The 144,179-nt window shown below is 40.6% G+C and overlaps 4 protein-coding genes and 2 pseudogenes across 7 annotated transcripts; 4 read left to right on the top strand and 2 right to left on the bottom strand.

Moving 5' to 3' along the window:
* The first annotated feature begins 1,468 nt into the window (after positions 1-1,468).
* XKRX (XK related X-linked) lies at positions 1,469-20,476 on the top strand. Of its 3 annotated transcripts, none has more exons than XR_009401285.1 (4): positions 1,469-3,076; positions 7,082-7,350; positions 13,702-17,897; positions 17,986-20,476. XR_009401285.1 is itself a non-coding variant. In XM_059385358.1 (3 exons), the coding sequence occupies exons 1-3, from the start codon at positions 2,742-2,744 to the stop codon at positions 14,445-14,447; spliced, it is 1,350 nt and encodes a 449-aa protein (XP_059241341.1). In that variant the 5' UTR covers positions 1,469-2,741; the 3' UTR covers positions 14,448-20,476. The 3 variants fall into 3 exon arrangements, 1 of the variants encoding a protein (XP_059241341.1); XR_009401286.1 differs by having other exon boundaries at positions 13,702-14,530; positions 17,800-20,476; XM_059385358.1 differs by having other exon boundaries at positions 13,702-20,476.
* Positions 20,477-50,304: 29,828 nt separating this feature from the next.
* Positions 50,305-79,082, top strand: NOX1 (NADPH oxidase 1). The gene is made up of 13 exons (XM_059384699.1): positions 50,305-50,371; positions 55,772-55,867; positions 60,755-60,865; positions 61,106-61,190; positions 61,832-61,983; positions 62,088-62,269; positions 62,355-62,487; positions 68,899-68,991; positions 70,088-70,323; positions 70,541-70,731; positions 71,097-71,230; positions 71,427-71,551; positions 75,802-79,082. The coding sequence occupies exons 1-13, from the start codon at positions 50,327-50,329 to the stop codon at positions 75,926-75,928; spliced, it is 1,710 nt and encodes a 569-aa protein (XP_059240682.1). The 5' UTR covers positions 50,305-50,326; the 3' UTR covers positions 75,929-79,082.
* On the bottom strand, positions 78,890-102,410 carry CSTF2 (cleavage stimulation factor subunit 2). 2 transcript variants are annotated; one of them, XM_059384697.1, is made up of 15 exons: positions 102,301-102,410; positions 100,929-101,007; positions 100,217-100,386; positions 99,368-99,504; positions 98,777-98,896; positions 98,532-98,669; positions 96,881-97,004; positions 92,192-92,254; positions 89,810-89,869; positions 89,025-89,166; positions 88,047-88,222; positions 87,171-87,478; positions 83,589-83,699; positions 82,543-82,668; positions 78,890-79,100 (listed from the first exon to the last, which is right to left on the bottom strand). In XM_059384697.1, the coding sequence occupies exons 1-14, from the start codon at positions 102,356-102,358 to the stop codon at positions 82,546-82,548; spliced, it is 1,809 nt and encodes a 602-aa protein (XP_059240680.1). In that variant the 5' UTR covers positions 102,359-102,410; the 3' UTR covers positions 78,890-79,100; positions 82,543-82,545. The 2 variants fall into 2 exon arrangements, with proteins under 2 accessions (XP_059240680.1, XP_059240681.1); XM_059384698.1 differs by lacking the exon at positions 89,810-89,869.
* Positions 102,411-102,477: 67 nt separating this feature from the next.
* On the top strand, positions 102,478-114,240 carry LOC132007054 (tRNA wybutosine-synthesizing protein 2 homolog; annotated as a pseudogene).
* A 1,071-nt stretch (positions 114,241-115,311) lies between these two features.
* On the bottom strand, positions 115,312-117,478 carry LOC132006725 (coiled-coil domain-containing protein 62-like). Its single transcript, XM_059384700.1, is given in 4 exon segments — positions 115,312-116,028; positions 116,030-116,351; positions 116,354-116,765; positions 116,897-117,478. Coding segments are annotated over 4 exon segments (1,587 nt in total). The 5' UTR covers positions 117,188-117,478; the 3' UTR covers positions 115,312-115,466.
* LOC132007055 (tRNA wybutosine-synthesizing protein 2 homolog) lies at positions 117,341-119,912 on the top strand (annotated as a pseudogene).
* The last annotated feature ends 24,267 nt before the right edge of the window (positions 119,913-144,179 follow it).

The raw sequence follows: 144,179 nt of genomic DNA on the forward strand, positions 1-144,179 counted from the left end.
GAGGATTGGGGAGGTGAAAGAAGGCTTCTTGGAGGAAGTAGTACTTGAGCTGACCCTTAAAGGAAAAGTTAGGGTTTGGCTTAATGGGGAAAAGAGTGAAGGCCCCTGTAAATGACCTCAACAAGATACAGAGGTGGAAGTGAGCAAGGCAAGTATAATTAAATGAGAAAATTTACTGGACTGGAGCAAAAGGTTTGTGGTAGGGTAACATGGCTGATGATATTGATGAGGGAAGTAGTGTGGTGATTACAGAAAGCCTTTAATGGCATACAGAGGGAGCTGTTTAGGAACAAAGTAGGAAGGCCTTGTAGATTTGTGTATTTGGGGTGTGCTGCAGACAACAGGGAAGGAAGAAAGGCTAAAAGAATCGGGATTTTTACATTCTTCCTAGCTTCAGTCTCCCATGTGAGGGTGACCAATTTATCCCATCTCAGCAAACAGAGAAGTTTGTCGCCCTACTTGAGATCCATCTTGAGAACATGTTCCTAAGAAGCCCTCAGAAGTTGTTCACCCTATACTGTTGGTGGAGAACACTGTGCCTCTTGGAAAGCCGCAACCAATTAACACTATGTGTGAAGTGTTTTTAGATAGTGTTGTCCTGTCTTGTGCAAAGGAAATGAGGAAGGATCAGCCTGCTAACCCAGCTACCAGCAGGGGCAGGGGTGCAGACCAAGATAGCATGCCTGCTTTAAAGGCAACAACCTTTAGAAGTTGATTTGTCCCTGAATCAGCCCTGGAGAAAGGAGGCAGCAATTGCAGGAATCTTAAAAATCAACACAATGACAAAAAAAAAAAATCAACACAATGACAAGACCAAGTTTTTCTCTAAGCCATCATTTTTGTGGCAACTAGTGCCACTCCTCACATATTCTTTTTACTGGCTTCCTGCAGCAAAAGGAGATTGGCACAGGCTCTGCTACATTTATATTATTACCAGGAGGCAGATGTTTTCTCTATTTCTCTGGGGTTTAGAATTATGCAAATGAAGGCATGAAAACAAAAGCTCAGTGAGATGGGGGAGGATTGATCTTAAGAATCCTGGCAATTTTCTGAGCTCTTTAAGTCACCCCTCTCAGTTTTTACTAACAGCTCTCTTGGCTCCTCTCCAGTCTATTTAGAATTTGGCACCTCTTCAGAACCTTCCAGCCAAAGACCTGAAAGTTCATTCTAAAGCCCCTATCCCAGCCTTATTTTGCAACTGGGAATATCAAGGCATATAATAGGAATTTTTAATGCTGACCTTGAGTCTTGACACACACACACCCATCCCTTTCTACCTTAACCTCTCCTGCACACAGTCTTGTCTGGAAAGGAAGCTATAGCCCAGTTACCTCTCAGGTCTCCTCCGCCCGCACCCCACCGTGATGGTATCTGGAGGGCAATAGGACCTAGCGCAATTCAACCCTGAGGCCGAGAGAGAAAGAGAGAGAGAGAGAGAGAGAGAGAGAGAGAGAGAGAGACACCTGCCTAACCGCGTGGGTTGTGCAAGTGTGCGAGCTAGCTAGTTCGCGAGGGCGGAGTGGAAGTGGGCGTCTGCTGCTTTGGGGGAATAGGAAAGCTTTGACTCCCTCTGGGAACCGGGGGTCGTAGTGAGAAGCGGTTCCGAAGGTTAGCCCAAGCCCCCTTTTCTGTCGCGCCTCTCCACCCGGAGCATCTTTGAGTTGCCGGCCCTGGCACTCGCAGGCTAGTTTTGTTTGGCCCCAACGGTCCCTCCCATTCCGCCCGCCCCCGCCTTCAGTGCCTCAGTTCCCGAAGCCACGACTTCCCGCAGCTGGAACTGCAGGCCAGGGAGGACCCCAGCAGTCGACGGCGTCCAAGAGTCTGAAGACATCTGCCTGTGCCCTCCTGGGCTGGCGCCCCGCACGTCGTGCTTCTCGCTAGCAAAGTTTCTCTGTGGAAAAGAAGCCTCTTTAGCTTTCTTCGGATCCTGCAGCGCGCGCGCGCTCGGCTTCTCTCCCCCTGAGACTGCGCTCCCGACCGGGGTGGAACCTTGGCTCCAGCCCCCTGCCCCAGCCGCTACCACCCCCCGTCCGCCCCCCTCCCTCGGCACCCCGCTGCCCCGGCCGGCTGCCTTGGGGGCGGAGCTTGGGAAATCTGTGGAGCCAGCTGGAGAGCCTTGGATTCCGCGCGGGTCCTGAGAGAGCAGCGGCGAGCGGGCGAGCTGATAGCCACAGCCTAAGGATAGCTTAGGGTACCTAAGCACTGAAATGAGCCCCCGAAGGGACGCTCAGGCTGCACCCCCTCTTCTGCCCTGGTTCAGTTCTCGGCAGGTTTGAGAGGGCGTATTGGTGGTCAGAACTCCTCGAGAGGTGCTGCTGAGTGTTCGTGCCCCGACAGAGTGGCTACCCCGACTGCCTGCGGGGCTGCGAAAGGAGAATGAGCCGAGGAGACAGCTGTCCCCAAGTTTTTCACGTGCCTGGAACTGGACTCCGCACTGGGCGCTAAAATGCTTGCTTCCCCCTTGTCCAGGTTTCATAGCATGTCTGTTGACAATTGGAAGCCTGGGCCAATGAAGAGTCAAGTTCAAAGTGGTACTCCTGGCTTCTCCATCCCATACTCCAACAAGTGTAACATGAAACTAGAGAGAGGGGTCTTCTGGTCTAACTAGCAGATCTCCATTCTGGAATTGACCTTGACCGCTCTCTTAGATACTTGGACTGCAGTGGCTCCAGGGTTCTGTTGAGCGGGGGTGGGGCTTGCTTTGCTCTGAAGACAAGACTACTACACTCAGAACCTCGACAATGGACCGAGTTTATGAAATTCCTGAGGAGTCCAACGTGGATCCAATTTCATCTCTGGAGGAAGATGTCATCCGTGGGGCCAACCCACGATTTACCTTCCCATTTGGCATCCTCTTCTCCACCTTTTTGTACTGTGGGGAGGCTGCATCTACCTTGTACATGGTTAGAATCTATCGAAAGAATAGCGAAACCTACTGGATGGCATACACTTTATCCTTCTTTATGTTTTCATCCATTATGGTCCAGTTGACCCTCATCTTTGTTCACAGAGATCTGGCCAAAGACAAGCCATTATCATTATTTATGCATCTAATCCTCTTGGGACCTGTTATCAGGTGAGCAATTTTTAATTTCTACCCCCTCCCTGGGTTTGGGCAGAGAAAGATGAAGCCAGTATTTACAAGACTGGTACTGTGCCTCTAATCAGTTCTCCCATTCCCTCCCACTCTGGGCTTCCTTGCCCTGCCTACCATCCAAAAAATCTTATCTGAAACCTTACGTGCCACCACAGTGACCATGTGGCGTGTACTTGTGTTCCAAAGCCATGTATGGTACCATTGATAAGACTTCATTAGACAGTGTTTGCTATTTGGATTTGAGTTGTGAAAATTGGTATGGGACCAGCTGATGTGGTTAACCTGTGCACACAGGCCATAGCTTCAGAGTGTGTTATTTTAACTCTGCCTTTTAGACACTGTATAAACTGTATCTCACTGTGGGAACCTGGGTGGCTCAGTGGGTTAAAACTTCTGCCTTCAGCTCAGGTCGTGATCCCAGAATCCTGGGATCGAGCCTCACATCAAGCTCTCTCCTCAGCGGGGAGCCTGCTTCTCCCCACCCGTCTCTGCCTGCCTCTCTGCCTACTTGTGATCTCTGTCTGTCAAATAAATAAATAAATCTTTTTTTTTTAACTGTATCTCACATTCAATTTCTTTATCCTGAGCTGCTTGAGCTGGTGGTTGTGGCGCTTTCAAATTTTCCAGTTATTTGACATCTGGAAAATATTTTCAGCTCTTTGTGGCCATCTAGTACCCCAACCCATTGTTGTTTGTTTTTTTTTCTGTTGGTTCATCAGTCTCCTGCTTATCTCTTTGTATCTTTCTGATATAAAGGTACATGGTTAGAGGGGGCAAAGGAAGATGGGTCATCTCTCCATCTGAATGCTGTAACTCATTGTAGTAGTATACAGTCTTTCCATTCAGATTGCCTTGAAGGGATGAGAACGTGCCTTATCTTAGGGAGACAGGATCTGTGTCGGCTGTCTCATCTGGATACTATGGGATTTTCAAGTTAGGGAGATGTTGCAAAACTTAACAAAGTCAGGAGGAAAGAATGGACCAAGTTTGTCTTGATTGCAATCAGCTGAAGAATATATGTCAGAGTGTTGATGTTGTAATTGCAGAGGGAAGATGTTTCATCCTTAGAGAACTAAACGTAGTCTGAAACTGTTTAAGGATGGAACTCCCTTGTCTTAAAAAAATTTTTTTTTTAAATCAATACATGCTCAAATGAGGAGGGATTGGTCAGGCTCCATTAGAGAAAACAGTAGCCTGAAATTCCAGTGACCTGGAGTTTGGTCCTCCCTCTGTCATTGACTAGTTGCATGGCTCTGATGAAATCTCTGAAGATGTCTTGGACCCCAGTTTCTTCATCTGCATGATAAATGGGTTGGGTTAGATCATTGGTCTCAAATGCAAATGCTTAAACAGGCCAGGCAGGTCTCATATATGAGTGAAGCAGGCCAAGTACAAGAAAACCAGCAGCTTTGTGTGTGATGATAAATGAAAATGAAGTCTTAGTGTTAGAGGAATGATGGAGAATAGTGAATAGTGTGGCAAGCTGAAGTCTACACGATTTGCCTGGAAGAGGCAGCTACTCTGTAATTCCATCCCTATCGTTTCACTGTTGGAATCCAGACCCAATATTGCCACATGCCCTAACTTTTCAAGAGAACCTTCCAGAACAGGATTTTATATGAAATATCAGTTTGAATCTTGGCAGTTTGACTGACGAAATAACACAGTATGGACCAAACAAACCACAGCTGTTGGTCAGATGTGACTCAGCTGGCCTATATGTAACCTTTGTACTAGGCAATCTATAGCTCCTTTCCAATTCTAAATCTTTGAAGTTAAGCTGTAAAACAAAGACCTCATCTTGAACTTGGAACCAAGAAATTTAGAGATGTTGGGGCATCTGGATGGCTTAGTTGGTCTGGATTTCGGCTCAGGTCATGATCTCAGGTTCCTGAGATCGGGCCCACGTGGGACTCCATGCTGGGTGTAGAGCCTGCTTAAGATTCTCTCTCCCTTCCCTCTCCCCCTCCCTGCCCCGTGCATGTACACGCTGTCACTCATGCTCTCTCTCTAAAAAAAGAGAAAACCCCACAAATTAAGAGATGTCACCAGAGGTACAAGGTAAACATTCTTTTATCAGCCTTTTCCAATGGGATATATACTGAGTTAACAGATCAAGTGCACTCAAAGTGCAAATTTCAGCAGGTATTGTCCCAGTCCAGAGTTTAGACTTCCCTCCTTTGCTTTGTGGCTTCCCAAGCCATCTTTAATTTGGCCCCACCATATAGAGTATTGAGTACTGTATTTCATTTTTGTTATTTATCTTCCACTAGCAATGATTGGAAAGCATTTTTAATAGCCTGACAGCAGGGAAGAAATAATTAAAAGCCCATATATTATATCCTTGATATGCTTATGTTCAAGGCAAATTACTTTATGGGCAGGTAGGAACTTGATTAGTGCTATTAGGCATATGAAGGTGTTTGGAGGATCTGGCTCCCTTATATGAAATGCAAACTACTTCTGAAAATGAAAATGTACTCTAATTTACTGAGGTTTATAACCAAAGCGAACACCCTTACTTAAATCAGTAAATAGCCTTTAGAAGCATAAACAGAATGCTTCCTGCCACTACCTCTCCCAGTATTATCTTCATCAATCGCACTGATGGGCCTGGGTTAAAATCTAAAATCTTTTATTGGAAATGCACTTGGCTTTATTTCTTCCCTGTTCTCTCCTCCTCCCACCTTTTCCTCTCCCAAGTTTTAGAGTTTGAAATGTCTACTTTCTAGGGAGAAATGCCATGCTTCAGACTGGCCCCTATGCCCTAGTCTCCAAGGGATCCTGTGGAGAATGGCAGCCAGCACATGTCCGAACCTTCCTATTGGGAGCCAAAGGCCTAAAAAGCACAGAAACCTCTGAGCTTGTCTTTAGCCTATTTTTCCATTAAATTACATTGCCATTATTATTATCCTCTCCTCCCATCGTTTCTGACCCTATAATCTTTTCTTCCTTCTTACTCTTTCATTTGTGCAGAAAATATTTATCAAATACCCAAGATGAATACAACCCATGCCCTCAGGCAGGAAAGATGGCTTCATTTTCACCACAACTCTTCTTTCTTATTATAATAGTCCACAGTTTCCATTCATTTAAGGGTAGTGGAGGAAGTGGTAACTCAGGTGTTCCAAAACAAAATGTTCTGATTGCTTCTTTTCTAGTCACCACATCAGAACTGTTTACAGGCTTCTGATGTATGTGGGAGAGATACAGCAAGAAATGGGGTCTTATCACTATTTCATGTTTGGTAAGCTTGCGATCCTTAAGAGGATGTTTTCCTCTTTATAAAGAAAGAAGGAAGTTTCAAAGACTCTTGGCCCCAAACTGATCAAGAGGCCCCAAAAATAACCTTTAGAGAGATCTTTTGATGTTCCCTGGGTATGTAGCACATTCAGTTCTGAGTTGACAAGTCTTTAAGTACCTTGGTGATTGAATGGCATTACTGTATAGATGTGAGGTTTTTTCCAAGCTCCCCTCCAAGACTTTTTGGCAAGACAATTATAGTTGTGGACCTTGTCTTGAAAAAAGCCGAACTCAAAAGCCCCAAGTATGAAGCTGAATGCTTTGCATAAAGAATGCTTTACCTTAGGAACTTGAGGTGTTATGAAAACTAGGGCCTTTAAGAACCTTCATCATTTTCTCTCAGCACATTATTTACATATCTTTGTGTTCAAGGTGCCTTTCTACCACAGGCCTATTCTTAAGGAGACAAAGCAATTCCTTAAATTCTCAAAGAAACACTGAAATTGTGTTCTCAGGTCAGTAGATAACCAGCCAAACAAAAAAGGATTTAGACTCAACTTGTGGAAGGAATGACAACTCTTTGGCTCATGAGGAATGAGTAGAATGGGAATTAAGGAATGGCAAAAAGCAGCACAAACTCCCTGAATTGTATTATTAACTGCCCCACCCCACCCCCACACCCCACAACCTTTCTTCCCAGGACAGTTTTAGTTAAGTACCCCTGATGCTTTACCTCTGCAGATGTTTGGAGGCCATGATTAAGTACCTCACACTGTGGAAGAAAGAGGGGCAGGAGGAGCCCTATGTCAGCCTCACCCGAAAGAAGATGCTAATAAATGGCGAGGAAGTGCTGATAGAATGGGAGGTGGGCCACTCCATCCGGACCCTGGCTATGCACCGCAATGCCTACAAACGTATGTCACAGATCCAAGCCTTCCTGGGCTCAGTGCCCCAGCTGACCTATCAGCTCTATGTGACCCTGATCTCTGCAGAGGTCCCCATGGGTAGAGGTGAGTAGGGTCAGGCGAGGGGAGGGCTTCATTTAAATCAAGGGTCTTAGAAATACAGACCTGAACTGTCCAATGCACTGGCTACCAGCTTCAAGGGGCTATTTATAGTAAAATGAAACATGAAATAAAAATTTACTTCCTCAGTCGTACTAGCCACGTTTCAAGTGTTCAGTAGCCATGTGTGCTTAGTGGTTACTGTATTAGATAGCACTGGTAGATAGTCAAAGAACTTGGGGAGCCAGACATCTTAGGCCTGCCAGATTTATTTAATGGGGGTAAACTATTTAAGCCTTAAAGTGCCACAGATAAGCCCTCTTTGGGCCCAGAATCAGCTGGTAATACCAGCAGTTAGTAGGACATTTTCCCTAGCCCAGAGTGTTTAAATTATACGGAGGGTTTTTTGTTTGTTTGTTTTGGTTTAGTGATGGCCATCTTTTAAGAAGAGATTCCCAAATATTACTGATTATGAGAAAACACATTACTGGGTGAAAAACTCCTTCTTAAAAAAATTACATCTTCATGGGATACCTGGGTGGCTCAGTCGTGAGTCATGAGACCACTCTCAGTGGTACTGAGAGTAACACTCCGACGTGGCACTCAGTCTGCCTTCTGCTCAGCCCATGATCCCAGGGTCCTGGGATGGAGCCCCCGCATCGGGCTCCCTGCTCAGCGGGAAGCCTGCATCTCCCTCTCCCACTCCCCCTGCTTGTGTTCCCTCTCTCGAGCGTGCTCTCTCTCTCTCTGTCAAATAAGTAAACACAATCTTTTTTAAAAAAATTACATCTCCTCCTCAGACCTGACTCAATCTGAGTGTGGGGAGGCCAGGAATCTGTACTTTTTAAAAAATGCCCCAGCTAGGGGCGCCTGGGTGGTTCAGTGGTTTAAAGCTTCTGCCTTCCGCTCAGGTCATGATCCTGTGGTCCTGGGATGGAGCCCCGCATCAGACTCTCTGCTCCTCAGGGAGCCTGCTTCTCCCTCTCTCTCTCTTCCTGCCTCTCTGCTTACTTGTGATCTCTGTCTGTCAAATAAAGAAAGAAAATCTTTAAAAAAATGCCCCAGCTGAGTCTGATCAGCCACATTTGGGAACCACTGATTTAATTACTTCTCTCCACTCCGGTGGGGAGAAAGAAATATAGGTTGGAACGAATACATATGAGAATGAGGCTTGGTCCCAGTTCTGACCTTCTGTGTGATTTTTGGAGGAAGTTACCTAAGAGGTCACAGTCTTAATTTCCCACTTGTAAAAGATGGATCCTTAGATGAGTAAGACCTCTAGGAGAGGAGGAAATGTGAGTCATGTTTTCAAAGTCAAAATAAAGTACTGTTAATGAGTTTTAACAGCTCAACATTAGCTTCATCTAGTTGGGCTGGAGCTGGTAGAGCTGTGGGTACAACTTTGAACCATTTCCTTCTTGTTAAATGGTGATCCTGCTTGCCAAACCCCATGGCGCAACTGAATGTAAGGAGGGCATTTGTCTCCTTTTCTCCTTTCCTCCACCAGGAATTGTTCATGAAATTGTTGGTCTTTACGCTTTTTACGTACCTACGATTGACAGTAGTGTGAAGAGAAAAGGAAATGATGATGATTTTCTTCCTGAGAAATTTGAAGGTCATCAAATCACCTAATTAAAACATGTATACTTTACAAAAGCAATACATACACACACATATATATATACCCACGAGTAATCGTATATGTGTAGAAAATTTCTGGAAAGATATGGCAGAAATCATTTACCTCTGGGGAGTAAAAATGAGAAGTCGTCAACTTTTACCTTTTACTTTATATCCTTCTGTATGGTTTGAAATTTATATGATTTAAAATTTTTGCTATGACCATGTGTTACTATTTTTGGTCCTTATTTTTTAAATTATAAAAATCAGATAGGGTTATGGTAAAGAATCAGAACCACAAAGAACATATATCAAGCAGGAGATGTAATTTTACTTCCCAAAAGTAATCTCTGTTAACCATTCAGTATATATCCTTTTTTTTAATATGTAAATACATAAGTTATATACGTATTTTTGACAAAAAGCGCTGTATTAAACATTCTGTTCAATGCCTTTTGCCAGTATATCTTTCTTTAATGGTTATTTATATATATATAATAAATGATAAATACATAATATATGTTTTTCTTATGTGAACTGGATCATTCTTTGTTATTTCTCTGATCTTCTCTTGGTAGGATTAAAGTTTGTTTCTGATGTTTGCATTCAAGAAATGTTTTCTAGGGGCGCCTGGGTGGCTCAGGGGTTAAAGCCTCTGCCTTCCGCTCAGGTCATGATCTCAGGGTCCTGGGATCCAGCCCTCGTTGGGCTTTCTGCTCAGCGGGGAGCCTGCTTCCTCCTCTCTCTCTGCCTGCCTCTCTGCCTATTCTTGATCTTTCTCTGTCAAATAAATAAATAAAATCTTTAAAAAAAAAAAAGAAATGTTTTCTAATCACAAACTATACTCCAGTGAACATCTTTCTAAGTATCTGTGTCCCAGAAAGAGACTTCATAGAATAAATTCTTAGCAATGGAAGTGCTGGGTGAAAGGATATACATGTTTGGAATCTTATCAGTACTGCCAAATAGCCCTCCCAGAAGGTTGTTTGAATTTATATTCCTACCTGTAGCTTATGAATGTGCTTTTTCTTTATATATTAAGCTAAATATCATTTAGTTCTATAATTATAAAATAACTGATTACATAAATAATTTGCTTTTAATTATGAAGCCAGCTGAGCATCTTTTCATGTTTGGTTATTGTGTTCTTTAAATTGCTGATTTTTAGTAGTTTGTCTTTTTCTTATTAATTTGCAGGAGCTGTTTTCTTATTCTGATATTAATCCTTTCTCTGCTGTAGATAAGTGTGCATGTATACATTTGCGTGTTTTGCATGTGTGTACATACACACATTTTAAATGGTCTCCTGGCTTTCTTAAGTATTAAATTTTTATCATTTAAATTCTTTATTGCTTTAGATCTTGCACACTTCTCACAAAGGCCTTTCACAATTCTTATCTGATAAGCAACTTAGCCTAATCTTCCAAATAGATGAATTTCCACATTCAGTTTGTCAATTCCCCTACCAAAACACAAAACAAAGCAGGAGAGTAACAACAAAAGAAAAAGAAATTTCATTGAGACTGTGTATTGGGATTGCATTAAATCATTTGGGTTGTTTTGGAGGGAATTTACATATTTACAGGATCAATCAGTTTCATATTAGAAGAGATGTATGTCTCCATTTCGTTAAGTATTTTCACATCACTTTATTGAGGTATGATTAACAAAAACCTCTACCTATTTAACATATCCAACTTGATGAGTCTGGAAGTAAGTATACATCCAGGAAATATCCCTAAAATCTATGCCATAAATGTGCAAAGCCTGGAGCAGGAAAACCATACAACTTTATCGAAGTACATTAAAAAAATATTTAGTGAAATGTACTTTGATAAAGTTTATAGTTTTCTTGCTATTGGTTTTGCACATTTCTAGGTATTAGGGTTTTTTTTTTTATTTGACATAGAGATCACAATTAAGCAGAGAGGCAGGCAGAGGTAGAGTCGGAAGCAGACTCCCAACTGAACTGGGAGTCTGACATAGGACTCACTCGATCCCAGGACCCTGAGATCTTGACCTGAGCCAAAGGCAGAGGTTTAACCCACTGAGCCACTCAGGCACCCCTAGGTACTAGTTTTTAAGTCACCTGATTTCCTAAGTGTCAGCGTAGTACCTAAGTAGGGGAAATGCATGTACTACTACTCTTTTGGAAACGGTGAATGATGATGATGATGATAGGAACTAGCAGATAGCATCTACTATGTCCTGAGTATTTCTCTAAGCCTCTTACTTGTAATGATTTCATTTAGTCTTTACAACAACCCTGTGATATAATTGTTACCCCCATTTTTAAAAAGATTTTATTTATTTATTTGAGAGAGAGAGCATGAGAGGAGAGAGGTCAGCGGGAGAAGCAGACTCCCTGCTTGGCAGGGAGCCGGATGCAGGACTCGATCCTGGGACTCCAGGATCATGACCTGAGCTGAAGGCAGTCTCTTAACCAACTGAGCCACCCAGGCGCCCGCTACCCCCATATTTTATTTTTTTTGAAAAGATTTTATTTGTTTATTTGACAGACAGAGATTACACGTAGACAGAGAGGCAGGCAGAGAGAGAGAGAGGGAAGCAGGCTCCCTGCTGAGCAGAGAGCCCGATGCGGGACTCGATCCCAGGACCCCGAGATCATGACCTGAGCCGAAGGCAGCGGCTTAACCCACTGAGCCACCCAGGCGCCCCCGCTACCCCCATTTTAACAAATGAGGAAACAGAGGCACTGAGAGGTTAAGCAAATTCCCCAATGCTTTCATAAGTAATAATTGGCAAGGATGGGATTGGAATCCAGGATGCCTACCTGCAGAGCCATGTTTCTAACTATATCACTATACAAAGGATGTAAGGGAAACGTTCTTCAAGACCTTGTTTTCAACTCTTTGGTGATTTCTCCTATTAGAAACTTTCTGCCGGTACCATCTCTTCAAGTTTGGTAAACAGTTTTTGGGGTTAGGTTTCCTCATTTTCATCCATTCTTCTGCCTTCTCCTTGCTTTTTCTAATCTCTTTTTCTCTTGGAGGCCATCTGGATCAGCATAGATGAGCAAATTCACTAACAGTGTTATGATCTCTTATGGCATGAGTCTATTTGTAGGGAGACAGATGGAAGGTGTTTTTACATTTATTGGAAACATCAGGCTTTCCTTTATTTCACTACTATCAATAAATGAGTTCTAATTTAAGGGACAGCATCACTACACTTGTCTAGATGTATATACACTCTGGTGCTCCTAACTAGGAGCATCAAATCTTAAGGATGGGACTAAGAGTGGTTTATAAAGCTAAGAGTACATCAAATCATTTTATTGTACACCTTAAACTAATACAATATTATATATCAATTATATTTCAACAAACATGGAAAAATAATAAATAAAAATAAGGCCAATTGTAGACACTTCAAGAGAGTCTCTCTAGTCTTTGAGATTCTAGCACTTCACTTAGAGCTGAAAAGGATCTTGGAAACAAACTTGTGCTTCTTTTTGGGTTTCCATGGGGGAAGTCTTCGCTTTTCTTGCAAATTAAGCTGACATCTCTGTGGCTCCAGTTCCCTGGGATCTAATATTTTCATGGGAACTGAAAGTTCCAGCCTTTTTTTTTTTTTTTTTCTGGATGAGTTCCCCTCAGGCCTCTCACTCTTCTTGAGCGTGGTAGATTTTTCTTAGTGATTGGTATCCTTTGATATAAAGGGATAAAAGAAGAGCAACACCATGCGATCTATAGTTGAGATTTACCATAGCTGATTACAGAGCAGCCTGACCCTTCAGGGCCCCAACTCTATACAGCAGCGTGGATGTTATGGGCTATGAGGTGGGGTTTTAAAAAATTTGTAAATCATTCTGGTTGAAGTTTGGAAATTCCTAAAATATAGCAAAGCACATGGGTGATAAATTTATATTGTTAGTGATTTATGTAAGCAATTCTAGAGTATCTCACTGAATTGGGGAACCAAGGCACATAGATATTCAGTGACTTTCACAGAACTGAATCAAGGGCTTCTAATTATAAATATTTCATGCTGCCTCTCTAAATTCAGAATGCCTCATTAATGCCACAAACATTTATTGAGCACCTACTATCTCCCAGGCAGTGTCTTAGGCTCCAGGGATACAGTATGGAACAAAATAGACATGGTCCTTTTTGCCTTCATGGAATTTCCAGAATACATGCTGACACATTCTAGAAGTACATACAAGATTTGTTCTTTAAAGAAGATACATGTCAAAGAAGAGGCTTCTGTAACCAAAGGCATTACCTATGAATTTCCTAGGACTGGATTTTTTCAGAATTCCTTCTGCCTCCTTCATTGTTTGCTCAGAAGCCTATTTCATGCAGTGGGTGCTCCCCTATCCCTTTATAAGTGCTCTTCTTGTGTTAGTGACCTCTCAGTGCTAGTTCTGAGGTCCACTCTTCTTAAAAAGTTCATTTTGTGTGTTTATATGATTATTGAAGTATTACAATGTATGTTCCTTGTGGGAAACTTAGAAAATAGAGAAATATAGAAAAAAAGATTTTAAAAATTGATATAGTCCTCACCACAAAAAGTATATTTTAGGTTATTTCTTTCCATTTTTTTCCTTTGCGTGCTGTGTGCTGTGCCAACATAGCTATGTTCATACGTGAATTTGTTCTTAGCAGGGCCCTCAAGCCTCACTTAATCATCTCTCTGGACCTCCGGGTCTGAGTTCAGGCTTTGTTAACACAGTCTGATTGTCTATTTTTTCTGTTATTTTTTTTCTTACAGTTGTGCTAATGGTTTTTTCCCTGATCTCTGTCACCTATGGGGCAACCCTCTGCAATATGTTGGCTATCCAGATCAAGTATGATGAATACAAGATTCGCCTCGGGCCATTAGAAGTCCTCTGCATCACCATTTGGCGGACATTGGAAATCACTTCCCGCCTCGTGATTCTGGTGCTCTTCTCAGCTACCTTGAAACTGAAAGCTGTGCCATTCTTACTGCTTAACTTCCTGATCATCCTCTTTGAGCCCTGGGTTAAGTTCTGGAGGAGTGGTGCCCAGATGCCCAATAATATTGAGAAAAATTTCAGCCGAGTCGGCACCCTGGTGGTACTGATCTCCATCACCGTTCTCTATGCGGGCATCAACTTCTCTTGCTGGTCAGCTTTGCAGCTGAAATTGGCAGACAGGGACCTTGTTGACAAAGGCCAGAACTGGGGGCATATGGGCCTGCACTATAGTGTGAGGTTCGTAGAGAACGTGGTCATGGTTTTAGTTTTTAACTTCTTTGGAGTGAAAGTCTTGCTGGATTACTGTCATTCCTTGATTGCTTTGCAGCTCATCATTGCTTATCTGATTTCCATTGGCTTCATGCTCCTTTTCTTCCAATACTTGCACCCATTACGCTCACTCTTTACCCACAACGTAGTGGACTACCTCCATTGTGTCTGCTGCCATCGGCACCTTCGGGGCAGGATTGAGAACTCAGAGCTACCCTGTGATGCCCAAGCAAGGCAAAGCATTGTCTGAGATTCTATCTTCTGGGTCCTTCGGGATAGGCTGGGGGTGGCCAAGAGCAACTTTGAAATTGAAGGAGAGGATGAGGCTCATAGGTGAGTACCCACCGGGACATTTTCTTGAAATTTCTGGTAAGCCTCTAAGAAGAAAGAACAACTCCCAAATAGGTTTTATTTCTTTAAGACTGACTGCTATGTTTGGAAACCCAGGGTAGCTAAGAAGGTTAGCTTACCAAGAAGGTTCAGAGATACTGTGAACGGCTCCCCCCCCCACCCAGGGCAGCTCTTTGGCTGTCCAAGGGGATAATTTACCTCCAAGCACCTTAATCTCTCTCTCAGTGTGATCTTGTTACTCTGCTCATTTGCTCCAGGGCAGTACTGAGCTTTTTCCTAGGGCTGGGATGAATGCCCAGAATTCCACCAGAATATATACTGACTGATCAGAGATATGACAATTTGTTGATTATGGGTACCTCCCAGGAAAACTGGATGATTAATGTGGAATTATAACTGTAAGCATGGCTGGGTTTTATTTTTCTTAATTCCACTGAGAAACTCTAGTTTAAGAAGAAAACCCCCACTATTAAAAGAGCTGCTCCCCAAATAAGTTAGCTTAGCATTGGGATTTTAGTAGTGATCATAGTGATCAAAGACCTCTCTTTTCAAGCAACCCTTCCTAGGCACACTCCCAGGAGGGAGTGCGGAGTAGGATTCCTACGGGGCATAAGCCAGAATGACACTTTCTCAGGGACCTGCAGGGGCATCCAGCCTGTGGAATGGAGTGGTTGAGTAAAATCTCTCACTTCCTGCCTCGTTATCAGGAATTCCCTCCAAACTGGTTTTTCTGTGCTCATGGCAGTTTACTACTTGAGATAGATTTCAGAGAAGCGGAGCTGTAATTGAGAATGTTTCTAATGTATGGAAGAAATGAAGATTGCTTTGTGTCTCCTACTCTTCCGAGTATTTTGCTGGCTTGGTTTTTTTTCCCCCCTAGGGGAGAGAAAAGGTAATGATAGTTGGATTATTACCTTCCTCCTGTTTGGGGTTTGCGGGGCAGCTAATACTCCAAGGTAGAGTGAAGACAGAGAAGGGAAACCAGATCATATTTTTTTTTTTTAAAGATTTTATTTATTCATTTGACAGAGAGAAATCACAAGTAGATGGAGAGGCAGGCAGAGAGAGAGAGAGGGGGAAGCAGGCTCCCTGCTGAGCAGAGAGCCCGATGCGGGACTCGATCCCAGGACCCTGAGATCATGACCTGAGCCGAAGGCAGCGGCTTAACCCACTGAGCCACCCAGGCGCCCCGGGAAACCAGATCATATTAACTCATCATTGGTACTGGTTTTTGACCACCGGGCTTTATTTTCTAATAAGGAAATGTTTATCAATCTTCTGCTCATTCCCACACTCCCAATGAATGAATGCATATCTCCCTTTCTCATGAATCTCATATCCGTGGGTATTTTGATGGGGATGTCAGCTCAGATGCCTCTAAGGTAACCAAGGAATTGAGGTTAGTATAGCCACTGCCTATTGGGACCTAGTATCCCAGCATTTACCTAATCCTTACCCCTTACAGACGAGGAAAGTAGAGAATTACTAGCAGTATGTACTAATTGTTGCTGCCACAATGTTTTGAGAAATTGTGAAGGATCTGACCTAAAGTCCCCATCCAGTTTTACTCATGAGATCACATGAAGAGTTTATCTTTAGCCTTATCCCTTCCTCTTATCCAGTGTCAAGGAGTTTATGGTGGAAGAGCTCCCTCTTTCAGGTAGCAGGGCTGTTAGCCAGAATAGTCCTATTTCCTGGCATGTCTAGTGTGGTTTCCCATCTTCAACCACTGTTTGGGGGCCAAAAGGATTGAATCGTTAATTGGGGAGGAGAGTCAAGTGACTTGCTTTGGAGCAGTGAAGACTTTCTTCGTCAATCCAACTCCCTCATTTTATCTTTGATGGAGAGACTTAGTTAGGTTGGTGTCTGAAAACGCTCACACCTATCTTCTATGTTATTTAAGGTGAATTTGAAAGAATCTATTAGGCCTCCAGAAGAACACGCTGTCTCTTTGGAATTCAAACAACAATTTCTCTCTACTGGTTAATATTCCCTTCTATTAAAATCAGAAGCAGTGTGGAACTGTAATTTGGCTCATAAAAGCCATGTGAGTCAGCTACTTAAGGCACACACTAAGCCAAGTAGGCCAATTAGAGCTAGAGCAGAGATACACAGGGCAGAAACATGTGCCTTGGTAGTAGACCAGGCATATTTTTTCCCACGCACCCTCCCCAGCCTCTGTGACTTAATATCTCTGGAATGTAGGGAGTTCAGGATGAGGGGTGTGGGACAGCTTTCAGACCTGAAAAACCTGCTGCCCTTACCTAAGGAGAATAGAGTCTAGTGATACCTTATGCTAATGAACTCTCAGAACGTCCTATATGTGGTGGCCTTTCTGTTCCACAGCAGTCTTCTAGATACACAGAAAAAAGAGAAATTTCAAAATATGGTGGATGGGCAAGGGAAGTGCTCCCCTCCGCAAACACCTTTTTAATTGACTACTTTCTTTTTACCCTTTGAAATCTTAAAGTGACACAGGGTAGTTGTGTAGGGGCCAGCCTTCCCGGAAGAGGAGGCAGAGATGGGGCCAGGAAATGGGTCTTAGAAAAGGAAGGCAGACCATGAAGTGTGGGGGTAAAGAGAGGCTGTTGTAGCCACAGTCCCCCCCACCACCCCCCTGACCAGCTAAGTACCTGGAAATGAACATGTTAAGGAAATGTATCAAATAAACTCATAGTTGTCAATTTCATTTGTTCCACAAATGTTTAAAGACTTTGGGGCCCAGAACTGGGAAGCACTCTAGGAGAATTAAATAATAGTTGATATTTATAAGCATTTACTATATGCCTGGCATGGTGCTTTATATGCACTATTTCATTCAGTTCTCAAAACAATCCCTTATGAAGTAGGTACTATTATCCCTCATTTTACAGATAAAGATTCTAAGGCATATGACCTGCCCAAAACCAGCTAGTTATCAGCGCCAGGATTCAGTCTTAGGCGCTCAGGCTCCAGAGCTCACACTCTTCATCATGACACAAGCCTCTAAATCCTCTTAGGTCCTTTGTGGAGTTAGTTTAATATGTTAGTGATTCCAGGAATCTTTTCTGGGCTGTAATCAAGGGGCATCACTGGGTTTACTCGAGAGAAAAAGGTCAAGTCCTAAAAGGACTGGGATGAAAATGGAGTATGTGTTCACCTGTACTTATAGGCTGATGTTACTTAATGTTCACATGTACTTATATTTAATGTTTACATGTACTGATGGGGGGATAAGGCAGGGGAGAGTGGTAGACACATTTCCTTTCTAGTTTCAGGATTTTGTCTCCTGTGTGTTCTTGAACACACAGCTTCCTATTCATGGATCCTATTCGTGGGAATAAAACTGGAGGGAGCAATTACTACCCAGGTTTGTATGAATCTTCCCCCACCAACTCCCCAAACAACCAATCACAGCAAAGGAGTGCTGAAGCTGACTCTCTTATACTTCCTCTTAGCAACACTGCCCTTACTACTCTTGAGAAGCTGATTCCTGATTCTAAAGCAGGCCACAGGATAAGGATGTGGAAGAATAATGACCTTCCCCCAACTGTCACAGTCCTGAGAGCCTAAGTCAACATTCAGTGCTCTTTCAGCTAGCCTGCTCCTGCCTGCACCTCTCTAGGTCATGGTCCTCAGCATTCAGAGTTGATTGCTACTTCCAGGGTAAGGGTGGTGTGAGCAGTTGAAGGGTAGAACATTCACCAGGACATTCCATCTAAACCTGGGGAGTTCGAGGGTGCCTGGCTGGCTCAGTCCATGGAGCCTGCAGTTCTTGATCTTGGGGATGTGAATTTGAGCCCCTTGTTGGTTGTAGAGATTACTTAAAAAGAAAATGTTAAACAAACAAAACCCAAACCCTTGTGGTGTTCCATTTCTGAAAAGTCCTTTAGTATACAAGCAGAGGACTTTGGACCCTCCAAAATATTTACCTACCCAAGAGTGGGGATCCTCATTCTATGAAACTTATGCTATTGGGTTTCATTACTATCTTCAGGGAACACATATGTGCAGAATCTTATGCCTTTCCTCTTGAAGAACCAGCACCATTAGTCATATACTTTAGGTCTTAGAGCCTCTGGGGTGCAAAGTGAAAGTATGATATGAGCCTTGGCAACAAAGCACACACCATGTGAAACCGGGAAGTAGCAAGGCCAACCTGTGTGAGCTATGGGAACTAAGTGTGAAAATGATATACTTTCATGTATAGAGAAAATAACATCTGAATAGCACTGTACTATGTGCGAAGAGCATCGATACATACTAGCTCTGTTACCATTGTATCATTGTTGGGACAAGCCCTCTGAGCTGTACATATGAATTTGCAATGTTCTAACCTTTAATTTATTAAACAATTATTAAACTCATTTTGTGCCAGGGAAACCTACATGGATATTTCAGAGTGCTTTATAGATGCTGAAAGACTCAAAAGAAAATCCCAAATATTGAGTTTCAGTGATATTGGAGATAAATAGCCACTGGTTGTCATCACTGGTATGAGAGCAAAATATTGGAGCAAGTTTTTGGAAGGCATTGTCAGTTTTGTCAAAATTAAATGGACATACTTTTTGTCTCAGAATTTTAACCTCTAGGAATTTTTCCTATGGCAACATAGATACACTTATGCAAAGAGATGTGCACAAGAATGTTTATTATAGCACAGTTTGTAACAGTGAAAAGTTGGTAACAACTTAAATTTCCACTTACAAGGAAATGGTTAAATTCTGGTATTTCTATCATTGGAATACTGTCCATCCATTAAAAAGATATATGTACCCCTATGTTTATTATAGCATTATTTACAATAGCCAAAATATGTAAGCAACCTAGTTATCCATCAATGGATGAATTGATAAGGAGGGTGTGTGTGTGTGTGTGTGTGTGTGTGTATAATGGAATATTATGTGGCCATAAAAAGGATGAGATCATGCCATTTGCAACAACATGGGCCTAGAGGGTATTATGCTGAGTGAAATAAATCAGACTAAGAAAAATACCATATGATTCCACTCATAAGTGGAATCTTAAAAATGCATAAGCAGAATGCAAAATCAGACCTATAAATAATGAAAAAAAAGAACCCTAATGGTTGCCAGAAGGGAAGGAAGTGGGGGATTGGGCCAAAGGATGAAAGGGAAAAGGAGATACAGACTTCCAGTTACAGAATGAAGGTCATGGAATAAGAGGTACAGCATAGGGTCCATAATATTGTAATAGTGATGTATGATGACAGATGGATTCTACACTTGTGAACAAAGCATAATATTGTACACCTGAAACTAATGTAACATTGTGTATCTACTAAAAAAATAGGGTAGATGTATACAGTATGTTCTAAGTGAAAAGACTGGTTAAAAAAAAAGTAAGTTGAAAAACAAAATGTATAGGATGAGATTATGAAGAATTATTGAAAACCTGGGAACAAGAGTGTCATAGGAAGAATAGTGTCACCCTCTAGATCTCCACGTCTAATCCTTAGAATTTGTGAATGTGTTATGTTCCTTGGTAAGGGAGAATTAAATAGGGAATTGAGGTTGTTAATCAGTTGACCTTGAGATGGAGAGATTACCCTGAATTATGTGGGTGTGCTGGATGTAATCATAAAGGTCCTCATGAGAGAGAAGTTGATGTGAAGGTGGAGAGAGGGATAATTGAAGATGTCACATTGTTGGTTTTAAAGATGGAGGAAGGGGCCACAGACAAATGCATCTCTAGAAGTTGTAAAACACAAGGAAACAGATTCTCCTGGAGAGTGTCCAGAAGGAGCAGGTCCCTGCCAACACCTTGATTTCAGCCCAGTGGAACTGATTTTGGACTTCTGACCTCCAGAGCTGTGAGAAAATAAATAAGTGTTTTTTAAGCCACAACAGTTTGTGATGATTTATTATAACAGCACTAAGAAACTAATACAAAGGGAAAAGATGATTACTTGATGCTTTAATGTCACCTTAAGAGCATTTTCTAACAGGCCTAAGGGTCATCTACCTCTCTACATCTAGAGAATTATAATTTGGCACAAGTGATTAGGGTTCAGTCATTTTACAAATCTATAAAACTGACAAAATGCAACAAGATTTTCTATCCACCTGAAGCATGATGTTGGTTCTTAGTGCCTTGTAGGACATTAACCAGCTTTAATTTTACCTTAGCAATATGATTTTAATATTATTTTAACGTTTCTTTTTTTTTAATTGACTATAAAATACCAGTCCTCATATCCTCTTTAGAGTTAACTTTACCATCTTGCTGGTTTCCTCCTTTGTGAGTTAAAATTAAAATTTGACACATGCTCACTCTCTATTTGGATGAAACTTAAAAAAAACACATTCTGAGAATCATATTTTAACAGTGATCCTATTTTTGTAAAAACAAAACAAACAATATGGTAGTTGGGGGAGCCAGAGAAAAATGTTCCAAATTCTTTACAGCAGCACTCTGGTTGGGGGGTTGTAGTTTGAGGGGGATTTCTTCAATGTTAGATAGTTTGCAATACTTAAATTTTGTACGAGTTTACATGGTATTTGCAATCAGAAAATATATTTAAAAAGCAAATACATGTAAAAAATGATTCATACACAGTGTCTGCCTTCAAATTTAAGATCTGATTGGACAGAGAGACATGTATTGCATACAACTAACTAGAAATATGAGGCAAATTATGATAGATGCCCTTGAAAGACATAGGCTTCTTGAGTGCTTATTACATATGAAGGTCTATAGTGGTTCATTTACATAATTTCATTTCATCATCATCATGATCCTCTGAGGTAGATGCTATCCCCATTTTTCAGATGAAGAAACTGAAGCCGAATGACTACCCAAGGTCACACAACCAATAAGGGGAAAGAGCCAGAATTTAATCTCTGGTCTTTCTGATTCCAAAGCTTATATTCTTTCCAGTCTACCACACTGCCTCCCATAGATGTTGGGTCGCATGGTCTGGACTGGGTATGACTGAAGAAGGTGGGTATTTATACTCTTTTTTTTTGGCTCTTTAAGTGGGGCAGGTGCATTCACATATAACAGTAGGAAACAGGCAAAGGTCCCCTATCTCTAATATTTACCCAACTAGCCTATGGCTTAGCCTGCTCTAATATAGTTCCCAGCCATCCATAAGTGCTCATATTCTTGGCTTTAGGCTCTAGTCCCTCCTGGCTTTCTTGACATAATTTGTTTGGCTCTGATTTTCTGGTTTACTCAACCTCTGCCTGCCTCAACTGGCTCTCCAATTTGCTCTTCCCCATTGGATTGGCTTGCTTGCCGATGAGACATTGCTCTCACCAGCCTCAGCCCTAGGTACCCACACCTGTTAGGCAAGCTCCCTTGTCTTCCAGCCAGGAGAGTAGGATTGAACAGGCATAGGTCAGAAAACTAGGCTATCCCTAGGAGTGGCATGGAAGAATCATGTGCTTGGGGCCAGGAATTCAGTGCCAGAGAAGAAAAGAGTATTTGAGAATGAAGTTGAAGATGGGAATTTTAGGGATGAGGAAGTAAATAACAGGGCACATCTAAAATCTACAGGTGTAGCCGGGCCTGGAAACCAGTGAGTCATTGGGCATATGAAGGAATGCATATGCTTGATGCTAAGTGAATACTGCTGCGTGAGGTTTGGGGTTTTATTGCCTACTCACTGGAGTCTGCTTCTGCTTGGACTTTCCCTGTAATACCTGGTGGTGTCAGGCTATGAGATCTAAGCAAAGCGCTGTGGGAACACTGAGGAAAGAGATATTCAGTTCTGATTGAGGAGCTGAAGAAAGGTCTGCAGAGGATGGGAGATTTGAACTAAGCATTGAAGGACAAGTAGGGTTGCCATTGGTGGTGGATGGGGATGCATTTTAGCAGAGGGAACATTACAAGCAAAGACACACAAGTATCAAGGTTCACATGGACATATATGTTCACTGAACAGCAGTCACACCCTCCCAACACCCCCAACCCCTGGCAACCACTGATCTGTTCTCTGTCCCTATAGTTTTGTCTTTTGAGGCTGTCATATAAATGGAATCATAGGGAACACAACGTCTAGAAGGTTTTTGAGCATTGTAGTGACGTAGATGTATTTCAGGAAGATCAGTTCGGTGTTTGTGTGAAGGATGGATTAGAGTAGGGTAAAACTAGAAGCCAGGAGGGGCACCTGGGTGGCTCAGTGGGTTAAGCCGCTGCCTTCGGCTCAGGTCATGATCTCAGGGTCCTGGGATCGAGTCCTGCATCGGGCTCTCCGCTCAGCAAGGAGCCTGCTTCCCTCTCTCTCTCTCTGCCTGCCTCTCTGCCTACTTGTGATCTTTCTCTGCCAAATAAATAAAGTCTTTAAAAAAAAAAAAACTAGAAGCCAGGAAACCAGCTGCAAGAGTTCAAACCAGAAATGACCATTCCTTCGGCACATGTGGTACATATTCATGAAAAGGCTGATTGTGGTTAATGACACAGCTGTGGGAAGAAAAGGGCACTAAACTAGGTCATGTTTTATATCTACAATGTTTTGATGTATTTTAGTATGATTACCCAAAGGATATAATGGTACACACACACACAAAGACAAACAAACCGAACAATACAAAAACAAGCCATGAAAGAACACATGTAGTATTGTTCAAATGTCTTTTTTTTTAAAGACATGGATCCATTTTCAGACAAAAATGTCTAGAAGGTGTCAAATATACACTAAGGCCTTAATTTGTTATTTCTGCATGGTGGAATTAGAGGTGACGATTTTCTTTAGAATATCCTACATTTCCAAAGCCCTGTTTCCTCTCCTCCTTCTCCTCTTCCCCTACCCTGATGCCTTGAGAATGGGTAGGATAGATATAGGGTTTTTTTGTTCATTTGTACTACTCGGAATAATTCTGGCATGTGGCAGACATGATACATTTTAATCAGTTATTTTTTTTAAGATTTTATTTATTTATTTGACAGAGAGAGATTACAAGTAGGCAGAGAAGCAGGCAGAGAGAGAGAGGAGGAAGCCGGCTCCCTGCCAAGCAGAGAGCCCGATGCGGGACTCGATCCCAGGACCCTGAGATCATGATCTAAGCCGAAGGCAGTGGCTTAACCCACTGAACCACCCAGGTGCCGTATTTTTTCTGTATTATAGGAGAGTTGAGTACTATAATGAAGTGACTTGGCCAGGATAACATAGATAATTAAGGGCAAATCAGAATGGAAGCCAGGGTTCATACCCCTACTTCAGATTTAAACAACAACAACAACAACAACACACCTCTCTTTTATGAAAATGTTCAAACCATGTACCATGTACCATTACCCAGCTTCAACAATTATCATTTTGCCATTCTTATTTTAGCTAGCCCCCAGTCTTTTTTCAACTGGCTGGAGGACTGTATTTTGTTTTTTTGATTATTATTTTTTATTGAGGTATAATTAATATAAAGTGTTCTATGAGTTTCAGGTGTACAATATAATGATTCAACATTTCTCTATATTACAGCTCTTAATCGCCTTTATCTATTTTACCCCTTTCCTCACCCATCTCCCCTCTGACAACCACCAATTTGTTCTCTGTATTTAAGAGTCTGAAATTTGTCTTTTTTTCCCTTTGTTCATATGTTTTATTTTCTTAAATTCCACATATAAAAAGCATATGGTATTTGTCTTTCTCTGTCTAACTTATTTCACTTAGCATTATACCCTCTGGATCCAACCATGTTGTTGCAAATGGCAAGATGTCATCTTTTTATGGTTGAGTAATATTCCATGTATGTGTGTGTACTACATATATTGGTATGTATATATACCACATCTACAGGTATACATGTAGAGATATATACCACATCTACATATGTGTACATCTTTATCCACTCATCTATGATTGGACACTTGGGTTACTTCCATATGTTGGCTATTGTAAGTAATGCTGCAATAAACATTGGAGTGCATATATCTTCTTGAATCAGTGTTTCTGTTTTCTTTGGGTAAATACCCAGTAGTGGGATCATATCATAATTCTATTTTTATTTTATTTTACTTTATTTTTTAAAAGATTTTATTTATTTATTTGACAGACAGATCACAAGTAGGCAGAGAGGCAGGCAGTGAGAGAAGGGGAAGCAGGCTCCCTGCTGAGCAGAGAGCCTGATGCGGGGCTCGATCCCAGAACCCTGAGACCATGACCTGAGCCGAAGGCAGAGGCTTTAACCCATTGAGCCACCCAGGTGCCCCCATAATTCTATTTTTAATTTTCTGAGCAACCTCCATACAGTTTTTCACAGTGGCTGCACCAATTTGGCTGGAGGATTTTAAGGAAAATTTTACAATACTTACTTTGGCATGCAATCTATAACTGGAAAGGACATCAAGAAATACACAGAATCACTATGCTATCATCATATTCAACAAGATGGATACTAATTTCTTAATTCCTTTTAAAAAATATTTTATTTATGTATTTGGCAGAGAGAGTGAGAGAGAACAAGCAGGGGGAGAGGCAAGCAGAGGGAGAGGGAGAAGCAGGTTCCCCATCGAGCAAGGAGCCCGAGGTGGAATTCAGTCCCAGGACCCTGGGATCATGACCTGGGCAGAAGGCAGATGGTTAACTGACTGAGCCACCCAGGCACCCCTAATTTCTTAATTCGTAGTTCATATTCAAATTTTCTCAATTGTTTTCAAGATGTCTTTCTATAGCTGACTTACTCAGATCAGGATCTGAACAAGATCCACCCACTGCACTTGGTTAATCGATTTTTAAAGTCTCTTATTTTATAATCGTCTGCTACCCTCCCTCCTTTTTTGTCACTGAGTTGTTGAAGAAACTGGGTCATTTTTTCTGTAGACTGTCCTGCACTCTGCATTTAGCCAACTGTTTCCTTATGGTATTGTTTAATAGATTGAGAGGTTTGAGTAGAATCAGTGTCAATTTTTAGACATGATACCTGATGGATGGTGCTATTTCATTCCTCCTGCATCCCATGAAGTGCATTATGTCTGCATATCTCATTTTGACTGATGCTAAAATTGGTCAGTAGAGTTCAGATGATGCCAGCTTATCTCCCCATTCTAAAGATTTCCATCAAACTGTTACCTAATAATCATCACCTGGATCCATTATTTTATTATGGAATCGCAAAATGATTTTTCTAATGCTAATGTTTCTTCCATGTTTATTAGCTGGAATTATTTTATAAATAAGAATTCCCTCTCATCAGCTGTTGCTTACTTTGAGACACAATTCATACAGGAAAGGTAGGATAAATGCTGCATTTTTTCCCCTCTTTATCAGTGTTCTGAGTAGTAAGCAGATGCCTTAGCAATCTCCAGTAATGATCAACAAAGGTTTCTTGCCCTTAGCATCATTATGCACTCATATATTTTTATATGTTTGATATGCTTCAATCCAATGCGGTCATTTTTCGAGAAAGATTTTATTTTAGACCAATTTTAGACTTACAAAAAATTGCAAAGATAATACAGAGTTCTCATATACCCCTCACTTATTTTCCTGTCTTCTTAATATCTTACAGTGCTATGATATATTTTTCAAAACTAAGAAACCAATATTGGTACACTGTTAATAATTAAACTCTATAGTTTATTCATATTTCAGTAGCTTTTTCCTAATGCCCTTTACTGTCCCAGGATCCCACCCAGGATACCACATAACATTTAACTTCACATCTCCCTTAGCATTCTCAGGTTTATGACAGTTTGGTCCAGGTCTTTTCTTTCTTGGGAGGATTTTGATTACTGATTCAATATCTTTACTTGTTATAGGTATGTTCATATTTCCTATAGCATTTTGAGTCAGTTTTGGTAGTTTGTGTGTTTCTAGGAACTTGTCCATTTCATCTATATCACTTAATTTGTTGCATACAATTGTTCATTGAATACTCTTACAATTCTTTCAATTTTCTATATAGTTGGTTGTAATGTCCCCACTTTAACTTGTGATTTTAGTGATTTGAACCCTCTCTCTTAGCTTTTTTTTTTTTTTTTTTTTTGTCAGTCTAGCCTGAAGGCTTGGCAACTATTTATTTATTTATTTATTTTGCCAGAGACAGAGGGAGAGAGAGTGAGCGAGCACAGGCAGACAAAGAGGCAGGCAGAGGCAGAGGGAGAAGCAGGCTCCCCGCCGAGCAAGGAGCCCGATGTGGGACTTGATCCCAGGACCCCGGGATCACGACCCAAGCCGAAGGCAGCTGCCCAACCAACTGAGCCACCCAGGCGTCCCAACAATTTTTTTGTTTTAAAAGAACCAACTTTTGATCTTGTCAATACCCTTCATTTTTTCTCTGTTCTCTATTTTGTTTGTTTTCACTCTAATATTTATTATTTCCTTCCTTCTATTAATTTTAGGTTTAACTTGCTCTTCTTTTTATAGTTCCTTAAGGTGTAAAGCTAAGGTTATTGATTTAGAATCTTTTTTTTCAAGATTTTATTTATTTATTTGACAGAGACTAAGAGAGAGGGAACACAAACAGGTGGAGTGGGAGAGGGAGAAGCAGGCCTCCTGCTGAGCAGGGAACCTGATGCAGGGCTTGATCCCAGGACCCTGGGATCATGACCTGAGTGGAAGGCAGACGTTTAATGACTGAGCCACTCAGGCACCCCAGAATCTTCTTTTTTTAAATATAATTATTTACAGCTGTAATTTTCCCTCTTTGCATTGTATTTCCTGCATTCCATAAGTCTGGGTAGATTATATTTTAATTTTCATTTGTCTCAAAGTGTTTTCTAATTTCACTTATAATTTCTCTTTGACCTATTGGTTGTTTAAGAGTGTGTTGTTTAATTTCCAAATATTTATCAATTTTCCAGTTTTCCTTTTTTTATAGCTTCTAGTTTCCACATCTAATTAGATAAAATACTTTGTATGATTTTGATAATTTAAAATTTATTGAGACTTGTTTTGTGGCCTAACAAATGACCTATTCTGAAAAATGTGTACTTCTGAAGAATGTGTATTCTATTGTTGTTGAGTGGATGTTCTATATATTTCTCAGAGGTTTAGGTGGTTTATAATGTTGTTTAAGTCCTCTGTTTCTTTACTGATCTCCTGTCTAGTTGTTCTCCCCATTATTAAAAGTGGGGTATTGAATGTAACCATCCCTCAGAACAACGTACTGCTTAAAATATAACCCAGGAGAAATTATACTAGTTACCAAGCATGCTTAGATATAGCCTTAAGAAAAACAGGTACTGGAAACAGGCCTCTGGGGAAGAGGACAATATACATCTTTGAAGCTGAGCTGCTGGAGATGCCCGGCTCACTTAGGGTGGAATGCTGCCTGCTTCATTTTACTGTTATCTCCCCTTCCCCAAAGCATCAGCAGTTAGACAATCCTTTAGTTTGGGCTTGTTTACTGTAGGTCATGTACTACGTGACCAGACATATTTTGCCTTTCTTCTTACATATCTACACGACTCATGGTTAATGTGTAATCCACTCCAGCTTCTTTGTTGGTTGTTACTCACTTCCTAATAAATATGAGACTGAGGAGTTGTTCGGGGCGACAGTCTTTTCCACTGTCAACCCGGCTCCCTTTCTCTTGCAGCTGACTTGTTTTTGCCTCATTCTTCTCCAGTGCCCTGTCAGGAGGCGCCAGGTGAAGTTTCCAACTATTATTGTAGAACTATCTATTTTTCCCTTCCATTATGTTAGTTTTCGTTTCATATATTTTGAGGGCTCTGTTGTTAGTGCATAAAGGTTTATAAGTTTTATATCTTCTAGATGGGACAACCACTTTGTTAATATATAATGTTCTTTGTGATTTGTAGCAATTGTTGATCTTAAAGTCTTTTTAGTCTAATATTAGTCTAGCCTTCCCAGCTCTCATTTTGTAATTATTAGAGGGAAATATTTTTCCATCCTTTTTATTTCAACCTATTTGTGTTTTCTAACTTAAAGTGAGTCTCTTGTGGGGTGCCTGGGTGGCTCAGTTGGTTGAGTATCCGACTCTTGATCTTGGCTCAGGTCATGTGAGTTCTCAGGTTTGTGAATTCAGGCCCCGTGTTAGACTCTGTGCTGAGTGTGGAGCCTACTTGGAAAAACAAATAAAGTGAGTCGCTTGTAAACAACATATAGTTGGACCATGGTTTGTTTTTTTTTTTAAATCCACTCTGCCAATCCCTACCTTTTAAGTGGTGAGTTCATTCCATTTACTTTATGGATACTGTGTTTGATATTTTATAGTATACCTATCTGATTCTCTTCTCATTTCTTTTTCTGTATTTTGTTTTTTAGTTTTTTTCTTATAGTAGTTATCCTGGGGATTACAATTATCATCTTAAATTTATAACAAATAAGTTTGAATTAATACTAAGTGAGTTTCAATAGTCTACAAAAACTCTGCTCCTATGCAACCCCATCATCCCCTCTTTATGGTGTCATTGTCACAAATTATCTCTATACATTTTGTTTTGCTTAAGGTAGATTTATAATTGTTTTATGCATTTGCATTTTAATCATATAGGAAAAAAAAGAAGTCCCATATCTGAATAATAGGTGTTCTAGTCAGAGAGAAGAAGACAAAATGAAGGGAATAAAGTTTTTAATATATTAATTCCAGAAATTTTCCTCAAAACTGAAGGTCATGAATTTCTAGGTTGAAAGATCCCATGAGCAAAGAAAATGGACCCACACCAAGACACACCTTCATAAAATGTGTCCACAGTGGGTTAAAAGGGAGAGTCTACAAGCTCCTAATGGTAAAAACAGGTCACATATAATGGATCAAGAATCAGAATGGCTTTGGATTTTGTAATATTAACAATGTATACTAGGACATAATTAAAAGTGTCTTCAAAATTTTGAAGAATAATTACTTTCAACCTTGAGTTTTATACCAGTCAAGCTGTCAATCAAGTGTAAGGATAGAATAAAGACTTTTGCAGACAAGCAAAGTTTAGCAAAAATTTAATCCTCATGCACCTCTTGGTTAAAACAAGATTTTAAAACCAAGAAAGAGGAAAGGTTTGGTTTACTGGGGAAAGGATCCAGCATAAGAAAGAGCCAAAAAAGAAGCTCCAGAATTATGGTGAAGGGAGGTTTGAGGATGACAACTGCACATCAGGAAGAAATAGAGGGTGACAAGCTCATTCAGGTCACAAAGGATCAGAAGAGATATCTGTGATATCTGATACCCCTGAACACATTCAGGAGATGGAAGTAACTGATGAGGAGTTTAAAACTGAATTTCTGCTAAGTAAATAGAAAACTATTTAAAGAAAAAAAATATATTAGCTCCAGGAAAAAGCACTAAGTTGTGTGAGTAAAGAAAAGTTATTTGTGATACTTCATGGCTCAGTTGTGAATAATGTTTACTGGACCAACTATAAACACTGAATAGTGGTCCAACCAAATTACGACATGCCCATATTGGAAGAATATTGGGAGAGGACCAGTCTTTGGGTGTTGTGGTGAAGGACCCCAGGTCAGAATTATACTATAGCCTATAAGTTTTAACATTCTTTTTATAACCAGCTTATGCTAACTGAGAAACTGTAGCTAGCTGACGATAGATAAGGGAGTCAGCAAGCAGCATAACAGGATAACGAATAGCGGCTGTTTCTGGCTTCTGTATAATAATGCTTCTAATGCTTTGCTAAGAAATGAAAAATTGCTTAAACCCTCAACTCTAAGGAGCAAGAGGCTGGCTGAGGACAAAGCAAAAGCTGGCGCCTTGCACCCCCCCCCCCTTCACCCGCTCCCCTCCATATGTGTAGCATTATAAATAGTTAACTTGCAGAAATCACAGTCCTGCAGGGTAGGAGTCTCCCTTGGTTTGCAAATGTCCTTGAGATTTACAACAAAGAAGTTACCTTACGTTTGATAGCAGGAATGTAACATTTCACCAGGAGAGACTCCCAATTGTCTTTATGTTAGGACCTCATTAAAGGGAAAATGGCCTTGGCTTGATAGTAACCAGGCCTTCAATATCCTGATAGTGCTTTCATTCGTATGCGTGGGCTAACCGGCCAGTTCTGCTTCTGTAAGATTGCTTTGTCTGCTTTCGCACGTGGGTCCCCTGATCCACTCCACTGACGCCAAGTATGCCTGTTCAAACTATCAATCAGTCAGCTCAGCCCCTCCCGAAACTTGTTTGTCCATAAAAATCCTGCACTACCCCAGCCTGGTGTGCTCAGCTAGCAGGAGCTGCTGACCACCCGCAGGCGCCTGCGTAACAATAAAGAACCTCTTGCTGATTGCATCCAGTGGCAGTGTTGGATTCTTGGGTAAGGGGATCCGCGGGTCTTTCAGTGGGAAGCAGGGTGTATGGGTAGGCAGGTCAATAGACAATGTCAGAAACTTAAAGAAGTAGCAATAAAATAATGTTATTTAGAGAACCAAGGTAAATACTGAAAGAATCAGCTAAAAGAGTTGAAAGCTTTTGCCCCTGTGAGAAAAGGGAAATTATGGGGAAGGAAAAAGAGAGCACTGTTTTCATAACAAAACTCACAGAACTATTTAACTCTATAAATTATAATGTAGAACTTTGATAAAAATAAAACAAAAAAGCAATGCATGCTCATTATAAAATTTTAGCAACTTCAGAAGAATAAAAATAAACAAAATCATGAGGAAACTCACTTATCGATAGCCACACTTAATATGTTGCTATGTTTCCTTTCAGGTGTCTTTACATGCCAAATTTTACATAACAGTAATTACACTGTAACTTGTTTTTTTCCTCCATTAACTTATAACATATACATTTTCCTGTTACATTCTTTGAAAGAGCTCTGTAATGTTCCACTGTGTAGTATATTATAATTGACTATTTTCTGCTATTGAGCATTTAGACTGTTTCCTTTTGGTGGGAGGCACTATAGCTAATGTTTCAATGAACAATGGACCTCTTGATTCATAAACTTTTTTCTGTACTTCACATTATTTCCCTAGTACATATTCTGAAGAGTGATATTATGAACTGAATCCTACGTTGTAGCCCTAATCGCTCCCCCAATGCAATTGTATTTAAGACATGGCCTATAAGGAGGTAAAGAACATTAAGTGAGATTATATGAATGGGACCTTAATCCAGTAGGGCTGGCCTTAAAAGAGGAGCAAGAGAGGGGCACTGGATGACTCAGTCGGTTAAGTGTCTGCCTTCAGCTCAGGTCATGATCCCAGGGTCCTGGAATCAAGCCCGCATTTGCGGCGGGGGGGGGGGGGGGGGGGGGGGGGGGGGGGGGGGGGGGGGTCCCTGCTCAGCGGGGAGTCTGCCTCTCCCCTGCCCCTCCCCCACTCGTGTGTGTGTGTGTGTGTGTGTGTGTGTGTGTGCGCGCACACCTTTTTCTCTCGCTCTTTCGAATAAATAAATAAAAATCTAAAAAAAGGAGGAAGAGACACCCCAGTTCTCTCTCTCCCTGTCTTCCCCCCCTCTTTCCCTCTTTCCCTCCTCTCGCTCTCTTTCTCACTTCCTGTTTCTGTGTGCAAAGAGGAAAGGCCACATGAGGATGATAGAGGGAGAAGGCATCTCTCTGCAAGCCAGGCAGAGAGCTCTCATCAGAAACCAATCCTGAGGGCACCTTAATCGTGGACTTCCAGCCTCCAGAACTGTGAGAAGAGAAATTTCTGTTGTTTAAGCCACCCAGTCTGTGTTGTTTTGTGAAGGCAGCCCATGCAGACTGAAACACAAACTTACTTTTTATTTTAATGCAGATTAAAGGAGCCTACTTGTGAGGAGCACAAGATGTTCTATGGAAGTGTGGACTCACTCTATTTTACAGCTGAAACTAATATATTACACTGTCTGCTCACTAAGTGCAATTTAAATAAAACCATAAAAAACCAAAACACCCATGCCAGAATGTTGACGTTCCTGGGGAAGACTAACACAAGGGGCTGCTGTTGCCAGACACTCATGTCCCAAGATTACTTAGTTTGATATGCTGCTTTCTTTACAATGAAGTGAAGTCCTGGCACCTGGAGGTCAAACTAGCTGCAGCTAATTAGGGATTGGCAGAGCTTCTGGAAGTCACAGACACCCCACAGTACCAAGTTAATAAATGTCAAAATAGGAGCACCTGGGTGGCTCAGTCAGTTAAGCGTCTGCCTTCAGCTCACGTCATTCAGCTTAGGTCATGATCCTGGGGTCCTGAGATCAAGTCCAGGGTGGTACTCCCTGTTCATCGGGTAGTCTGCCCCTGCCTCTCCCTCACCTCTCTCAAATAAATAGATAAAATCTTAAAAAAATAAATGCCAAAACAGCGGTACCTGGGTGGCTCATTGGGTTGAGCATCTCCCTTTGGCTGGGATTGTGATTCCCGTGTCCTGGGATTGAGCTGTGCTTCCCAGGGCTCCTGGGGCTCCCTGCTCCATGGGGAGAGCCTGTTTCTCCCTCTCCCTGCCGCCCACCACCCCCCTCCCTGCAGCCCCGGCTTGTTGTCCTCTCTCTCGCTATTTCTCTCTCAAATAAATCAAACCTTAAAAAAATGCCAAAACAACCATTAACAACTCTGGGAATTATTAAGATATTGTAGCAATGTTTTGTTTTTGCTTAGTGAGTTATATAAATTATTTATCGGTGTGAATAAACATTGCTGGTTCCTTCTGTTCAAAATATGTCCTGACTCTACCCTTTCTTCCTGCCTCCACTGTCTTGACCCTAAACCAATCCACTCTGGTCACACCACCCTCTCTCAAAATTTGTCCTTTGCATCAGTACCAGAGTGTACTTATTAAATAATGGAAAACAGATCCTAACACTTCCCTGCTCAAAATTGCTTTCTATCACATTTAAAATAAAATAAAATTCAAACTCCTTTCTGTGTTATATTGTGTATGTGCAATGTTTTCTATTGTCTATGATTTACTTCAAAACACTTCAGTATCAGCTGTGCAATATACCTTATTTATTTGAAGATACATTTTTTTCAGGTTTTATCACCTCTAAAATTGGGGTGAATGTAGTATTAATGGCATGACATAGCTTAAATGAAAGCAGTATTTCTTTCTTGGTGCACAAAAGAATGATGGATCTTGCAATCTATGATGTCGTGGATTCATAGAATCAATGATTTAATGAAGTGGGATATCAAGCTATAAAATGACCTTTTGAAATACTGATCTGAGTGGGGGCAGAGGAGGTAGGAAGAAGGGGTGGATTTAATATATATATTGGGTTTTTTTTAAAAACACACTATCATAGTCACCATAACTATTTTTATTACATTCCAGTAATCAGGAACAGTACAGCTCATGACAAAAATACTACAAATTTCAGATTACCTTATAGCACATATTCCTATAAACATTTAAAAATTAATTTTAATTGGAGGCACTTGGGTGGCTCAGTGGATTAAGTGTCTGTGTCTGGCTCCAGTCATGGTCCTGGGGTCCTGGGATCCAGCCCCTTATCAGGCTCCCTTTCCCTTTGCCTGCCGCTCTGCCTGCTTGTGCTCTCTGCCAAATAAATAAATACATCTTTTTTAAAAAGTTGATTTTAATTAAAAGAGCAGACATTTTAACATTCAATGTTTGATATGACCAACGTTCCTAGGTCACACAAACAAATGCTGGAAAACAACTGGATCACACTGCATATGTCCTACGAAAGAGAAAGCACAAGGTACAGAATGTGCAGGCTTTAGCTTACAATATACAAAAATAACTAAAATACATTCCAGGTAAACATGTTAATATATATTTTGGAGCGGAGGAGAAACAGGCAACATTTTTCATACTTATAAACAATTTACAGAACTCATTGTAAATTAGTTTTAATCTACACTCTGGGGGGGTGATTAATTAACATTTGAATTATCCTATTCAGGGAGAGACACTCAGGAATGTTTAGTTAGCACTTAAAAGATTCTACTGGGGATGGGTGGGGCAACCTGAGTGACTCTGTCTGTTACCCGTGTGCCTTCTGCTCACGTCGTGAATCCCAAGGTTTTGGAATCATCCTACATCAGGCTCCTTGCTGAGAGGGGAGCCTGCTTCTCCCTCTGCCTGCCACTTTCCCTGCTTGTGCTCTCTCTGACAAATAAAATCTTTAAAAAAGATAAAAGACCCTACTCAGGTATCCTTAACCCAATGGCAGCTACACCCAGATGTTCATCTTTTCCTATCTGAATTTTTGGTAAAGCAGGAGTATTTAAACTTCCTTTGTGCCATGGGCCTTTGGCCAACTGGTGAACCCTTTCCAGAGACATCTTTTTATTTTATTTTTACTTTTTAAATTTAAATTCAACTAATTAACATGTAATGTATTATTGGTTTCAGAGGTACAGGCCTGTGATTCATCAGTCTTATACAATACCCAGTGCTCATTACATCACATGCCTTCCTTAATGTCCATCAGTCAGTTACCCCATTCCCCCGACTCCCTCCCCTCCAGCAACCCTCACTTTGTTTCCTATGATTAAGAGTCTCTCTAATGGTTTGTCTCCTTCTCTGGTTTCATCCTTCTCAGGCCTCTCTTCCCCTGCGATCCTGTTTTCTCAAATTCCACATATGAATGAAATCATATGATAATTATCTTTTTCTGATTGACTTATTTCACTTAGCATAATACCCTCTACTTCCATCCACGTCATTGCAAATGGCAAGATTTCATTCTTTATTTATTTTTATTATTATTATTATTATTTTTTAAAGATTTTATTTATTTATTTGACAGAGAGAAATCCCAGGTAGATGGAGAGGCAGGCAGAGAGAGAGAGAGAGAGAGAGGAGGAAGCAGGCTCCCTGCTGAGCAGAGAGCCTGACGTGGGACTCGATCCCAGGACCCCGAGATCATGACCTGAGCCAAAGGCAGCGGCTTAACCCACTGAGCCACCCAGGCGCCCCAAGATTTCATTCGTTTTGATGGCTGCATAATATTCCATCGTGTGTGTGTGTGTACATACATATATATATACTACATCTTCTCTATCCATTCATCTGTTGATGGAAACCTGGGATCTTCCCATAGTTTAACTATTGTGGACATTGCTGCTATAAACACTGGGGTGCAGGTGCCCCTTGAGATCACTACATTTGTATCTTTGAGGTAAATACCTAGTAGTGCAGTTGCGGGGTTGAAGGGTAGCTCTATTTTTAATGTCCTGAGGAATCTCTATACTGTTTTCCAGAGAGGCTGTACCAGCTTGCATTCCCACCAACAGTGTAGGAGGGTTCCCTTTCTCTACATCCTTGCCAACATCTGTCATTTCCGGACTTGTTAATTGTAGCCATTTGGACTGGTACAAGGTGGTATCTCATTGTGGTTTTGATTTGTATTTCCCTGATGCCAAGTGATGTTGAGCATTTTTTCATGCGTCTGTTGGCCATTTGTATGTCTTCTTTGGAGAAATGAGAGACGTGTTTGTAATGCACAAGATAAAACACATAAGATTATAAATAAGACCAATTGTGTTGTAAAGCAATTGTCAAAATATTAAAGATATAATTTTGACATATTAATACATATGCTTGTTTGCTAAACCAGCAAATAACAAGAGCTAGCTGTAGCTCTAATAATTACCATAGTTTTGAAATAGTGATGAACATAAATGAACTTCTGAGATATGTGCAACAACTGTAATGCGATGTGAAAACATTTTGATATGTATTGATGACAAAGTCTCAGATATTGCTAATAAGACTGTGGTTTGTTGACTATATTCAGTTAGAAATCGATAAAAATAAAGGCATAGGGGTGCCTGGGTGGCTCAGTGGGTTAAGCCTCTGCCTTTGGCCCAGGTCATGCTCTCAGGGTCCTGGGGTCGAGTCCCACATTGGGCTCTTTGCTCAGCAGGGAGCCTGCTTCCCCCTCCCTCTCTGCCTACTTGTGATCTCTCTCTCTCTGTCAAATAAATTTTTTAAAAAAGGCATAATTTTTCCCATCAAAGTCCACAGTCCCCCTGAATTCTATCCACAGGACCCGAGGAAATCTTGCACCATAGACTCCATTAATAAGTGTAAGAGATATAAAAATTGGTGAAATGAATTGTGTTCAAAATATATGGAGTGTCTAGATATAATGTCTAGGTCCTACCACCCTTGTATGAAGAGAGTCTAACAATCTGGCAAGTCTGCCCAACACCTCCACACTCTTCAGAGTGGAGGTCTTTGCCTTAGACTCTGTGGAGTTCTCTATCCTGCTATGTAGTAGCTGGCTGGCCGGATGGTCCACGGTGCTTCCTTCCTTGAGTAGTTCCTTCACACACAGAGTAGAGACAACTGTGTAACCACTAAAATATTATGGAAATGCCAGAGTGTGACTTCTAAGGCTAGGTTAGAAAAGATATTGCAGCTTCTGTCTTACCCTATCTTGGATCATTGCCCTGAACTTTCATGTTCTTATAACATGTGGTAAGGAACTGAGATCTGCCAATGCTAACACTAACTTTTTAGGCATATGAGTGAACCACCTTAGAAGGATATACCCTAGCCCATTCAAGCCTTCAGATGACTACCATCTTGACTCCAAACCTTATGAGAGACTGTCAGTCAGAATCACCCAACTAAGATGCTTCCAGATTCATGATACCTAGAAACTATGTGGAATAATAAATGTTTGTTGATTTAAGGCACTAAATTTTGGGGGGTAAGTTTGTAGCACAGCAATAGATAACTAATATATACCACTCAAGAGAAGATTTTCCTGCTTCACCCAGAAGATAGGCAGATCCTGTTACCTATCATTTGATGAAGCTATTTGTTTCAGTAACTCCTTCATGGAAGGAACTTGCTGGAGTTCCTAAAGGTCAGAAACAAAGTACTGACTGTTTCAGTCCCTAATTGCTAGTAACTGTATATGTCATAGAATTCCACCTGACAGTTACCTTCCTTATAATATACAGGAGTAAGGAGGTTGTATGGGAGGTTATCTACAGCCCTCACCTACCTCAAATCTTCAGAGGTTACCTCAATATATTCAAAACACTAGGTTTAGGTCCATTCGCAACACATTTGCAAAGGCCTGCAAGGCCCTAGATAATCGGACTTTTATTTACCTCTTGGACCTCCACTCTTAATACCTATTCCCGATTTTTCTCAGCAGCTCTGGCTATATCAGTTTGCTAGGGCTGCCAAAACCGAGTGTGATGAGTGGCTTAACCAGCAGAAATGTGTTGTCATACACTTCAGTAGGCTACAAGTTTGAGATCAAGATATTGGCAGGGTTTGCTCCTTCTGAGAGCTATGAAAAAGAATCTGTTCCATTCCTGTCCCCCTAGCTCCTGGGATCTTGGGAGGGAAGGGGTGATCTTGGGTATTCCTTGGCTTCTAGAAGCATTGCCCTGATCTCTGCCTTCATCTTTATATGGTGTTCTCTGTGTGTGCATGTCTGGGTTTGAATTTCTCCTTTTTTATTAGGACAGCAGTCACATGGTATTTAAAGCCCACTGTACTCCAGGACCACTTCATCTTAACTACATTAAATAAGGTCACATGTGGGTTAACTGGGGGTTATGCCTTCAACATATGAATTTTTTGAGACACAACTCAACTCATAATATTGGCCTTCTTTCTGTTCATCTGCATACCAAGTTCGTTTCCATCTCGGGTACTTTATACATATTAGTCCTTCTGTCTAGAACCCCAAAGAAACACGACTGTTCCCTTTTCAGCATACAAGTGTCATCTCATATGTTGTCCCTTCAAAAAAGCTTTCCCTGATCACTTATCTAAAATATCCTCTCCATCACACACACACACACACACACACACACACACACACCATTCTCTATTCCCTTACCTCTTTCAGTTTTTGTTGTAGCACCCATCTCTACCTGAAACAGATTTATGAGATTTATTTTTCTTTTAAAAAAAAATCTCTCCCTCCCACCAGAATATAAGTTCCATGAGGACAAAGAGCTTGTTCATCTTATTTACTGCTATATCATCAACACATAACACTGTTAGAAAGTAAATATATAAGAAATTTTTGTTGCATGAACATTGAATCGGCAAATGCTCACTTTGAGATTGTCTGATGTAGTCTCTGGAAAGCCCAGTAGAATCAAGTTTTCCCTAAGAAAATGGAACTTATCCCAAGATAATCCTCAAGATATTCACATACAACCCCCACTTTGGAATGAACTAATCTTCTGTAAGAAATCAATTATAAAACAATAAAATAATATTACTCACCTGTCCCAGAGTTACCGGTTTTCCCTCTGCTTGGACTACCAGGAAATAACCTGAGGGTAGCAAAAATACAGACTAAAGAAAGGTCAGCTCCAAGGCAGAGGCACCTTTTCAATCTTTCCTCAAAGATTGTCCACTTCCTGCTCTCTCTCCAGCCTAGCTAGTTATTTTCAGGTCCAGCAGGCACACATTTATGGGTGCGGCTGGGCTGCTTATTAGGAAAAAAAGGGGATCCCTTTCATTAGATCAACTTGCTCAGAAAAGACCAAGGAACCAAGCTGACTTCTAATTGAGATACCTAAATGCTAGAGCCTTAAGTCAAAGCAATGGCCGTATTTTGTTCTCCAAAGCTTTTTATAAAAATTGTACATTTTGAGTTCTGACTTGCAAAGGTTGAAACTAATGACCTCCCACCTGCCACCCCACTCTGGGCTGTATGAGCTATGACAGGTGCTAAGATAAAGTGATAGTTAAACGAAGTCTCTTGGGGGCTTTTGTCTATTGTTTGTTTTCATATTTCCTTAACGGTCATAAGAGGACTCTAACCGGAATCTTTGATGTTTATTCACCTAAACTTATACTTCTGTAATAAAAAAGGGGATCGTTTGTGGTTTGTGATCTGGGAAGATTCAAGCAGAGGCAAAGGAGATTTAGTTTCTGAACTATTTCTTAAAAGACAAATTTCTCAAATAAAGGGAGAAGGAATTTAATTAGACAATTTTGTGAGAGCAATTTCCAGCTTTTTACCATTTCATTTTTTTTCCCCAAAACTGCTTAAGTCAATGGTTGTTTGAGCCCTCGTGGGCTGCAGACCCCTTAAAGCAATACTTCTTAAATTTAATGTGCACATGAATCACCTGGTGATCCTATTAAAATGAAAATTCTGATTCAGCAGATCTGGAGAGGGCATTATAAAGTAGATCAAGTGAGTCTTCAAGCTTCCCCTGTTAGGCACTCACTTATGGCTCAGCCCACCTCCAAACACCAAAGGTACCCATTTTCTAAAACTCTCTGCTACCATACACTATTTTAACTACCAGCCCCCCTCTTTTTTTTGCCAGAAGCCCCAGTTACAGATCTTTCTGTTTCGACCTTGCCTTCAAATTTACCTGTCTTAGGTGCTTTTCTCTCTGGAACCTGCCCTCTGTGAAAATATAGTGAATAGCTAGCTGGTGATAGTGGCTTGATTAGTTACCTTTTTCTCTCTCTCTTGAGCAGAAGACCAACCCCACCCACTCCCCCACCAGCACAAGGTAACAATGCAATTTAAGCAATGGTAAGAATTTCCTTCCCTGTAACAGACTAATTAAAATGCTATTTTTTTAGTGGGGTGGCGAGGAGCACTATAATTTTGAATTTCTCAAAATATTATACACCATAGGAGACTGCCTACCTGACCTATACTTATATTTTCTATTCTACGTCTCATCTGTGCTGGTCTCATTAAAAACAACATTGTCTTATTTTAGAAGTGGAACCACGAAACTGTCAAATGACGAGCTATTTCCTGTTTATATACAAAGGAGTTGCAATTCCAAAGCAAGAGAAGCAAAAGAGCTAGGTGAAGGTTTCCCTACACATGATAGTATGTTGCTTGATATTTACTGAAACTTAAAGAATCCTGATATTGGCGGCCTGGGGACTGTGGTGGGGAATGCAGGCTGACATGTCGGCATCTTTTTTTTTTTTTTTTTTTTAAAGATTTTATTTATTCTTCAGAGAGAGAGGGAGAGAGAGCGAGCACAGGCAGACAGAATGGCAGGCAGAGGCTGAGGGAGAAGCAGGCTCCCTGCTGAGCAAGGAGCCTGATTCGGGACTCGATTCCAGGACGCTGGGATCATGACCCGATCCGAAGGCAGCTGCTTAACCAACTGAGCCACCCAGGCATCCCAACATGTCGGCATCTTTCATTCACTTTGGAGGCCTTTTCTTGAGAGATTGGCTCCATGGCAGCAGAAGGCGGTGGAGTCAGTCTTGCTGACAGTGGTGGGCATATCGAGCCGTGATAGACACAGTTTCCCCTGCTGACCAGACCCCAGGTGACCCCGGTAGAGTTCTTCAGTACAATCATGTGGTTTTGGACTCCCTTGCATTTTGCGGATGACTCGGATCCTGTGCTGGGTCACTTTCCATATTCAGATCCTTCCCAGTGGGCCAATGAATAACTAAGTATCCTTTCTGATGATGAAGACTCAAAGTGTAGCCTGCATTCGTTAAAAGAAGCAGGTGAGAATTTCAAGCAATTACAGACTTCATATCATACATGAAAGTTGTAAAGTAATTAAAGCGTTTTGGTTAACAGTGAGGGGGAAAAAAAAAGAATCCTGATACTGTTTACCCAGTATTGCACCCAATAGTTTTTCTTAAATTTCTTCATTTTGGTAGAATTAAAACTATTTAAAAACGATTGATTTAGCCTTCAACTTACAGCACAGAGTATTTTACATGGCTTATTCTCTCTTTTAAAAACAAATGTAAAAGATTTTATTTATTTATTTATTTGACAGAGAGAGAGAGAGAGAGTGCAGAGGGAGAATCAGACTTCCCACTGAGTAGAAAGTCTAAACTAGGGCTCGATCTCAGGAGTCTGAGATCATGACGTGGGTGGAAGGTAGACACTTAACATATTGAGCTACCCAGGTGCCTCTATTTGGCTTATTCTCATGTCCATTTATGGGAATAGAAATGGGCTCCTCGAGAGATAAATTGCATATTAGAGAGGTAAGTGATTGTCTGTTCTACTTATGCCATATCTGTAGTGTTTTCATATGCTCCTCTTACTTTAGTGGCCATGTCCTGCACTAATAGTTACATTTACTGATTGGATGATAACATAACCCAAGGGTAGGCAATCCATCCAAACAGAATGCCCAGCAACCACACACATCTGGCATATAGTGTAAGAAAGTCTCAATCAAATTCTATTCTCAAGAACATTGGTGAGAGAACAGAGACATCATAGAGATGAGAAGGAAAGTAATCCATAAAAATAACAGAGAAAATACACCTGAAAATAGGGGTTCCTGGGTGGCTCCCCTTGGCTCAGATCATGATCCCAATGTCTTGGGAACAAACCCTGCATCGGGCTCCCTGCTCAGTGGGGAGCCTACTTCTCCCCTGTTCCTGCTCATGCTTTCTCTCTATCTCTCTAATAAATAAAATCTTTAAAAAAATAAGTAAAAAGTTTTTATTTATTTTAGAGAGAGCGCACAAGAGAGCACATTGAGTGCATGCAGGCGGTGGTAGGGGCAGAGGGAGAGTGAGAACAAGAGACAGAGGAAGAGAAAATCTCAAGCAGACTCTGTGCTCAGGATGGAACCCAACACAGAGCTTGATCTCGTGACCCTAAGATCATGACCTGAGCTGAAATCAAGAGTCAGAGGCTTGACCAACTGAGCTACCCAGGCACCTCAATAATAATTTTTTTATAAGGTGGCCACAAACTTCATTAACTTTCACATTGTAACATCCAAAGAATGTTCAGATTAGATATTAAAATTTCGAAAAATTGAGATAGGTTCTTGTATACAAAATAAATATATCATTTGAATCCTATATAGATGACAAACAGATAAAAGTGAAATCTAAAAGATCAACTTGTCAGGCAATAATAAATAAATTTTTAAGAAGACACAGAAAAATATGCAAGACTTCAATGGTTAAATAGTATTTCATAGAGAGACATTTTAAAATACCAAATGTTGTGTTCCAGCCCTAGGGTTTAAGTTTGCTCTGTTCACATTCCATCCCAGAAGAGATGTGTATGCTCATCCTTACTACTCTAATAGATATCTAAGGCTTATAGGTGTCAAGAATGGAATGGTCGACGGGATGCCTCAGTGGCGTCAGTTAAGCGTCTGCCTTCAGCTCAGGTCATGATCTCTGGGTCCTGGGATCGAGCCCCACATTGGGCTCCCTGCTCAGTTGGGAGTCTGCCTCTCCCTCTGCCTCTGACCCCCACTCATGCTCTATCTCTCTCTCTCAAATAAATAAATCTTTAAAAAAAAGTACTGAAGAGTCCAGGATTTTTCTTTTTTATAGGCTAATAAGTGAGATGGCAGGTATCATGGATGCTGGCAAAGACCCAAGACTCCTGGGTCAGAGACATTAGACTTTATTACCCACAGCACAGCAAGTAGCACAAGCTTCTTGTGGGTTTGTGTGGGTTCCTCATGCCTCTCAAGTCATACAGGGGAGGTGTAAACAGGTTAGGGTAGGGCAGGCAGATGCTATGCATGGAATGGGTTTGCTTTGTGGCCAAGGAACACTCAGCTTGGGGGATTTGCTGCTTTATAGCAAGCAGAAGAAAGCTGACTTTTTAATCTGTGGGGAGATATTACCTCATCTCTCAAGGCTGCTTACTGCAAATAAAATTCTGAGAAATGGCTTGGGCAAAGAGCAGATTGGGACTTTGCATTCTTGCCATAACCAGCAAGATTTGTAGGAACATAAGAGATTCTTGGATGAGGAGCTCCAACAAGTGGTGTTTGTGGGTACTGTGGGGAGATATTCGCCTGGAAAAGTGGTTGGTTGATAGAGAAATCTTTTTTTTTTTTTTTCAACTGAGGTATAATTGACATATAACAGATTCCTTTTAGGTGTACACATGATGATGATTTGATACTTGTATACATTGTGAAATGATGGCAGAGACTGGTAATGGTTGTACAATGTTGTGAATGTAATACATGCCACTAAGCTGTACATTTAAAAATGGTTAAAATGGTGAATTTTAGGTTAGGTGTATTTCGCCACTATTTAAAAAAATCTTACCGAGTTCCAGGCATTGCTTCCTCCCACAGAATGGTTGGCTGGTAAATCCCTGGGCAGAACGGAATCATGTTCCTACTCACATGCAGACTGGAATACCAGTGGGCACGGGTTCTGGGTACAGGTTTTGCCTTTTGCTATGGCTCTTAGTGCACTTGATTGGCTATAGGTGGGGGGACATCTTTCTAGGACTGAGCCCCAGAGCATTTGGGCTACTTTCCCTAACATACCCAGCAGTTCTCCTCCTTATCTGTTTTTTTTAAAGGGTTTATTTATTTATTTGAGAGAGAGAGAGAGCACACGAGAAGGGGGAGGGTCACAGGGAAAATCAGATTCCCTACTGAGCAGGGAGCTTCATGTGGGGCTCAATCCCAGGACTCCGGGATCATGACCTGAGCCGAAGGCAGACACTTAACCAACTGAGTCACCCAGGTGCCCTCTCCCTAGGTTTCAAGATGCCTCCTTTCTATCCCATACTCAGTTCTATTTTTTTTTCCTTTTTTAAGATTTTATTTATTTATTTGAGAGATAGCTACAGAGATAGTAAGAGTGGGGAGGAGAGGGAGAAGCAGGCTCATGACCTGAGCTGAAGGCAGACACCCAACCGACTGAGCCACAGGTGCCCCCAGTTCTCTTTTCTTTACCAAGAAAACCAAGGTTTGTTTTCTGATAGCCCATGGTGAAGAGCCTGTAACCAGAGTCCAACTTTTAACAATCAAAAATCCTTTTCCTGACAGCAAGAAAAGCTCAGTTTTCAAAACTTAGGTAATCTCATCTCGTGCTTTCTGGAAGGGAGGGCAAATTTTTGCATCCTGTTTTGGGAGAGTTCCCCCAGAATGAGCTAAATGTTTCTAATACAACCAAGGAAAACTTTTTTTGGGGAGGGAAACTTTGTTTTAAGCAGTTACCTTTCCTTATTAAAAAGATCTATTATTTGTATCTTGCTTTGCTTCAAAATAGTTCTCATTTCCCCCATAGCACAGGTTATGTTAATAATAGGAACTATAGACTCTCAACCTTGAGCCCTGAAAACTTGAGGCTTAGGCTGACTAGGAAGTTCAGGGCCACTGAATACAGTCACAGAAAAGTCATTTCTTGCCATCTGCCTTAGTTTCCCTCTGCTGCTGAAACAAAGTACTACAAACTTGGTGGCTTACCATGTTGGATATTAGAAATCTGCAGTGGGTCTCACTAAGCAAAAAGCAAGGTATTGTCAGGGTTGCATTCCTTTCTGTAGGCTCTGGGGGAGAACCCATGTCCTTCCTTTTCCAGCTTCTAGAGGCTGCCCACGATCCTTGGCTCTTGGCCCCTTCCATCCATCTTCCAAGCCATCAACAGAGGCTCATGTTCTTATATTATGTAACTCTGACCCATTCTTCCTCCTTCCACTTCTAAGGGTCCTTGAGATCACATCAGGCTCATCTGCATAATCTAGAATAATCTCCCTGTTTTAAGGTGACCTGATTAGCATCCTTAATTCTACCTGCAACCTTCATTCCCCTTTGCTATATAAGGTGACATATTCACAGGTTCCAGGGATCAGGATGTGGACGTCTTTGGGGGGCCATTTATACTGCCTACCATATACCATCCCTTGACAACTATTTTTTGAGCACCTATGAATAGAAAGCTTTCTTCTCTGCCTTAGGGGGCCATCTGGATGAGACAGGACTCATTCAGAGCAAGGTAAAAATCACAATAGAAGGTTTCAGCAGCTGCAGGAAGTTAAGAGGAACTCCTATGAAAATTAGAAGAAGGTGTGGTGTGATTGTTGATGTGGTCAGAGAAGGCTTCCTGCACTAGGCAGAACTTGTTCAGTCAGTCTTAAAGGAAGTTTGACTGTGGTCCCAACAATACTGAAACACTGAACTGAGTTTAAGGAGTTGAACAGGTTTTTAAAAATTTTTTTAAGATTTTATTTGTTTATTCGACAGAGAGAGAGACGGCAAGAGAGGGAACACAAGCAGGGGGAGCGCGAGAAGGAGAAGCAGGCTTCCCTCTGAGCAGGGAGCTGGACACCGCACTGGATTCCAGAACCCTGGGATCATGACCTGAGCCGAAGGCAGACACTTAACGACTGAGCCACCCAGGCGCCCCAGTTGAACAGGTCTTACGTACTATTTAATTAAATGAAGAGGCCATTAGACTGAGAAGGCTGTAACGCTTTGGTGGCCTATATGAACAAACTCAAACCTCTGCCTATAAATGCCTCAAGGTTAAGAAATAGAAACCTGAGGACAACCAATCACAAATAGCCAACTAGGCTTTAAACTATAGTCCATCCAATAATTTCCTTTCTTTGCTTCTGTACCTTCTCTATGGGAGTTATTCCCCTAGCTCCTGCCAGAGGAGGGCTCCTAACCACTTCTGGTTTGGTACTGCCTGATGAGAATTGATCTTTGCTCACATAAATTGTCAATATTTTTAACATGCCTCAGTTTATCTTTTAACAACACAGTTTTGAGGTCAGCTTTCCAATGCAATAGTTGTAAAATGAACGTAGTCACTGCAATTTAACATGATGTCTCTGTAACACTTATCCGCTTAAAAGGCACTGTCAGAAGCTCATTTGATGCTTACCACAGTCCCAATGAGGGATGAAGGGAGGGCAGGGAAGCACATGAACCTTGCCATCACTGAGTCCCCAAGCCCCTTTCCAGGTCTAGGTCTGTTCCCTGTGTTCCTTCTTCCTTGGAGCCACAGGGACACCCCTGTTTTCTCTCCTTTTGGTAGCAGTCTCTCTAAGCCTAAATGCAGAATGAGACACAGTCTCTCTACCTCCCCCACTTCCTTGCTGCATGTGAAGCCAAGCATACAGGCTCATTTAATTTTTTTAAAGATTCTATTTATTTATTAGAGAGAGAGACCTCGGAAGAGGGATCACAAGCAGGGGGAGGGGGAAAAGGAGAAGCAGACTCCGACCGAGTAGGGAGTCCAATGTGGAGCTCCATCCCAGGACCCGACCTGAGCCGCAGGCAGATGCTTAACCAATTGAGCCAACCAGGTGCCCCCAGGCTCATTTTATTTTAAGATTTATCTGCTAACCACTCTGGAGAAACAAGAGATAAAGCTAATAGACACACGGGAGTGGCAAATGTTCCATAATCTTACAAAGTTTATATAATGTTGGCTTCTAATGATTTCTGCTTTCTTTTCCAGTGGTAAAAGAAAATACCATTAGGTTCAGGCCCTCTGCTTCTATTTTCTTAGGGATCATCATCATCACAGCAGCAAGCAACTATAGAGTGCCTTGTTCTAATTGCTTTACATATTTTAACTCATTTAATTCTTACACCAACCCATTTTATGGATAAATCAAATGAGGCAGACTTTAAATCCCAGTAGACTGGCTCTGAAATCTGTGTTTCTAACAACTATACCACGCTGGTGCATCACTGCCTCTTCCCTAACATCACCTCACCTTCTGCCTATTAATATAAGACTACTACTTGGACACTTTTGCTATGAAGAACCAACACACTAAGTTACAGAGGAAGGAACTGAGGCTGAGAAAAGTAAGGCTTTTCCAAGGCAACATTGTTGGTGAGTAGGAGCTGGTAGTTAAATCCAGCTTCATCACACCATATTGTCTTTAATAGAGGCCACTTTGTGAGGTCTGGTTCTGATCCATCATAGGGAAAAGAATTTAGGAGAATAATAAATAAAAACAATTTATTTCAAACAATAACATGTTATCAGTATGGGATGTTTTATTTTTAGACACTGTGATCAGGCCAGATTAATACCTTTAGAGGCTCTAAGTTCTAAAAAAGAGAAGGCTGTCTTCCCCAAACCATCCTCTGTGGATTTAAATGAGAAACAGTTAATAACAATTATAGTTATAAATGGTAAAATAAATATAAATATCTTTTTTTTCATCGTAACCATTTAAATTTTTCTTTTTGGAAACCAACAATCAAATTCTTTTTTTAAAAGATATTTATATTTTTAAGTCCTCTCTACAACCAACCTAATGATAATTATTAATGGTAATATGGCACCATATTATGGTAATATTACCACCTGAGCCAGCCAGGTATCCCTCCCCTCAACAATCAAAGTCTTAAAAGAATTCTCAAAAGCATTTTTCTGGATGTCCAAGGTACATGTTTCAACTGTTAAGCAATTCAATACTGACTGTTACTGTTATGTATTAATTACTGGAAAGACTGTATAAAAGTTACAATTGTAAAAGTAAGTTTGGAACATACAGTGACAGAGGCAAGGGATCAGGGAAGAAGATGGAGCAATCAAGTCAGGGAGGGGCTCTGTTTGCAATTTACAAACATCTACCTACCATGGGTGGGATCAACTGTCTACAGGAAGTCTTTCCAAAAGACTGCAGCCTATAGTGTAACCGCGGATAAGTTACTGATGACACTTAAGTACTCCTTAGAGGTTTCCAGGAAGCAGCCAACATCAAACTTGAAAATCTATAAACCTGGGAAATGCAAACATTAAGACAGTCTGGTAAAAGAGAAGGGAGGTAAGGTATTATAAGGTCTACAGCCAGAAAAAGGAAAGCAATTCTTAGGTAATTCACCAAAAAAAGGAGGTTGACAGTAAGAATCTTTTTAGTGTGTCCAGGATTGCCCAAGAAAGAGGAGCCTCAGATTCAGGGCATGAATATTTTATTTGGATTAATATAGTCTGATTCTGAAAGAGCCCAACTGATCCTGCTGTTGTGGTTTAATAATATTCCATTAAGATCATCAGACTCTCTTTGCCCAGATTTTATGCCTGCCAATTTATTAAATGACTTCTTAATACTCTTATATTGGGAATAGGGGCCCCTCACCACAGACACAAGGCTCCATTCAGTGTTGTATGTATAATCGTTTAGATAATACATCAATTGTCACCTAGATTATAAATCATTCTCTTATGAATCACAGGATCTCAACATTGGAGGATACTTCAAAGACATTTAATTAACCACCCATCTGGTGCTGAAATTCCCCCTATAAAATAGTTGGCAAGGAGTCATTCATTCTTCCTTAAGCATCTCAAATAACAGGAAACTCATTACCTCTTCACTTCTCTGAACACCTTTGTTAGAAAATTCTGCTTTATATTGAACAAAAATGTGTTACTACCTTAGAGCCCTCAGTCTTAGGTTGACCTCTTGGGACCACATATAAGACAAACTAAATCTCAGTAAAAATAAAAATAAAAATAACCCCCCCCCAAAAAAAAAACCCCAACACCCAAACGTTGATAAGCTCATGCTCTGGACAAACCTCTTTTCCAAGCCAAATTCCCTAAATCCTTTAACGCCTCTTAATATAAAATGGTTTCAAATCATTACATCATTCTGGTTACCCTCCCAAGGACAGGTTTTCATTTCTCTTTTAAGGTGTAGACCTGGGCATGGTCAAGTGCTTTTGTAAAATTTGCAAAATCAAGATATTTTTATCACACATGGTTAAGATGATGGTCACTTTCTGTTCCTTCTTCCCCTCTGCCATAGTTCCCCTCATATCGAGCCACACTGGAGAGGCCATGAGCATTTCTGGGTAAAGCTAAGGGGAAGTTGTGTTGGTGGTATATTTAGTTTGGTTTGGAGAATATATATCATGTGGTATATATATATAGACTGATTGCTAGCTATCTTAGTGTAGGAATGGCTTCCAGGAATACCCTTAAGACCTACTGTGCTAATTTCATGGAGCATTATGACACTAAGTTGCAGGTATGTTAGAAAGCTAATGAAAGTGTTATTTTTAAAATCTTTTTATTTTTTAAAGATTTTATTTATTTATTCGACAGAGAGAAAGAGAAAAGGCAGTTGGGGGGACAGAAGGAGAGGGAGAAGCAGACCCCCAGCTGATAGCAGTTACATCTGATGTGGGAGGGAATTGTAATCAAGGAGGGTCGCACAGAGGGTTTTAAGAAATAAATATTTTATTTTTTTAAACCTGGGTAGTGAGTACATACATAGTCATTCCTTAAAATTATTCTTTAAAGTATATATAAATGTTTTATGCTGCTTTTATATATGATATATTTCACCATTTTAGAAAAGGAAAAAAAAACTGCCCAGAACTGAACACACAATTCTAGTTAATCCATACTAGAAAACTATCACCTCTCTCATTTTGAGTATTCCGTCTGTTTTTAAAAAAAATGTATGTATTTATTTTGAGAGGGGGGGAGAGAGAGCACGCCCATGGGCATGCAGGCACAGGGGGAGGGGCAGAGGGAAAGAGAATCCTGAAGCAGACTCCCTGCTGAGTGTGGAGCCTGAAGCAGGCTGGATCCCAGAACCCTGAGATCACCACCTGAGCCGAAATAAAGAGTTGGACACTTGCCTGATTGAGCCACCCAGGTGCTCCTCTGTCTCTGTTTCTTTTGAACTGAGGTGTGCCTTTATATCTTTGAAATTTTCTCTTATTTATTTAGCCATTTTCCCCCTTGTCCTCCTAGTCAGTCAAGCTCTCCCCAGAGCCAGATCATCCTTCAGGAGAACGTATATAGCAGCATTTCTGAGCTAGCCCGGCTGAGATCCAAATTGCAGTGGGCAGCTGTGGCAGCTGTTCTGAAAGCCCACCTTAAAGCTTAACGAGCTTGCTTCCTGCCCTGTTTCTCCTGAGGCCATCTGCTTATAGCCCCAGCCTTTAGTGAGAAACCTTTGCAAATAGCTTATCAAGGCAAGCAATGCCTCACATTAGGTCATATTGATAAGACAAAGAGAGAATATTCTCACTCAAGAAGATTGCTATTTCCTGAAGGGATAAAACCCCACCAGGGAAAACCCCTACAGTTGTCATAGGTAGGGCTGGTCTCCTCAAGCTGATAACAGAGTTCCGTCCAGAGGAGGAAGGCAAAATGCACTTATTTCACTCCTTCAAGCTTTCTGGGTAATTGTTTATCTTTCATTTCTTAAAGACTCACATACTCTGAGCTAGACAGAGGTCCCAACCCTGAAGAACTTCACCAGAATCCAGGTTGCTGAATTTTCCCTGCTGCTTAGAGAGACTCCAAACCAGCTCTTGACAATGGGCAACTGGGTGGTTAACCATTGGTTCTCAGTTTTGTTTCTGGTAAGTAATGTTTCCTATCTATGAATTATTCTTAAGAGAGTAATTTGAGTAATTTGTAAACAGTAATTTGTTGATATTTCTTTTTTTAAAGACTTCATTTAGTTATTTGAGAGAGAGAGAGAGAGAGAGAGAGAGAGAGCACGAGTCGGGTGAAGGGCAGAGGGAGAAGCAGACTTCCTGGTGAGTGGGAAGCCAACACAGGGCTCAATGCTGGGTATCCAGGATCCTGACCTGAGCTGAAGGCAGATGCTTAACCAACTGAGCCAGCCAAACGCGCCTGTTTGTTAATATTTCTAAAGTTATTTGAAATGGAAATATTCTATGCCAATATGGGGCCCATTGAGGCCAGTTATCCATTAAAAGCCCAACTCTGAGAGTACACATGTTTTATAAAATCTTGTGTATATGATGTATTTCACCATTTTAGAAAAGGGAAAAAAAATCCAACTCCAGAAATTGGTTGGTAAAGAGACAAATGATATAAACCTCAAGTATTTGGAATCTCAGTGTTTTCATTTTCCATCTTTTTTCTCCTCCATGTCACTTCTAACTACTGCCATGTAGCCTTTGTTTCTCTTCATCCTTTCTGTACTACCAACAGCAAGATTTCATAAAATCATTGAATGTTTGAGATAGAAATATTCTTGGTCATAATGGCCCAGTGCTCTCCATTTTAGAAATGGACTGTAAGCTACATATGTAGTTAAAAATTTTTCTAGTACTTAGGTTGAAAAAGGTAAGAAGAAGTAGGTGATATTAATGTCCAGTAGTTTATTTAGTCTAACCCAATATATCAAAAATGTTATCCATTTGGGGTGCCTGGGTGGCTCAGTTGGTTAAGCATCTGCCTTCAGCTCAGGTCAGGATCCCAGGGTCCTGGGATCGCGTCCAGTGTCGGGATCCCTGTTCAGAGGGGATCTTTCTTCTCCTTCTGGCTCATTCTCCCTCTGCTTGTGCTCTTTCTCTCTTGACAAATGAATAGATTAGAAATCTTTTAAAAATGTTATCCTTTCAACATGTAATCAATATTGAAAATATTAACAAGATGGGGGTGGGCAGTGCTCTTTTCCTAAAACTAATATGTCTTACATGCTGGGGTTACGAATTTTGCAGTAATTCACAGCATATTTGGGTGTGCTGTGGTTTACTTTTCTACCACATTTGTAATTTTATTTATTCCATCTCCTTTGTGTGAATTCATGTATTATACCAAAATACAAGGGAAATGGGACTATTTGAAATGTCATATGGGAAATCTTTTAACAAATATATAAATGAAATACAAAATATTTGTCCTCATCTTCTCCCCCAGAGCAATGGCAAGACATTTTGTTAGATATTTGTTTTCAATAATTAAAAAATGTATAGCTTCTCATAAATATTATTTTCTTAACCATGATACTATAACTTTCCTAGTTTTATCTTTAAATACCGAAATGTCCTGAACTTTTATAGATGTTTTTAATTTGTTTTAAGTAATTTTCATCTTTTTTTAATGTTCAGTTAGCCAACATATAGTAAATTATGCTTGACACATAATTTCCAATAAACTTTCTACTCAAAAAAATATTTAAAAAAAGACAAAAGAAAATAATAATGAGATCATTTAATGTATTTTATTTTTCCTAAGTTTTCGAAACCTGATATGTATTTTGCACTTACAGTGTATCTGCATTAGGACTAGCCACATTTCCAGTGATCACATGTGGGTAGTGGCTATGGCATTGCCTAGTGCAGCTATAAAGCAGCTCCTTTATTTTTCACAAGGAAAGTAAGACCCATATGTCACACTGTGAATGGATTGCAGAACGATCACTCAAACCCACCTTCCCAGTGTTCAGGCCAGAAATTCTTTACCCTGCATGCCACATATGCACAACCTCCTTCTCCTTACACACACACACACACACACACACACACACACACACACCTCTCCCCACTCTTTCTTCCATTTCTGAGCCACCCCCGAGCTTGAAACTCCCTTTGTCCTTTCTCATTTTCCTAGATCTTCGTGTCATCCCCTTCTGGGGTAATCTCTTTTCTTTCATCTTTTTCCTTTGGGTCCCCTATGATGGCCCAGGTGCTTGAGGGAAAAAAGGTGTGAAGAGCAATCATATTCCCCTGGAAGGTTGGTTGTTTTGCATTCAACAAAAGGCCCAGTGCTTATTTTGGCAGGTTACCCTATGCTTTATATTTTCAACACTCGATCCTGTATATTTAATTCCGTTTGCACTAGTTGAAGAGACAGGGAACCTGGTAATGAGTTTCATTTCTGGTGTTAATTGAGGGATTTTGATCAAATTATTTATTCTCTCTAGACTTTGGGTCATCTGTGTGTGTGCGTGCGATAAATTAAATAACTAGATTAGATACAAATATAAGTTTGCTTCTAGTTCTAAAATCCTCTGCATTTTGTATCTCTCAGTTTTTGCTCGGAGAGTTCATCACCCATTATAGTGACTCACATTTAACTATGTAGCTTTGAATTTCCACCCCCTACTGATCTTGCTGGCAGGCTCAGACTTCCTGCTATCTCTGACATATACAGTTATGCATTATTTTTTAGAGATTTTATTTATTTATTTGAGAGAGAGAGAGAGAGCAAGAGTGAGAGCGAGAAAGCATGATCAGGGGAGGTGAAGGGGCAGAGGGAGAGGGAGAAGCAGACTTTCCACTAAGTGGAGAGCCCAACTTGGGGCTCAATCCCAGGAACCTGGAATCATGACCTGAGCCAAAGGCAGATGCTCAACCAGCTGAGCCACCCAGATGCCCCGCACTATTAAAAAAAAATTATTCATTTAATTTGAGAGAGAGGGAGCATTCAGGGGGGCAGGGCAGAGAGAGAGGGAGAGAAAGAGAGAGAGAGAGAGAGATTGATTGATTGATTGATTGATTCTAGCAGACTCCAAGCTGAGCAGGAAGCTGGTCTCGGGTTTGATCTCAAGACTCCAAGATCATGACCTGAGCTAAAACCAAGAGTCAAGCACTTAACAGACTGCATCACCTAGGCACCCCTGGCACTATTTTTTAAAATAAAAAAAATAAATTATTAAAAAACCATTCTTACCTCTACCCTTTTGGCCAAGTCTTCTACCTCACTTTCCACCCATAATGGAGGACATGATAGTGAAGGTGGGAAATAGAATGCCTTACTCCCAGATGTCACTGTATTCACCTTGCCTACAGTTGGTGATGGTCTGACACAGAGGCAAAGAACTCTCAGATCCTGAAATTGTTCTGCTCTCTCTGTCTTTGGAACTCTTGAGGTGTCTGTGGCTGTCACTGCTCTTTTTCTATTAGGATCAAGAATCTCTGAAAGACAGTACTGGAAATGGAGTCTGAGCAAAGGATGAAGGAAGAAATGGATTAGTGAAGACTGGTAATAACCTAGATCTGGAGTTAGTATTTATTGAGCTCCTACTATGCACCGACTGTTGTATTAATCACTCTGCATAATTATTTCATGTAAGACTCACAGCATTGCTCTGAGGGTAGATATCATTATTCTCTTCACTTTATGGAATACACTAAGATTTAGAGAAGTTAAATAACGTATCTGTCTAAAATTACAGAGCTAGAAAGTGGTGAAGCTAGAATTTGAGCCCAAGGAGTTTGACTCCACTATCACTTTATTTTTTTAAGATTTTATTTATTTATTTATTTATTTATTTATTTATTTATTTATTTGAGGGAGAGAGAGAAAAAGCAGAGGATAAGGGCAAGCATCATGAGTGGGGGAGGGGGGGTAGGGAAGTGGGAGAAGCAGTTTTCCTGCTGAGCAAGGAGCTCAATGTGGGACTGCATCCCAGGACTCCATGATCTCCACCTGAGCCAAAGGCAGATGCCTAATGACTGAAACACCTGGCGCCCTCCAATATCACTTTAAATCACTATGCTTATGCTGATGGAGGTGTGTGAGTGAGTGGTCCAGATCTAGGGAATCTGAACAAGTTATGCCCTAAGCTAAAGGCTTTCTACTTGTCAGACTGAGATGGTTCTGATCCATCCTGGGGCCAACAATATATATTAAGGGCCTCCCAGTGCCCTAGAGTTCTGCTTAGTTACAAAGTAGCACTTCAAATCTTGGTCCAGAGCTGCCTTGGTTGGTCTCCAAGGCAATGGGGCAGTGGGTTCCAAATTCCCCTTTGCCAGTGCAGCGACAGAGCCTGGAATAGACAAAAGCAGTCTTAGGAGCTCAGATGAGTCCAGAGCAATGATAGGTTAATTTGAAGAGACTCACAATCTAAAAACAGGAAAATGTGTGTCAGGGAGTAATTAGAGAGGCAGGCCCATCAGGAATCATTTTGTCCTTCCATATTGGTATTGTTATAGATGTTAAATTTATTCTTTGTTTCTTTAAAAATCCATTTATTCACTTATTGCCATCTTTTAGTTACAATGGTTGGAATGCTTCCAGTCCAGAAGTTGGCAAATGTTTTCTGCAAAGGGCCAGGTAGAATGTATTTTAGGCTTTGCTAGGCCCTATGGTCTCTTTCGCAGCTACTCACTGCTTCCACTGAATGATGAAAGCAGCTATAAACAATATAAGAGTAAGTAGGTGTTGCTAGGTTCCAGTACCACTTTATTTATGGACACTGAAATTAGAATTTCATGTAATTGTCACATCATGAAATGTTATTCTTCTTTTGATTTTTCCAACCATTTAAATGTGGGGAAACAGGGACACCTGGGTGGCTTAGTTGGTTAGACGTCTGCCTTCAGCTTGGGTCATGATCCTGGGGTCCTGAGATCAAGCCCCGCATTGGGCTCCCTGCTTGGTGGGGAGCCTGCTTCTCCCTCTCCCTCTTCCTGCTGCTCCCCCTGCTCGTGCACTCGTGCTCTCTCTCTCTCTCTCTCTCTCTAAGAAATAAATAAAATATTTAAAAAATAAATATGTGAAAACAAACAAAAAAAGTAAAAACCATTCTTAATTTGCAGGCTGTACAAGATAAATGGTGAGCTAGATTTGGCCCATGGGCCTTGGTTTGCTGATCCTGGTCATTAGCATCTGACAAATGCATATCTTGAAGTGCTAACTCTCTCTGAAAGTAAGCTGGATACTAGAGGGATTGTATTCATTTACAATGAAAAGAGATATGGGCACCTGGGTGGCTCAGTGGGTTAAGCCGCTGCCTTCGGCTCGGGTAATGATCTCGGGTCCTGGGATCGAGTCCCACGTCGGGCTCTCTGCTCGGCAGGGAGCCTGCTTCCTCCTTTCTCTCTCTCTGCCTGCCTCTCTGCCTACTTGTGATCTCTCTGTCAAATAAATAAATAAAAAATCTTAAAAAAAAGAGATAAACATAAAAGAGCCAAAATGGTGACACTATTTTCTATCCCTTATCTATTCCTTCCCATATCCAAATTTTACTTGGTTCTTTGCTTGTTTTTTTCTTCCTCCAGGCTACTTGGTTGGGGCTGAATATTTTCCTCTTTGTGCATGCCTTCCAGTCATACGAAAAAGCCGATAAGTACTACTATACAAGAGAAATCTTGGGGGTGAGTATCACACTTTTGATATGGAGAATCTCTAGGGATTTTTTTGTTTGTTTGTTTTTATTTTTGTTTTGTTTTTTTCTTTTCTTTTCTTTTCTTTTCTTTTCTTTTTTTTTTTGTTATTTGTCACCTTGGCTCCTTTGAGACCCAAATGCCCCAATTTCCGCTAGGGTTAGGGCACCCAGAAAAAAAAAATACAGGATACCCAGAGAGAGAGCATGATCTGGGTGAAGAGCAGAGGAAGAGGGAGCCCGAGGGGGTGTGGGGAGGTTGGATCCCGGGACTTCAGGATCATGACCTGACCTGAAGGCAGGTGCTTAAACGACTGAGCCACCTAGGTGCCCCCCTCTCCCAGTTAAATTTGAATTCCAGAAAAATAAATCACTTTTTGGTATAACTATATTTTGAGTATTGCTTGGGACATAGGTATGCTAAAAAAAATTACTCACTTTTTAAAATCTGAAGTTCAGATTTAGCTGGGCATCTGGTACTTTTGTTCACTAAATCTGACAGCTCTATGTAAGGCACACTCCCCAGACCTCATGATAAAAACACACAGTAAAGAAAACTATTAAGCAGTCATTTAAAAATGACTCAAGTACTACCATGGGGTATGAGGGGAAAGCTGAGTAGACCTCCTGCCCCTGCCCCTACTTCATTCAAAGCAGCCTTTACCTGCCTTTTTTTTTTAAGATTTGTTTTTTTTTTAAAGATTTTATTTATTTATTTGACAGAGAGAAATCACAAGTAGATGGAGAGGCAGGCAGAGAGAGAGAGAAGGAAGCAGACTCTCTGCTGAGCAGAGAGCCCGATGCGGGACTCGATCCCAGGACTCTGAGATCATGACCTGAGCTGAAGGCAGCGGCTTAACCCACTGAGCCACCCAGGCGCCCTTAAGATTTGTTTATTCATTTTTATGTGTGTGTGTGAGAGAGAGAGAGCACACACCACATGAGTGGGAGGAAAGGGATGGGAGAAGTAGGCTCCCCACTGAGCAGGGAGCCCCACTTGGGACTCGATCCCAGGATCCCAGGATCACAACCTGAGCCAAAGGCAGAGGCTTCACCAACTGAACCACCCAGGCGCCCCTCAGCCTTTATTTGTCTTATGGACTCCTGCTTATGATTTCCAGAAAGAGTTTGGTTTAAAACAAGTAAATAAACAGCTTGAAAGCCACTGCTGTGGACTGATATCATGGAAAAACACCTCTCCATTTAAAAAGACGGATACATAGGGCATCTGTGGGGTGAGTAGCATGGCAGAACTCAAGACCTGAAGAAAGGCAGGGGTCGGGTGAGAATAACAGGATGGAGAAGGCTGTGGAAGTGGTAGGTGAGGACTAGAAGAGGGAGGGTGTGGAGTGGATAGGGCACGTCGATGTGGAGGTGACCAGAGAGAAGCATGGAGGTGAGACTGATTGTCTCATAGGCTTATCAGTCTTAGAAAAGCAAATTTGACTGCTAACTCTAGTGAGTTTTTCAGTAGCAGGTAAGGGATTTGGTTAAATCACTTTCATCTTGATTAGATCATTGGCTTTCCACAAAGACCTGTCCAAGGTACATGTTTAAAGAGTTTGTCCTAAAAAATACTTCTTTTCTCTCTATGATCAAAGGATCCATGTTGCGATCACAACCAATTTGAATGTTCTGTTCATGGCTTATTTCACCCTGCTGTTTTCTATTTTAAATGTTGTTCCTTGATCCTTCCTTGGAAACCACAACTCTAAAGGAAGTGTTAATTTATTTTAAAAATAGCTTTTTAGTAAGAGAGTGATGCAATAGATGTGACTAGTTATTAAGAGCTTAATTAGCTTATGACCAAAAAGTCTGCAGCAGAAAAATGAATCATGCTGATATCCTGTGGACATTTCATTCACTTCATTTATTAAAATCTTCTCTATTAAAAACATTTAATTATAAATAATGCTACTTTCTGTGACAGCAAATGATACAGAAATGTGTAAGTAAAAATGTGAAAATTGCCCTCCCATTCCATTCCCCAGAGATAACCACTGTTAATAGTTTCTGTGTGTGTCTATACAGATACACTGATGTAAGTTCACAGATGCATCAGACACACAAGTTTTATTTTTGAGGTGGGTATTATCCTTATTCACTTTTTAATTTCCTGCCTAGAGTGAAATTTGCCTTTTTTTTTGGGTGTATGTACCATTCTATGAATTTAGAAAAACACATACACTATAGCAAAGAGGTCTTTTTGTTTGTTTGTTTTTTTGGTGTGTTTGAGGGTTTTTTGTTTTGTTTTCACCAAGAAAGGGATTGTATTGTTGATATTGGCTGGAAATTGCTTCTTTTTTTTTAAATTTTTTATTTTTTATAAACATATATTTTTATCCCCAGGGGTACAGGTCTGTGTATCACCAGGTTTACACACTTCACAGCACTCACCAAAGCACACACCCTCCCCAATGTCCATAATCCCACCCCCTTCTCCCCAACCCCCTCCCCCCTGGAAATTGCTTCTTATACTTAATGTAGTTCAGATAGCTTTCCATGTGGGTATGTATCTAGTGGTATGCTGGAACTAGCTCCTACCAGCTTGCAATAGCCTCTGCGTACATCTCTTCCCAGCCCTGTATTCATGGTGTTCAGTTACAGCAAATTGGTATCTTGAAATCTGCCATGACAGGGGTATTGACATCACGTAAATTGGCAAAGGCTGGAAATCAAGATCTCCGCTCTTCCCTGGAAAACTGGTTCTTAAACATTTACCACTCCTACTCCCCTGCATATAGCTCTCATCCTTTGAAGGCCCTAACCATTCATGGCATTGATGTGCCATAATTTATTTAATCATTCTGTAGTTATTTCTTGAATTTGTGCTTTCTCTAGGAAAATCCAGAGAGTTATTTGATTCATTATGAAGCAGAGCAAATAGGTAACAGGAGAAGCAGTTTAAATTCATAGTCAGTAAGACATTAATGACAGCAGTAGCTGAACTGGAACATCAGGTGGTGTTGATATTGAGAAGTGCACATAAATCAGGATATTTTGGTGCACTGCAATGGGGAAAGAAGATTTCCTCTAAAAAGAATTCATCCCATACAGATAGCCCCTCCAGAATATGGAACTGTGAAAGTGTAGTCCTGTATTTTCCACTCACTTGCTGATTTTAGCTTTAAGAAACCTCTGTGTCTCAAGCAAGCTGCGCAAACCAATGTGGAAAGGCAGGATCTTTAAGATGAGCAGAGAAAATTTACTCAGAAACGGAACAGAATGTCTTGCTGAAAAACAGTCGGAGTGTGACTCAGCAGAGGGAGAAAACACAGGTCATATGGAAGAGCCAGAAATGGAAAATAGTAGGGCAGCTCCTGTTCACTGTGCTGCCGAATGTGGTAAGCCATTATGGACGTCAGGCAGATCTTGGCTTGGCTTGATGTCACCTTGCCCTGGGTTTAGGTGTCTCATGGAAAACGAGCTTTTGTGCTAAAAATATTAGAATAATTTAGGGGGGAAAAGAGAGGAAAAAAAGAAGAAATCGTTCACTCTGACCCATATTCTTCCTTTTGGTGAGTCGCTGATTGGCACACGTGTAAGGCTGGCCGTTATGACATTGGTACAGTCTATAGCTTGCAGCCCCAAGTACAGGGAGCTGACTCAGAGACCAGTTGCACAGAGTCAAGGAGGGAAGTTGGACTTGACCACCATGGAGTTGAGCATATTCTGTCTAACTGATACCTAATCAAGCCTGTTTGGGGCCTAAGTACTTGGCTTGAAGCACGGCTTCCTTGTCTCTTTTTCTGGCAACTTATACTGCTGCAGCAGACTGATCTTGATGTATGCTGCGTGGCCACCCAAGGAAATCAGTTTGAAATTCTGTTTTCAGAAGCTCTCCTTTCTCAAATCTTGGCCTGAGTTTAAAATGTTTGCTCTGAGGGGTTCACTAGTTTTGCCTAAGCTGTATTCAATCATTAAAGGTGACTTAAATATAAATGGTTAAATTTTTTGTTGTTTACATGATGAGTACATGCTTATAATGGCAACATTAGAAAGTACAGAAAAGAGAAAAACTAGTCACCATCTGTAATTATACTTCTAAATATATAAGCTTTATTTAAAATGCAAATAAAAATATATACAATCTTCAAGATTGTTTTGCAAATGACAGTAAAATAATAATTGAGTGTATTTTTTCAAAGATTTTATTTATTTGACAGAGAGAGAGAGAGCACAAGTAGGCAGAGCAACAGGCAGATGGTGAGGGAGAAGCAGGCTCTCCGCTGAGCAGGGAGCCTGATGCAGGGCTCAATCCCAGGACCCTGGGATCATGATCCAAGCTGAAGGCAGCCGCTTAACTGACTGAGCCACCCGGGCACCCTAGTGTGTGTTTTTTTTTCAATATTTTATTTATTTATTTGAGAGAGAGATAATGAGAGAGAGCCTGAGCAGGGGTGAGGGGCAGAGGCAGAGGGAGAAGCAGACTCCCTGATGAGCAGGAAGCCCGATGACACAGGGGCTCCATCCCAGGACCCTGAGATCATGACCCAAACCAAAGGCAGAAGGCAGACGCTTAACCAACTGAGCCACCCAGGCACACCAATAATTGAGTGTATTAAGCAAAGATACTCATTACAAAGTATTACATCAATAGGATGTATATGTTAATGTGGAATTATTGAATCTTATTCTCTTTTGTATTGTTAGATGTATAGTCAAATATCTCCAAGCAACTTGTCATGAGAATTTCTCAATTTACTGTTAAGTTAAGCAAATGTTCTGTCATTTTGCAAACAGAGAGCCTAGACCTAGTGTGCTGGCTACTGAGAAAGGGGTGAAGAAGATGTTGCCCTTTTCCAGGTGGACTGGGCTGTTCTCACTTCCTAGATGACGGGATGAAGCAGCTGATGATCTCTTCTCTCCTCTGCTCTAGTCGGCGTTGGCCTGGGCCCGAGCCTCTGCTCGCTGCCTGAATTTTAACAGCATGTTGATCCTGCTTCCTGTGTGTCGAAATCTGCTGTCCTTCCTGAGGGGCACCTGCTCAGTGAGTCCCAACCATTCCTAGGTCAACTTTCACATTAAAGACAAGAGACCCTGAACTCCTCAGTGGGGCAACCCAATACCTTCAATCTCCTAGGAAGGGAAACCAGGGGTCTCCTTTGGTAGCCAAGTGGGTAGGCAAGGGTGGGTGGGTATTGGTATGCTTTAAGACATGTTGGTTATGGGTTACTGAATTTTATAAACTGCTTGGAGACACCTGACCTTGATCACTTTCCATTTGTAGTTTTGCAGGCGTACCCTGAGAAAGCAATTGGGTCATAGCCTCACCTTCCACAAGCTGGTAGCATATATGATCTGCCTACTCACAGGTAACTGATGCAAACCACAAATCTGCAAGCTCGTGAGCATTCAGAGTATAGTTTCATTCATCTCCACATTTTGACATTCGGAAAGTATTTCTCAAACACCTGGCACTATTTACCAGGCACTGCTGTAGGCAGTCCGTCTTTCCTTCCTTCCTTCCCTCCTTCCTCCACCCCTCCCTTCCTCTTTCTTTCTTTCCTTCCTTCTCTCTCTCTTCCTTCCTTTCTTCCTTTCTCTCTTTCTTTCGAGATTTTATTTATTTATTTGACAGAGAAAACAAGAGCACAAGCAGAGGGAGTAGTGGAGGGAGAAGCAGGCTCCCCACTGAGCAGTTTGATCAAGGAGCCTGATGCAGAGCTGGATCCTAGGACCCTGGGATCATGACCTTAGTGGAGGCAGACACTTAACAGAGTCACCCAGGTGCCCCTGTATGCCTATTTTCATGGAACTTATATTTGATTCTTTGGGGGAACAGAATGAGAATACAAAAGATCTTCGTTCTCGCTGCAGTCAAGATTTATCTGGCACTTCCCATGGACTCAGCATTCTGCTAGACACTATCTATAGGATTCTCCTTTGCTAGTGGGGCATGCCTGCAGTGATGTTTCTGAGACAATTTTCAATTCATCGTCATCTTTCCATTTAGCCATTCACATCATTGCACACCTGTTCAACTTTGAACACTACAGCAGAAGCCGACAGGCCAGAGATGGGTCCCTTGCCTTTGTTCTCTCCACCCTATCTCATAAAAAGAAAGGGGAAGATTCTTGGCTAAATCCTCTCCAGTCTCCAAACATGGTGAGTTGACTTGATGGCAAAGCATCTGCGATCTGGTCACGCGTATGGAAGGGCATGGCATGATTGGCACCTGTTGTGTCAGGCTGAAATTTCTCCTTTTGTAGACAGTGGAGTATGTGACATTTACCAGCATTGCTGGTCTCACTGGTCTGATCATCACAGTAGCTCTGGTTCTCATGGTGACATCAGCTATGGAGTTTATCCGGAGGAGTTATTTTGAGGTCTTCTGGTACACACACCATATTTTTATCATCTATATAATTGGTTTAGGGATTCACGGCATTGGGTAAGGTCCTCAAACCCTCATTCTCATGCCCCAGCCCCTGGCCTTGCATAATTCTTTGCCCCAAACTGTCCTTTTTCTGTCTCAGTGGACTTGTCCGGAGTCAAACAGAAGAGAGCCTGAATGAGAGTCATCCTCACAGGTGTGCAGAATCTTTCAAGCACTGGGATGATCAGGAGTCCCACTGCAAGCATCCCCAATTTGAAGGGCTCCCTGCTGAGGTAAGAGCCCCATAGGCAAGGGTAGACTCTTGCTGGAAGCTGTTTTTGTTGTGGTTATTATTACTCTTACTATTGTTACTGTTATTAGTTCAGCACTGTGCTGAGTCCTATGGAGGATATATTCACAAGGTTCCTACCATCAAGGGACTCCAGTATCACTGACAACAGCCTGGGGAATTACCATCAACAGGGGATCCTGAAGAGGAAGGACTAATGGTTATTGCATGTTGTGAGACCCTCTCCAAAATGATACATCACATTATTTTTTAAAAGATTTTATTTATTTGTTTGTCAGAGAGAGTGAGCGCAGGCAGACAGAGTGGCAGGCAGAGGCAGAGGGAGAAGCAGGCTCCCTGCTGAGCAAGGAGCCGGATGTGGGACTCGATCCCAGGATGCTGGGATCATGACTTGAGCTGAAGGCAGCTGCTTAACCAACTGAGCCACCCAGGCATGCTGATACCTCACATTATTAGTAGTGTTTACCACGGGACAGGTTTGCTGTGTAATATGGATTATCTCATTTATGCAAAACAATAATCGATGAGGTAGGTATTTTTTTGGTCTCCATTGTGAGACAATAGGACGAGGATTCAAGAAGATTCAACTGTCAAGTTCTCACAGTAAGTAACTAGTGGAATTGGAATTCAAGCCCAGGCTTTCCAGATTCCAAAGATTGTGCTCTTGACCACTGAAATCCAGTTTTCTTGGGGGAAGTGATACATGCATACGGTGAAATGATCACTGTAATGAGATTAATAAACACATCCATCACCTCACATAGTTTCTATTTTGTGCATGTGTGGTGAGAACGCTTAAGATCTACTCTTTCAACAAATTTCAAGTATGCTATAGAGTATTATCAACTGTAGTCACCATGCTTTACATTAGATTCCCAGAGCTTATTCATCTTATGACTGAAGTCACATTCCTTTTGACCAACATTTTCCATCACTCTCCCACCTCCTGTCTCAGGCCCTGGTTACCTACCTTCCTAGTCTCTGTTTCTAGGAGTTCAACTTTTTAAAAAAAGCACTCTCAAAGTCAGCTTTCTTTGGTGATATAAGAACCTGCTTGGAAATTATTAAATAGTGGACAATCAAGAAATTGGTTTCCAGGGAACTCAAGGTATGCCTTGGGAAAATTATTGTGGATATCATGGTTTACCTTTGCATGCTCATAAAATATGTGAGATGGAGGAATAAATGGAAGGAAAAGGTTGATTTGTGGTGTCTCAAAGTGCTCTGAGGGTGATTAAAGTCTTTAAATCAGTTGTAGAATTAAGAGCAATATCTTGGTCTTCATCAAAAATGAGAATAATATCTTTTAAAAATCCCCTAAAGTTGGCATTTAAAATCAGTTGGGAAAAATATATATCATTCAACAATTTTTTTAGGACAATAGGTTATCCATCCAGGAAGAAAAGCTGAATCTTTATTTTACACTTTATACTAAAATATGAATCAAGAATGCATGGATCAAGGATTTAAATGTTAAAGAAAGGAAAGAAATTATAAAAGAATCCTAAGACCACCTGGGAATTTTTTTTTTCTAATACTGGAGGATTGCAAAACGTGTTCCCTTAATAAGCTTTAAAAAGACCTTGAAGGGGTGCCTGAGTGGCTCAGTGGGTTAAGCCTCTGCCTTCGGCTTGGGTCATGATCTCAGGGTCCTGGGATTGATCCCCGCATCAGGCTCTCTGCTGGGCAGGGAGCCTGCTTTCCCCTCTCTCTCTGCCTGCCTCTCTGTCTACTTGTGATCTCTTGTCTGTCAAATAATTAAAATCATTAAAAAAATTAAAAAAGAAAGATCTTGAAGTCAGAAAATAAAATAGAATAAATTTAAATAAATATATATTAAAATGTATTATACGTAAATTTTAAGTTTTAATTTAAATTCCAGTTAGTTAACATACAGTGTAATATTAGTTTCAGGTGTACAATTTAGTGATATAGCACTTCCATACAACACTCAGTGCTCATCACAAGTGCACTCCTTAATCCCCATCACCTATTTCACCTATCCCCCCACACACTTTCCCTCTGGTAACCATCATTCTGTTGCTATGTTTAAGAGTCTGCTTCTTGGTTTGCCTCTCTCTCTTCCTTTCCCTATACTCATTTGCTTTGTTTCTTATATTCTACGTATGAGTGAAATAATATGGCATTTGTCTTTCTCTGACTGACTTATTTCTCTTAGCATAATGCTCTCTAGGTCCATCCATGTCATTGCAAATGGCAAGATTTCATTCTTTTTTTTATATTTCATTCTTTTTATGGTTGAGTAATATTCCATTACACACACACACACACACACACACTTACCACCTGTTCTTTATCCATTCATCAGTCGATGAACATTTGGGCTCTTCCCATAACTTGACTATTGTGGATGATGCTGTTATAAACATCTCAGTGCACATATCCCTTTGAATTATTATTTCTATATCCTTTGGGTAAATAGCTAATAGTGTAACTACTGGGTCATAGGGTAGTTTTATTTTTAACTTTTTGAGGAACCTCTGTATTGTTTTCCAGAGTGACCTCACCAGTTTGCATTCCCACCAACAGTACAAGAAGGTTCTCTGTTCTTTGCATCTTTGCCAACATCTATTGTTTCCTGTGTTGTTCATTTCAGCCATTCTAACTTGTCTAAGGTGATATCTTATTATAGTTTTGATTTACATTTCCCTGTTGATGAGTGATGTTGAGCAACTTTTCATGTGTCTGTTGGCACTCTGTATGTCTTCTTTGGAAAAATGTCAACTCGTGTCTTCTGCTCATTTTTTTAACTGCATTATTTAAAAAATGGTTTATGGGTGCTGAGTTTGATCAGTTCTTAATATACTTTGGATACTAATCCTTCATCAGGTATGTCATTGGAAAATATCTTCTCCCATTCTGGAAGTTGCCTTTCAGTTTTGATGATTGCTTCCTTTGCTGTGCAGAAACTTTTTATTTTGATGTGGTCCCAGTAGTTTATTTTTGCTTTTATTTCCCTTACCTCAGAAGACATAACTAGAGAAATGTTGCTATAGCTGATGTCAGAGAAATTACTGCCTGTGCTCTGTTTTAGAATTTGTGTGGTTTCATTTTGGTCTTTAATCCATTTTTGAGTTTATTTCTGTGGATGATATAAGAAAGTGGTCCAGTTTCATTCTTTGGCATGTTGTTGACCAATTTTCCCAACACCATTTGTTGAAGAGACTTTTTCCCATTAGATATTCTTTCCTCCTTTGTTGAAGATTAATTGATGATACAGTTGTGGGCTCATTTCTGAGTTTTCTATTCTGTTCCCTTGTCCTATGTGTCTTTTTTGTGCCAGTACCATACTGTTTTGATTACTACAGCTTTGTAATATAACTTGAAGTCTGGGATTGTGATGCCTCCAGTTTTGTTTTTCTTTATCAAAATTGCTTTGGATATTTGGGGTCTTCTGTAGTTCCACATAAATTGTAGGATTGTTTGTTCTAGTTCTGTGAAAAATGCTGTTGATATTTTGATAAGGATCACATTAAATCTGCAGATTTCTATGGGTAGTACACACATTTATTTTAAATATTTTATTTATTTATTTGACAGAGACACTGTGAGAGAGGGAACACAAGCAGGGGCAGAGGCAGAGGGAGAAGCAGCCTACCCATTGAGCAGGGAGCCTGATGCAGGCTTGATCCCAGGACCCTGGGACCATGGCCCTAGCTGAAGGCAGATGCTTAATGACTGAGCCATCCAGGTGCCCCAGGACACACTTTTTAACAGTATTTATCTTCCAATCCATGACCATGGAATATCTTTCCATTTCTTTGTATCATCTTCAATTTCTTTCATCAGTGCTTTGTGGTTTTCAGAGTATAGGTCTTTCACCTCTTTGGTTAAATTTATTCTTAGGTATTTTATTATTTTTGGTGTAATGGTAAATGGTGTTGCTTTCTTAATTTCTCTTTCTGCTGTTTCACTGAAATATTTGTTTTTAAAATGCTCTATGTGTATACCATTTTGTCATTTTTATGTGATTTTTTAAAAAAAGATTTTATTTATTTATTTGACAGAGAGAGAGATCACAAGTAGCCAGAGAGGCAGGCAGAGAGAGAGGGGGAAGCAGGATTCCCGCTGAGCAGAGAGCCTGATGTGGGCCTCAACCCCAGGACCCTGGAACCATGACCTGGGCCGTAGGCAGAGGCTCAACCCACTAAGTTACCCAGGGATCCTTATGTGACCATTTTTAATGACTTTGAGGGCATTATGCAAAGTGAAATAAGTCAGATGGAAAAATGCCAAATACTGTATGATCTCACTGTATGTGGAATCTTACTTTAATGAACCTAACTCACAGGTACAGGGAACGGATTGGTGGTTTCCAGACATAGGGGGTGGGGGAGTGAGCAAAATGAGTGAAGGTGGCCAAAGATACAGAATTCCAGTTATAAAATAAATAAGTCATGGGTATGTCATGTACAGCATGGCGACTCTAGTTAATAATACTGTATTGCATATTTGAAATTCGCTAAGAGAGTAGATGTTAAAAGTTCTCAGCACAAGAAAAAAATTTTTGCAATGATGTATAGTGATGGATATTAACTATACTTATTGTGATCATTTTGTAATATATACAAATATTGAATCATTATGGTGTACACCTGAAACTAATGTAATGGTATATGTTGGTTATATCTCAATACAAAAAAATGAAATAAAAATAAAAATGGAAAAAGACAGTTGGGTATTAGCAAAAAAAAAATCTGTGTGGTATACCATTTTTGTCATTTTTTTTCTTAGTAAATAATAGAGCCATTCCTATACTCGTATACTTTGTGCACACCTTAATTATATCTTTATGCTCCATTTCCTAGAAGTGATATTTCTGGGTCAAATAGAAGGAATGCTTTTAAGACTGTTGGGATGTATCGCCAAATTGTTCTCTGGGAAGATGTTACTTATTTGTCCCTCCACTGATTGCACATGTGAATGTGTCCATGTCCCTGCATCCCAGTTAATAGTGGGCATTATTGTTTGATGTTGTTTTCCAACCTGAGAGACTAAAGTGCTATTTTGGTTTAAAATTCACTTCTATGAATATTTCTGAGGTCAAATTTTTTTTTTGCCATGTTGTTATTAGCCACTTCCTAAGTGTATTTTTTGTGTGTTTTCTCTGAAGACATGGAGAATGGTTTTTTTTTTTTTTCCAAATAAGGAGTAGCATCAAAATTATATAATACCCACTCTCAAGTTCACCTGCCACATCTCTGCCTCTTTCCTCCCTGGAGATACCCAAGGAAGTTGTTTGCCTGAAACAGCATAAGAAACCTCATTCCAGGTGCACCTGGGTGGCTCAGTGGGTTAAGCCCCTGCCTTTGGCTCAGGTCACAATCTCAGGGCCCTGGGATCAAGCCCTGCATTTAGGCTCTGTGCTCAGCAGGGAGCCTGCTTCCCCCTCTCTCTCTGCCTGTCTGCCTACTTGTGCTGTTTCTCTTTCAAATAAATAAATAAAATCTTAAAAAAAAAACCTCATTCCACACAGTTCTGATGTTTCATGCTGAAGCAGTTGTGTGAGAAAGAACATGATTTAGCATTGCTAGGAAATACATTTTTAGTAGTTCCTGTGCATAGGAAGCAACCTGCTACCTTTGGGAGAATCTCAGGGGGGTAGAAAGGTTGCTTTTAAAAAATATGTAGAGAAGATTAAAAGTATGTTACTATGTTAGGTGTTTTGAGCACCTGAGAAAAGAGGTGACAGGTAAATACCAAGTTTTATGTAGTGGTACAAATGGTGTCAGCCACATGCTTTCCCTTGTTAGTTTGTTTTGTATTTAATCATCTGCTTCTCTGTTGGTTTTTCAGGTTGGACAAATTGTATTGGAAGACTGTCTTGGAGTCTTAAAATTAACATTTATATGTAATTTAAGAATATATATAGGAGCGCCTGAGTGGCTCAGTGGGTTAAAGCCTCTGCCTTCGGCTCAGGTCATAATCCCAGGGTCCTGGGATAGAGCCCTGCATCAGGCTCTGCTCAGCAGGGAGCCTGCTTCCTCCTCTCTCTCTGCCTGCCTCTCTGCCTACTTGTGATCTCTGAATGTCAAATAAATAAAATCTTAAAAAAAAGAATATATATAATATATATTATATGTATAATTACCACATATTTTATTTCTGTGCTTTTCTTTTGCTTCCTAGTGAGACTTGTAAAACTTCAGGAAATGATCCTGCATTATGAGTCACATATTAGCAAACAAAACTGTTATAATTTTTTCATTTCCATTTCCATCTGTAAGATTTGATGAAATTAGTGGCTTGATAATGATACACATCAGAGAACTTGATAAATATTATTGAATGAAGAAATGAACTGCTACCCATATAAATCCTCAACAGAAGATTAATATGTAACCCATTCTTTATTCTCTCTCTCTTTCTGCAGTCTTGGAAGTGGATCCTTGCACCAGGAGTTCTTTATATCTTTGAAAGGATTCTTCGATTTTACCGCTCACAGCAGAAGGTTGTGATTACCAAGGTAAAAAATATGTAGGCACCTGGGTGGCTCAGTGGATTAAGCCTCTGCCTTCATCTCAGGTCATGGTCCCAGGGTCCTGGGATAGAGCCCCGCATCAGGCTCTCTGCTCAGTGGGGAGCCTGCTTCCGACCACCCCCCGCCACCCCCGCCTGCCTCTCCGCCTACTTGTGATCTCTCTCTGTCAAATAAATAAAAATCTTAAAAAAAAATTATGTCTTTTCCGGGGCACCTGGCTGACTCAGTGGGAGGAGAGTGTGACTCTTGCTGCCAGGGTCATGAGTTCAAATCCCACATGGGGTGTAGAGAGTATTTAAAAAAAAACTTTAAAAAAAGAATATGTACTTGGGGCACATGAATGACATAGTCAGTTAAGCGTCCCACTCCTGGTTTCAGCACAGGTCCTGATCTGAGTCAGAGTTGTGGGATGGAGCCCTATGCTGGGCTCCAAACTCAGTGCAGAGTCTGCTTGGGAGTCTCTCTCCCTCTCCTTTTACCCCTCCTCTCCTAAAATAAATGAATATATCTTTAAAAAAGTTTTTTAAAAAAGAATATGCACTTTCCCCTAGCTGTGATAAGAGTTCTTTTCTTCCTGATTATAGGAATAGATTGCCATGTTTTCACCCTGGAGGGAATAAGAAGGAACTGGGGCAACACACTTTAGTTCCCCCAGTGCTGGACAGAACTTTGGGGAAAAGGGTTTGGCCAAGATCATCAGCATGGGTCTTCGTCAGAGGCCACAAACAGGTAGCCTGGACCAGCCCACAGACATCCTCCAGTTGGCCTGCACACTGACTGTTTGGAAAGTTGAATTGGTTGCTGACATTTAAACATCCAGAGAGAGGCTTTCACAATAAAAGAAAAATGGCCCTTCTGTCTTCTACTGAAGAATCAGACAACCCAATAATGCTGAGTTCCATGTGGAACAGTGGGTTCTACAGTGCCCCCACTGTCTGGACAGTCACCGCTGCCCTCTTTCGAAAGGACTGCTCGCAGTTCACCACCATTGCCAGCCCTCTTGCTTTACTGACTTATTTCATCTGCCTGCTCCTGTCACCATTTGAGTTTGCCTCCTTTGGCCTCTATGCTTCATTCATAGGTTGTCATGCATCCATCCAAAGTCCTGGAATTGCAGATGAACAAGCGTGGCTTCAGTATGGAAGTGGGACAGTATATTTTTGTTAATTGTCCCTCCATCTCTTACTTGGAGTGGCATCCCTTTACTCTGACCTCTGCTCCAGAGGAAGACTTCTTCTCCATTCATATCAGAGCAGCAGGTGACTGGACAGAAAATCTCATCAGGGCTTTTGAGCAGCAGCCGTCACCAATTCCCAGGTAGGTCCTGGAGAGCAGCCGAGACCCACAGCAGATGCAGACAGGCAGAAAAGAGAAAGCAATTCCTTGTTGTACTTTAAGGCTGGTGCAATCGAAATATGATTAAAATAAATAGGCACTGCATGAACCATGGGAGCAGCTATGCCCTGGGAGGGATGTTTGAGGTGGGGAGTGGAGGCAAGACTTCACTTGCCCATTGTCTTCTGTCTGCCACCAGGATTGAAGTGGATGGTCCCTTTGGCACTGTCAGTGAAGATGTATTCCAGTATGAAGTGGCTGTGTTGGTCGGCGCAGGAATTGGGGTCACCCCCTTTGCTTCCATCTTAAAATCTATCTGGTACAAATTTCGGCATGCAGATCACAACCTTAAAACACAAATGGTAACTCCCTCATACTTCTTTTCATCTGGTCTAGGCCTGACTGGTCCATTGCTTTCATGGCTTAACTTCTTTACAACTGGTCCCTGGAGCTATGAGAATGAGTGATCTCTTCTCTCTGCCAAGGCATCCATTTCCATAGATTTATCATAGGACCGGGGTCTTCATTTTCAGTTTGGAGTTTAAAATCACCTAGAACCAAAGATGATGTTGGAAGTCTTTTTCCTTAAGGGATGTCATAAGAACTCTGGACCTTTATGCTGCTTTTGTACAACTGATTTTTCAGATCACTCACAGATGTGACCAACAAATAGAGAGTATATATAATAGTCATGTCACCAAATGGACATCTTAAAGACACTTGAATAAGGTTATGTTCTCTCTTGCTGATTCCAGATCTCTGCAGGGAGACAGGTGCCTTTGCCTGGTTCAATAACCTGTTGGCGTCTCTGGAGCGTGAGATGGAGGAATTAGGCAAAGCGGATTTTCTAAACTACCGTCTCTTCCTTACCGGATGGGACAGCAACATTGTGAGTTCAGAGAACACACTAATTCTCATGTTAGATGCAAGATCAATGTCAGACAAGGTCGTGCATGCTCATTGGAAATAATTATTTCTTAGGATTTCTTACCTGCCCTAACCCCCACCCCCAAGTTTAAAAGTGGCTGAAGGAAGAGACATCTGTCAGGACCTGCTTTTTGTAACTTTTATTTCTTTGCCTTCAGGCCGGTCATGCCGCATTAAACTTTGACAAGGCCACTGACATCCTGACAGGTCTGAAACAGAAAACCTCTTTTGGGAGACCCATGTGGGACAATGAGTTTTCTACAATAGCTAATGCCCACCCCAGGTAAGTATATTCTTCTCTAGTTAGCTGAGTCTGCAGAGTTAAGGTTTAGGAAAAATATAGCATGTTGAACACTCTTTGGGAAAAGGTCTCTGGGGCAGAAACTGTTTGCACCACTCTCAGATTCTCGCTTCAAGCTGAACAAAATTTCATCTGGGGTTTTAGCCAAATAAGGGTATGACCTTGTAATGAATGAGAAGATGTTTTCTGCCCCTACAAGTCCTCCATTCAAACAGTGAGACAAGGGGATTCAGTTCCGATCAGTATTACCAAATAAAATGGAAAACTGGAAAAATTCAAATGCATTGTTTTGGGCCTTAATAATCCCTGGTTAAAGTAAGAAAGGTTTGGAGTGTATTATCTAATTAAATGATGACCTGACCTCTGTATTTCTGGAAGAGTCTTGAGATATGTTAGAGCATATAGGAAAATCTTGTGCCATGAAATCAGTCATTTCAAGGGGAAGGAGATTGAGCTGATCATTAGATAAGTTCCTGGAACAATCTGGCAGCCGAAGATCAATTCAATTCCACAGGCATTATTGGTTACCTTCTATAAGCTCAACACTCACTATTCTAGAGGTTGAAAGAGAAATGGAATATAGTTCTCACCTTTAAGAAGCACACATTTTAATAAGAGGTGCATACAATCTACTCAAAACAGAATGATGCACTCCATGAAACAAGTACATGGACATGGAGGGAAGGAAAGTCTATGCCCACATGGGGTGACCAGGACAGGCTTCACGAGGCAATGGTCAGAACACTTAGTCACTCGGATTCAGATGATCTTTGGTCCTAACACTAGTTCTGACACTTTCCATTTCTGGGAACTCGAGCTAGAAAGTCCTCTGATCTTCTGATTTCTTATCTATGAAACGGGGGTTATGTTAGTAAACGCCCTCTCGACTCACTTGCAGACTTGTAAACATTAAACAACACAGACATGAAAAATGCTATGTAAACAGTAAAGCAGCATTTAAACGTAAGTGATTATGAAAATTATTGAGCTGACCATAGCTGAAGCTGTGAGAATGGATGAGATTGCCAGGAGAGTGGGTGGCTGAGGACAGAGTAAGGAATGCTCACATCATGTGGGAAGGGTGAAAGATGAGCCATGGAAGAAGTAGGAGAATGTGGAGAAATGGTGTCTCAGAAGCCAAGGAAGGAAATATTAGAGAAGTGTGGTCAACAGTGTTGGAGGTGTGGCAGGGTTCAGGAAATGCTTATTTAACTTAATGATGATCTAAGCATACTTACAGACAGAACAGGAGCCACTAGAGAAGAATAAAGTAAATATGCCAAAATGGAGAGAGGGCTAGGGTGGCCATAATAAAAGGTGAGGAATAAGGGGCCCATCCTTGGTGGCTCTGTCAGTTCAGCATCCAACTTCGGCTCAGGTCATGGTCTCAGGGTCCTGGGATTGAGCCCTGCATTGGGCTCCCTGTTCAGCGGGGAGTCTGCTTCTCCCTCTACCCCTCACCCCGCTTGTGCTCTCTCACTCGCTCTCTCTCTCTCAAACAAACAAACCTAAAAAAAAAAAAAAGATGGGCAATAAGAGTAGGTGAAGAGGTGGAGAAAGTATAGGAGAGTTCCTCCCACATTGATTGTGGGAATGTGAAATGGTGAGGCACTTTGGGAAAACTCTGGCATTTCCACAAAATGATAAACAGTAGCAACATGACCCAGCAATCAATTTTGCTCCTAAGTATATACCCAGGAGAATTGAAAACAGCCTTTGCTAGCCACACAACAACTTACACATGAATGCATGTAGAATAGCCAAAAAGTGAAAATAAGTCAAGTTATCTATCAACAGAATAAGGGATAAACAACATATGGTATGTCCACACGGTGGGATCTTATTAAGCTGTAAAAAAGGGAACAAAGTACTGACACATGCTATAACATGGACGAACCTTGAAAATAGCATGTTAAGCGTAAGAACCAGACCCCAAAGGCCACATAGTGTATGGTTCCACTTATTTTATTTCATTTTTTTAAAGATTTAATTTATTTGACAGAGAGCACAAGAGTGTACAAGCAGGGGGAGCAGCAGAGGAAGAGGGAAAAGCAGACTCCCCACTGAGCAGGGACACCCCCCCAACCATGCAGCACTTGATCCCAGGACCCTGGGATCATGACTCAAGCCCAAGGCAGATGCTTAACTGATCGAGCCACCCAGGTGCCCCGCCAGCACTTTAAATATGTCATTTCACTTCTTGCCTGCAATGTTTCCAATGAGAAATTAGCTAAAAATCTTACTGAAGGGGCACCTGGGTGGCTCAGTGGGTTAAAGCCTCTGCCTTCAGCTCAGGTCATGATCCCAGGCTCCTGACTGAGCGGCCCCAACCGGGCTCTCTGCTCCGCTGGGAGCCTGCTTCCTCCTCTCTCTCTCTGCCTGCCTCTCTGCCTACTTATGATCTCTGTCTGTCAAATAAATAAATAAAATCTTTAAAAAAAAATCTTACTGAAGATTCTTTTTATGTGTTGTATCACTTCTTTCTTGCGGCTTTTAAGAGTCTCTCTTTGTCTTTGGTTTTTAACAGTTTGACACATGGGACTCATTATACCTCAGGGTAGATCTCTTTGAGTATCATATTTGGAGCTCATTGGGATTCTTGAATATGTAGATTCATGTATTTTCATCAAATCTGGGAAATTTTCATCCATTATTCCCTAAAATATTCTTTCTGCACCTTTCTCTTCTTCTCTTTCTGGGACTTTCATATGTGTATGTTGTCCACTTGATGTTGTCCCACAGATCTCTTAGGCTCTGTTCATCATTCTTCATTCTTTTTTCTTTCTACTCCTCAGCCTTCACTTACTGCTAGCACTGAATCTAGAGATCAGCCAGGGGAGGGAGACTAGTTTCTTCTCAGGTCTTTCCTGAGCACACATCTTGCCCTGGATATGTATGTAGCTTTCCATTTTCAAAAAAGAGTTATTTATTTATTTATTTATTTATTTATTTATTTATCTGACAGAGAGAAGCACAGCAAGAGAGGGAACACAAGCAGGGGGAGTGGGAGAGGGAGAAGCAGCCTTCCCGCCTAGCAAGGAGCCTGCTGCCGGAGCACGGTACCAGGACCCTGGAATCATGACCTGAGCTGAAGGCAGATGTTTAACCAACTGAGCCACCCAGGCACCTTTGTATGATTACATTTATGTGAAATGTTCAGAACAGGCAAATCTAGAGATATAAAGTAGATTTGATTGTCTGGGGCTGGGTGAAGGTGGTTGGGAGGAAATGGGGGCTGAATGACTCCTAATGTGTATGAGGTTTCTTTTGGGGATGATGAAAATGTTCTTGGATTAGATAGTGGTGATGGGTACACAACTTTGTGGCTATATGAAAAAGCACTAACTGTAGGGGTGCCCAGGTCACTCTGTAGGTTTAGGGTCTGACTTGATTTTGGCTCAGGTCATGATCTCAGGGTTCTGAGATCGAGCCCCGTGCTGGGCTTCATGCTAAATGTGGAGCCTACTTAGGTTTCTTTCTCTTCTTCTCCCCTTCCCTGTTCTCTCTAAAAAGGCACTAACTGTACACTTTAAAAAGTTGAATGTTATGACATGTGAATTATATCTGAATTAAGTGAAAAAGAAGGGAGAGGAAGGCATGAGAGAGGGAAGGTGAGGGTGAGCACAGTTAGGAAGATTATCCTTGGCAGGAAGGCACATCACCTCTGCAGTGTGAGAAGTTGTGGTGTGGGGACAGATGCACAGTGGATGGCTCTACTGGCAGCAAACACATATCCACTTGCTGTGTGCCAGGCATTTTTTAAATTGCTTTACATAGATTTTTCATTTAAACCTCAAAACAACCCTGTGAGGTGGGGACTATTTCGATCCCCATCTTATAGGGGGGATACCTGCAACAGAGAGGTTAAAGAGACTTGCCTGAAGTCACCCAGCGGGGCTAAGTGTCGGAGCTGCAATTCCAACCCAGATAGCCGGCTCCAAGGGCTCCAGGGTCTAGCACTTTGCCTCTACCCTGCACTATCTCCTGAGTTTCTGTTCTCTCGACAGTCTAGGCAAGGCTGCATGCTGAGAGTGTGACAAGGGCTGAGAGCACATTTGGGGCTTGCAGGCAGAAAAGGTGAGAAAACTACCATGAATAATGTGAGGGAGTCAACAGCTGAATAGGCAGGATGTTGGCAGTAGTAGAGGCTTGGCAGAGGCAGTTTCTCCATCTGCACTGACGTTAGCCCCTTCTGCTGGATTCAAGTCCTTTCGATTGTTTGATTCCTGCAGGTCTGTGGTGGGAGTCTTCCTATGTGGTCCTCAGACTCTGGCAAAGAGTCTGAGCAAACGCTGTCACCAATACTCCAGCCTGGATCCCAGGAAGGTTCAATTCTACTTCAACAAAGAAAACTTCTGAACTATAGGAACAAGGGTGCTAATCTGCATTTAGTCTCTCCCCTGAATCTCCAACAAGTTACTTGGTCTGATCAGGTTTGGGCACAGCCATTTAAAGGATGGTAACATGCCTCTCAGGCTCTGACTCCCTGGCATCTCTTTTTTGATTGGATTCAACTTGGATGTCACTGATTTTTATGAGGTCATGCTAATGGCAAAGGCCATGGATCCTTTCTTGGGGAAAGAACTATATAAATCTTTCTGGAACGCCATGAGTGGAACAAGGCCTGAGAGCAGTGGTGGTTGACAGCTACACAACTTGATCCCAGGTGATACCGTTGATTCCAGGTGTTGCCTTTGGTCATATTTTCCCCTCCCTTTCACCTCCAAAGAAGATTTGTAATTAGGGTGATTTTTTTTTTAATAAAAAATTTATTGAATAATTAATGACAAAACATAATAATAAGCATAAATAATAAAACAACATAAAATCACCAAGAACCCCATCCCTATATAACACTATGTATATTCTTACTGTTATTTTAAACATGGTCTTATCCAGTGTGAATAGCAATTTCTGCTTTACTTATTTTTACTTGTCAAGAAATGAAGGATTTTTTTCTTTGCTTAATGAGTGAAAATTTTATTACTTAATCTAGGCTCTCCATTTGGGAAAGAAAATCCTGGAACTCTGCTAATTTTAGGTAAAATTATATTATAATTAAAAGTCAGATAATTGTCATTAGCTTACATTGTTCTGTTGGAAATAATTGCAAAAACTTGAACTCCGTCTTAAGATGACTTAGTCAACAGGGGCTCTTTATCATCGTTTTTACTAAGGGGGTTTATGAATTTCATTTCTCAAAAAGATAAATTTAAAACTTTGATGCCATTTTTCGGGCTCTTCCCTATTTATTAAGGAATCATTCACTTAATGACATAAGCAAGATGTCTTTTTCTCCTATCAAAATGCTTTTTTTCCTCCATCCACCTGGCTCTGGGATGTTAGCAGTCACAGTGATCAGTAGAAGTAAAGACTGGGGGGCCCTGAAGAGAGAGGAAAAAACCCATACTTCACTGTGCCCCAAAACAAGTCAACTCATTAGATTTGTAAGAATGTTTTTACTAAATAAGCATTATAGCACCTATTTCTCTACCATTAAGTGACCAAAAATGAATAGACAGTTGTTTCTAATGACCCAAAAACCTATATGACTTGAAGGATTAGTAAGATCCATTTTCAGTAACTAGTCTGAACAAAACAAAGGTGTCAGGAACTCATGGTAGCTAGTCGTTTCATTTATTAATTGGACATCAGGAAAAAATAGTAATGGATTATTTCTGTAGGAACAGATTGGAATATCCCAGCTGTTGCCGATTTCCTGGATTTCAATGATCTAAACAAAATTTAATAAGGCTTTAGGAAAATGCACAATGGAACCTGGATGACGTGGTTCCTCTTAGATAATTGCTGACCATAGAATTTGATCTTCACTGTTTTGATTTGGAATCTTAGTGTTCCCTGAAACTTACATAATGAGTTCCTAATGAGAAAGGCTTCACTCTGTTTCACTGTCTACCTATATTGATACTTCAAGAGAAGACTGCTGCTAAAAATCAACTATTAAGGCCTAGAATATTCATGGAAGTAGGTAGAAAAGGTATTGATAATAAATCCTAGGTATAATGAACATCCAAGCCTCAACTGGGGATGATTAGAATACCCAGAAAGCTCCTCAGCGATTTTGAGCACGTTTGTCTTCCTAGGTTATAATATGAAGTAGCTTATTTAGTAAATTTTTGTCATAGTAAATGTTTACATATCAGAATAGAAAATCCCTCAATTTCAAAGTCTCTCATAAAGTTGATTATCATTGCATTCTTTTGCTTGACATGTAAGCAATATGCTATTACATTCTCTAAGCCTATGGAAGGCTTTTAATTCACTTGACTGTAATCCTCACCCAGAGGGTAGGATTCTGAGAATATAAATAGGCTCAAATAATAGTTCCAGTGGAACTTTACTAATTATTAAGGCATCTCTTAACCTCTTGAGGTTGGCCTGATGAGAGAGAAATCATGTTCCTCCTAAATGCCACTATGAGAGAGAGAATACTAGGCAGGAAGAGCCACAGGTTAGAGTGAGTGGCACTAATTACTGTCACATGTATCTGCAAGGAAGCAGGCAGGGGCAGGCCTAATGGGCAATCTGACTGCTTGTGATCTACATTTGGTCCTCTTAAAATAAATGAGAAGAATGTAGAAGTTTTAGGGTTTTCTATGTTTTAATTTCCCAGAATAAGTTTGGTTATGGGGGAAGGCTGTAAGTTCATGATTATCTAGAAGGCAGAGTGAAATGTATATTGTTCTTTGATTTTTATTTAGTTTTCACTTCATCTTGAACATGTGAAAAATTAGTGGCTTCTTTAACTTTTAAGGTTGACTACTGAGACCGAAAAATTTTAGGACAGACAGGTAAATGTTAACAGTCTCCTGTGTTGCTGACACCCTCCAACCAGTGCCAATTCAACATTCTTGTCTTAGCTCTTAATGGTGCATGTGAATAAACCTGTTATTGATAAAAAAAATGCATTTTGATCATTGCATTTTTCTAAACTAAATACACTGCTCTGCTAGGCTCTTTACTTTGTTGGCCTTTTGACCATTTTATAGCTCTAAGCAGGGCCCATTTTCTCCCAGTAAACTCAGAAGTTCTAGCAAGTTCTCATAGGGCAAATCTTATTATTCCTGCTGGAAGCAAACAAAGCAAAAACTAAGTTCCAGAAAACACTGCTTCTGAGAAATTCTCAAATATCACCAAGAAGAATAAGTGGTTAACTCAAAGGAAAAACAGAACTATGGCAATATAACATTAAAGTACAATACTGCGGTAAGGGTTGAAAACACATCTAAGGTTTCAACCTTGGTGTTCAGCTTTTTAAAAGCAAAAAGGTCGTGTATATCAATTTGCAGTATACTAAAATTGTGTTCAAAGTTTATTTCAAGTCACAGAAAATATACAAACTAAGACAACAGAATAAACTGATTTTGTTCTGAGAGAAGGTGATGGGAATCCTCCACCTGGCACCAATTTGGGTCATTCACGGGTTAGGATGCAGAAGTCATCTTTTTGCAACATTTCAACAAAGTTATGGAATTGATTTCCCGATTTGTTGCCAGGTATTTTTGAAAACCTGTAAGGAAAAGTTGGGAGAAAGCCATTAGAAATGGAGACAAAGTTCTCTTTCCCAAACATCAGGGAAAAAACAATTTAAAATTGGGAGGGAGGCTATGCAAACGAACCAATCACCAGGGAGAGATTCCTAAGGTGTCTGCCTCCAGGATCCCCAAAGGGATCACCTGTTACAGCAGAGTTTCTCAACCTCAGCACTACTGACATTTGGAGACAAGTAACTCTTTATTATGCGCACAGGGGTGGGGGGAGATATCCTATGATTATAGGATGTTTAAAAGCATCTCTGGTCTCTCTACCTGCTGAATGCCAATAGTATACCATACCACCTAAAGTTGTGACAATGAAAAATATCTCCAGACATTTCCAAATGTCCTACAGGGAGCAAAACTGCCTCTGGTTGAGAACCATTGATCTGACAGAATAGAAGCCTGTCAGAAGTGACAGCAGAAATGAATCACAACTAGCAAGGTATAGCATGGACAGAGAGCCAACATTTTGGCCATATTATGCACAAGTAACAACAAATACACATTAAAACCTTGGCCACATAAAACGGTATAGACCTACAAGCACACAGCTCATCTTTCTCTCTCTAACACATGCACACACATGAATGTAGGTTTAAAGAATGGTGAAAACAGGAAAAGGTCTGTAATCTAGTTAACAGTAATGTATCAATGTCAGTTTCTTGGTTTTGTACTACAGATCAAAAAGGTATTACGTAACAGCTTCTCAAGATGTTATCTCTGGGGGAAGTTGGGGGAAAGGTACCTGAGGCTCTTTGTACTATTTTCCCAACCTTCTGTGAATTTATAATTATTTCAAAATAAAATATAAAATAAACAAAAACCTTTGCCCTGTGGTTTATGTGAAAGGCTTTGAATTATCTTACAAGCTAGAATATACAACAAAAGAACTTTCAGAAACATCTCTCTCTTCACTATCTAGAAATAGTAATTTCCTCATATTGTAGGGAATGTCTTCTCTGACATAAACAAATTAGAAAAAGTAAAAGAGGGGAGTAGTTTTTCATCTATTGCTCTGACTATAACAGTCTATTCTTCTACTAAAAAAAATGTCTTTGGGTAACTGGACTAAAAAGATAAAGTATTGGTCATACCAAAAGTCTGGCTAGCTATCCATCTATGACAGCTTCTCATTATAGTCCAATCATTTAAAGTCTAAATACAGGGATGTCTTGGTGGCTCAGTTGGTTAATCTATCTTTGGCTCAGGTCATGATCTCAGGGTCCTAGGATTGAGCCCTGTGTCGGGCTCTCTGCTCGGCAGGAGCCTGCTTCTCCCCCTCCCTCTGGCTGCAGCTCCACCTGCTTGTGCGTGCTCGCTCTCTCTCTAATAAATAAAATTAAAAAATTATTAAAAAAACAAAGTCTATGAGGAATTTGAGAGGCAGTGTGGGGGACTTGGGGGTAGGGAAGGAAAAAATGAAATGAGATGGGATTGGGAGGGAGACAAACCATGAGATTCTTAATCTCACAAAACAAACTGAGGGTTGCCGGGGGGAGGGAGGTATGGAGAGGGTGGTTGCATTATGGACATTGGGGAGGGTATGTGCTATGGTGAGTGCTGTGAAGTGTGTAAACCTGGCGATTCACAGACCTGTACCCCTGGGGCTAATAATACATTATATGTTAATAAAATAAATAAATAAACCCGAGCAACTACCAAAAAAAAAAGTCTAAATACAGAAATGAAGCATGTTTCCAGTTTGGATGTTTTAATGACTTTGCAAATATGGATTAAAACACAATATATTTTGTAAAGACTTCTAATTAGTACAAATGAGCTCACTATTATCTGATATTAGATGGATGGGAATTATAACACAGATGGGGTAACAAGTAAAAATTCAAAAGGTAATATTCCAGCTGATATTGGGACAATGTAAATTTTAAGTTGTTTTTAGAAAACAGTATTATTGGGGTGCCTGGCTGGCTCAGTTGGTAGTGTATATGACTCTTGATCTCACCATTGTAAATTTGAGCCCCAAGCTGGGTGGAGATTACTTGAAACTAAAGAAATCTTTAAGGAAAAATGAAAACACTTATTTATTTATTTATTTGAAAAAAAATTTTATTTATTTATTTGACAGACGGAGATCACAAGTAGGTAGAGAAACAGGCAGAGAGAGAGAGGAGGAAGCAGGCTTCCTGCTGAGCAGAGAGCCCGATGTGGGGCTTGATCCCGGGACCCTGGGATCATGACCTGAGCTGAAGGCAGAGGCTTTAACCCACTGAGCCACCCAGGCGCCCCAATTATTTATTTTTTAAAGATTATTTGAGAGAGAGAGCACGCACGCACATGCCAGAGAGTGCACACAAGCAGCAGGAGTGGCAGAGGCCGAGGGAGAAGCAGACTCCCTGTGGAGCAGGGAGCCCAATGCAGGGCTCGATCCCAGGACCCTGAGATCATGACCTGAGCTGAAGGTGGACACTTAACCCACTGAGCCACCCAGATGCCCCAAGAAAAAATTATTTATGAAATACAAGATGTTGGGGAAAATGGTTTTTATTTATTTAATTTTAAAGATTTTAAAAAGATTTTAAAAGAGCTACAGCTCTTTTTTTAAATTTTATTTATTTATTTGACAGACAGAGATCACAAGTAGGCAGAGAAGCAGGCAGAGAGAGAGGGGGAAGCAGGCTCCCTGCTGAGCAGAAAGCTGGATGCGGGGCTCGATCCCAGGACCCTGGGATCAGGACCTGAGCCGAAGGCAACGGCTTTAACCCACTGAGCCACCCAGGTGCCCCAGGAAAATGGTTTTTAAAAGAAAGGCCAATACACGGAATCAGATGGTTCCATGATTACGATCCATTTTATCTGACAGGTAAGAAAGAAAAAGAAAGGGCAGCAGTGTATGGCAACCTCTAAAATGTAAAGGGACTGGTGGTGATAGTGGATGGTCACAACCCTGAAATATGTGCTCTAACAATTTAACATCAAAAGAGTCAATATTAAATAAATACTGGAAACCAAAATATTTATATATTTTATTGAAATGCTTTGTATTTTCACCATTTTGATGGGACAGTTGGAATAAAATAACACCACTGATCCTAACACACCAAACCACATTTAGAGGTTGTCCTGGGAAGAAGATTAAGGAAGCAGAGCTTTCTACTCCGATCTTTCTCCATTTCTGTATTTGATTAAATTCGTAAAAATGATGTTACTTTTGCCATTAGGAAAGAAAGGTTAAAAAAGTTTACAACCAACTCAACAACTGAACAGATACCCTGTTGTCTTTCCCATCCTGACAGAAGCTGACCTAATGAAGGGTGAAGAGTTTAGCCAAGAGGAGTGTGGGCCTCGGACAGTCTTCACAGATCAGCTGAGAGGGGCATGGGTTAAGGCTGAAAGTATCTAATACCCCAAATGCACAAGGAAATCATCCAACTTAGGCGGGTTAAGTCTGCTCACCTTTCAAGGTGCTCCAGTGGATTTCTGTATTTGTTCCTTTAAGATCAGGATACTCTGCCTCTGCTCCGGAGGCAGCATGGCAATCTGGTCCGCAGTCAGCTGAAGGACCTGCATGATCAAAGCAGCCTGTGAAGAGAAGAAAAAAAAGGGGAATGAGTTTTAATGATGGCACCTAAGAAACCACCACCAGCTTCCGTCCAAAAAGAAAGGATACTTCAAAGAGAGAATACTATAGGCAAAAAAACCCCACCCCAAATCAAATCAAACTCAAACCAGCTGGCAAGAAAAGGCACAATGAAAAGCTCAAGTACAATAATACTGAGGATTAGGAGACTCAAATCAGTCAGACGCCTGCACAAACCCAAAGTTCTTACAGACTAACATGCTATCTGTGAACCTTGGAAGTCTTCAGTTTTTAATCCTGTTTTAAAGATTTTTAAAATTTTATTTATTTGAGAGAGACAGAGCATGCGCAAGAGCGTGAGTGGGTGGAGGAGGGCAGAGGCAGAGGGTGAAGCAGACTCTACGCTGAGCAGGGAGCCCGAAGCTGATGCGGGGCTAGATCCCAGCAGGACCCTGCAATCATGACCTGAGCTGAAGAAAGATACTTAACCACTTAACGGATGGAGCCACCCAGGCACCCCTTTTAAAAATCTCTTTTTCAAAAGTTTTAGTCCTCCCATCAGATATGAGCTCCCCACGATGGTCAAATATATAAACAGATGTACTCATGGGGAATCTGCTATGTTTTTAGGTATAAAGCAGAAAGGGGAGAGGGAAAAAAGGAAATCAGATTTTCAGGTCAATCTGGTCTGCAAAAAACAACCGTTATCACCTGATGAGTCTGAAATGTAACATAAGCTGCCATTTATATACATCCATTCAAGAATTTTAAGACCAGGCCCACAGATTTTCAGATAACAAGATTATAAAAAGTTGTAAGAGTAAACATCAGTTCCAAAGGAACTCCAAAGACACAGGACCTCCACATCATAACTGAAAAGAGGAATCCAGAAGATGTGTGTCTATGGAGACAGACAGCTTACCTTCTCATGGTCCTGTGGGGTAACTTGGTTCTGGCCAGGACTAAAGCCCCCAGGCTGACCTCCACCCTGAATGCTTGCTCCTTGCATGCCTGCTCCCTGCATGACTGGGACCTATGTGCACAAAAAGAGAGGAGAGAGTTTTCAGAACTTCTCATATAGTATTCAGAATCCAATAGCAGCAATGTGAAAGATATGGTTTGATTATGGATAGGAGTTTTTTTAAAAAAAGCAAATTAATGACTCTGAAGATCACTTTCTACCATCAGCAATGGCAGAAGACAGGGTTTAGCAAGAGATCAACTTGGGAGTTAGACACATTTGCTTATAGTAGCTCTAGCATCATCAACAAATATCATATAGCTCAATCAGGTACCATCAAATCAAAGAAAATCCAGCTGCATGAGCAGAGAGAAAACTGAGAGCATCCTAGAAACTAGTGCTCAGTGGAAACAGCAATGAAAGCCAGCAGATTCTAGAGATAATGTATGCTGGTCCACTGGGGAAGCGACATTCACAGAGATACTGCCTACCTCTAGTTCAATCAGACATAGGCAGTTCATCCCAAAGAGCCCTATCCCCCAAGTAAGGCAGAGATGATCATAATGGCAGTGGCAGAAGGAGAGGGGAAGGCCTCTGGGGAAAAGAATGCTATTAGCCCAACATTTGCTTTTTATACCTTCCCAGAGAAAATATGCAGCAGATGCTTTCTGCTAAATACAGAGCAAGAAATAGGACTGACCCAAGTTAAAAGAACAAAATGCAGTTATATCATACTTATTTATGATCTTTGGGAGTTTGATCTTGGGGAAGACTATCATAATCCAAAGAAAAGGCCTCAGAGCACCGAGAATAACTGTTAAAGGTCCTTATATTGTTATGTTCACACTCAGGCATTCACCCAGAGTTTAGGTACTATTATGAAACACAAATTGTGAACAAGCTTAGTTACCTGCTTCCCCAGCTGATCAGAAGCAGCTAAGCACAAAAAGAAATGTGGATACATTGTTAAGAGCAGATGCCATGACAGCAATGTGAATAGCTAGGCGACAGCCTGATAGTGAAGGAGATTGGAAACCACACAGGAGATAACTACACTTTCTATTATACCACATATAATAGGCGCATTCAATGATGACCCTGAGTAATCAAAAATGGTAAAAAATCATTTTTCATTATCTTGTTTAAAAAGGGAAGAAAGCACAGTACACTTTATTATCACTTTCTGTTCTTTATCAGTACTGAAACCAGAGACCAGTCTGAACCTTAATGTTGTGTTACAGATCTGGAACATTAGGAAAATAATAAGTTTGAAGCTTCACAGTTAATACTAATTTAAAGTATTATATTATGAGCTAAACATTCAATAATGGCCATTTAAAATTTCCAGGAATGCCTGCTCTAGGCAGACAAGTCACAATATAGGTGACCACACAGCCACGGTTTGCCCAAGATAGTCCCAGTTTATGCTTTTGCCCCAGAGTAACTATTTAATAGCACTCTCACTTGCAAACATGTCCCTGTTTGGATAAGTCACATAATCACCCAGGTAATGATAAGCCTTTTATTTATTTATTTTTATTTTAAAGACTTTATTTATTTATTTGACAGGGAGAGACACAGCAAGAGAGGGAACATGAACAGGGGGTATGGGAGAGGGAAAGCAGGCTTCCTGCTGAGCAGGGAGCCTAATGCAGGGCTCGATCCTAGGATTCTGGGATTATGATGTGAGCCAAAGGCGGACGCTTAACGACTAAGCCACCCAGGTGCCCCATAATAAGCCTTTTAACTAACAAGTTTCCAACTAGGTATACTGGGATTAATTTTTAAAAATCTGATTTAAAATTATAAATTAGGGATATACTATAAAGTTAAAAACAAACACGGCACAGAACAGTGAAAGAAAGGAAATATAGATGCATTTTTTTCTTATATTCTTCTTTGTTAGAAAGATCCATCAAAAATTGAATAAAAGCTATGATCTATAGGGGATGGGATCAGAAGGGAGACAGATACAGGGGAAGAAGCAGGGTTCCCACTGTCTATCTCCTACATATGAGTGAACATATTAATTTAAACAATATAAAAAAGATTTGAAGATAAAATTTTTATTTTTTTCACTCAAATCTAATACGCTTTATACAATCTATGAAGGAAAACTATATAAACCTAATATTACAGAGTAACAAGTTCAAGCACTAGCAGAGACAAAAAAGCAAGACATTATCCAGAAATGGTCTTCCAACCTTTATTTTCAAAGTCTTTCTCCACAAAACTATTGATAGAATTATATAACGACATCATGTAGTTATTTGTTGTCAGTCTCTCCAGTTAGAATGCAAGCTCCATGGGGGCGGGGACTTTGTTTTTTTCACACTGCAATATCTATAGTACCTAGAGCTCTCTTTGGTACACAGTAGGTGCTCAATAAATATTTGCTGACTGACTAAATAAATGAATAAAAACTGTTTCTATTTTAAGGCTACTGATCCTAGAGGGCAGAATAAACATCAAGGCCCCCAGACACATTTTTAAAAAAGCACAATTTGAAAAAAAAGAGAATAGTTTTCCTTTACACAGCAGAAAACAACATATTTGTATTTCCTATTAAAGAAGGGGAAGCAGATACACATATACACATACATGATGTGCAGATAACAGGACTGAATGGTACACTGAAAAAAACAGTGGGTTCTATTCCTTGCTCTGCCACTTTTCAGTTGTATGAATTTGGACAAGTCACCTGAATTCTTGGATCTCAGTTTCCGAACCTATAAAATGAGAGAACTGGATGACTAATGTGTTCCATTCCAGTGACACTCTCCCTCTCACGCATACACACACACACACAAATGAGAGCAAGACACATAAACATATGGAAGAGGGAAGAGAGATAGAAGTAGTACATAGAGGAAGGAGGAGCAAGAGGGAGACGAAGGTGCCAGCACATACAAATTCAGGGAAGAGACACACATACCATCTCCCCACAAACATTTGTGTGTGAAGAGGGAGGAGATGACAACACAGAGATGATTACAGATTGACATATACACGTAGCTGGAGAGAGCCAAATAAGGAGAAAGAAAAGATAAGAATTCAGTTGCACAGGTTTTAAGGTGAACGTTAGTAAAAGCTGCCTTTCATGTTCCTTTCATGTTCCACCGTTAACTTAGGCTACATGATGAAAGTAAATTAAAATAGGTTTCTGCAAATCTAAGATTATTGAAATGACTGCTAATAGTTCTTCATATGCTCTAAAGCAGTTCCTACGGTTGTACATTAGAATCACTTGGGGGAGGTTTTCAAATTATCCATGCCTAGATTCTAGTGATACACATTGCCTCCTAAATCTGCAGGGGCTCTGCTTTAAATGGAACAACTCCTTAAATTGTGGGATAAGATTGCTACAATCCTGGCGGCCAGAAAATAACCATCTTAAGGGACAAACAAGAAAAAGGGAGATCTTCCTGTTCTAACAAGCTGAGAAATAGCCCAAATCAGAAAGCACTCACAGTCAGGCTCAATGGCCAATTCCTGAATAGATCAAGATTTCAAGTAGAAGCAAGAAGTGAGTATTGCACATACCTGTCTGGATCCCTGGGGGCCAACTGCCCCCATGTTAATTGGACTGGGACCCTGGATTCCAGTAGGCATAGGGCCTCTAGGGCCAGGGACCGGGCCCCTTGCATCCATACTTCTGGCCTCTATCCCTCTGACTTCCATCGCGCGGGCCTCCATCGCGCGGGCCTCCATCGCACGGGCCTCCATTGCGCGGGCCTCCATTGCACGGGCTTCCATTGCTCGGGCCTCCAATCCTCTGGCATCTAATCCTCTAGCCTCCATGGCTCGTGCCTCCATTCCTCGTGTGTCTATGCCTCGGGGATCTCTTCCGCCTGTAAAGAAAGTTGTAAGAAAACCATTGTGTAGCTGCTCATCTTCACAGCGAAAAGAACCAAAGATCGAAGAAAGAAATCTATTCCCTCAGTCACATCTCCCCCCAACTACAGGTGACCCTTGAACAAGATGAGGATTGGAGTACTCCCCCAAAACCTAACTACTCACAGCCTACTGCTGATTGGAAGCCTCACCAATAATAAAACAGTTGATGGACACCTGTTTTGTATGTTGTATGTATTATGTTCTGCATTCTAATAACAAAGTAAGCTAGAAAAAAGAGAATGTTAAGGAAGAGAAAATACATTTAGTACTGCACTATGTTTATAACAAATAATCAATGTCTAAGTGAACCTATGCAGTTCAAATGTATTGTTCAAGGATCAACTGTAAACAAGACTGCTTTTGCTTTCTCCTTCCCAGTCTTACAGGTTTGCAGATAAACCTTAAAAATGTTTGCCAACCCCACTGCCCCAGCCTTCTTTATCCCAGATTAGAACCTAAGACAGCTGGGTTTATTATCAGGCCACAACTACCAGGCGGCCTTGTGACATGGTCTCCCCTTACCTCTGCCATCCAAGGGTGGACCCCTCTGATCTAGCATGGGTCCTCTTGGCTCTGCCATTAGAGGTCTGGGCTCAGCTAATGGCCCTCCCCTCATCTCATGTGGGGGTGGGCCACGGCTGTCATGGCCAGGGACATGGTGCATGGGTGGACCCTGGTGAGGTGGTCCCAGGTAACCTCTAGAGATGGAGAAAAATGTAATATTTTAAAACAGACCAAAACAATAAAAGAAATGCCAAGCAGAAGATCAGTAAGTTAAAAAAAAAAAAAAAAGAACCGATGCAAACATCAGTCTATAAATGCTAAGAGAATGAACTGAGTAGGCAAAAAAAAAAAAAGCTATGGAGATACAAATCCATGTATTCAAGAATTTCATATTTGCTCAGGGCACTCATAATTAAGGAGAAGATAACAAATATTCCATTGTATAGAACGAGTATGTAGTACAGCGCTTAAGAATGTGGGTTACTGCATGGGTTCAAATCTAGGCTTTATCACTTATTAGCTGTGTGATCTTGGGCACATTTACTTCTCTATGCCTCGGTTTCTTCATCTATAAAACAGGACCGATATTAGTGTCACTCTCACAGGGCTGTTGTGTGGATTTAATGAGATGAGCTAAGTAAAGTACTCACAGCAGAGTCAGAGGCATAATCCCCATTCCTATCAGTCATCATCATCTTATTGCTGCTACTGTTGATACTGCCACAACTGGTAAGCAATATAAGTTTTTCCTGTTTAGATATGTGCTAGAATTTCCAGTTTCTAAAGATAACTTGGGTAACCATGGTTCGTTCATTCAAAATGACAAACTCAACAGATACAGTTCTGTCCAAGGAGAAGTGCTTCCTTAGTCTTAGATAGTGGCCATGAATATTTATTTATCTGCTGAAGTAGGCAAAGAGGTACAGAAAGATGGTGTTCTCAGACCAAGGGAAAATTTGGATTCCCCCAGTCTTTTCCTTCTTTGTTAATGCTCACCTAGGCTCTACCTCTCCAGTTACAGAAAGTAAAGTGCCTCCACGCGGGTCATTTGGGGCGTCTCCTAATAGACCTCGAGGAGTTGGGACGTTGGCAGGCAAGGGCCCACGCTGCATAGCGGCTCTGGGGTCCTGCATCGGCACTGACAGGGAAACAAACAGGAAGTTACTGTTGTGAAGGACACATCAGGAAACAAGAAATGACTCTATATACCACTGACAACATAATTCAGACACCTGAGAGTGGGTGAAACCTCACCACAGCAGACTCCTCTTGCAGCTCAAGAACAGAAGCAGGGTGTAGGCAGCATCTGTGCCATGTCAGAGGTATGGATGGAATTATATAACGAACAAAGTGGGGAGCAACCTGCCGAGGACTAGCACTGCAACCTGAAGAACCTTATGTTCCTGATTTTCCTTAAAATCAATCTTAGTTCAAGGACCAGAGTCACAAAAGAGAGGTAGGGTCTTGGCATATGGGAACACTGCCATGGCTCTGCAAGAACCTGCTGTCTCCTTACAGACTGCTATTCCATCCAAGCCTCCTGACACCAGTAGGGAGGGAGTACAGCCTCGGACAGATGCCCATATCCATGTTCTCTGCCCTGTGTGAAGAGGTCAATCTTAGGCTTGTGGCCCCAACAGGAAAAAAATTTAAAAACAAAAGCCCAAAACACTACCCTTCTGGGTTCCGAACGTGAGGATGACTGCCAAGCAGCCCTTGTCCTCTCAACGTCCCACCCTGAACACCACAAGCAAAAGGAAACCCGTAGATACAATGGGTACCTTGAACTCGCTCAATTGATGTAGGCCCGGCGGGTCCCACGGGCGAGTGCTGTAGGGTTCCTAGGTGAGCAGTAAGTTCAAAAGGAGAAAGAGCAGACACTTAAATAGCTTGCACGCACACAAGCATGCACACACCCACACCCACACACAGAATCATACACATATAGACGTTCGAGATTTACACACGTAAGTTAAAAAGCCAAGAGTGCTACAAAGTCTTCCTAAACCATAGTAGCTTCTTTGGGATCTGAAACTGTTCTGCTATAATGAGACTGCCTCCTAAAGTGAAACAGGTGGGCCACTGATTTTATTCAGCCACTTTGAATTTCCACCTCTGCTACTACGAGTCCATCTAAATTTCCTTATACTGTTACAAGAAAGAAGGCAGTTCTGAATCTCTAGTTAGGCAAAGAACACAGACATATTTTCATAAGCAAAACATGAAAGACACTGTACTGAATCTGGAAGGCAAGATTTATTCTGAAAAGGTCCCTCACAGAAGCGGACTGTTTTTGCTGTAGTTTATTGCACAAAAATCTCTGTGGGAAATGCAGTGAATGATCTTTAGACAAATAAAGAGAACATCACTCCTCAAAAAATATTCTGCCACTGTGAGTCTCTGATGATAAGCAAACACCATGACAACAGCAGACAAAGACTAATGAGATGAAAAGACAGCTAACACTACAGAGAGGTGGCAGAAGGAAAGAAGTATCTTCTTAAACTAATCTCCCTGTCTCCTTTTACCATTACAAATGTGCATAAGAAGCATGGATTCCAGGAAAAGAAAGAAAACTGGGTACAAGTGGGAAGATTTTTGCTTCCTCTGCTGAGTACTGAACAAAAACTATAAAAGAACACTCATCTCCTTTATCTCTTTGAGAAGACACAGCTGATATACCTTCAAAACTCTAGTTATTTCCCTTTGCTAACTTTGGACCCAGAGAGGTGATAAGAACTACAGCAGGAGAGAAGAGGTCTTTTGGAAATACATATTAAACAGCTCAAGTTTGATTGACCGATGGCTTGGGAAGAAGAAAAATATGACTGGAACCCCAATGCCTTCTCCCTAATGCAGCAATACTCTGGGTACACGTACAATCTACTGAGAGTGGTCAAGGGCATTGGGGCACAATAGCACAAAACCACAGGCTACTTAGATGAGGCATTTGGTCAAGAGTTTGTTCCACTGTCAAACATCTGATCAGATGATCCATTCTGTCACTTTAGCACTCAACCTTAGTGAACAAACTGTAGACAAGAAAATATAGTACAGAGGCCTTTATCTTAATATTTTGTTTTTAAAAAATGGGTTTCATTTATAGGCCATGTGCTAAGAAGTAACTTAAGCTTCTCTATGCTGCCCAAAGCTGTTCTTTCTCATCATGATGACAACATGACTGAGAACAGAAGACACTGAAGAGTGTTTGTGGAAGTTAATAGAGGTGGTGAGGATTTTCAGAAAGAGTAAGATTTTAGTCAGAGACTTCAGCACCTTGCTCTGCCACTTACTAGCTGGGAGAGATGAGTGCTCCAAGTCCTGTCCACATTACTCAGCAGTATTTACTTACCATGTGCCCAGGAAGAAATAACTTAAAACTCTGAGCTTCCATCTCTTTACCTGAATACTGAGGTGCTGCCCCCTAACTCACACTGTTGTTGATGAAAATTAAAGTGCCTGGCGTATAGCATGTGCTCAATTTTACTGTTAATTCCTTCTGTTTTCTCACTCTCTCCTAATGTTTTCAACCAGACCACTGCATTTTTCTGTTTCTTCAAACTCTAGCAAAAGAGGAAATAATTTGGAGATTCTGGAGTGGCCATTGTTGTGGCAGCCAGTGTTACAGCCACAGTGTAACATACCCTTACCAAGTAGGCTTCACAGACCTCTGATCCCCTCCCAGTATTCTCTGTGGTTTAGATTAGGCTTCTACATGTTATATGCTCATTATTAAAATTCCTTAATTAGTCAACAGATATCCACAGAGTGAGAGAGGACATGTCAACAGTGTCATTAGATTATTATGAAAAGGTGACATAAATAGAAACAAAAGGTCCATCTGCTTTATTGATTCTTGTAGAGCTGGGCTCTGAGCCACTAGATGGAAAGTCTAGACTAACACTGTGCAACAAAATACTCTGCAATGAGGGAAATATTATCTATCTGCCATATCCAGTATGTGGTGCCATAACCACATGTGCCACTGAGCACTTGCAATGTGGCTAGTGGGAACGAGGAACTGAATTTTAAGTTCTACCTAATTTCAACGAATTTAATATTCAAACAGCCACATATGGTTAGTGGCTGCCATATTAAAACAGTGCAGATATACAACATTTCCAGGTCTAGTCCACATTAACCAGATACTAGTACTTATTTACCTTGGCCTCGATCAATGGACACTGGTCCACTTCCTGGCATTCCAACCTGGGCTTGCATTCCTCCTAGAAGATAAAGAGAAGGAAAGAAAAACACAAATTAGGACACTGGAGAAAAAATTAGGACAGTGGCTGAGTTAACAAATTCCCTTCTGCCTCACAGGCAGAAAACTACAAAAAAAGATCATAACTTGCACTAAACAATGCAGTTATACAGAAGGTAAAGTTTGTTAGTAAACTCTAGGGTTCAGTGATAGAAAAGTGAGTTAAATGAGAATATTTAATCACCCTGGTTACTAAAACCTTGGCAGAAATTCTGTGATATAGAACAATGGCACTTGCCAACATAACTCCTCTCAGAAGAGGCAATATTGTTCCCAAGGTATTTTGTAAATTTGTGGGTTTTTGTTGTGAAAAGATATTTGGGGCATGGCTGGCATTTCATGAGAAGCCAACAGGGATACTAGATGCAATCCAATGTCTGAGATAGTCCTCCATAATCCAGAATTATCTTATCTTGCAAAATTTTCAGATGTCTTGGTGAACATTAGCACAAATGAAAATCTGTTTACATTCATCTGAACTTAGAACCTAAGTCTGCTGTACTTGTAAACAAAAAAGCTCGTTTTCCCTATTTACATCTGTACACATATAAACTGAATTTTCCAGAAATACAATTACTGAGTCAATTACAGGTATTGCATTTTGTTTCATTAAGAACTTTACCAAAAGTTTCCACCACTTGAGAAAATCATAACACTAATGTCAACAGTCCCTCTGGTATATGAGTTGCGAAAACACCATACCTGTATCTGTCTGCATCTGTAGCTTTTACACTGATGGCATAGGAGCAAACATCTGACTGCTACCTTTTGGTTTCTTGTCTAGTTGTGCCTGAACACATGCATATTAAAAATATTCTTTATTATAGGTTAATTTCCTTTTATTTCTCCTTTATATTATGGTAAGGGCATTATATTTTTGGGGGGACTCATGTTAAGTAGGTTATATCTGTGTATTTCATTCCAGGATAGTAAAAAGTCATTATGAAATATGTTATGAAAATGTTATGAAAAGAGCCTGCAGGGTCTAACAGGGTTGAGAACCACTGCTCTACCCTAACCAGTTGGGATAGTATTCTTTGCTATACAAAGAATAATTACGTACCACAAGTCCTTGTCTCATCCTTTCTATATAGCAATAATTCTCTTTTCCTCAAAGGAACTATATATGTTGTATGTAACAAGAAAAGACGAGCTGCTGTTTGCAGTTCATTAATACTTAACTAAAAGCTCAAGTACACATCATATTCTCTCTAAGATTTTATTTATTTATTTGGGAGACAGTGAGCATGTGTGAATGGTGGGGAGGGGCAGAGGGAGAGAGAGAAGCAGACTCCCTGCTGAGCAGGGAAGCCCATGCAGGGCTCATGGGGCTCAATCCCAGGACCCTGAAATCATGACCTGAGCTGAAGGCTGATGCTTAACTGACTGAGCCACCTAGGCGCCCCCACATTATATTCTCTTAGTCCATTTAATATGCCAGGTACCGAAGAGCCATGGATTAAGAACCTGAACCTGTGCCAGCCCCATCCCTACTAAGTAACTGTGATTTTGAACAAGTGATTTGATAAAGTTAACATTTGCCCATGCTTACTCATCTGTAAAGTGAATGAGCTGGTTTAAACCAGTGGTTCTCAGAATGTGCTGCTCAGACCAGAAGTGTCAGTGTCACCAAAAATTGTTAGAACTGCAAATTCCAGGGCCTGACCTCAGACCTGCTGCATTACAAAGTCTGGCGGTGGGGACCAGCATCTGCACTTTAATAAGCTCCTCAGGTGGTCATTCAAGTTTGAGACCTGCTGGTCTACAGAATTTCAAAGGTCTCTTCTAATCACAAACGGTTCTATGATTTATTCAGACAGTTCGCCAAAACAATGTAAAGATTTAGGATCTGAGGAAAGTGGTGGCAGGACATATGGGCATAATTTCTCATATTATACACTATCACACAATGGCACTTTCACTTTCAGCTTCCCAGAAGTGGAACTGGTGGGTAAAAGTGTACATGGATTTTTTTTTTTTTTGTACAGGGATTTTAAATGTGAGACTACTTTCTTAAAAGGCTAAAACATTTCACATTTCCAGTAACAAGTTATGATACCACATCCCCAACTAATAGCTCTCTTTGAAACTTTTGCCAGATTGATGGGTTTAAGTAAAGTGAAATCCCGTAATTTAATTTGTAATTCCATGACTACAAATGCATTTGTCTTTGTTGCCATTTGGATTTGCTCTTCTACGAAACGCCTACTCATTTTCTTTGCCTTCTTTGCTACTAGGCTGTTTCCCTTTCTCACCAATTGTCAATGAGTTTTGTACAGGGTATTTCAAACATCTGACTGATGTTCTAATAACTTCAGAAATAGAAATGCTACAGACTTATAAAAATATCACTTTAAGTTCCTTTCACACCTACTTTCAACTTCTATATTTATTAATTTCCTGTTTTTGGTATCTTGTTTCTTTATATAAAGTATTTTCCTAGTTCTTTTAAAACTAGTACTTAGAATTCCTTTATTCTTTAATAATGCAGGCATTTGAAGGTATTCATTTTAAGCACTGTTTCCCATACTTTTTGTTGCCTTCTGGATAATTTATAAATCTCTCCTTTATTTCCCCTTTAATTCAAGGATTACCTAGTGTTATGTCCCTTATTTTTCCAAGTAAATGTTATTTTCAGTTACATTGTAATTACTTCTAATTTTACTGATTTATAATAAGAAAACATGGCCTGTAAAATCCCTACGTTTTAAACTTGTTTTTATTTTATGCCCAAGTATGTGTTTTTTAACTGTTCCAAGGTTTTTGGGGGCAAAAGTGTATTCTTTAGTCAAAAGACCTAAATCTCCCATAATAAGTCATGCTTACTGGTTCCACTACTTTATTCACTATCTTTTACTTATTTTTTATCTATTAGTACAAAGGTATTCAAAGTGTGGTCCATAGAAATGTTGATCCACACACTGTATGTTAACAATTCATGACACTGTAAGTACAGAAATGGAGAGCACTTAGAAACTTTTACAGCAGTTTGATGTTTCTGTGACATCTCATTGCATGATCAGAGCACCTGTGTCACTGACCAGAATACAGAGGACTTGGGTGTTTTTCAGCTCACATTATGAGCTGCCTATGTCATGGGTTGCATACTTGTCATGTGTAGTAGGGCCACATTTCGACTTGTGATATTTTAAGGTTTTTTTTTTTTTAAAGATTTAATTTATTGGGGCACCTGGGTGGCTCAGTGGGTTAAGCCTCTGCCTTCAGCTCAGGTCATGATTTAAGGGTCCTGGGATCGAGCCCCACATCAGGCTCTGCTCAGCAGGGAGTCTGCTTCCCCCCCACCGCCCCCCACCTGCCTCTCTGCCTACTTGTGATCTCTGTCATATACATAAATAAAATCCTTAAAAAAAGAATTTATTTATTTGAGAGAGAGAGCGCGAGTAAGAGAGAGCATGAGAGGGTAGAAGGTCAGAGGGAGAAGCAGACTCCCCACGGAGCTGGGAGACCGATGCAGGACTCGATCCTGGAACTTGATCCTGGAACTTCAGGATCATGATCTGAGCCGAAGGCAGTCGCTTAACCAACTGAGCCACCAAGGCACCCTTATCTTAAGGTTTTTAAGTTAGGCACCCTTAACTCAAAAATGTATAAAATACAAAATCCATTTCTTTCATTGAAAGATATTTACTCTATAGGTAAATAAAAATCATGAATTTGCTGAAATTTCTTTTAAAATCCCTTCCTCTATTCCTTGTCAACTTAGCTCTGTAGACCAGTTTCTCTACAAAACATAACAATTGCGATTCAACACTGTGTACTGTTGTAGTCAATCTAACCAAGATTAGATAAATTAACAAGAGGCAAGTATGTTGCATAAAAACTTAAAATATTGATATCTATCATGTGTTCATATAGGAGTTTCATATAGGGAACCACTATTTCACTCAGTAACTCTTAGTTATGATTGCTGAATGACAAAGACCAAAAGCATAATAGCAATACTCATTATTAATTTCTACATACTTAATTGTAATCAAAATGTACAGTTTCAAAAATTCTTTTATCCTTTTGTGTTGTTTGGTCTGATTATATTTAATGAAATGCAATTTCATATACATTAAATATAATAAAACAAATGTCACTATGTATTTTGTGTCTTTTTTTTTTAAATGTGCCTTTCAACCCAATCTAAGTCTCTGGCTTTTGGTGGGAAAATTCAGTCCATTTACATTTAGCAGAATAACGACTACATGAAACTTTATTCCTTTCTCCTTACTCTACGTTTATTATTACTTACTTCATAATGTTGTTTTCTTTTCCCTCTATTTTCTGGCTTTGTTGGCTAGTTTCCATTCATTCCATTTCCCCCTTGCTAATTTGGAAGTTTTACCTCACTTTTCCATTTTGTGGTCCTTTTCCCTTCTCTCTGTGTATAAGAGACCAACTATTCCATCCATCTAGGATATGTGCTTTCTAGCTATGTAATTTTATATCAAGATCTCATTACCAAAAAAAAAAAAAAAAAAAAGATCTCATTACCACATAATAATTTGGTGACACTATACCATTTGCTACAACAAAACTTTAGCAAAATACCAAAGTGGTGGAGACTGTAAAGGAAACATACCTCCAGGAGCTAAGGAACCAGGACCAGGCCCTGTTACAGCCGCTGGTATCTGTCCTGGTGCTGGAACTCCAGCCTGCATAGAAGCTTGCATCAGAGGAGGTGCACCATTGACATGCATTCCACCCTGAACAAAAATAAGAAAAATAAAAAAATAAAAAAAATAAAAACGGTATGTATATGCCTTTGGACAATACACATGAGCCTGGTTATATAGAACACAATTAAGATGGACCATGTTCTCTAAAAGCAGACACTGACCCGTCTGACCTGTGTTGTGAGGCCATATGTGGCACCTATGGTTGACTTAAAGTTGTTTACCTCTACCAATCTGAATGGTAAAAATGGTAGATTATTGTTTTCTGTTTACGTTTACCCTGAGGTTGAACACTTTTATTATGAAAAGCTCCAGATATATAAATTGTATAGAAAGGAAAATAATCATGCAGTTTAGGAAATAAATATACTATATGTACTTGAAATCTGCCCTCTGGTCTTCCCTAACTGCATCCTGTTTTCCCTTCTTAAGACAACCACTTAAGAATTTTTACAGACATTTAAAAGTTGTATGTAAATCATTACGTACTAAATATATTTGCAACTCATTCAACATTTTTGGGGGATATGTGCAAAAACAAATATGCCATATTTTGGAAAGTCTTCTACATTCACTCATTTTCACTTCTGTAACTTTTGAGTTATATGTGTTGCACCATGTATCCTAGTTCCTCTTTACTACTATATGGAATTAGGTTTTTGAAAGTCATTCATGGCGACAGGTGTAATTTATTTAACTGCTATAGAGTCTTTCACTGGATAAATATACAACATTTTCCCCATTATTCCACTGATGTACATTTAGGATGTTTTAACCTTTCACAATTACAATGTGGCAATAAACATTCTTGAACATGACCAAGGACTCGTAATCGGCCAGTTGTCTGTCATGTGTGTGGCATATACTTTTTCCCAATTTGAATTTGTCTTGGGGTTTATTTCTATTTCTCTATACAGAAATTTTTCAGTTTTCAAATGTACTAATTTTCTATGGCTTCAGTTTTGTGTCATGCTTGGCAAGCAAGCTTTACTTTTTTCCATTGGTAAGGAGACGTAAAAATGCCAACCTCATACAATTACTCTAAGTCCTAGATGAGATAATGGATGTAGAATAACAAAGTGCCAACCATAGTACCACACATGCACATAAATACCAAAATTAGCCTATATATAAAAGGACAGGGGCGCCTGGGTGGTTCAGTGGGTTAAAGCTTCTGCTTTCGGCTCAGGTCATGATTCCAAGGTCCTGGGATCGAGCCCTGCATTGGGCTCTCTGCTCAGCAGAGCCTGCTCTCCCCGCCACCGGCCCCCGCCTGCCTCTCTGCCTACTTGTGATCTCTGTCTATCAAATAAGTAAGTAAAATCTTAAAAAAAAATAAAAGGACACACATGAAGGATCACTTTGTTTCACAAACTTGGCACCAAATCTACATTCATTCAGATGCCATGTAGTCTGCAAAAATGAAAACTGCTTTTATGCCTGGGAACTGAAATTATCATTTTCAGCTCCTGACTGTTCTTCTTTCAGTATATCTTCCTAACATGAAAATGGCATTCAAAACATGTAAAAGAAACGTTATAGGAGATAAAGCCCTACCAAAGCCTGGGCTTGAGGGGCCTGAGGATTCTGCTGGTTCATTGACACAGTGGATCCTGAGCCAGGCCCAGCACTGTGGACTGGCTGAGGGTTGCCTGCAATCAGTGTTGGGATATTTGTCTGGCGATGCAGAATTTTCTAAAAAATGAAAAGACAAATCTATGAGTTGTCTGTTTAACAAGGCAATCAGGCAGTTCCTACCCCACTCAAGGTGTGCTGTGGTGTTTCCATAAACAAGCACTCACCAGAGCAATCTCTGGATCCACAATTCTCATCACTACCTGTGCTTGTAGCAAAGCATAAGCCAGCTGAGGGTTCTGAAGCAACATGTTCCGTGCTTCCTGGGGACTATTCTGGACACAAAGCTGGGAAGATAAAGAGATTCATCATCAGGTTCAATACTTAGTACTTAGAAATTAATAGTGATTTAGAGCCATTCTCATCTGAGAAATATAATACTCAAGAAGCTTTTTAAGCTATCATCAGTTTTTGTATAGCACACAAAATTTCGGTCATGATAGGCAAGAGAAGGAAGAGGCATTTCAAATACCATAATACCACCATTTAGGAGAAAAGCCACGTTTGATGATCTACATCTGATATCTATGGGCCACAAAAAGCCAGATTGTATAGTTGTGTTTGTGTATAAAAAATGGAAAGCTCTTTGCACAAAATGTAAAATATGCTGTGCACATATGGCATATCGAAGGTGCAAGAGATGGTGGTAAATAGGCACACCTTATATTTGAGTTCAGGGAATCATTTCCATTCACTTGAATAACTCCTCAAAAATTTGATGTGATTAGATTTGTTCTTAACCTAATGCCTCCTCCCACCTTCATTTGTTTCATCAGCTCAAACATCTGCTCTGGTGGAAGACTGGCAACTGCTTTGCTAATGGACTCAGGGGCATCCTCAGGACTGATGGTCTCTCCATAAGGTGACTCAATGACAGGGGCACCAGTGCCAAGGCCTGATTGGGAAGAAAGTACAAAAAGTTAAGGAGGCAAAATTATGAGCTAAATCATTTCAAATATCTAATTTCCAGGGCTGCTTCCTTTCCAGGACCTGTTGTAACTTTAAATTATCTGGAACTGAGAAGTAAGTGAACTGCAAGTCTCTTATTTCTGTATAGGAAAGTGACAGAAAGTATTTTCTGTTCTCAGAAGAAAGCTGGGACTAGGATCACATAGGTAGACAATGTTAACCTAAATTAGGGATGAGGCATAATGATTTCCTTTTGACAAGTCATTAGAATCGAAACAAGAGATAAAGATGCTAATCTTAAAAACAAAATAACAGAAAAAGATGCTAATTAAGAATGGAATTCCTGATCTGGTACCTCATGAAAAAAGCCAGGATGCCTTAGTAATCCCACCAATTACAGATCTGACAAACAGTTATAGCAGCGGTTACATAATGACATAGTTCGTGCAAGTAATGGCTTGGTGAGCCTGAACTCATCTTCAACTGTAAATCAACTCCTTTGTAACTAAAGGACTTCTAAAGTCAACTTTACCTTGTTTCTCAAAGATATATACTTCCCTAATGCAGGAGCCTCAAGGGCATCAAGAAGCTAAGTGGCTAACCATTTTAACAGGTGCTAAAACATATCACAAATGGAAAAATCTTCATTGTTACATCTTTACTAATTCATGTTGCATACAAATCAGGTTTATACTCACTCTTCAGCTCTTCTTTGTTCTTTTCACTGGCAGCATTGTCCACTCGAAGTGCTCTCCCACTGAATTCACGCCCATTCAGGTTTCGCATGGCACTAAGTGCTGTCTCCTGGTCTTGGTATTCACAGAAGCCATAACCCTTTGGCTTTCCTGTCTCCCTATCATATACCAACCTGGAGGAGCAGAACCAAGTATCGGGCACAAATGTTACATATACATAGGGCTCTTGCTAACATGGGCAAGTTCTAATTTGGTCCACTCTAAGACAAATAACTTTATCACTTTGACTATTTCACTGAAATATGATTTAAACATTTTTAAATGAAAAAATGTATCTTTTAGTAAGGGCGCCTGGGTGGCTCAGTTGGTTAAGCGACTGCCTTTGGCTCAGGTCATGATTCTGGAGTCCTGGGATCAAGTCCCACTTCAGGCTACCTGCTCAGCAGAGAGTCTGGTCTCCTTCTCCCTCTGACCCACCGACTCTTATGTTCTCTCTCTTTCATTCTCTCTCTCAAATAAATAAATAAAGTTTAAAAAAATGTACCTTTTAGTAAAAATAAATGTGAATTGTATGGTATGTGAATTTTACTGGAATAAAGCTGTTACGAACAGAAGGATACATGTGAAAAGTCACCAGTAAAAACCTTGCTATTATTGCTAAAGGCCAAATTTGTGATTTTAAAGAAAACCCCAAGTAATCAAAGGAGAATCTCACCTGAAACTAACAACGGGTCCAACCTCAGAAAAGATGTCCTTTAATTGCTCTTCAGTAGCCTCATATGGAATGTTCCCCACTATGGAAGAAAATAGACAACAGATTAAAACTCTGAGTTTGTAACCTATTTCCCCTGTGAGAAAGTAAAATGAATCAGTACTTACATCACTGAAAATGTAACAACTACCTCAAAATAGTGTTCCCACACTGCTAGTTCCATGGTATTTCAGACAACATTTCAATGTTGTCTGCTGACTTTAATTACAAAACAAACTAAGATTAAACATAAAAGGCACAGGCACTTCGAAATATCAGTTCTCAGACTTATCTTACAAGTATTATGATTTTCCTTACCTTCAGTGAAAATAAAATACTTTGGCATTGGTATTTACTTGAAGATCTGCAAGTCTTATTGACTACTGCTAAAAATACCAATGTATTTGATATTTTAAAAACTGGCATATTATTTCTGTATTTCCACACATACATACAAACTCAAAGAATAACCATGAATGTAGTGGAGGATGTTTCAAAATTATTCTGAACTGTTTTGTTATGGCCATTCCAAAAGGTGCTTTAAAATCACCACACTGATTTAAAACAAACAACTTATTTCCAGGCACCTGGGTGGCTAAGTGGGTTAAGCCTCTGCCTTCCGATCAGGTCGGATCAGGTCATCTCAGGGTCCCGGGATCAGGTCCCCCATCGGGCTCTCTGCTCAGCAGGGAGCCTGCTTCCCCCCTCCCCCCTCCCTCTCTGCCTACTTGTGATTTGTCAAATAAATAAATAAAATCTTTAAAAAAATAAAAAAACCTTATTTCATCTGAAAAGATTACTCAGAATGGACCTGATCCTCTTTAAAATTTCTTCGACGAGATCTATTCGTTCATTCATTCATTTACAATCCACTTTAAGACTCCAGGTGGCCACTACCAGTATCGAATCAAAATGTTACAAATAAAAAACAGAGGCTGAAAGTCCTTACGAGAGGGCGGGAAGTGGACACAGGGTTCTATACACTCATCATATAATCTGTATTCTGGGACAGGGAGTGAGCAGTACGGGACAGTTGCCAGGTACCCTCGATTCTAGATAATAATAGAAGCTCATGAAAGGAGAAACGCGTAGAAACTGAACGCTAGTTTAACTTCCTCAGCCACATCATGAAAAGGCTGTGAGACCTCAGGGGAAGGGAGCATCACTTCGCTCGCGAGTCCACTAGAGCGGCCGTTCCACAAGACGGGCAGGTAGAGCTGCAAGCCCGACCCATCACCAGCTCCTGCAGGAATTCATTAGGTGCAGGGGGTATTCCTTGCTGCTCCTTGTCTCTTTCTATCCCTCCCCCACGCTTGGCTCCACGAATTCCTCTTACCGAACACCGAACGCAGAGAACGATCCACCGCAGGGTCTCTCACAGTCAAACCCGCCATCGCTCTCTTCCGGCAGCTTCCGGTGCGCCAGAGCACACTTCCTTACGGCGCCTGAGCTCTGCGCTAAACACGCTTCAGTACGGGCGCGTTACCCGGAAGCACCTGGGCAGGGCGCGCACATGGCCCCTCCCCTGGCGTCATTGCGTCAGCAGCTGGCGCGCCCTCCATCCCCAAGAGCTAACGACTCAGGGCTGGGTTGCGACCGGAATATAACTCGGTTCCGATTTAGGCTTGTGCGGTCCTAGACTAACCTGCAGGATTTTAGTCTGTAGAGTTCCTTATTATTCATTTTTTCTTAGACCAACACGAAGAATCATCGGCCACACTAAAGATGGCGGTAGCCGCTTTACCGTGGTAACGGGGAAGTCATTTGCTAAAAAACCTTGACTCTTATATTTTAGTTCCTCCCTATGAGGGAAGGGAAGTGCTTGGTCCCGCCCCAGCAGCGTGCCGGTGAGTTTGTAAAAGCTGGAGTGTACCGGGTTCCTGGGTGGCTCAGTGGGTTAAGCCTCTGCCTTCACTCAGGTCATGATCTCAGGGTCCTAGAGAGCCTGTTTCCCCCTTCTCTCTATGCCTGTCTCTCTGCCTATCTATGATCTCTGTCTGTCAAATAAATAAATAAAATATTAAAAAAAATGCTGGAGTGTACCAAGCAATATGAGGAAAGAGTCGCGGCAGTCTAGTGAATGAGAGAATGAAGAGCGCTCAAATTCAAGGCGTCACCATAGCCAAGGAGATGGTGTGGTAAAGGGAGAACAGACTTCTGTCTGCTCTTGTGTAGCCCCCCCCTCGGCTCCATATGTTTGGTGGTGGTGAAGGAGCGAGCTGGCGGAGGGCATAGGCTGGCGGGGTATCAGAAAAGATCATTGATTGGGGTACGCAGCAAGCGGCTAAAGTAGGATTTGAACTCAGATTGCTTTGGTTCGGGGACTGAATGTTTAGCCCCTGTAGCTGTTGTCTCCCAGTATAACTGCGGGAATATGAGCGACTCAGCATATTTTATTACCATTTTTGGAAGAAAACTTAGAGCATTTGACTTGGTGATACTGGGTTAGTGGCTCATAACAACGAACCATTCAAGAATAGGTTGAGGCACCTATAACCAGGGACTTGAGCTGTCATCAGTCATTTGTAGAGAATGGATTGTTGGTCTCTCTTCATCAACCTTAATCCACTGGTTATAAAGGAGGAGGTGTGTGCAGGGGATGGTTCCTAAGCTTTTGCTTTTGTATATTTGGGTTTAATTTATAGGCCCTGTGCTAGTGATTCTTGCCTCAGTGCCTGTTGTCCCTCAGAGTTGTTTTCCTTGACTGCAACACTCTCAGAGCGATACATATCTTTAGCCTATAGGTTATAACAAAATGAAGGCAGAAGGTAGGGGGTCTCATGGTGCTTTTGTAGGTGTCATGACTGAACCTCAGTTAACAATATCGATGCAGTATGAAGAGGTGTGTGAGGGGGAACTAGGAAAAATGCATTTCTACAAAAGTGGGACTATACTTAGAATAAGTGTTATTTGGGGGATTTGAATTTGGAAAACCAAATTCAAGATTTGTGGGGCATTGGCAGAAAGTTTCATGGAAAAGTCCCAAGTTCATATTTAGTCTTGTTGATGATACCAAGAATCTTGGCCAACGTAAAAGTGAAGCAAGTGAAGACATTCAAGATTGTGAGGGCACACTTGGCCATAGAAGTAAAACTTAAAAGGCTGTGATAAGTACTACTTCGTGTTTGACTGACATTTAAGTTCCTCGGAGCCATGGAATAAAATCCCTCTTTGGTCTCCAGGGAATATCTGCAAAGGCAGGAACTCCTGGATAAACATCATTACATGAAAAAGATTCCAGATGGCACTGTAGCATTACTTATGTTAGGAGAAATTCTCAAGGACCAGCACCTGTAATAGCTAAGGAAACTTGGGGCGCTCAGAGAGCACCTGAAGGGTCACACAGATTCTGGTCAGTATCTGGGTGTAGGTTCCAATTGGCTTGCTTTCTAGAAAGAAACATTATTCCTACGTTTTGCACTACTGTATTATCACACCTGTTCTGCAGTAATATTTATACTTTCTGTGAGTTTTTGAGGGTTCAGCTCTGAGGCTACAGTATAGAGAATTGTGCAGTCCATCAAAGGTGGTTGTTCTGGTCTTTTGATTTTAGCATTTTCATTTTTAATTTCTTTTAAAAAAAGATTTTATTTATTTGAGAGAAAGTGAGCGAGAGAGAGAGCAGGGGCAGATGAAGAGGGACAAGCAGACTCCCCTCTGAGCAAGGAGACTGACAAGGGGCTCCATCCCAGGATCCTGGAATCATGACCTGAGCCAAAGGCAGACACTAACCAACTGAGCCACCCAGGCAAACTTATTTTTTTATTTCTTATCTAACTACTTTCATTCTTAGTTCAAACTCAATGAATACATTTCCTATATTCGTTTCCTAGAACCCTGAAGTTTCCTGATTGTTCACCTGCTCAAGGGCTGCCTTATGAGATACATTGTTTGGTAGTAGGCCAGGGAGTTAGCTGGTTAGCTGAATTGGAGGAAGATTTTCCTTGTTCTTGGCAATGGCATGGTGACCTCTTGCTGCTAAATGAGGACTGCTTCCAAACCAAGTATTGGGGAGAACTGGGTAAGAGGAGGAAGTCTCTGAGTTTTTTTCCCCCTAGAATCTGATCAGGCTTGTCTAAAACTTATATCTTTTGGGGGGCCTTGTTCTGTTTCAGAACCAGAACTCTGGGAGACTATTGCAGTGATGTGTGGAATGCAGGGTTTAGCAAAACAAGGGTGGATATCACTTGTACCACACTAAAACTCCAACAGTGTGCTGCTGGGTGAACAGGGCTGGACAGATCATGCGGGTAATGGTATCAGGTTGGAGTAAACAGGGTGATAATGATCAAAAAGAGCTGGTATTTGTGAAGGGCTATATAGATTACAAAACTTTTCTACATAGATCTTCAGTCTCACAAAACCTGGGGGATTGTTTTAGTGTGCTGTATGTATTCTTTTATTATAGCAAAGTATGCATGACAAAATTTACCATTTCTTTAAAAGATTTTATTTATTTATTTATTTGACAGAGATCTCAAATAGGCAGAGAGGCAGGCAGAGAGAGAGAGGAGGAAGCAGGCTCCCCCTGAGCAGAGAGCCCAATGTGTAGCTCCATCCCAGGACCCTGGGATCATGACCTGAGCTGAAGGTAGAGGCTTTAACCCTCTGAGCCACCCAGATGCCCCCAAATTTACCATTTTAACCATTTTCAAGTGTATAGTTCAGTGGCATTAAGTGTATTCACATTGTGCAACCATCATCACTATCCATCTGCAGAACTTCTTTATTTCCCCAAACGGAAACTCCATATCCATTAAATATTAATCCCCCATTATCCCCTCCCACCAGCCCCTGGCAACCACCATGCTACTCTCTCTGTCTATGAATTTGACTACTTTAGGTACCTCATATAAGTGGAATCTTAACACTGTTTTTACTTTGTAACTGGTGTATTTCACTTAGTGTAGTGCCTTCAAGGCTCATCTGTGTTGTAGCATGTGTTAGAATTTCCTGCTTTTCTAAGGTTGAATAATATTCCATTGTAGGTACACATGAAAATTTGTTTAGCCACTCATCCATTAAAGGACAATTACGTTACTTCTACCTTTTGGCTATTGTGAATAATGTGATGAACATAGGAGTACAAATACCTGTTTGAGTTCCTGCTTTGAATTCTTTTGTGTATGTATCCAAAAGTGTAATTGCTAGATCATGTGGTAATTCTGTGTATAATTTTTTGAGAAACTGCCATACCATTTTCCACAGTGGCTGCATCATTTTACATTCCCATCAGTAGTGCTTGGGAATTCTCATTTCATCCTTACCAGCATTTGTTATTTAAATTTTTATTTTTGGAGTAATAGCCACGTTAATGGGTGTGAAGTGGTATTCCATTGCGTTTTTTTAAAAAAAAGATGTTATTTACTTATTTGAGAGGGCCAGAGAACACTGAGCAGGGAGCCTGACATGGGGCTCGATCACAGGACCCTGGGATCATGACCTGAGCCAAAGGCAGATGCTTAACTGACCGAGCCACCCAAGTGCCCCTGAAAAGGATAGTGATTAACTCTCCTGTAAATGTTTGGTAGAATTCACCTGTGAAGCATGTGGTTGTAGACTTTTTTTGCTGGGATTTGATTATTGATTGAATATTGTTATTAGTAATTGGTTTGTTCACATTTTCTACCATTTCTTGATTCAGTTTTGGAAGATTGTATATTTCTAAGAACTTTTCTATTTCTTGTGGGTTGTCCAGTTATTGGCATATAATTTTTTGTAGTAGCCTCTTAAAATCATTTGTATTTCTTTGGTGTTGGTTGTAACTTTAATTTCTGATTTTATTTGAGTTTTCTTTATCTTTTTCTTGATGAGTCTGGCTAAAGGTTTATCACTTTTATCTCTTCAGAAAACCAGTACTGAGATTATGCTGAGTGAAGTAAGTCAAGCAGAGAGAGTCAAGTATCATATGGTTTCACTTATTTGTGGAGCAAAAGGAGTAACACGGAGGACATTGAGAGATGGAGAGGAGAAGTGAGTTGGGGGAAATCAGAGGGGGGGGGGAGACAAACCATGAAAGATTGTGGACTCTGAGAAACAAACTTGGAGGGGATGGGAGTAGGGGTCTGGGTGAACCTGGTGGTGGGTATTAAGGAGGGCACATATTGCATGGAGCACTGGGTGTGGTGCATAAACAATGAATTTTGGAACACTGAAAAAAAATAAAATTAAATTGGGGCACCTGGGTGGCTCAGTGGGTTAAAGCCTCTGCCTTCGGCTCAGGTCATGATCCCCGGGTCCTGGGATCAGGCCCCGCATCTCTCTCTCTCTGCTCAGCGGGGAGCCTGCTTCCCCCTCTCTCTCTGCCTGCCTCTCTGCCTACTTGTGACTTCTCTCTCTCTCTCTCTCTCTCTGTCAAATAAATAAAAAATATCTTAAAAAATAAAAATAAAAATATTAAAAAAAAATTAAATTAAATTAAAAAAAATGCAAAAACCAGCATTGGGTTTCATTATATTTTTGATTGTTTTGGGGGCTCTATTTCATTTACAGTTGATTATTTTTAAAACAATTTTTAAATTTTATTTATTTTTTCAAAGATTTTATTTATTTAATGCAGAGAGAGAGATCACAAGTAGGCAGAGCAGCAGGCAGAGAGGGGGAAGCAGGCTCCCTGCTGAGTGGGGGTGGGGGGGACCCGGGGCTCCATCCCAGGAGCCTGGGATCACCACCTGAGCCAAAGGCAGAGGCATTAACCCACTGGGCCACCCAGGCACCCTATCATTTACAGTTGAGTCTTGACCATTGTGGGGGCTAGGAGCCCCAACTCCTGCAGAGTCGAAAATCTGCATACAACTTTTACTCTGCATAGCTTTACTGATAGCCTATTCTTGACTGGAAGCCTTACTGAGAATATAAACAATTGATTGACGCATATTTAATATGTATGTATTATAGTCTTATAATTAGGTGTGCTAAAGAGAAAATGTTATTAAGAAAATTGTAAGGAAGGGGCGCCTGGGTGGCTCAGATGGTTAGTCATCTGACTTCGGCTGAGGTCAGCGGGGAGCCTGCTTCTCCCTCTGCCTCTGCCTTTCCCTCTGTCTCTGTCCCTTTCAAATGAATAAATAAAATCTTTAAAAAAAAGATGATTGTGAGGAAGAGAAAAGACATTTACAGTACTATACTTTATAAAACAAAATCTGGGGGCACCTGGGTGACTTAGTCTGTCAATTGTCTGCCTTCAGCTCAGGTCATGATCTCAGGGTCCTGGTGTCAAACCCCACATTGAGCTTCCTGCTCAGTGTGGAGCCTGCTTCTCTCTCTCCCTCTGCCTGCTGCTCCCCCAGCTTGTTCTCTCTCTCTCTTTCCCTGTCAAATAAATAAAAAATCTTAAAACACACACACACACACATACAAAACACAGTGTGTAGGTGGCCCTGCATAGTTCAAATCCATGCTGTTGAAGGATCAACTCTATTTTTTGCTCTGATCTTTTTTTCCCCCTCCTTTCTACTAACTTTGGACTTTTTTTGTTCTTTTTATAGTTTTGTTAGGTGTAAAGTTAGATTGTTGGAGATTTTTCATACTGAGGTAGTCCTGTATTGCTGTAAACGTCTCTCCCTCTCTCTTTTTTAAAAAAGATTTTATTTATTTATTTGACAGAGAGACAGTGACAGAGGGAACACAAGCAGGGGCATAGGGAGAGGGAGAAGCAGGCTCCCTGCTGAGCAGGGAGCTGGATGCAGGGCTCAATCCTAGGACCCTGGGATCATGACCTGAGCCAAAGCCAGACACTTAATGACTGAGCCACCAAGGTACCCTGTAAACGTCCCTTTTAAAGCTGCTTGGGCTGTGTACCAAAGATTTTGAACAGCTGTGTTTCCATTTTCATTTGTCTCCATGTATGTTTGATTTCCTCTTTGATTTTGTAGTTGACCTGTTGGTTGGTTAGTAGCATGTGTAGCCTCCACGTGTTTGTGTTTTTCCCATTCTTTTTTTTTTTTTTTTTTTTGGTAATTGTTTTCTAGTTTCATACCACTGTGGTCTGAAAAGATACTTGATATGATTTCAGCCTTCATAAATTTATTGAGACTTTTTTTGTTGCCTAACATGTTATTTATGCTGGGGAATTTTCCGTGGGCACATGAATGTGTATTTTGCTATTTTTGGGTGGAATGTTATGTATATATCTGTTAAGTACAGCTGGTCTGGTGGGTTGTTCAAAACCATGGTTTCCTTATTGATTTTCTCTCTGGGTGATCCACTGATGTATGTGGGTGACCCCTGCTCTTATTGAATTACTGTTAATCCTTCCCTTTAGGTCTGTTAATACTTGCTTTATATGTTTAGGTGCCCCTCTATTGGGTACATATATCCTGTACCCAATTGTTATATCCTGTTGTCGGATTGATCCTTTATTGTGTAATGCTCTTTTTTGTCTCTCGTCATGGTCTTTGAAGTCTGTTTTGTCTGATCTCAGTATTGCTACCCTAGCTTTTTTATTTTTTATTTTTTTCGTCTCCGTTTACGTGGAGGATCTTTTTCTATTCTTCACTTTCAGTCTTTATGTATCTTTAGGTTTGAAGTGAATCTCTTATAGGCAGCATATAGATGGGCTTTTTAAAATCTATTAATTCACCCTGTTTCTTTGGTTGGAGCATTTAGACCATTAACACTCAAAGTAATTATTGACAGGTGTGTACTTATTGCCATTTTTGTTTTCTGGTTGTGTTTATAGTTCTTTTCCTTTCATCTTGTTCTGTTCACTTGTGATTTGATGATTTTAGTATTATGCTTGGATTCCTCTCTCTACTTTTTGTGTATCTATTACAGGTTTTTTTTTTGTGGTTATCATGGGGTTCACATGTAACATCATATATATATACATATATATGTATATGTGGCATATATATAGCAATCTGTCTTGTTGATGGTCACTTAAGTTCAAATACATTCTAAAGACACTACATTTTTACTTCCCGCACTCCACATTGTATGTATTATATGTCATATTTTATGTCTATTTTGTGCATCTCTTAGCCAACTTTTGTAGATATAATTGTTTTACTGCTTTTGTCTTTTAACCCTCATATTAGCTTTATAAGTGGCTGATTTACTACCTTTATTTGGTTTGCTTTTACCAGTGAAATTTTTTTCTTTCATAATTTTCTTCTAGTTGTGGCTTTCTCTCTTCCACTTCAGAATTCCCTTTGACACTTCTTGTAAGGCAGTTTTAGTGGTGATGTACTAGTATCTTTTGTTTCTGGGAAACTATCTCTCCCTTAATTCTGAATGATAACCTTGTGGGTTGAATATTCTTGGTGGCAGGTATTTTCCTTTCAGTACTTTGAATATAACATGCCACTCTTTTCTGGCCTACAGATTTTCTACTAATGTATCAGCTTATAGGTTATGGTATTTCCTTTGTACTATTTGCTTTTTTCTTGTTTTTAAAAGATTCTCTTTATTTACTTATTTGAGGGAAAGGGAGAGGGAGAATCCTGAGCAGACTCCACCTGAGCACAGAGCCTGACACAGGGCTTGATCTTACAACCTTGAGATCATGACCTGAGCTGAGATAGAGAGGTGGATACCCAACTGACTCAGCCACCCAAGTGCCTCTAAGGATTCTCCTTTTATTTTTAATTTTTTTGGACATTTTAATTAATGTATGTCTTGATGTGGACCTCCTTGGGTTCATCTTGTTCGGGGCTCTCTGAGCTTGCTGGACCTGGATGTCTTTTTCTTTCCCCATGTTAGGGAAATTTTAGCTATTATTTTTTCAAATAAGTTTTCTGCCCCCTTCCCTCTGTCTTCTCTTTCTGGGACCTCTCTAATGTGAATGTTAGTATGCTTGATATTGTCTCAGAGGTCCCTTAACCTATCCCCATTTTTAAAAAGTGATTTTCCGGGGCGCCTGGGTGGCTCAGTGGGTTAAAGCCTCTGCTTTCGGTTCAGGTCATGATCCCAGGGTCCTGGGATCGAGCCCCACATCGGGCTCTCTGCTCAGCAGGGAGCCTGCTTCCTCCTCTCTCTCTGTCTGCCTCTCTGCCTACTTGTGTTCTCTGTCTGTCAAATAAATAAATAAATCTTTTTTTTAAAAAAAAAGTGTTTTTCCTTTTTGTTCTTCAGCTTGGATGCTTTCCGCTACCCTGTCTTCCAGATTGCTTCATTGTTTTTCTACATTTTTAAAAATCTGCTCCTGATTCCCTCTAGCATATTTTTCACTTCAGTTATTTTATCCTTCTGTTCTATTTGGTTCTTTTTCATATTTTTCTGTCTCTTTGTTGCTGTTTTCACTTAGTTCATCCACTCTTTTGTCAAGTCTGATGAATATCTTTATGACCATTACTCTGAAGTCCTTATCAGATAGATTGCTCATCTCCATTTCATTTAGTTCTTTTTCTTAAGCTTTTTATTGTTCTTTTGTTTAGAATATATTTGTCTCATTTTGTCCGAGTCTCTGTGTTTGTTTCTTTGAATTAGGTAGATCATCTATGTTTTCTTGTCCTGAAAGTAGTGGCCTTATGAAAAGGCACCTTGTGGTGTTCAGTAGTACAGTCTTCATGGTCAACAGAACAAGCCACTGTGGGAGTGTCCACTCTGTGGGACATATGTCTTCTTGTGACTTGGCCATGACTGCTGCTGGTACACTTGTGGGCCTGGCTGGCCATCAGCCCTGTTGTCAGCAGTGACCCAGGTGTGACTGCTGTGAGCATGCTGGTAGGCTGAGCTGGACCCTGGTGCACCTTGGTGAGTGGTGCAGATATAGCTGTTGCTGGCTTTCTGGTGGGTGGGGTAGCTCCTAACACAGCTGGTTGAGAGTCCCATCTATAGCTGCTGTTTGGTGTGCTGGTAGGTGGAATTAGTTCCTATTGTAGCTGGCTGAGAAGCAGGGCTATAGATGCTGGTGGCTTGCTAGTGGGTGCAACCATCTCTTGGTACAGCTGGTTGAGTTGGCTGGCCACAATGGCTATGGGTATGCTGTAAATGGGGCAGGAATTTTACCTCCCTCCCCAGGGCAGGAGTCATTTTATAGGGGTGCCTGTCCTGGGCTGGGCTGCCTGCCAGGCATGATGAGGCAGTAGTTGCTTTGGAGGGGCTCCCACGGGGGTGGGTTTGCAGGGGAACACTGAGGCAGGGCAGAGAGTGCTAGCAAGGTAGATGGAGAGTATCAGAACTGGTGTCTGCCAGTGCTGGGCCAGCTAGACTAAAGGAGGGCAAGAAAAATGGTGCTGCCCACTAGCATTCCCTTTCCTGGAAAAAGTTCCAGTAGATCCCTCCATGCCTGTGATACACCTTCTGCTTGTGGGTCACTGTGTCAGGCATTTGATTGCTGGCTATGTCTCTGCCCCTTCTACTCTTCTCAATATAGCCTCTCCCCCTTTTTTTTAAATGTCATTGGCTTTGAGAGGGTCTTTTCTGCCTGTGTTCAGGTAGTTTTCAGAGTGCACTGCACTACATGAAGTTATTGCCTTAGTGTGTCTGTGGGAGGAGGTGAGCCCAGGATCCTCCAACTCTGTCATCTTCCTTGTCTCCTCTAGTTGTTTATTTTTTAAATGTCAGTGTGGGTGGGGGCTGGAAGGCCTGGACAGACCTTCCTAGTCTGCTAACTTGCAGATGTCCCCTAAAAAGAGTATCTATTTTATAAACAGGGATACCAAAGCTCAGATAATGACTTGAACAGGGTTATGCAGTTAATAAGGATAAAGGCTGGGATTTGACTATATTTCTTTTTCCAGGCTTTTTTATTTTTTTGAAAAATAAACTTTGTATTTTAGAATAATTTTAGATTTTCCAGAAAGTTGCAAAGATAGTACAGAGTTCCCATATCCACCCACCCTCTGACCTCCACAGTTGTTCCTTTTATCAACATGTTTGTTTAGTATGCTCTGTTTGTTACAATTAATCAACCAATACTGGTATGTTATTGTTAATTAAAGTCCATACTTTATTCAGATTTTCTTACTTTTAATCTATTTTTTTTTTCCATTATAGGACCCAGTCTAGGATACCATGTTACGTTCTTGTTATGGATCCTTTGGCTTCTGTTGACTGTGGCAGTTTCACAGAATTTCTTTGTTTTGATGACCTTGACAGTATTGAGGAATACTACTCAGGTATTTTGTAGATTATGCTTCATTTGAATTTGTCTGATGGCTTTTCTCATGATTAGACTGCATTATGGGTGTTTGGGAGGAAGACCATTCTTATTGTGTCATGTCAAGGCCTTGATCAGCAGGCCAAGGTAGTGTTGGACAGGTTTCTGCTCCGTAAAATTACTTTTTCTACTTCATATACCATAATTAAGAAGGATTGGGGAAAATTAAGCTCGACTTCTTGGAGGGGGAGAGACTACATAAATTATTTAGCATTCTTCTGTAGGTTATTTATTTTGTTTCTCCAATTGTTTCAGCTTTGTCCATTGGAAGCTCTTTCATGTTGGTCCCTATGTTCCTTTGGCATGCCCTCACTGTTGTGTTTTTTGTGCACTTTCCTTACTTTCTTATACTACAGGATGCCTATTTTGTATATTCCTTGCCTCAGCCACTGGAGAATCAGTCATTTCTCCAAAGAGCTGTAGTTCCTTTTAGTAAATCAAGATGTCTTCCAGAATATGTGAAAGGTCTAATAGATTGTAGTAGCCAATGAAAACTCATTTGGAAGGGTATATATGTATAGGAGGTGGTTAACAAGACCAAAGAAGAAGAGAAAGCCAGAAGGGTCATAATCTAATTTTCTCCTGAATGATAGTTTACAATTGGAGGTAATTTAACAGCATAAACTAAGAGTCAGAAGCCTTAGGTTTAAATGCCAATTCTGACATTTTTAATTGTGTGTCTGTGAACCTCAATTTCCTCATCTCTAATTTGATTAAATAATATAAAGCACATGCTTTGCTGTGCCTGGCATGCAGTAAGCATTCATATGTTAGTTATTGTTACTAGTCTCATTTCTTTACTCCTCTGAACTAGCGATTTTAATGTCATGAACAACTATGAACCCTCACCATTTTTGTTTGATGCCTCTGTTACTCTGCTCCCTCTTGTTTTATTTCTTTCCCTAGGAATACTTTTGATGTGACCCAGTGTGTGTTTTCCTTTGAGATCACCGCAGAGAAGTTGCAAGTGGCATCACTGCCTCGTACTGGAGAAGCACGTGTGGGTCTGTATGTAGATAACAGTTCTAGGGACCTTTTACTTTAACTAGTTATCTCTTCCTCAGATCCATATTCAGGTTAAGTTCACTCTTGAGTTTTTATCAATGTTTTTCTTCAAGACCGTACAAAATTGTGTTGTTCGGATATAAAATATTCATATTAATGTGAACTGAACATCAGATCTCTTTTTTTATTATTAAAAATATTTTTTATTGAATGAAGCTGATCAATTCTCTTATAAGGGACAGAAATGCACACAGTATATTCTTTAAAAAATTAAATTATAAGTTAAAATGGAAGTGTTTTAGTCTCTAATGATAAAAAAAAATGCATATAAAACCTGATCTTCCAACAAGCTTTTGTTTGTGTAAGTAGATGGGACCACTACAGACCCAGATGAGATGGGGCTCTGTTCAGCTTTGACAGAAGGACCTCAATTGTCAGTAACTGAGGAGATACTTTCCAGTTAAAAATATTTTGTATCATATTATCATTTTATGTCTATTCTACACAGCAAAATCCAGGGGTAAAGCCACCAGTGAAGAGAATACTACTTCTCATAGATTTGCAGCTGACTCTGATAAGCTGTTGGTTATAATTTAAATGTATGCACAGGTTTTTTTTTTAATTTAATTTAATTTTTTTTATTTTTTATAAACATATATTTTTATCCCCAGGGGTACAGGTCTGTGAATCACCACGTTTACACACTTCACAGCACTCACCAAAGCACATACCCTCCCAAATGTCCATATTCCCACTGCACAGGTTTTTTTAAAAAGCAGATAGTTAAAACAGCATTTTATTTTATTTTATTTTATTTTTAAAGATTTTATTTATTTATTTGACAGAGTGAAATCACAAGTAGATGGAGAGGCAGGCAGAGAGAGAGAGGGAAGCAGGCTCTCGATGCGGGACTCGATCCCAGGACTCTGAGATCTTGACCTGAGCCGAAGGCAGCGGCTTAACCCACTGAGCCACCCAGGTGCCCTAAAACAGCATTTTACATGCAGGGGTTCTCTATTTGATGTCCACAATTTTAAAGAGCTTCTCTGGTATTTAACTGTAGTCTGCATCTTTACAGAGAAGTCCTCTTCTCTCTGAGCAGAATTCCAAGTTTGTATATAGAGAATACACAGTAAGGTCTAATTTCTTACACATTAAAAAAAAAGTCCTCAACATGAAAACAGTCAACTTGAAAACAAACAAACTATAGATGTTAAAAAATTAACTTTCAGTTTCTGCTTCCCTTTGGTATTAAATGTTGCTTACAAAGGACTACAATCCCCTTTTTGTTTTCAAGGTTAAGTATTAGGTATTGATGTCTGCTTTCTGCCTTCCAAAGATGAGAAATTGGCTTCTACGACCACAATGAACAGTGAAGTTGACTTTTGTGTTCTTCAGTTACTAAGAAAGGTATTTTTCTGAGCTGACTCTTGTGCGACTTCTAAGTTGTTTCTGGCACTGCTGCTGAGATTCTCAGAGCTGATGGGGAGCAGAGTACTCAGCTCCAGGTCCGTAACCATCTGGCGAGACTCTGCCAGCAAACGCTGAAGCTTGCTTGTGGGCAAAAAGTCATCCTTGTCACTGGACGATGGTGCCTCTTTGTTGAATAAGAAAATCTTAGGTGAGTTCTTTGCATCTGAAGAGGGCTCTGTCTCTATCAATTTCTCATCCTCTCTAGGGGCAGATTTTGAAGAACCCGAACAGTGGGAATGCTGGATGGCAATTAGCTCACTCATGGCGGAGTTGTGGTTCCTCCCACTGGCACTTTCCGAACAAGTACACACAGATTTGTGGCGAACAGTCCTTTGCACTTTAGAAGGCTTGAAAATGCTCATCCACTCCATGTCAGACATGGGGCTTGGGGCTTCAATGATGAAATTACTCGTGTGGCAGCACTTGGATTCATACATATCACTCTCCCCTAGACAGGTCTCATTTTTATGGCAACAGCACATACCTTTCTATGTCATCTTGACTTTCAACATCTGGCTTTTCTGGTTGTCTGGAACCAGAACAGCTGGCCAGGCCCAGGTACACGTTGACATCATGCCACTGTCTCTCATCAGATGATGTGGATGTTTCAGAGAGTTGTTTCTCTTCATTCTGAATCCCAATCCCATTACCTTTTGGTGACTTTGCATGGATCTTGCACAATCTACTTTGGTTTTCCAGTTCGATCTGCATTTTCCCTCCCAGAGACCAAGACTTTTGCTTCTCTAGTAAGTCTTTTGTAAACAGAGATGAGATAGCAAATACACTTTTTTCCCCAAATGAAGGATTACCTGTCGCTTCTTCTCTTTGCACACATCACAGGGGCTCCTGTCTGACTAATTTTGTGGGAACATGGTCTCAGATTTTGCATCTTTAACCGATGACCTCTGATTTTTCTCCTTCTTGATGTCGACTTTCAGGCAGTGATTCTCAAGGTCTGACAAACACATGTCTCTGCTGGACTCCAGAACCTTTGATTCCTCCATCTTTGAGTCATAAATCTGTATTAATTCCTGATAATTTTCCACATTAAAATTAAGAAACTGCAGATCACTCTGTTGTTTTACATAAATCTGTCTCAGATTATGGAGTTCTGTGTTTGTGTGCTCTTGCTTTGACTTTGCAATATCAAGTAACTCATCTTTCCTTTTTTCTCTCTCTGCTTTCAGTTTATTGACTTCAACTTCAAGTGTCTTCAATTTCTTTTTTTTTAATTTTTTAAAATTTTTTATGATTTTTTATTTTTTTATAAACATATAATATATTTTTATCCCCCGGGGTACAGGTATGTGAATCACCAGGTTTACACATTTCACAGCACTCACCATAGCACATACCTTTTCTGCTTGTAATCTTGCTTTTCTTTCACGATACATGTCTCCACCATCTTCGCATCATGCAAGGTATGCTCTAACAGTTTAAATTTTCCCGAGCAGTCTCCAATGTGGTTGACGGCCTCGATAATATCTTTGTCCTTTAGCTTTATCATTGTAGTGAGAGCCTGTTTTCGAGCTTGTAATTGTCCTGCCTGGGCAGAAAGTGCCACTAATGTGTTGCTGAGATTTTCATTTTTAGCCTCGAGGTCCTCAGAGAGGAGAGAGGAATGGGTTGCCTTTTGAGCCATTTCCTGAAGCTGTAGCTGAGTCTTCTGAAGAACTGCCTGGCATTCAGTTTGATTAGATTCAAGGGTTTTTACCTTCTTTGTGAGTGACCTGATTATTTCAGTTCTTTTATGTAGTTCACCTGTCGCCCGGCGAGGAAGGTCGCTGAAGGGTTCATGGGTGCCTCCTCCGCCCCCCAGAGAAAGTCGGTGAGCGCAGGTCACCTTACAAACGCCATAGGTGCTCCTGCCTGGAGCGGGGGGCAAGTCCCGAACCCCGGAGCCCCACGCCCTCGGCCAGTCCGAGTAAGCACCCAAACCGCCCGCCCAGAGGAACCTCAGATCTCCTTTTAAAAAAGATTTTATTTATTTATTAGAGAGAGAGAGTGCAAACTTAAGTGGGGAGAGGAGGAAAAGGAGAGGGAGAAGCAGACTCCCTTGCTGAGCAGGGAGCCCAATGCAGAGCTTGATTCCAGGACCCCGGAAGTGTGACCTGAGCTGAAGGCAGATGCTTAACTGACTGAGCTATGCAGGCACCCCCCCCAATCTCTTTTTGTTAATAGAATTAATTTTTTTATTATCTTCCTAGCAAATTTAGTGTACTCTTGTTAGGGGAGCTCTTTAAGTCAGTCCTTAAAGAAGAAATTATCTTCCTTTTGATCATGTGATTCTTCTCCTAAAGAGCCTTCCTCTTTCACTATGGGCAGTGTTCAAAATCTTCCTCCTGAGTGTTCGCATCCCCATAAGATTGCCATATTTTTTATACCTGTGAACCTTCTCCCATGATTTTCGTGCATGACATGTTCTTTTCTCATCATTTTCTTCATTAGACTATGATTTAAATAACTTCAAACACCACCTATAGTAATAAAAGGAGTGCTAATACCTCCCTGTTTACTGCCTTTTGAACACTGCTGTTTATCCTCTAGAATGTACTGGCCCTTGATATGTATATGGTATAAATACTCAAAGTGTTGAACATTTGGTTATGTTCCTGCATATCTTCTAAATATTTGTATTAACGCTGTCATCTTCCTAAAGAACATGTGCGTAAATACCCCAGTCAAGATAGTACTAAGTATCTGCTTATTGATAATCAGGAGGAAGATAAACATTTTCTAGTAGCTCTCGAATATAGTCATCTACAAATATGAATAAAGGAACTTCTTAAATCTGAGGTAGTCGGTTTCATTATGCCTTCTTTAATCCCTTGGCTGTAATTATAGGAAATTAACTTCCAACTCAGTCCAGAGCTAGGTGTTCCCTCAAGGAGATTGCTATTTGTGTCTTAGAACTTGGAACCTTTTTAATGGTTGGCCACTTGGGGTCCATAATACCAAGCAGTGTCTAATATTTCTGTGGAGATTGACTATTTTACATTGCCATTCCCAGTTCATGCTGTGCTGCCTTTTATGGCTGTGATTGGAATCCTCATAGCTATGCTGAGAAGAAAAATCTAGAGGTAGATGGAGTAGCAGACTGGTGCTAAATATACTTTGAGAATAACAGGTGAGTGCTGGGGAAATACATCTTTTGATAATTAGGAGTGACTTTTTACAGTAAAGTCAGAAAATATCCTTCTCTCCAAAAATAAAACCAGACCACCTCTATTGTTTGCCTTTATCATCTCACTGTACAAAGTACTGCTCTTATATTGAGTGATTTTACTCAGAATTTCAGTGATAACAACGTAGGACGTTATTTGCATGTAATTGGATGGGGGAAGGGGATGTGGTAGGAAGCCAAGGTCTGGAAGCAATACAGAAAGATAATAAAGTGGTAGAAATAAAAGTATGGGACTTTAGGAATTTAAAACTGTTTAAAGATGTGTATTGCTTACCTTAAATGAGAGAGGAAAATTATGTGGGAAATGTAATAAGTCGAAGTGAAAACTCATGAAAGATGAGTCACCATTGGGGCACCTGGGTGGCTCAGTGGGTTAAGCCTCTGCCTTTGGCTCAGGTCATGATCTTGGGGTCCTGGGATCGAACCCTGCATTGGGCTCTCTGCTCAGCAGGGAGCCTGCTTTCTCCTCTCTCTCTCTGCCTACTTGTGATCTCTCTCTCTCTTGTCAAATAAATAAATAAAATCTTTTAAAAAGGATGAGTCATCATTTCCTACAGAATAAAATGTGGAGGAATTTATTTTTCTTCTTTTCAGTATACACAACTGATAAAGAGAATTGGGAAAATCTAGGTAGTCATTGTTTTCTTTTGCTTTGCTATGGCTGTTGTCCCACTTGATAGTACAGCTGTTGTTCCTCATTTCATTTCTTTATGCCTCTTGTAGCTGAAACTGTTGCACATCACTGATAGGGTAATTCTGGGGCTGGTCCTTCACTTTGAAGAAGGTTGGTTCATTGCCTGTTAAAGGTTGTATCAGAAGTGGGGGCATTTTGCGTGTCCACCAAATTGTGGGATCTTTCCTGAGGAAGGATCTCCATCTTCATGGAAGCAGGGAAATAGAGATGGAGAAACACTGTCATTATCCTTAGCAAATTATTAATGACCACCGGAAATACAAGCCTACCAGCGTTTCTGTGAGGAAATCTGGCAGTAGCCAAGCTACAGTGGCAAAGGTGGGTTTGATCTGAAGAAACTCACTTTGCCATTCTTCATCCGAGTGCACACTAAACTATGGAAGATGCAGATCCTGCATATTCAGGTGGTAAAATCCTGTGCTATCCATGTAAGATCACATAGTCCTGGATCCGAACTGTATGAGCAGATTATCCCTGTCCATTAGTTGACTAGAGGAGGTAAATCTGTGCACAAGGGTTCCATGTGTGAATGAGCTTCCGTAGTTGATGCCTTTAACTTGTTATCTCAGTGTAAGTTCTGAGCCCCTTATCTCAGTAATCTGCTTCAGTTCTTTTTTTCTCTTTTACAGAAAAACCCATTTATTATCATATAATTCCCATTTGAAGTATATAATTCAGTTGTTTTTGGTATATTCACAGAACTCTGGAACTATCACCACCATCAGTTTTAAAGTATTTTTATCACATCACAAGGAAACTGTAATTTTTAGCTCTAATCACCCCAATTCCCCATTCTGTCATGCCCTGGGTAACCAATAATGTATATTTCATTTCTGTATATTTGACTATTAAGGAATTTTTATATAAATTGAATCATGTAATGTGGTCTTTTGTGACTGGCTTCTTTAACTGAATGAACATAATGATTTCAAGGTTCATTGATGTAGCATATGTCAGTATTTCATTCTGTATTTATGTGTGAGAGTGTGTGTGTGAGTATAGCAGCTATCTTCAGATATTATCCCTGTATAATTCACACAAAATAATTCAGGGGTGCCTGAGTGGCTCTGTCTCTCCAAAAGAAAGAAGTAAATCTTTAAAAAAAATAGTAAACTACTCAATAATATTTACTATAATCACAGACACATGCAATTTTTAGTCATTTTAGATCATTTTAGAACTCCTGTTTTCAGTTCTTTTATGTATATACCTAGGGGTGAAATTGCTGGGTGATATGGTAATTCTGTGTTTCAATTTTTAACAAAGTCTCAAACTTTCAAAAGTGGCTGCACTATTTTACATTCCCACAAACAGTATACAAAGGTTCCATTTTCTCTACATCTTCACCAATACTCATTTCTGGGTTTGTTTTTTTTTTAATTTTTGGCAGCTTAGTGGCTGTAAAGTGGTATCTTGTGATTTTATTTTGCATTTCTCTAATAATGCTGTTGAGCACCTTTTCATGTGCTTACTGGAGATAATGTAATTCTTCACTGAAAAATATGTAAGTCCTTTGTCCATTTGTTAATTGGGTTGTCATTTTTTTTTTCTGAGAGAGTGTGATCTGGGTGGGAGGGATAGAAGAAGAGGGAGAGAATCTTAAGCAGGCTTGGTGTGGAGCCTGATATGGGGCTTGATCTCACAACCCTGAGGTTGTGAGCAGTGAGTGACAACACCAAATGGCTCACAACCTGAGCTGAAATCAGGAGTCAGACACTTAACTGATAGAGCCACTCAGGTGCCCCTGGGTTGTCATTTTGTTGTTGAATTATAAGAATTCTTTATATATTCTAGATATTAGACTCTTACTTGCTATTATTGTCTTCTATCCTGTGGGTTTTTTGACCCTTATTTGCTATTATTTTCTTCTATCCTGTGGGTTTTTTAAAATACTTTATTTTATTTTATTTATTTATTTGACAGAGGTCACAAGTAGGTAGAAAAGCAGGCTGAGAGAGAGAGAGAAGCAGGCTCCCCGCTGAGTAGAGAGCCTGATGCAGGGCTCGATCCCAGGATCCTAGGATCATGATCTAAGCTGAAGGCAGAGGCTTTAACCCACTGAGCCATCCAGGCACCCCAAGACTTAGATTTTTTAGAGTAGTTGTAGCTTCACAGCAAAATTGAGAGAAAGGTGCAGAGATTTCTTATATACACCTTGCCTCCACCCTTAAAAAGCCTCCTGCATTTTCAACATCTCCTGCCGTAGTGGTACTTCGGTTGCAACTGATGTATCTACATTGACACACTATAATCACCCAAACCTCATAGTCTACCTTAGAGGTCATTCTTTTTTTTTTTAAGGTTTTATGTATTTATTTGATGGGGAGAGAAATCACAAGTAGGCAGAGAGGCAGGCAGAGAGAGGGGGAAGCAGGCTTCCTGCTGAGCAGCGAGCCCCATGCGGGGCTAGATCCCAGGACCCTGAGGTCATGAAGGCAGAGGCTTAACCCACTGAGCCTCCCAGGTGTCCTTCGAGTTCATTCTTGTGTAAATTCTTTGGGTTTGGAAACATATGGAATTATACATGTCCATCATTATAGTATCATACAGAGTATTTCTGCTGCCTTAAAAATAATGTCTGCTCAGTACCCCTGCTTGCAACCCCTAACTGATCTCTTTTTTAATTGTTTTCATAGTTTTGCCTTCTCTAGAATGTCATCTAGTTGGAGTCACACAACATGTAGCCTTTTCAGATTAACTTCTTTTGCTCAGTAATAAGCATTTAAAGTTCCTCCATGTCTCTTCATGGCTTGATAGCCCATTTCTTTTTAGCAATGAATAATACTATGTTATTTAGATGTACCACAGTTTGTTTATCCATTCACTTACTGAAGGACATTTTATTGCTTCCAAAGTTTCGGCAGTTATGAATAAAGCTCCTAGAATATCTGTGTGCAGGTTTTTGCATGAACGTAAGTTTTCATCTTTAGGTAAATACCAAGGAATGTGATTGCTAGATTGTATGGTTAAAAACATATATGGTTTTGTAAGAAACCACTAAACTGTTTCTAAGAGGCTAAATACCATTTTACATTCTCATTGGCAGTAAATGAGAGAGTTCTTGCTGCTCCACATTCTCACCACCATTTGGTGTTGTCACTCACTGCTCTAGAATTTGGCCATTCTAATAGTTATGAAGTGGTATATATTTGTTGGTTTAATTTGCAATTCCCTGGCGACATATGATGTGGACCTTCTTTCATATGCTCATGTGCTGTATGTGTGTCTTTGGTGAGGTGTCTGTCTCTTAGGTCTCTGTCCTGTCGTTTGATCAGGGTTAAAATCCTTATCAAATGTTTCTTTTCTAAGTATTTTTGGTGGCCTTTGGCTACTTCTACCCATTTCTTTTTTCTTTATTGAGGTGTAACTGACATATTACTAGTTTCAAATGTACAACATAAGCACTTAAATTGTATAAGTTGCAGAATGACCACCGCCCTAAATCTAATTAATGTCTATCACTACATATAATTATATTTTTTTCTTGTGAGAATTTTTAAGATCTACTCTCTTAGCAATTCTCAAATATATGGTACAGTATTATTAGCTGTAGTCACCATGCTATACATTATATCCAATGACTTATTTATTTTAAAACTGAAAGTTTGTACCTTTTGACCCCCTTCACCCATTTAGCCCGCTGCCCACCTCCACCTCTGACAACCACCAATCTGTTCTCTGTGAGTTTGTTTCCACCCCCTCCCCCCCAGATTCAACATGTAAGTGAGATCATATGGTATTTTTCATCTTCTGTCTGACTCACTTCATTTAGCATGATGCCCTCAAAGTCTATCCATGGTATCCCAAATGACAAGATTTCCACTTTTTTATGGCTGAATTCCATTCCATTGTAATATTTTACCATATTTTCTTTCCCTTGTTTTGAACTGTATTTGATGGGCAATGTTGTATTAGTTTCAGGTCTACAGTGGTGATTCAATAATTCTGTCCATCTGTCACCATACAATGTTATTACGATATTATTGACTATATTCCCTATGCTATACTTTTTAGTCCTGTGACATACCAGTTTTCTGACTAGAAGTTTGTAACTCTTAATCCTTTTCGTGTTTTTCACACATCTCTCCAAACCCCTCCCCTCTGGCAAACATGATTTTGTTCTTTGTACTTAACAATTCTGTCTCTGTTTTCTTTGTTCATTTGTTTTTTACATTCCACATATAAGTGAAATTATACAGTTTTTGTCTTCTCTGATATCTCTCACTTAGCATTATACCCTCCAGGTCCATCCATGTTGTTGCATATGGCAAGATCTCATTCTTTCTTAGGGCTGTGTTATGTTCTGTTGTGTGTGTGTGTGTGTGTGTGTGTGTGTATGTGTATGACATCTCCTTTATCCATTCATTTATTGATGGACACATAGGTTGCTTCCATACCTTGAATATTATAAATAATGCTACAAGAAACATAGAGGCATATATGTCTTTTGGAATTAGTGTTCTCATTTTCTTTGGGTAAATACCCAGTAGTGGATTACTGAATCATAAGATATTTCTATTTTTAACATTTTGAGGAACTGCCATACTGTTTTCGACAGTAGTTGCACCAGTTTACTTCCCACCAGTAATGCAAGTGTTCTCTTTTCTCCACATCCTTGCAAACAATTGTTATTTCTTGTCTTCATACTAAGAGGTGTAAGTGATCTCATTGTGGTTTTGATTGCATTTCCGTGATGATTAGTGATATGGAGCATCATTTTATGTGTCTATTTGGCCATCTATATGTCTTCCTTGGGAAAATGTCCATTCAGGTCCTCTGTCCATTTTTAAATTGGATTGTTTGAGGTTTTTTGGTGATAACTTTTTTTTTGATTTTTTAGATTTACTTTTTCAGTGTTCCAAGATTCATTGTTTATGCAGTACACCTAGTGCTCCATGCAATACGTGCCCTCCATAATACCCACCACTCATGGCTCACCCATTCCCCCACCACTCATACCCACCTCAATGGCTCACCCATTCCCCCACCCCTCCAAAACCCTCAATTTGTTTCTCAGAGTCCAGAGTCTCTCATGGTTCATCTCTCCCTCTGAGTTCCCCCAATTCATTTTCCTTTCTTTCTCCTAATGTCCTCCATGTTATTCCTTATGGTCCACAAGTAAGTGAAACCATATGATAATCGACTTTCTCTGCTTGACTTATTTCACTCAGCATAATCTCTTCCAGTCCCATCCATGTTGATACAAAAGTTCGGTATTCATCCTTTCTGATGGCTGCATAATACTCCATTGTATATCTGGACCACATCTTCTTTATCCATTCATCTATTGAAGGGCATTTTGGTGATAACTTGAATAAAGTTCTCTTTGTATTTTGGATATTAACCCCTTATCAGATCTGTCATTTACAAATATCTTCAGTAGGTATCCTTTTTTTTATTGATGGGTTTTTTGTTGTTCTTTTTGGTGTAGTCCTAATAGTTTATTTTTGCTTTTGTTTTCCTTACTTGAGGAGAACAGTCCAGAAAAATGTTGCTACAGCTGATGTCCAGGAGATTACTGCCTGTGTTTTCATTTTGGAGTTTTATGGTGTCAGGTCTTATATTTAGGTCTTTAATCCATTTTGGCTTTATTTTTGTGTATGGTGTAAGAAAGTGGTCTAGTTTTATTCTTACACGTAGCTGTTCACTCTTCCCAGCACCATTTATTGAATAGACTGTCTTTTCTGCCATTATATATTCTTGCCTCATTTGTATAGAGTAATTGACCATATAAGTGTGGGTGTATTTCTGTGGGCTCTCTGTCCTGCCCTACTGATCTATATGTTGGTCTGTTTTGTACCAGTGCCATACTGTTTTGATCATTTTAGCTTTGTAGTATATCTTGAAGTCTGGCATTGTATACCTCCAATCTTCTTGTTCTTTCTCAGGGTTGCTTTGGCTGTTTGGCATCTTTTGTGGTCCATACAAATTTCACCATTATTTTTTCTAGTTCTGTGAAAAGTACTATTTTTTTAATTAGGTTATGTTAGTCACCACATAGTATACCATTGGTTTTTGATGTAGTGTTCTGTGGTTCATTGTTTCTGTTTTGATAGGGATTGTATTGAGTCTGAGGATTACCTTGGGTAGTATGGACATTTTAACAATATTAATTCTTCTGATCCACGAGCATGTATATCTTTCCTTTTTTGTGTTCTTTTCAATTTCTTACATCAGTGTTATATGGTTCTTAGAGTAGTGGTCTTTCACCTCTGGTTAAATTTATTCCTAGGTATTTTATTCTTTTTGGTACAATTATAAACAGGGTTGTTTTCTTAATTCTTTTTCTGCTTCTTCATTATTAGTGTTTAGAAATTAGAAATCTATACATTATTAGTGTGTAGATTTCTGTATATTAATTTTGTGTCAACTTTACTGAATTTATGTATTATTTTTAATAGTTTTTTGGTGGAGTCTTTAGGGTTTTCTCTGTATAGTATTATGTCATCTGTGAAGAGTGACTGTTTAACTGATGCTTTTTATTAATTTATTTTTCTGATTGCTACTGCTAGGATTTCCACTATTATGTTTAAGAAAACTGGTGAGAGTGGGCATTATTGTCTTATTTCTGATTTTATTTTATTTTTTTGAAAGATTTTACTTATTCATTTGAGAGAGAGAAAGAGAGCATGAGCAGGCTAGAAGGAGAAACAGGCTCCCCACTGAGCAAGGAAAGCTATGCGGGACTTGATCCCAGGGTTAGGTTTAGGGTTAGCAGGGAGCCCGGCATGGGGCTTGATTCCAGAACCCTGGAATCATGACCTGAGCTGAAGGCAGATGCTTAACTGGCTGAGACACCCAGGCGTCCCTCATCAAGTTTATTTTTAATTTCATTTATTATGTTCTTCATCTTGGACTGGCTGTTTTTTGTGTGTTTGTTAAGGGTCTTACTGATGTCCTCCACTCTTTTCTGAAGTCCAGTAAGTATATGATCATTACTTTAAACTCCCTATCAGGCATATTACTTGTATCTGTTTTGCTTAGGTTCCTTACTGTGTTCTTTTCCTCCTGTTCTTTTATTTGGGACATACTCCTGTGTCTCTTCATTTTGTGTAACTCTGCGTCTGTTTCTTTGTGTTAGATAAGTCACCTATGTCTCCTCCTCTTGAAGGTAATGGCCTTATGAAGTAGAGTTCCTATAGTGCCCACAGTGCAATGTCCCTATTCCCCAGGACCTGGCACTTCAGAGGTGTCTCCTATGTATGTTCTGAGTTCCCTGTTTTGTCCTGGACACGTTTACATTCAGTCCAGTTGTGTGCAGTAGCTGTCTTTTGTGTGAGCTGTGTTTGGTCCCTGGCTTGTGTTGGGTTAATTTTAACAAGTTACCTGCCAGTCTGCTTTTGAAATGAGACCCACTGCTGGGACTGGGCTGGCTAAGGGGATCAGCAAAGTCCATGTGGGTCATGTGTGCAACCTTAACAAGGCATACCTCAGGCTTCAGTAGGGCCTGCTACTGCAGTGGCAGTTGCTGTCGTAGCCGTCATCAGAATTGAGGCCCCACAAAATATATGGGATGGGAGACTGACAAGGTTTGTCTTTGACAAGGTTTTCCTGGGGGAGGGGCCCTTTAGCAAGAGATTGAGGCCAGCAGGACCGAAAGGGGCAGACTGTCAATTGAGGGCACAGGGTTTGTGTAAGCAAGTTAGGGAAGAGTGTTGGCACCACACTGACTTCTGTAGGTGGCTGTGTGTTTATGCTGAGGGGTGGGGAATGGACATGGTACCTTCCAGCTCCTTTGTTCTGGAGGGGACTCCTTGTGATTCCTACTTCTCTAGCACAAGCTCTGAGGTGAGTAAATCACTCTCCTTTAAATGTGCCTCATAGGCTATATCTCTGCAGGGTGTTTGTCATGTCTCTTTAAGGGTGGGGCTCAGCTTCTTTTTTTTAAAAAGATTTTATTTATTTATTTGACAGACAGAGATCACAAGTAGGCAGAGAGAGGAGAAAGCAGGCTCCCTGCTGAGCAGAGAGCCCAATGCAGGGCTTGATCCCAGAACCCTGGGATCATGACCTGAGCGGAAGGCAGAGGCTTTAACCCACTGAGCCACTCAGGGACCCCATGGAGGGGTTCAACTTCTTAACATCTTCTGTGTGCTCCTAGAGCAGAGATCACTTACTTTTAGAATTCCAGGTCTTCAGTCTTGCTCATTGTAACAACTTAGGAGATTTGGCCCCTCTTCCTTTCAAAACCACGTATATACAGTATATTCTTCTCATGTGTATTCTGCAGTGTTATTGTCTGTTTCCTGCCCTTCTCTGGGCCCTCAGCTCCCTTCCAACTGTAGACTTCCATAGTCTTTTTCACTCCCAAACTCTATCTCCTCCCTTTTTCTATGTGGCTTCTTCTCTGTCGTGAGTTGTAGAGTCTGTTTTGTTAATCTTTGTGTTGTTTTCTGGGTTATTTACACTGATATGAGTGTTATCTAGTTGTATCTTGGGAGGAGACAAGCTTAGGGTCCTCCTACTCTGCCATCTTCCCAGCCTCTTAGTCTTTGTTTTAATCTATTTTGTCTGATCTAAGTATTTCTACCTGCACATTTTTTCCCACTACCATTTGCATGGAATTCTGTTTTTCCATCCTTTCACTTTCAGTCTATATGTGTTGTTCAGTTTGAAGTCTTTTCTAGGCATATTATGGATGGATCTTGCTTTTTTTTTATTCATTCACCATATATTTTTTTGGTGGAGTATTTAGACCATTTACATTTAAAGTAATTATTAATAGGTATGTAGTTAATGCCATTTAATTCCCTCTTTTCTGGATGTTTTGTTCTCTGTTTCTTCTTTTACTCTTTTCCCTTGTGATTGATGAGTTTTTTTAGTTATATACTTGGATTTATCTCTATTTTTTTGCATATCTATTACACGTTTTGGTTTGTGGTTATAATGATTTTTATATATAGTATCCAAAATATATAGTATTCTGTGTTCAGTTGATGGTTCTTTAAATTTGAACACATATTAAAAGAACTTCATTTTAAAAAATTTTATTTCCAGGAGAGTTAACCTACATATTAGTTTCAGGTTACAGTATAGTGATTCATAAATTCCATACATCACCTGGTGCTCATCATAACAAGTGCACTCCTTAATCTCCATCACCTATTTCATCCATCCTCCACCCTTGTCTGGAAACCATAACTTTGTTTTCCATAGTTAAGAGTCTGTTTCATTTTTTACTTCGTTTCCATATTTTACGTATATGATGTTATATTTTTATGTCCTTTTATTTTGTGAGTCCCTTAACTGATATTTTAGTTATAATTGATTTTACTACTTTTGTCTTTTACCCTTCATACTAGTTTTTTTTTAAGATTTTATTTATTTGACACAGAAAGATCACAGGTAGGCAGAAAGGCAGGAAGAGGCTGGGGGAAGCAGAGAGCCTGATGTGGGGCTCAATCCCAGGACCCTGAGATCATGACCTGAGCCGAAGGCAGAGGCTTAAACCACTGAGCCACCCAGGTACCCAATCTCTTTTTCAATTCTTAAGGATAACCTTGCTGGGTAGAGTATTCTTTGTTGTAGATTCTTTCTTTTCAGCACTTTGAATATTTCGTGTTACTTTCTTCTCACCAGCAAACTTTCTGTTGAAAAATAATCTTGTGAGATTTCTCTTGTATGTAAGTATTCTTCTCTTAAGTTTTTCAAGATTTTCTCTTTATGTTTTAGTTTAAATATTTTTCATAGTTACATGTCTTGGTGTGGATCTCTTTGGATTCATCTTACTTGAGCATCTCTGCTTCTGGGATATGGATGTCTGTTTTCTTCCCTGGAATAGGGAAATTTAAGCTATTATTTCTTCAAGTAAGTTTTTTGCCCCTTTCTATCTTCTTCTGGGACCCCTATGATGTGAATGTTAGTATGCTTGATGTTTCCCCAGAACTCCCATAATCTGTCTTTATTTTTTAAAATTCTCTCTTTTTTTTTTTGTGGTGTTGCTTGCATGGTTTCCACTACCCAGCCTCCAATCACTAATCTGTTCCTCTTTATCTTTTATTTTTTAAAGATTTTATTTATTGATTTGAGAGAGAGCTAAAGTGAGAGAGATCACAGGGGGAGAGGGAGAAGCAGACTCACTGCTCAGTGGAGAGCCCCATGTGGGGCTTGATCTCAGGGCCGAGCTGAAAACAGATGCTCAACTGACTGAGCCACCCAGGCACCCCTTATTCCTCCTTAAATTAATCTGCTGTTGATTTCCTCTGGTGTATTTTTCATTTCGGTTATATTCTTCAGGTGTGATTGGTTCTTTTTATATTTTCTCTCTCTGTTGAAATTCTCACCGAGTTCATCTACTTTTCTTTCACATCCGGTGAATTTCTTTATGGCTGTTACTGTGAACTTTTTATCAGGTAGATTGCTTGTCTCCACTTTGTTTAGTTCTTTCTCTGAGGTTTTATTTTGTTCTGTCAGAGCATATTCCTCTTTCTCCTCATTTTGTTTGACTTTTTGTGTTTCTTTCTGTGATTTATGCAGACTAGCTACTTCTAGAGTTGAAGGAATGGTCTTGTGTAGGGACAGCCCCTGTATAGACTGTGTGTACCTGGTTGCTTTGGCTGGTTGGCTGGAGTTGTAGTGGGTGCAGCCTGGGGATCCTGGGGTATTCCACTCAGTGGGTGTCCTAACAGGGCATCTGGAGCTGAAGCATGTATGGGCCACAGGGTTCTGGGGTGCTCCACACAGTGGACACTGGCAAGATCGCAAGATCCAAAGTGGGTACAGGCTGACGCTGGCAGAATGGCTGGAGCTGAAGTGGCTTTAGGCTGGGAGGCTTGTGAAGGTCCATGAATAGCGGCCCTGGTGGGTAACTGGAGCTGAGGTGGGTGTGGGCTGGGAGGTTTCATGGTGCTTCATGCAGTGATTGACCTGGCAAGTGGTCTGGAGCTGAATTAAGTGTGGGCCTGGGATGTTCTAGGGTTCTTTGTACTTGTTTCACCTTAGTCAGTTGGCTGGAGCTGTAGTGGTCACTGTCTAGTAGGAGTGTCCCAGGGTGTGTCCCGCTGGGGTTGTCTTGGTGGGATGGCTGGAGCTCAGGATGGTTTGAGGCAGTGGAGCCACCTTGGGGGTAAGCTGGGGCTGGTGTGGGCTAAGGGCCACTACTTGTTGAGGCAGCAGGTGGCTCAGGTGCCTGGACCTTGTTCCCCTCTTTACTGTTAAGGTGGAGGGGGAATATAAACAGTGGTGCCACCAGTCCCTTTGATTTTAGAGAGTTCCTGCAGCTCCCCTGCTCTTTAAGTTTTAGGACTTGTTCCTTGATATTTCAATTGCTCTTTTACTATTTTTAAAGGATTTTATTTACTTAATTGAAAGAGAAAGAAAGAGGGAGAGAGCACAAGCAGGGGAGAGGAGCAGAGGGAGAGGGAAAAGCCAACTTCCTTGATGCGGGGCTTGATTCCAGGACCATGAGACCACGACCTGAGCTGAAGGCAGACACTTAACAGACTGAGCCTCCCAGGTGCCCATCAGTTGCTCTTTTAAACCACAGCTTTTTTCCCCTGTACTCCAAGGTGTCTGGAGCTGGTGTATTCTAGGGGCTTGGGGATTATTGTGGCAGTGAGCCCACTGGGGCACCTGGACCCTGCTCCTGTCTGCACTTAAAATGTGGAGGGGGAATGTAAAAGGTAGTGCTGGCTAGCCCCCGCTGAAGAGAGTTCCAATAGGCTCCCACCATTTAGAGGAGGGTTAGTTCCTTTTCATTGCTGTTGTACTTTTAAATTGCATCTTTTTTCTCTGTTCCAGGGCAACTGAATCTGCTCCTGTTTCTGCAGTACTGACTCTCCCTACCATAGTTTGCAGCATTGGGGGTGGGATTTTATTGTTAACATGTCTGTGCCTCCTTCTCTCCTGCCATTCTCAGTATGGTGCCTTTATCCTTTGTTTTGCTGTTCAGTCAGCCCTCAGTTCTTCAGGAGGAATTGCTCTATATTTACTACATTTTCTTTCTTTTACCCATTGGTGGACACTTGGTTGACTTCCATGTCTTGGCTATTGTAAGTAATGCTGCAATAAAGATGGGTAGTGCAGATATCCAAAAGTAGGTTTTTTCAGTCTCCATAACTATGTGATCCAATTCCTGTAATAAATCTCTCTTCTTTCTCTTCCTTTCTCCCTTCCTCCCTTTCTCACTCTCCCCATGTCATTATCTATATCCGTTTTATTCTGTTTCTGGGAGAACCTTGACCAACGCAGAATTTGGAACCAAGAGTGGTTCCAGAGGAATAGAAATTTAAGGATGTTTTCAGATTTCGTTCTGATGTTTCTGGAATTTGCTCTCTAATCTGACTAGATTTTAAGACACTAAAGGGGGCGCCTGGGTGGCTCAGTGGGTTAAGCCTCTGCCTTTGGCTTAGGTCATGGTCATGATCTCAGGGTCCTGGGATCGAGCTCCACATCAGGCTCTCTGCTCAGCAGGGAGCCTGCTTCCCCCTCTCTCTCTGCCTGCCTCTCTGCCTACTTGTGATCTCTCTATGTCAAATAAATAAATAAAATCTTTTAAAAAAAAGATGCTAATGACTCTATTTCTATTAGGACAGAGAACATTGATAGTCCATGGTGGGAACTATTCGTAGAGATAAGCAAAATCTCTGCATCAGATACTCCTAACCAACCACTCTTGAGAAGCAAAGAGCTGAGTGACTCAGAATATAATACTTTTAAACATTTTTTGAAAACCAATTGCTCCTAATGTTGCAGGACAGAGTGGAGAAAGAAAGGAATGAGGTCAGGGATTTGAATTCCCAGCTCAAATGCCCTGTAAATGACTTAGGAGCCTTATGTGTGCCTTGAAGGAGAGTCTTATCTCATAGCTTCAGCGTTGAAATTGCTGACACTCAAATATAGAACCTCACCTTGTAATTGGCTGAGTTACAACACAAGTTTAACTCTCAATCTTGCAGGATATCTTCTGTTAAAGTAGGGGCATTGATTGGGAAAGAATGGGATCCTGTAAATTGTGGTAAGGATGTGTAGGAAGATCTTGATGAAGCTAGGAGCATCGAGCTTCTAAATACTGAAGGATAGTCTTTGCTAGTGGAAGAGGTCTTCCCACTCCCAGTGGAACCAACCTGTCCAGCCCCAGGAAAAGTATTTTGTAACTACAGCAGAAGTGTCCTCCCTACCCTCTGTAGCGGCCACCTCCCTACGCACAGTAGTGTGGACCTCTCCACCTGTCTATGGGGATTAACACTGCATTGCTTGAGGAAATGGAAATGGTTTCCCCAGAGGCAGTTTCCATGCAAGACAATACTGAGACTTAGGATCCACTCTCATCACCCCCTCACTGCTTCTATAAATAGACTCAAGTCCCAGCAAGCCTCTGAAGATGTATAAAACGTGATCCATGGGGTGGTGCACTCTACTTCAGATGAATTACTTGAGTTTTTTCAAGTAATTTATACATGCCTAAATCCAAGGAAATTGTGGGAATGTGTACTCAGAGTATGGAATAATGGTGGAAAGAATATAAAGTTGGATCAGTCCAAATTTATTGATACAGGCTTATGTTGGTTCAAACCTTGGGAGTTTCCTGGATGAAATTTGGAACTGGCTCCCACATACAGAGGGCCTGGAGAGACTGAAGCAGCAGACTGCTCTCTCTAGTTTTGGCAGGGGGTTGTTTTAATAAGCAAGGAAACTTACTTATGAGGCTTGTCTTGGATGGCTGCAAGAGGAGTAGGTCTCTATACCCATCCACTAGAATCTTAAAAGTTTATATAGAGTTCTTAATGGAATTCAGTCATGTACACAGTCCAGATGGTCTTATCTCAAGGCTGCATCCTTAAAGTGGCATCTAGTGTGGGAATGGTGGGCAGAACATATATCCAAAGTACAGGGTAAGAAGCCTCTGATTGTCCAGGTACAGCTCGTGTTAACATCTTTTTTTTTTTTTTCCTACCAAGAGCAACATAATTCCTTAGGCTAGGGGTTGGATCACTCAGACATTCCCTTGTGTCCTCATGTTATTTAATAAAGATGATACATGAGCAGAGTCATCAGATATGAACATACAACATTCTGTTTTGATAATGGCATAGAGGCCTCCTTGTTAAGCAGTAATAATGTCCCAAGACCATCCTATTTTGGAGGACAGTTTTTCTTATTACAAATATTTCAGGTTCAACAAAGATAGGTTTGCTGTCTATCATTTAAGTCTTATTGGGTGAATTTAATGAGGGCTTCTATGTGTGCTATAAGGTCCTCCAGGCCAATGGAGGGTATATAGACAAATGATTGTATTGGTAGAAAACAGAATGTGCTCATCCACTGACTGGATCCTACAGAAGCAGAAGAAATCTAAGGTTGAAAAGACAGATATTTAGTAGGAACTTGTATGGGAAGGTCTTCCCCTTCTATAAGAATTAACACTTGTGGCATGGACCTCAGATTTTAATGTGAGTGCAGCTTTAGGGATTTGACCTGGTTGTACATACCATACATGTTGGCAGGGGGAGGCAGGACTGGCAGGTGTGAAGAGGTGGACTGGGGGTGGGATCTGCCACAGCAGAATTCCCACCTTTACCACTCTTTTAATGGTGCGTGTTCTGTTACAGGTATATTGTGTTTCAGTAGGTCCAGCTTGTACCAGGGCAATGAGATTACAGTGGAGATTGAATAGTTCTCTGTGAACCAGGGGTGCAAAGTAATTTACCCATCTTGGTGGGATGTCCTATTGCAAACTCCAGTAGTTAACACCTTTCCCAGGCATGGTGGGGCATGGTATTCTCAGCAGCATAGCACACTGATCCATGGTAAGAATCTGGGCAATGGGTATCTCCTGTGATCCATACCTTTATACACTTTCATGGTGTTCGGTGTCTCAGAGGTCGGTTGATGGGCTATATTCTCAATCCATCCTTTAGTAGGAAGGAAAGTTCTTACCCTGATAATGTGTTCCTTAATGCTGTCTAGTCATATCTGATTCTGTGTACATTTTGGAATATGGCATTCTAGTCAAAGCCCTGGTAACATAACTAGTGTTTCCATTTGTGTCCCATTATAAGGAGAACAGGTTCTCATGGAACTTAGACAAATAACTATTATCATCATGGATGTAAGAATAATCACTAAGAGTTTCTGAATTCTAAAGAGATCAGGTAGGGAGAAAAAGACAAGTGTTTTATCATTATTGAAAAAGTTATATCTTGGTAAATTGCCAATAGTGTAAGAGAAAAGAGGAAAAGTTTATCTTAAATGTGTAAAACACACACAAAGAATGTTTTAAACAGAAAGTCATAAAAATCATAATCATTCTCTAGTCCCATATAATTTTTGATCTTTTGTTAGCAGTTTAGTGAGTTATCTAATTTTTTTTCCATTAGAGTTCTGTAAATTCTTAGTTCAGTGGAATGATCTTAGTTATCAAAAACCTTTACTTGTCAGATCCTTTTCCATGAATTTCCTTAAAGGTAAAGTAGGTTTGCAGGAACACTTTTGCAAAGCATCAGAGTGAAACAACAACTGTCTGCAAATGACATAAGACTTACAAGTGGCTGTGCATAAAGATCTGATGAGAGTTCATTATAATGCATTTGACAAGAGAATTTGATTATTTCTGTGACATCATTTTTTTAAATATTTCATTTCTTTAAGTAATCTCTACACTCAACGTGCGGCTTGAACTCATGACCCGGAGATCAAGAGTTACATGCTCTTCTGGCTGAGCCAGCCAGGCACCCCACTGTAACATCACTTCTAAAATAACTAAAATTGTTATAGGAGGAGGTAGTTGAGAGGACGTGACTGCCAGTTGACCCACAAACTGGACCTGGACAATTAGCAGCTCCTAACCTGCTCCCCTATCGTTGGAATGTACATTCTGTTCACCATTCTCACAGTAGGAGCTGTTTTCAAGGATGCAACCTTGAGAGAGCAGTGTGGTAGGAGCTGTTTTCAAGGATGCAGCCTTGAGAAAGCAGTGTGGTAGGAGCTGTTTTCAAGGATGCAGCCTTGAGAGAGCAGTGTGTTGCTGAGTCCATCTGGAAGGAATATGTGAGTGATGCAGTTAACTAAATAAACTTGTAAGGCTCTGATGGTTGGTTGCAGAGATTTACTCATCCTTTGACTGCCCAGGACAAGTCTTACATGTAAGTTCCCTCGCTTATTAAAACTGCTACATACTAGTCTGGAATGGTTTTTCTTTGTTCTCTCCTAGTCCTCTGTGTATGGGGCCCATTTGTGAATAAACAGTTGGTCAGCCAGCCAGGAGACTGCAGAAATGGGTCTTGGGAAAGAGGCATCTGTGCGGGTGGGGAGTCCTGAATTGGCCATCAACCTGTGTGCTTGTGTGTGGGAGCAGTTGTATGTTAGATGCTTGATCACTGCTTAAGTACAGAGACTTCTAAAAATGCTTATTATTTTGATGTGCTTGTTTGAGAAACTTTTCACAGTGCATTGCAGCAAAGAAAGGAAACAGATTTCTTTCATGTTGAGCTGGTCTCTATTATAAGCATTTCAGCCCAATTAGAAGCTGAAGCTCCAGTTAGAAAGTTGGTAGAAGGGCCAAGGTAGAGAAGGATGTTATTCAGAGTTATCCACTACTCACCTAACTTTGGGGCTAGCAGACAAGGTAGGAGAGCAGAATAAGAAGTTGGAGACCTTTGCATAGCCAGGAGGACACAAACTGCCATGGCTTAAAGTTTGAGTGCTTGTGACAAAGCCTGATTGAGACATTAAGAGGTGGAATCACTGGGAAATTGAGGAGAACAAAGTGGAGAATGTTGTGGTTGAGAATGAAACAGATGAATTTCTAAAATACCAACTGCTATTGAAGCTTCCTTTCCCAAAATGTAGTGTATAGTTTCTGTAAGATTATTCATCAAGGGCAAATACAAATCTTAAAAGTCTTCTCCAATTAATTACAATTTTGTGCATCTGATTTCTTGGGTTTAGTTCATGTGTCAACCAGTGGTCACATCCTCTCAATGACCTCTAACAGCTCACTGAGCAGAGATTCTGCACGTAATGTAATTCTGCAGTGTGATGTAGCTTGGGAAATTAGGGCTTTAATTGGTTGGTTGGCTGAAATATGGACCAAAAGATGGACCAAAAGATGTGAATTGGAAATGTCCCATCTCCCTTGGTTTAATGTAGAGGAAGGAGTTGAAAGGCTTAGAGAGATTGGACTATTAGAGTGGATTTGTCATTTAAGTTGTACTCATCCATACTGGGAGGGTCCAGAAGACCTACCTTTTACTAATACTATGAGAAATAATTTTGTGAGTGGAGCCCTAGCATCCTCAAAGAGCTCTGTGATTGCTCTTCTCTGTGGGCCAGACCTTATAGTGGGAACCACAGCCACTCAGTTGGAAAAACGAAATGTAATGGGAATAACTGGATCCTGGGGGCCAAGTTTTGGCACTCAAACACCAAAGGGAAGGTGGGTGTGGTTATTGTAATGGGCAGTATAATCGAAACAGCAGATTTTTCTGATTCATGCAGACTTATGGCACTAGCTAGCTATTGTGTTCTGAAAAGTGAGATAAATAGAAAACCTACTAGATTTTTATTTGATCTCTATAAACAGAAAAGTTTTAGGTCACATGAACGAAAGTCTAACTCAAATCCTAAAGCCAAGAATCACAGTTTTTCAATAAATTCCCACACTCAAGATAGTTTGTAGCCCCAGAACTCTGTTTTTTTTTTAAAGATTTTATTATTTGAAAGAGAGAAGAGAATGGGGGGGGGGTAAGCATGAGAGGAGGAAGGTCAGAGGGAGAAGCAAACCTTCTGCTGAGCAGGGAACCTGATGTGGAACTCAATCCCAGGACTCCAGGATCATGACCTGAGCTGAAGGCAGTCACTCAACCAAATGAGCCACCCAGGTGCCCAGGCCCACAACTCTTGAAGGAAGGAGAGGCCAGTTCCCTTGAGGAAGGACACCCGTACACTATTGAGAATTTATACTGTTAATCTGTTGTACAAAAGAAACTACAACCTTTTACTGAGGTAACTGCACATTGAAGACAAGGAAATAATCAGACCTTTCAGGGACTGCTGGACACGGATTTGAACAGACACTAATTCTAGGAGGCCTGAAAGATTTCTGTGGCCCTGCAGTCAGAGTATAGGCTTATGGATATCAGGTGATCAATGGAGTTGTAGCTCAGGTCTATCTCACAGGGAGTCCCATGGGTCCTCAAACCCATTCTGTGATTATTTCCTCAGTTCCTGAATATATAACTGGAATAGAAACACATAACAGCTAGCAGAATCCCAGCTGTTTCCTGATCTATGGAGTGAGGGCTACTATGGTGGGAAAGACCAAGAAGAAGCCATTAGAACTGCTTCTACTTAGGAAAATAATAAATCAAAAATACTTCAGTAATAAATTTTTAAAAACTCCACATTCCTGGAGGGATTGCAGAGATTAGTGCCACCATGGAAGATTGAAAGATGCAGGAGTGGTGATTTCTACCACATCCCCCTTCAGCTCTTCTGTATCTTTGATCTATGCAGAAGACAGGTGGAGAATGACAATGGATTATTTTAAGCCTAACTAGGTAGTGGCTCCATTTGCAGGTGCTGTACCAGATGTGGTATCATTGCTTGAGCAAATTAAGATTATGTGGTACATGGCATGCAGCTATTGATTTGGCAGATGCACTTTTCCCCCCCATACCTGTCCATAAGATCCACCAGAAGCAGTCTGCTTTCAGCTGGCAAGACCAGCAATGTACCTTCACTGTCTTACTTCAGGGGTAAATCAGCTGTCTAGCTCTATGTTGTGATATAGTTTGCAGGGAATGTGATTGCCTTTCCCTTTCACAAGATGTCACACTGTTTCATTGTACTGATGACATTATGGTAATTGGACCTAGTGAGTGAGAGTTTGCAACTGATCTAAACTTATTGGTGATACAGTTGTGCTCAGAGGGTGGGAAATAGATAGAACTAAAATTCAGGGGTCTTCTGTCTGAAATTTCTAGGGCTCCAGTGGTGTGGGGCACCAATGCTGAGACATCCAAGATGAAGGATAAATTGTATTTGGTCCCTTTTACAACCAAGAAGGAGGCACAGTGCCTAGTGGGCCTCTTTGAATTTTGGAAGGAACATATTCATTTGGGTGTGTTACTCTAGCCTATTTACTGAGTGACCTGGAAAGTTGCTAGTTTTGACTGAAATCTAGAACAAGAGAAGGCTTAGCAGCAGTCCAGTCTACTTAGCAAGGTGTACCGCACTTGGGCCATATGATCCAGAAGATCCAATAGGTGCTTGAAGTGTTAGTGACAGAGATGGTGTTTGAAGACTTTGGTAGACTTCTCTAGGTGAATCGCAGTGTAGTCCTTTAGGATTTTGGAGCAAGACCCTGTCATCATCTGGAAATAGCTCCCCTTTTGAGAAACTGCTCCGACCTGCTACTGGGCCTGAGACTGAACACTTGACCATGGGCCACCAAGTTACCACATGACCTTAGTTGCCTTTCATGAACTTGAGTGTTGTCTGACCCAGCAAGCCTTAAAGCTGGGTATGCAAAACAATGCTCCATCATCAAATGGAAGTGGTATATATGTGATCAGGCCCAGATGGGCCCTAAAGACACAAGTTACATGAAAAAGTGGCCCAAATTCCCATGGTCCCCACTCCTGCTATACTGCTTTCTTCCTCCCAGCCTGTATCTGTTGCTTCATGTGGTAGTTCCCTACAATCAATTGGCAGGAAGAAAAGACTTGGACCTGGTTTATGGATAGTTCTGCATGGTATGCAGGTACTGCTCAAAAATGGACAGCTGCAGCACTGTGGCCCCTCTCTGGGACATCCCTGAATGACACTGGTGAAGGGAAATCCTTCTAGTGGGCAGAACTTCAGGTAGTACCTCTAATTGTTCACTTATGTTGGAAAGACAAATGACCAGATATGTGATTATATACCAGTTCCTGGGCTGTGGCCAAGGGCTAGGGATTTGGAAAGAACATGATTAAAGAATTGGTGATAAAGAAATTTAGGAACAAGGCATGTGGATAGACCTGTCTGAATGGGCAAAAGATCTGAAGATATTTATAGCCTGTGTGAATGCTCACCAATAGTTTGGTTACCTCACCAGAGGAATATTTTAATGATCAAGCGGGTAGGATGGCCCATTCTGTAGATACCATTCAACGCTTTTTCCAGCTGCTTCTGTCATTTCCAGTGGACTCATGAGCAAAGTGGCTGTGGTGGCAGGATGGTAGTTATACATAGGCGCAGTGACATGGACTTCCACTAACCAAGTCCAGCGTGGCTATGGCTAACAATGGGTGTGCAGTCTATCAACAGTAGAGACCAGATCTGAGCCCCTGATATGGTATCATTCCCTGGTATAATCAGCCAGTTACCTGGTAGCAGGTTGATTACCTTGGACTGCTCCCATCATGGAAGGGGCAGCATTTGTCCTTACTGGAAAAGACATACTAGATACAGATTGCCTACCCTGCATGCAGTGCTTCCTCCAAAACTACCATCTGTGGACTTAAGGAATGCCTTATCCACCATTGTGGCATTTCACAGAGCATTGCCTGCAGATCAAGGAACTCACTTCGCAGGAAAAGAAGTATGACACTGGGCTCATACTTACGGAATTCACTGGTCTTACTATATTCCCTATCTTTTTTTAAAGATCTTTTAAAAAAAGATTTTATTTATTTATTTTTGGGGGAGGGGCAGAGGGAAGAGGGGGAAGCAGGCTTCCCACCAGTAAGGGGTTTGACATGGGGCTCCATCCCAGGGCCCCGGGATCATGACCTGAGCTGAAGGCAGGTGCTTAATGGACTCAGCCACCCAGGCACCCATATTCCCTATAATCTTGAAGCAGCTTGCTTAATATAACAATGGAATGACCTTTTTAATATTTAGTTATAGTACCAGCTAGGTGGCAATACCTTGCATGCCCAGGGCAGGGTTCTCCAGAAAACTGTAGATGCTCTGAATAAGTGTCTAGTATATGGTGCTGTTTTTCCAATAGCCAGGATTCACAGGTCCAGGAATCAAGGGGTAGAAATGAAAGTTCACCACTCACTATTATCATGGTGACTGACTACCAAAATTTTTGCTTCCCGTTCTCATGATACTGTGCTCTGCTGGCCTAGAGATTTTGGTGTCAAGAGGGAGGAAAGCTTTTATTGGGAGACAACAATGATTCCAACGAGCTGAAAGTTAAGACTGCCACCTGGCTACTTTGGGCTCCTCATGCCTCTGAATCAATAGACAAAGAAAGGAGTTATGGCATTGCCTGGGGTGATTGTTTTTGATTATCAAGGGGAAATTGGATTACTACTACACAAGGGAACTTAGGATAAGTATGTCTGGAATACAGTCAGTCTCTTAGGATGTCTCTTAAGTATAACCATGCCTTATGATTAAAGTCAGTGGAAGGCAGAGGATCAAAGGGGAAGAGAGAAAAAAATGAAACAAGATGAAACCAGAGAGGGAGACAAACCAGAAGAGACTCTTAATCTCAGGAAACAGGGTTGCTGGAAGGGAGTGGGGTGGGAGAGATGGGGGTTCTGGGAAATGGACATTGGGGAGGGTATGTGCTATGGTGAGCATTGTGAATTGTGTAAGACTGATGAATCACAGACCTGTACCCCTGAAACAAATAATACATTTTATGTTAATTTTAAAAACCCCACAAGTTAAAGAAGGTTACCCAAAGCCCAATATTTAGATACAGTTTGAAATCATGTGAGAAACAACCAGTAAGTCTGGTAAATTTTAATATTTGTTCATAGATATAGTCATTCTATAGTACAAGTATTAAAACATGTATGAAGCTGATAAAAGAATTCAGGATAGAATAGTGGTTACTTCTGGGAAGGAAGGAGAGAGGAAGGGAATGATATCAGAATAAACAGGGCTTCATTTTTATATGCAGTTTTTTATTGGTTAAAGAATGGATTTGAGACAAACAAGGAAATGTTAAAATTTAATAAGGCTATTTGGTGGATGTGTGAGATTTTTTGTTGTATTCTGAGTTTTCTTTTTTTTTTTTTTAATTTGACAGAGATCACAAGTAGGCAGAGGCAGGCAGAGAGAGCAGGAGGAAGCAGGCACCCCGCTGAGCAGAGAGCCCAGTGCATGCAGGGCTCTATCCTAGGACCCTGGGATCATGACCTGAGCCAATGGCAGAGGCTTTAACCCACTGAGCCACCCAGGCGCCCCTGTATTCTGAATTTTCTGATTGTATTATATTCTGTATGCATATTGTTGTAAACGTTTGTAATAAATATTGTTTCATAAAAACAGGTTAAAAAAAAAAGTGAAGCCAATGGAAAACTTCAACAAACCAATCCAGGCAGGACTACTAATGGCCTTCAGGAATGAAAGAGTTACCCTGCCTGCTAAAGAACAATGACCAGCTGAGGTAAGTGTTCATTGAAGGCAAAGGGAATACTGAATGGGTATTAGAAGACCTTCTTCTAATATTTATTTATACCACCTACTTATAGGTGTTATAAATACCACCTACAACCACATGACGAGTTACAGAAATGACTCTAATAGTGATGAATATTTCCTCATTTTGTCATAAACATGTTTGTGTGCATATATACACGTAAAGAAGCAAATATCTTTGTTTCTTATTCCATTATCATGAATTGACTTTATATTAGTTTTTAAGTATTGCTAATTTTACATCATAGTATTTAAGTTACAGGATATCAGAAGGGTAAACACCACTCAAGGACTCTACCTCATCTTCTGGAGAAGGGATTAATACATGTTCAGTTAAATGCAGGAGAGCTGTGTCCTGTTTGGTAGAATTCTGACCTTGTTTATTGTCTTTATTTGGAGATTAAGTATAGTTTAAGGAGATATGTGTTGGTGCCAAATTGACAGGTGGTGAACTTATGTTAGTTTTATGTATCATCATAACAGGGCTACAGGATACTCTGTTGGTAAAACATTATTTCTGGGTGTGTCTATGTGGATGTTTCCAGAGTAATTAACATATGAATTGGTAGACTGAGTAAAGACCACCCTCACTAATGTGGGTGGGCATCATCCAATCCATTGAAGGCCTAAATAGAACAGTCAGAGGAAGGGCAAATTTAATCTTTGCTTCAGTTTTGCTTGAGTTGGAATATCCTTCTTCCCTTGCCCTTCTAGATTGCCACTCCTGGCTCTTGCGCCTTTAGACTCAGACTGGAATTTACACAGGTGGCCCCTCATTTCTCAGCCCCTTAGATTCAGACTGAATTACAGCTTTCCTAGTTCTCCAGCTTGTAAATGGCAGATCTTGGGATTTTTTGGCCTCAATAATCACATGAGCTAATTTGTATAGTAAGTCCCCTCATCTATATAGCTGTATATATATCTATAGCTCTCTATCAATCCATCCATCCTATTGGTTCTGTTTCTATGGAGAACCCTGAATAATACAATATGGAATCTAAAACAATCAAATTCATAGCAGAGAATAGAATGGTTGTTGCCAGGGGCTGGGGTGAGGGGGAATGGAGAGATGGGAAAAGAGTACAAAGTTTCAGTTATGTATGATAAATAAGTCCTAGAGACCTAATGTCTAGCATAATGACTAGTTAGAAATACTATATTACAAACTTGAGATTTGCTAAGAGGTGTTCTCGCCACACACAAAAAAGGTAATTACATTAGGTGATGGATATGGTAATTACCTTGATGGTAGTGATCATTTTACAATGTATACATTTATCAAAACATAAAATTGTAGGGATACCTGGGTGGCTTAGTCGTTGGATGGCTGCCTTTGGCTCAGGTCACCATCCCAGAGTCCTGGGATTGGGCTGCCTGCTCAACAGGAGGCCTGCTTCTCTCACTCTCCCTCCCGCTCCCCCTACTTGTGTTCCCTCTCTAGCTCTGTCTCTCTCTGTCAAATAAATAAAATCTTAAACAACAACAACAACATCAAATTGTATACCTTAAATATATACAATTTCTATTTGTCAGCTATACCTTATTAAACCCGAAACAAACAAGGATAAAAACATCCAGGTCAGAAGGAAAGAAGTAAAACATTATTTACTTTCAGAAGACATAGTTTTCTATATAAGAAGTCCTAAGGAATCTACACAGAAAAAACTATTAGAACTAATAAATGAGTTTAGAAACATTGCGGATACAAGATCAATATGAAAATCAGTTGTATTTCTAAATACTAGTAATTAACAATTCAGAAATGAATTAAAGAAAGTAATTTTATTTATAATAGCATCAAAAAGAAGTATTAGGAACAACCAAGGAAAGCCATGACTTTTACACTGAAAATTACAAAACATTATTGGGTGAAATTAAATTAATGGAAATATATTCTATGTTTATAGATTGGAGGGCTTAATATTGTTAAGATGGTAATACTACCCAAAATGATCCTCTGAAAAAAAAATGATCTGATTCAATGTAATCGCTATCAAAATTTCAGATGCCTGTTTTCCCCTAACATTGGCAATCTGATTTAAAATTCATATGGAAATTCAAGGAACCTGTTAAGAGCTAAAAGAATCTTGAAAAAGAGAAACAAAGTTGGAGGACTCATTTCCCTGTTTCATAATTTACTACAATGGTACAGTAATCAGAGCAGTGTAATTTTGTCACAAAGATAGTTATATAGATCAGTGGGATATAGTTGAGAGTCCAGAAATAAACCAGTATGTCTTGATTTTCAGTAAAGATGCTAAGACAATCAATGGAAAAAGAACAGTCTTGTTAACAAATCTTTCTGGGAAAACTATACCCGTCCCACATTACATATGTGAATTAACTCAGTGTATCAAAGAACCTGTATGTAAGAACTGGAACTGCAAAATT

The sequence above is a fragment of the Mustela nigripes genome, chromosome X (genome assembly GCF_022355385.1).
Source record: "Mustela nigripes isolate SB6536 chromosome X, MUSNIG.SB6536, whole genome shotgun sequence".
Taxonomy (NCBI): domain Eukaryota; kingdom Metazoa; phylum Chordata; class Mammalia; order Carnivora; family Mustelidae; genus Mustela; species Mustela nigripes.

Bases quoted from the DNA above. Each gene is read 5' to 3' on its own strand.
- XKRX (XM_059385358.1), top strand. From the start codon at position 2,742: ATGGACCGAGTTTATGAAATTCCTGAGGAGTCCAACGTGGATCCAATT. The intron at 3,077-7,081 runs GTGAGCAATTTT...TTACCTCTGCAG, and splicing joins CTCTTGGGACCTGTTATCAG to ATGTTTGGAGGCCATGATTA. The intron at 7,351-13,701 runs GTGAGTAGGGTC...TTTTTCTTACAG, and splicing joins AGAGGTCCCCATGGGTAGAG to TTGTGCTAATGGTTTTTTCC.
- NOX1 (XM_059384699.1), top strand. From the start codon at position 50,327: ATGGGCAACTGGGTGGTTAACCATTGGTTCTCAGTTTTGTTTCTG. The intron at 70,324-70,540 runs GTAGGTCCTGGA...GTCTGCCACCAG, and splicing joins CAGCCGTCACCAATTCCCAG to GATTGAAGTGGATGGTCCCT. The intron at 71,552-75,801 runs GTAAGTATATTC...TGATTCCTGCAG, and splicing joins ATAGCTAATGCCCACCCCAG to GTCTGTGGTGGGAGTCTTCC.
- CSTF2 (XM_059384697.1), bottom strand. From the start codon at position 102,358: ATGGCGGGTTTGACTGTGAGAGACCCTGCGGTGGATCGTTCTCTGCGT. The intron at 99,505-100,216 runs GTGAGTATAAAC...CTTCCCAATCAG, and splicing joins GAACAAAGAAGAGCTGAAGA to GCCTTGGCACTGGTGCCCCT. The intron at 83,700-87,170 runs GTATGTGCAATA...TTGTGCACATAG, and splicing joins GCCCCCAGGGATCCAGACAG to GTCCCAGTCATGCAGGGAGC.